The 104,337-nt window shown below is 29.9% G+C and overlaps 2 protein-coding genes across 6 annotated transcripts; one reads left to right on the forward strand and one right to left on the reverse strand.

Annotated features, from left to right (window-relative positions):
- Positions 1–9,139: 9,139 nt before the first annotated feature.
- Ttc7 (tetratricopeptide repeat domain 7) lies at positions 9,140–65,222 on the reverse strand. The gene is made up of 16 exons (XM_075370576.1): positions 65,018–65,222; positions 64,576–64,727; positions 63,002–63,170; positions 61,945–62,118; positions 59,892–60,018; positions 53,808–53,935; positions 49,192–49,306; positions 44,162–44,309; positions 40,990–41,178; positions 36,906–37,084; positions 34,735–35,017; positions 30,660–30,798; positions 23,391–23,629; positions 16,868–16,972; positions 16,444–16,535; positions 9,140–9,539 (listed from the first exon to the last, which is right to left on the reverse strand). Exons 1-16 carry the CDS (start codon positions 65,139–65,141, stop codon positions 9,407–9,409), a joined length of 2,496 nt encoding a protein of 831 aa, XP_075226691.1. The 5' UTR covers positions 65,142–65,222; the 3' UTR covers positions 9,140–9,406.
- A 491-nt stretch (positions 65,223–65,713) lies between these two features.
- SCCRO4 (DCN1-like protein SCCRO4) lies at positions 65,714–97,813 on the forward strand. 5 transcript variants are annotated; one of them, XM_075370968.1, is made up of 7 exons: positions 65,714–65,800; positions 76,746–76,856; positions 88,997–89,100; positions 94,345–94,489; positions 94,670–94,778; positions 95,824–96,031; positions 97,399–97,813. In XM_075370968.1, exons 2-7 carry the CDS (start codon positions 76,765–76,767, stop codon positions 97,467–97,469), a joined length of 729 nt encoding a protein of 242 aa, XP_075227083.1. In that variant the 5' UTR covers positions 65,714–65,800; positions 76,746–76,764; the 3' UTR covers positions 97,470–97,813. The 5 variants fall into 5 exon arrangements, with proteins under 5 accessions (XP_075227083.1, XP_075227086.1, XP_075227085.1 ...); XM_075370971.1 differs by lacking the exon at positions 65,714–65,800 and adding an exon at positions 65,877–66,019; XM_075370970.1 differs by lacking the exon at positions 65,714–65,800 and adding an exon at positions 67,502–67,650.
- Positions 97,814–104,337: the final 6,524 nt, after the last annotated feature.

Here is a 104,337-nt window from a genome sequence, read left to right on the forward strand (position 1 = left end):
TTTTAAATAAGTAGGGTGCCAGATTCTTTTAAAAGGTTAATTATATTTCCCCAGCACAAGAAAAAAGTACTCTGAGTGAAATGAAAAATTATTGAGAAATATCTTTTGGTAATGTAAGAAAAATTCTTGCAGGGCTTGTATTAGACAGACTTTCATCTTGGATTGATGAAACAATTTTACATGGTCTTCAGGAAGACATATATTAAACAGTAAATAATACCTTTAGTTTAATTAGTATTATCAGGATAAAGATGTGTAAAAAAGGCAAAAGGCTTGTTTTTTGTGGACAGAACATGTGTCTACAGAATATGATCTTATAAATTGACAAGCTTTATTTTATACACTATGTTCCTTGGAATACTGAATTAAAATGACTAAATTAATAGAAAGTATGAATATAGGAACTAATGCAGCTATTTGGGATAGTGATGGAATCTAAAGCTCCTGAACAGATTAAAACAATGATTATTTTGAGCTCTTGATTATTTATATTACTTTTTAATGATTTAGATGATTACTTTTACGGTGGTATCATTGTTAGAAGGATTATTATAAAACTGTTAGCATACGCTGATGATGTGATCCTGTTATCCTTTGACAGATTTTTTCTGGTAGAATATTGTTCAAACTGAAACTTGGAAGTGAATCTTGATAAATCCAAGGATTATATAAAAGGTGGTAAGCATGCAAACATGAAAAATTCTGGTTCAAAAACACATAGCTCAAAGTAGTAAAGAATTACAAACATTTGGGAATTAATTTTACATAACTGTTATCAGTGGCGATACATTTGCAAAAAAAAGGCCTAAAAACAAAATAGCTTTGAACATCTTTAACATAATTTAAAATAATAATGTTCTTTTTCAGTTAAAAAGAACATTATTATTTTTAAGATAAAAATTTGTAATAGCGAAGTAAAGGCAATATTAAGCTATAGAACTAATGTGGCTACAAGATGTATCATAATGTAGTAAAGGTTCAACAATCTTTAATAAAAAAAAGTATTTCATTTAAAAAATAATGATGTTACACCTCAATTATATTAAAACCATTATGGAATTAAATTCACACAGATATACAACTTTCTTCTCAATGACAATAAAGAGAAAAAAATTATTTGTATAAAGAAAGGCATATGTATGCAGTGAAAATTATATACTGATGATTGACCTTGATGAAGGTTTTACAAGATACTTGATGATTTGATTATGAAAAATTGATAAAATAATGTAATTTACTAATTAATTTTATACCGTTATTGTAAAAGATTGTCAAGTCTTATTTATGAATTTGAAACATTTGTTTTAATTGTTTGTATATTAAAATGGTTTTGTATTTTTAATGGCTAAATTGGATTGTTTGTAGTGAAACGGGGCCAGACACAATCTAATTCAAGAATATCACTATTAATTTTATCTTACTATTATTATAGAACAGGTGAATTTATTATTTATTTATTTACCTTTTGTTTTAGTTAAGTCAAGGTGTTATTTGTTTTCGTATCCTTAATGGTGGTTTGTGTTGTCCTACATAGATAACGAAAAGAAGTCTGATAATAAGTAAAATTATAAACACAAATTTACTATTAATTGAGTTATTGTTATTTTGTAATTGAAGTTTGTATCTCCTTCTTTATTGAGGTTTATATTTCCTTTTTTATTGCATGCACTTATTTTGTTATTTATCTTTCTTTTCCAAATTTTAATTTTTTTAAATATTGTGAGTGATGTGTCCAATGTCAAATCTGTTTTATTAAAATGCATGTGATTTTGGTATTCAATAGATGCTTTTATTTGTATCGCTATATAATACTGACAAAATGTTCTGTATGAAACTTAAATACATTTTGGGAGGTGAAAATTGTTTTTTCAAAAAAGGAGAAACAGTACATGAATAAACACAGTAATTACAATATAATACAGTGGATTTAAATATAAACTCAGCAAGTTTAATGACAGAAATAATTGTAAATATACCAACAATGTTTTAAGTAACAGGATAACACAAAATTCCCTTTTAATAATTTTAAAAAACATTATTGAAATAATGATAGGAAATTTAATTTTAATTATATAAAACTAAATCTTTTTGAAAAACATTTCTTACTAAGCAATATGAATTACCAATTATATAAATAAATAATTTATATAAAACATTTTTTTTTCAACAATGTGATTAATGAAAAAAAATTAGTCAATAAAAACTATTTTTAATTATAAAGGAAAAATTAAACTATTGAAAGAAAAAGAGAAATGAAAAGCACTATTTCAACAATACTAATAATAAATTATTGCTAATTATCTAAAAGAGTACAGCCTACGTAAAAAAGCTACAATACCAATCACAAACAGTAATACTTAAAAACTCAATATGTTAAACTGAAGCAGGTGGTTCTAAATAAGCATTTAAATAAGATCCTAATTGAAATCTCAGATAAAATTATTAAATGCAAATTATCATGGACGGATTAAGTCACAAAATAATCATTTTATATTTTATAAATCAAAATCAGTAATCGGTTATTGGATGATACACATTACATTAGTATTAATTTGGTTTTCAAAATTAATAACTTCACTAAACATATAAATAAAATGTTTTAATAAACAGTTTTTGCTGGGCATTTAGAAAAAATCCAAAAAAATATCTATGTAGATTTAACAAAACTTTTATGTACAAATTAATAATAGAAAACATTTAGATGAAAAGAAGGATCTAATCCATATGACAAATAAATATCTTAGTAAATATGGAAAAGATATTATGGTCTTATATGATAATGTATGAAGTATGAACGTCCTAACTAAAGATGAGCAATTTCAGTAAATGAATACACACAAGCTTTGACAAAGATAAAATACAGCAGAAAATGCAAGGAAGCTCAATATAAAGGAAACTACAGTAGTATTTGATGCTGTCAACAAATTATCATAACAGTAGGAGGGATTCTAAATTTTGTAATAGGGAATTCAAAATGTAATTGGACTATGTCCTGACAAAAAAGTTTTTAAAGGACTATGGATATGCATGAGCCTTCAGTTACCTGAGTAGCTGTATAAACTTAATCAAATATAATGTTCCTTTACAGTCATTTTAATGAAAATAAAGCATACTAGTTTCTTTATTCTACAATACAGTAAAATCTTAGTATGCATATCTGAAATATTGACACAATGATAAGTGTACTCACAACTAATCATTCAGGAATGTACTAGTAATTTGTCATTTCTCACCACAAAAACAGCTACTCACCTTTCTTGGATTTAACATTAATGTTGTATGGTTATAATTTAAATATTGATAAATGCAAATGAAATCTATAAATTAAACTTTATGTACAATCTTATGTTTGTTTTTTTATTAATTTATTTTTTATATAATTTTGCTAGAAATAAAAGTCTACAGAAGGGGATAAATAAAAATATTAGTGTTTATAAACAGAAATTAAAGACTAGTTAAAGAATATTTGTGCATAACTACAAAATTTGAAAGATAAAGAAAAAATACAAAAGGCACTCCCTTGGGCCACTCTTCTATATCAAAATGAATATCTACACCAAACCATCTATACAAAAAAAAATTATTCTATAATGTCAATATAAAAATTAAATATTAGGCAATATTTAATATCTTTATAAACTAAATTTCTACTTCAAAAAATTTTGGTTTATATTAATATTGTACTACAATCCTTGACACACAATAATTCAAAGAAATGAGATTATATATTTATTTTTCAATAACAATTCAACATAAAATTATTCAAAATGGTGAAAATATTAATATCAAGGCTACACATTTCACCAATAATTTGATATCTTATTAAAATCAACAACAAATCCAACTGATAAATTAACATTTTTTTCTTTACAGATGAAACCGAACGCCTTGGTTCAACCCTTTGACTCAATACAACTTTTATTACTTAAGTATATAAATAATATGCGCAGGAATATATTTAATTCCCTGTTTGGATTTCATTTTGTTCAATTATGTAATAATAGCTATTTATTATATCTATTTCACTACAATGTAATCCAAATAGCAAGTCAGCATTTTCACTCCTTCCAGTGAACATGCAGTTGAACAACAGTAGTGGAAATCTAAAATCAGTATAACAACTATATTTTGTAATTATCACATGATTATAATCATTATTTTAAAATCATTTAAAATTATATTTTAATCATTTTTTTAAAATGGTTATTTGTGTAAATATAAAAAGTGTGGGAGTACTCTCATACTATTTGGAATCTATTATAAGTTCAAACAACAGGCCTGATACATATTTTTCAATATCATTGGAAATATAGTTTTTCCATGAACTAATTTAACTCATGCTAAATTTTTTTTTGGGCTCTAGGATGTAATCTGAAATAAAGGGAAGGAGGTTCTGGAAGACTGTGATGTTTCAAAATAATATGGAGTAGGTAATCAAAGTTGTTTTTATAATATACTTATTATATAAAAAAAAAATTATAGACAGCTATTAATCACAAACAGAATCAAAAAGAGAAGATGAACAATCATAATCGTATTGTAGAGATAATAAGCTAATAAAAATAGATAATATTAATTCAGGTCATTAACCAAAATTGTTCTAATACTACATGTCATGGTTTTTAATTGCTTTATACATTATTTTACATAGCCGCATAAAAGTCCAGTAATTATGTCTTAATAATCAACTCAAAATCTAGAAATATAATTTGAGATATTTATACCACTTTCCTTTCAATAGAAATAAAGTAAAATTACTTCAGATTAATTAAGAATAAAAAAGTAACAAAGTAACTAAGAAATCAAAATTTAGATAAAGCATTACATATGTAGAGCTCAACTACTTAAAAATAATACAGCAATAATTCCTTTTTAAGAAATAATTTTTTATACAGTAAAAAAAAAGAAGCTAAATACAAGTTTAAAATCCTAACTAAAAAAAAGTCAATACAGTACAGCAAACCTTACAGTTAACCAATTCTGTCTTAACTGTCAACACTAGTGACTAATTTAATGAATGGAAAGTAGCATACTTGATGAAAGGATACTTTTAAGGCCAGGGAAAGTGTTGCAAAAGGGTAAAACCCACATTTTAAATGTTCATAAGATATATTTTAAAAAAATTTGATGTAAATATTCAAATTCTGCTTACACGCTTCAGCAGGTGCACTGACATGATCTAACAGTATGACACCATATCAAATGTAAGTTATAGTAAGGGGAATATATCTTGAAACTTAGCACTGTTTCAACTGAACCTGTTCCAGCTGAAATTACCCATTTAGCATGGCACACAGTTTGCTATGGAATCGTCTGTATATTTATACAATATGCAAAATTAGAACTACTAATATTATTATTTCATTCATATTAATATTAGTCATGTCAAGAACTAATATTAAATTATAAATAATCCATTTTTAATTGATAATGTACAGTTATATAGCTCGTGAAAAAAGTCTTTTTGTTTTTCAATTAATATTATGCTGAGCAAGTGTTGAATTAAATTAAGTGTAATTAATTGAAGTTATATACTGTTTTATAGATCTTTAGAAAAATAAAACACTAAGCTACTACACAGCTTACACAAATTAAAATAATACACAATCTTAAAAAAATAAACACTACACTTTAGAAACTAAAACAGTGAATGTTTTATAACAGTTTGTTATCCAAACTGATAAATTCTGAATTTCTCGTGTTGTCACTTTCACTACCACTATCATCTTCCAAAGAAATTTGAAAATGTTCTGTAGTGCTGTCATTTATGTGCTTCTGTCTAATGTACTCATCTTCATTGTTCTGTACTTTTTCGTAATAAGGTTTCTAATGTGATGCATCCATTTCAGAAAATTTATCTTCGGCAATCTGTTGAACATCGTTAAAGTCAAAAGTGACATTATGACTTCTAACATATCGTTTTACTTTAGAGCAAACCATTTCAATATGATTTACGCCTGGGTGATAGAACACTTGTATGACTGGGTGATAGTCATAACACTTCATATCCGTTTTTCTAGGCATGTTCATTAAACATAAACACTTAGTATTTTTCTTTGTTCCTTTTAATTATCTCGTATAGTTGAGGTTTTAGCATAGCAGATGAGACTGGAATGCAATAATTATGTAACCAGTCCTGCATTTCTTGTTTTCTTGCATTGGATGTGAGTAATTTTTCTTGTAATGTTATGTGATAAGATGTGTTGTCTAAAATTATTAAGGAATTTTCAGGGAGATTTTTCATTAATTCTTCTTCAGTCCACTTTAAGTAATTATTTGTATTCATAGAGTTGTTGTACTTACTTTCCAGGTTAATAATGTGTCCAGAATTGATCCCAATTCATCCCCAGCATGTATAATAATCTATTGTCTTTAGAAATTGGAATTAGATTCCTCCTCCTGAAGCATTCCTACATGATTTCGTTGAGATATGACTGATAAAATATACATTTCATCATGGTATATAATCAGCCTTTTCTATGTTCTGAAGTTTTGATTGCATTTACATAATGTATTTGTTTAATCCTAATGTCATTATGTTCAATTACAAATTTCTTATTGTTTTCAGTTTTTTCCATTTGAAATCCAATTGTTATAGTACTCTTCTTAGGCTTTTACTTCCTGAGGATCCTACTGAATCTTTCAAACGAACCATCAATTTTGGAATGGTGGGCAACTGTTTTTCTTTGAGATGAAATTTGTTTATGGTCCTTCTCACTATGCTCATGTCAAAATCATCTAAGCCTGTTACTGGTTTGTCATGAATTTTATATTTTTTTGTTATACTAAAGGAAGTAGAAACCTCTGATGGGTTTTCTTATAATTTTTTTAATAACTCCTTTTTTTGTTTCCTTACTCTCTGAACTTTTACACGCAGCTGCTGTTCTTTCTTCATACTTTTGAATTGGAAAAATATAACTGTCATCATTTCCTGAATTTCCAAATATATTTGATTCTTCTTCATGAATTCGTACACATTATTGATTAACTCCCACACTTGCTAACTTAACTTTTTTACAAGTCACAGTGGATTTAAGTTCATTCATCCTGCTTGCAACTGCAGATCAAATAAAAATTTAACCTACGCTATATACACCTACTATAAATCAAGAAAAGCAAAATGTGGCACTGGCAAAACGCACTCAACAGATGAAAAAAAATTACTTGACAATACTATCACACAAAGCTTTCAACTTTAATGTATCCCATACATAGAATAAATATAATACTTGTTTTTATTTTACAAATGATGCTTGCTGTTGATGTATGTCTTTACTGTTAGCCCGCTAATTAGAATGATTCATTTATTACAATAACTCATACTTACAAAATTGTTTCATTTAAAAGGTAATGATGATTTGAGATTTAACAACTTCATCAACATAAGCATCATTTGTAATTTTTAATCGCTGGGCCATAAATTATAATTTAAATTTAGAAATACCTATAAAATTTTCAAACAATAATTATAAGTGAAATAATTCAGGATAATTTTTAATTAAAATAAATTATTAAATTTCATGTCCCCTACTATACTAAAATTTTGAATAGAAAATAAAGTTATGATCCAAGCAACAACCCCATGAATGATAGTACAATACCTTTAATATCTAAATGATTATTTTGTATTTACATGGCTGTCAATATATGACTACAACGGCTGTTAGTTAGCAGGGGAATGGTGATACTTCAGTGGATGAATAGTAGTCATAAAAATTACATAATACTCTACATAACATAAAATTTATAAGACTATTTAAATCATTATTCCTATTATCAGATTCAAATTGTTTGAATAGTAAGAATTTTGAAAAGAAAAATTAACACAACAAACCACTAGCTAACTGATCAGTATTATTTTAAAACATCTTGAGAAAGATAAGATATTTTTCAGGCAAAGGAGCTATAATATTTTCTTCAACACTATATATATATATATATTTTACTGAAATTAATCTTTTTAAGATTAAAAGTCTTTAAAAGATTATTTTAAAGTCTATTAAAATAAAAACTAGAATATTTAATATTCTGTACTGGGTGGTTTATTTTAATAGAATTTAAATACACATGTGTGCACACCCACACATACAAGATAGAGAAAAATAGAAAAATGACGTAACTAGAGAAAAATAAATGGATGGATGAAGAACTGAATTAATCAAACTGAAAAAAAAAACAAACTAATATCAGTGGAAAGATATGATTAAGCAGATGATAGAATGCAAAACTTGTAAGGAATTAGGAATGAAAATTAGTAAAAGAAAAAAGTAAAGCATAAGTAATAAAGGACAGTAAAAAATAAAGACAACTTTTATGCATCTATGAAGATGACTACAAAAACGGAAATGCAGCTTGGATGTTAAGACTAGAAGCTAAACTAAGGAAGTTAATCAGAATAGGAGACAATTAGATAGATTGATGGCCAAAGGCCTAATAAAAGAATAGTACAAAAATTTGGCTTTGTATGATGCATAGACGATAAGGAAAGAAGTTGAAAGAAAACTGATAATTATAATCATTGTTTGAAATTTGGCCATAAAGTAGACCTGAAATGATTGGGAGGATCAATAAGGAATTCGAGGTCCTGATGAGAATTTATGAAGTAAAATTAACTGGGTAAGGCAGGAACTGAAAAATATTCTCTCTGAATGGTTAAAGACAAACGACAAAGTAAATTGAAGTGGGTTAACTACAAAGGTGAATAAAAATTATGTAATCATAAGACATAGTCGGCAGTGGGAAGAAATGGAGAGCTATGGTGAAAACCTGTTAATGTTAATGCACAAATATTGTTATTACAAAATCACTTCATTTCTTTAATTGAATTTTAATTTCTTAATGTATGTCTGACTAATCAAGTTAAACATCTTTGATTAACCATATGGCATAAATTATAAATAGTTGGTTAACAGAAAAGTCTACTGTACTTAATGTTAAGAAGATAAGAAAAAAAACTATTATACAGAATAACAAAGCAATTTTACAAAAAAAAAAAAAAAAATATATATATAAAGAATAAAGAAAAAGATATAAATAAGGATATTAATAAAATAATAATATATATTTAAAGTAATTATATTAGAAACTAATAAATAAGTGAAAAATAATTAAGTAACAAAGTGCAATGAAGTACCCTTAAAATTAAAATCCATACAAAAAATATTCCCACAATATGAATTATTGCACCCTTCCAGTAATCATTAATTATCACTACTGTTAACTCTCTTATAATATCTGCATATATACACACATAATATAATATACTGTAAAAATCACCGATTAGATTTACTTATTTAAAAAAAAAAATTGGTAACTACATAATTTATTTACTACATTTATAAAAAATCTATTTCATTAATTTTTAAATAGCTGTGATGTAAATTAAGTTATGGTGTAGTATAATACTTTATTCAAATATCATTGGAATTGAAGAATATGGTAATATAGGATTCGATAATTCAACTTGTAAAGCTGTTGCCATACAATCACTTGCTCGACCACAATCACCAAGAGCTTCTAATACTTTTCCCAAGTTATACCTGTAAGAAACATTAATAAAAAATAAATAAAATAATAAACAAATAAAAAAAACTAATAAATTCAGGTCGTAACCCAGAGAAACTGAACTATATACTCATATACCATACGGGTGGGAAATCCCTTTACACTGTAACAAATCCAGCTTAATTGGGCTCTACTGCTGCCAGTTCTCACCACTGAAGTTGCTCACTGCTGCTGGAAAAGGTGGGGGAGGATAACCTGAGTGGGGATCGTTCGATGTGTTCATTTGTTGTGGGATGACCTTAGTCGTAGTAGAGTGTGGAACGATGACGGATACGAGTGTGTTTACTGTAGAAGAGCATTTGTTAGCTTGTGGGTCTGTGAACATCCACACACTAGTAAAACATTGAAGAACATTATGAATGACTTCTTTGTGTGTTTTGGAAAATCATCACCATCATGGCAAATGTTACTGGTATGGGAAAAGAAGACTTTTGCAATGGGAAGTGTTCTTGATGTACCACACAGTAAAAGGCTGAGCACTTAAGCTGAGACGTGTGGTGCTGTGAAGGCATCAATTCAACAATTATCGATGAAATCAATGTGCAAACAATCTGTAAAGTTAGGCATTCCAGGATCAACAATGGGAGACCATATGTGGAAAGACTACATCCAGTCACAGTTAATGAGTCGAGTGACAATGATGTTGATTGATATGTTTAACGTCTATTGTTGCTTGAATGCTTTTCGAGAGCAAACAACAAAAAGAACGTAATGTTCTCAAACAAGTGTACGATTTATTGAAGCTCTCATAACTGAAATGTTTTTCCTAGGTAAAAGACAATTCTTACATTTTTGATGAAATCAAACACAATCTGCCTCATGTTATGATTTGGGATGGGATGAAAACTGAACATCTTCTTGGTCCTTATTTTTTTGAAGGTGCAGTTAATCAACACAGTTACCTGAAATGATCGGGTGGTTGCTTGCAGAATTAACAGCAAACATCAAACATCATTATATTTCAGCAAGACGGTGCTCCAGTGCATTTTGCTTTGAATGTCCACAGATGCCTCGATGAAATTTTTCCAACTTTCTAGATCAGAGGAGTTATCAACTTTGTTGCCTTGGCCAGCAAGAATCCTTGACCTCATCACACCTGACAATGCACTCTGGGGTTTTGTACAGGAAGAGATCCAAAAACAAAGATACGTAAACAATGAGCAGATCCAAGATGCTGTTCTGTTAGCATTTGAAATAATCGCCCCTGATATAATGTTACGGATGAACAACTGGACGTAGAAGTACATACAGCTGTGCTTTGAACATGGTGCAACACGAACAAACATTTTAGATCCATAGAAGGTAACATGCACCTATCCTAATAATTTCATAACTAGCGTAAATGGACTTCCTGTCCCCTCCGTACATTCTCCAAGTTAACAGTATAAAACTAATTTCCAATTGTGTCTTTTTTACTATTTAAACATACAAATATATGCTAATTAATAGCATTAATTTCTTGTTTATTATATTACTCAATTATCCAAAACTTCAAAAAGATTTAATCTAAACAGTTTTTCCTACTATACGAGGTCTGCAAATAAAGTAATGAGACTGATTCAGAAAACCTTTTTATTTACAATCCAATTATACATAGACTCTATCACCTTCAAAATAGTTCCCTTAGGAAGCCACGCAAGGCTTCAAACGGTTTTATCACTCTTCATAGAAGTGTTGGAACTCAGAAATTGGAATATCCTTCATATAGTTTGTTACATTTTTTTAATGTTTACTACTGTTACAAAATGGTGTCCTTTGAGGTCAGGAATGTCTTTTAAAGTCAGGAACAAGAAAAAGTCACAGGGACTCATCAGGTGAATAAGGTGGTTGAGGAACTACAGGAATGTTTTTCTTTGCCAACGCGGCATACTTCAACCCTGTTTTTTTGTTCACCAGTGAGGTTTTTTGCGACCAATTTTGCACAAACATTTTTCAATTTGTTTGTCAAAATTTGAATGACTGTGGTATGGTTCAAATTCAATTGTTCTGCAATCATTCTGACAGTTAATCGGCAATTGTACTGTATCGAGTCTCTGATTCGCTGAACATTGTCATCACTTTTTGATGTAAACGGTCTTCCAGAATGTGGATCAATCGCAACTCATTCTCGACCACCTGAAAATGCTTTAAACCACCCAAAAACTTGGGCTTGTGACAGAGTGTCAACTCCATATGCCCTTTTCAATTTTGAAAAAGTTTCAGTAGCATTCTCACAGAGTTTAACACAAAACTTGATTGCTCATAATTAGTTCACTCATTTTTGTAACGCACAACAAAAACTTGTTTTACGAAAAGTTTGTTTATATCTCATGTGGAAACAATAGACTAAAAATATTAATACCTAATATAAATAAGCTGTTCATATAACCATATGTTTACTAGTAACATTACAGTATTGCCACTTTAGCTGCCAAAAAAAACTAGTCTCATTACTTTATTTACCGACATCATATAATTAAAAACATACCTTTGTAATTTTTATCTTTAATAACATGAAATTATGTCATACAATATTTGAACGATTATTATCAGAAATAAATTAATTTTATTTCACATTTAAATATATAATACATAAATTATTAACAACTAATTTAATATTACTTTAATAGCTAACTAAATAGTTTATAATAGTTATACTTAACTGAAGTATTAAAACATTTAGTGCCTATTTTAATGTAACACATGAAATAGTTATACTGAAATGTTTCATATTTTTCAAACAAATAGTCATTATTTAAATTATATTTTTTACAGTGTTTAACAATCAAACCATAGTTAGTTTATATGCTAATATCTTGAATTTTAATATTACTGAAAAATTCACCTAAGTATATTAGTAGTGTTAAATTTTAGCTAAGCTTTAAGCTTGAAACAAAGATTAAAAACGTCGGACGACATGTGTTACTCCCAAATTAGTTTTCAGAATTTGGTAAATTTATTATTATTAAAAATCAGGCCTGCAATAGTTATAATAATGGGACTTAACTAAATATAATAAAACAACAAATCTTACATACTATAATGAAATTGCAGAAGTACAACATTAATTTATGTTGCAGAAGCAACATAAATTTGTCATAATTAAAATAACACAAAACTGAAATAAAATTTATAAGTAATTTAAATTAAAACAAAAAAAAATAATTAATTTTAAAATAATTAATCTCAGGTAGATGGAATATTTTTGACAAAATAATATAGTATTATCAAAGCGAGCATCATAGCCGGTTAAAGTACTTTACCACACATCACATGAAAAACAAATCTCACACAATCCTAGCAAAACTGTGTAAAGCTGACAGATTATCTATACCTCACCAGTTAATGAGGTTAAACTAAACTGCCTCAGCTCTCTCAGAGTTCAACTATGATCAACAGTTAACATGACTACGACTGTTAACCGAACAGTTGGTTACATACATTACATTTTAATTGACTGCAGCACTATCTAACATTACAACTCAAATAAACAACTATAACTTAATCCTAATAAATGTAAAACACATAACCATTACTTATTTTTAGGTTACATTAAAGAATATTGTGCTATTCACAAAGAAAAATCAGACGTGTATCTCTCAATATAAAAGAAAAATTTATAGACTGGTTTCTTTTAAGTTATACAACTTACATAAATCCTTATTCTTCCTTTTACACAATCACAACACAGTAAATGTAGAACCAATAAGCATGTTTGTACTGCCAATTACACAGTAATTCCTGAATTCAAATCATCAAGTTTCAACTAAGAAATAGCTTATCAACATCTCAATTGAGTTTGAGTAAAATATTGGCACTAAAAAATTTACTTTCTCTGTGAGCACTTTTACTTAGAACGCTTTGATACTTGCTGTATCTGTATAGAAGTGTTTGATATCCACAAGAGTATCCTTGTGGATATCAATTTATACAATATTATTATATAACACATAGTAGTGTTATATAATAATAAATTGTTTCTTTTATGTTAAAATTTGCATTTATCTTCTTATTTTTGTATTGGATCTGAACTATAATTTTTAATTAACAGTCAGTAATTTTACCTTTTATTTACAATTATACAATGTGGTCTAAAAAACAAAACAGAAAGTTTGGCTTATACAAAACATATTTGTTGTTCTTTCCCTGTTCGGTTCATCTAACATTCAAATGTCAAAGAATATCTTACACCATCTACTTATAAGTACAAATTTAGTATTCTGTTCAATGTATGTACTATCTTTTTAACCAATTTTTTAATTTGCATGTTCATTCTTTGATTAATTTGTTATTAATAATATTGTTTTTATATTCATTTGCAACTATTTTAGTCAAAAGTAAATCAAAAGTATTTCATGTAAGTAATATAACTGTAACGCACTGCAACATACCACATGTTGAAGAAAGTAATAATTGTAACTTACTTCAACACACAGACATGTGTTGATGAAGGTAAAGGTTGTTTGGAAAGTTCATGACTGACACAAAAGTAGCAAAAGTGTGACCAATTGATTATATATGTCAACTATAATCCTTTAGATGACATGCTGCAAAGTTTCTGATGCATTTAGAAGCGTGTTTCAAGCAATCATGTACAGCAAACAAGTTTTACCATTTTCTGATGAATAAAATTGACGTTCAAGCTGTTTATAAAGTACTTTGTTTTAAAACGTTTAACCACAATGGATATACAAAAAAAGTTAGATTTCACTTTGGTGGATTCTTCACCTTCATTTTCAATGATAAAAAAGTGGGCTACTGAATTTAGATGTGGTCGTACATCTGTTCAAGATGATGAATGCTCTTGATTCTGAAAAATTGCTACAACCAACAAACTCGTCAAAAATATTTATAATTCTGTATTAAACAGTCGCCAACTAAAGGTAGCAAGCTTGCTGACATCACAAACATTTTGACAGAAAATGCCCACTACATTTTATATGATATATTGAACATAAAAAAGCTTTTCACTCAGTGGGTGCTGTATTTGTTACTGTGTGCTGTGTATATTTGTTTTTGCTTATTTGTTGCTGTATTTTTGGTCAAAAGTACAAAAATGCATTTGACTAACACTTCTCAAGGATGTACACAGGTAAACACTTTAAGTGTGATATCTTCGAAATTTTATAACAGTAGATGAAACATGAATTCACTATTTCAAGTAAAAGACTAAAGTAAATGCTACAGTTTCTGATAATTCTCTTTGTATGGTGTTCATAGACTACCAAAAAAAAGGTAGGAACATCATCAGTAAGTATTATTTTTCACTACTAGACCAACTGAAGGGTAAATCCCCAATTTGGCCAAAAATAAAATACTCTTTCACCATAATAATGCACCTGTACACACATCTTAGACTGTTGCTATACAACTCCATGAGTTGCGTTGCACTTCAAAGTTCTTCCATATGTATTGTATTCACCAGATTTGGCTCCCAGAAATTTCTTCTTCCCAAATCTGAAGAAATGGCTCGCTGGACAAAGATTTACTTCATATTTTGAAATCAAAGCTGAGACAACCGCTTATTTTACAGAAGTGGAAAATAATATTACTCTGGGGATATTAAAAACTTAGAAAGTCAGTCCAAATGCATGGAATTACTAGGTGACAATAAAAGATTTATATATATATATATATATATATACACACACACACACACACACACACACACACACACACACATTTTTTGGTTGAAATTCAACAATTTTGGAACAAATTTTGCTGCCACACATTTCAAGTCCAAAAAATCTGAAAAGATTGCTTGGCATGAACCAAATGATATACCAAAATCATCAGCAACCTCTCTGATAGTGATTCAGCAACTGCTCATAATCATTTTCTTCAGCTTTTCGACATTGTCATGAGTTCTTGATATGTTAGAATGTTCAGGGTGTTTGTCATCTTCAATGCCTTCATGGTCCTCTTGGAAACATTTGTTTTATTAATACAATAATCACCAAAAGCAACATTCAACATTTCCAATGCAGTGCTGCACTTTATGCATTCATAAAGCAAAACTGAATGCAAATATTCTTTGTTCCATTTATTCGAAAAATCGCCAACTATACAAAAAGACATATAACCTTTTTGAAATTCAACAATAAAGTAAGTATCCTATATGGTTACCAATGTAAATGTAATGCTACACATTAGGGACAAGTGTAACAAAAAAAAAAAAAAAAAATTATGACAATTGTATTTACACAGCATGGAAATTGACTTTAAAAAAAAAATATTTTACTACTAAAAAAAATATTTTTAATATTGTAACAGAAAAAAAAATAATGCAACAAACATTGAAAATTAAAATTAAGATATAACGAACACATGGGATCTTTTAAAATAAAAAACAAGATTCTAATTACGCAATGCATCTCCCAAAGCATACCCCAATGAAAATGGAAAAATCATTGAAATTAATTCACAAATGTATTAAAGGTAAAAGAATAAACATTTTAGAAAATTTGGAAATTTTTTAATTAAAAAGTAGCAATAAAGTGATCATAAATGAAAAAATCAACAATCTAGTGGATGCCCTTTTCAACAAACACAATTTACTGAAAACAGGAAATAGATAAATAAAATTAAAAGTTAATTATAACCATTAATAACAAATAAACAATAAGAAGATCAGATAAGGCATTGGTGTCAAATAAAGGGAGGGGTGTTGACAGAAACTATATAACGAATAACAGAAATTAAAAAGTACTAGTACAATAAGTTTTGACAATGGAGTGGTTCTGAAATGCATCAACATATAATAAATGAATAAAGCTAATACATGTAAACAGTACTAAACATAGAAACTGTAGTGTTCTTAGCAGAAAAGATAAAAAGTAATCATTATCTTAATAACAACAATTTTAAGAAAAACATAATGTAAAAAAAATATTATCTTACCATGTATCAGGAGCATGAGGATCAATTTTTGCAGCATCTCTAAGAGTTTTCTCTGCTAATCTATGGCTTCCTAAATAATGGTACATTAATCCCTAAAAAAATAAATAATGATAATAATAAGTTTTTAGAATCCAAAGATATTTAATTTTAGTTTAAAATGATATTATCATTTTAATTCTAATCAAAATTGTTTAATCCTTGATGAGCTTATCACAGTAAAAAAACTATTCCATCATAATTTATCACTCTTTTTAAAAGATATGTCTGAAAAATTATGCACTAACAAATACATATCAAGCTAAAAGCAAGATCCTTATGTTCAAGATCTCAACATCATCATCATAATTCTACATTTATTATTGAGTCACAATATTTATAAGAAAGTTAATACTAAAATAAAATAAATTCTAAAATATAAACATACCAAATGTTGCAGACTTTTAATGTGATGAGGATTAATAGATACAGCATTTTGGTAACACTGCTTCGCTTCCACAAATTCTTGTTTCTGTTCATGAACTAAACCTCTCTGAAAAAAGACAACACAGAAATAACTTTCCCAGTCTTAAATAGCATCCATTCATGTTTAGATACTAATCAATATATTTAAAATAATTGGCATTAAAAATGCCAAAAAAAAGTAAAAATGAGGTGATTATTTTATTTTAATTAAATCTTTCTGTTTCTATCATCTTCAAATTTTTATAACAGTAATTGATTTCAGAGTGATCATATAATTACAGACCAATAAAAATTTTATATACCATATATTTTTGATTCCAAAATGAAGTTTTTTGCCATAATTTTGTTCCCAGAAGTATGGGAATACTTCTGCTTTCATGATATACGTGTGGATTTTTTCTTTTCTTTACTGAACACAACCACAAGCTTCCATTAATCTCTAACTCTATCCTCTGCCACACCTATCACTTTATACTTGAACATTTGCATGTACTTTGAGCATTATTGTGCAATAGCATGTAGTGAACATTTTTTTTATCAATTATTGTGAGACATAGATTCAACTTCTAGATTTCATAGTAAAGTGCAATATAACATTCTATACAAAGACGGTATACATGTTATTTTACCAAAATGTAATGTATTTTAGTACTGAAAATGAGGTTCAACATCGAACTTCCCAACCAGGTGCACGCATTTCTATGAGACAAATTTCAAAATCATGGTTGTTCAGCATATAGAAGCAACAAACAATTGTGTGGCATCAAGGAAGTATGAGGTCATAAAAGCTAATGTTCAGAAGTGGCAAAAGGACGTCTGAAAAATGCTCAGTCGACCAGGAAAGCTTTCAGTGGCCCACAGAGTGGACTTTTGAAACTACTGAAGTAGAATTAGTTGCAATTGTGTGTGAGAAACATAAAAGACGCAGTTTTCCATGATGTCATATGAATTAAAGCATGTGAATTGGCACAGGAACATGGTGTCCAATTTAAAGCCAGCTCTGGGAGATGTACAAGGATGATGCAATGCAATGGACTTTTGCTGCAATACAAACATCCCTTGCTCAGCATTTTCCACCACTGTCTGAGAAGTTGGTCGAGTATCAACACGTTATAAGACTGAGAAAGGAACATGATTATCTCTAAGGCCAAATTGGAAATGCTGATGTGACTCCTATTTACTTTGACATGCCATCCAGTACAACAGTTGAAGAGAAAAAGAAAGTGTATTGATTCATACTATGGCCAATGAAAAATCACAAAATCATGATATTGTGTTTTTTATCACCATGATATTGTGTGTGCTTGCTGATGGAACAAAGATACGATCCTACATCATCCTCAAATTTAAAACTATGCCAAAGGAAAAGCTGCCGCCTGGTGTCATATTTTGTTGCAATGGAAAAGGGTAGATGACTAATGAACTGGTTACACATTGGCTCCACACAGTCTGGAGTTGAAGGTCAGATCAGATGCTCTTCTAAGAAGCATCTGATACCAGCAATGAAGGAAGAAATTTTGAAATTAAACACAGATCTTGTTATCATTCCAGTAGGCATCACTTTGCAACCTACAAGTGTTAGATGTGGTGGTAAATAAACCACTTAAAGACCATCTGAAGCAGCTACTGAAATCTGAACCAACCAACTGCTAAGTGTACAGTAATTGGTTGTTTCAAGGTAGTCAAGCCCTGGCCCTTACTGGAAAATTGAAGAAGCCTTCAGTATCTCTAAAACCAGAGTTGATCCAGACTGCTTGGACGCACATATCCATTGCATCAATTGTGAAAGGCTTCAAGAAGTGTTGTGTAACAAATACATACGACAGGAGTGAAGACAATCTACTATGGAAAGAAAAGTAAGATCACATCATAATGACAGTGAAACTACAGATTCTGTGGGCCATTCCAATGAGGTGGGATCTAAATCTGAGTAAGAGAGGTCTGTATGAAGTTTTATTTTTTGTGTACCAGTACTTTTATTCCCACCTTCAGTTACCTATAATAAGGTAACCATTTTTAAGTTTTGAAAATATACCTAGTATGAGCTATACATGTTTTTCAGTAATCCCTTGTTGAAAAATAGGGGGTCAACTTGGATTTGGAGTTACCTTGCATTCAGAGATACAGGGTGTCCCATATAAAACGCAACCCATCAATTACTCATCCATGAAATTTCAAAAGTCAAGCTTACTCCCCAACTCGTTACTGAATGGACTCGTCCAACATCTGAACATCGCGGCGATGCAGTAGAACACTACCGATAGTAACAACAATGCAATCATAACATTCAGTGTATTGCTAGAGACAAGATGGTGTTTTCGCTAGATGAATGTGTTTTCATTGTTGAGTCGTACTTCAGTACGAAATCAGTGGTTGCAGTGCAAGATTTGTTTCGCCATTAGTATCCAGATAAACCAGCTCCTAACAAAACATCAGTATTAAGGTTAGTTGCAAAATTTAGAGAGAATGGTTCTGTTAATAACAAGGAACACAAAAGATCTGCGTCAGTGTTGAATACAGATACAGTCACTGAAATCAAAGACCGATTACTCGCTTCGCCAAATAAATCGATCAGACGTTTGTCTGCTGAAATTAATTTGTCTAAATCAACTGTTCATTGGGCGACCAAACAATTACAATTACGACCTTATCGCATTCAAACGGTTCATCAACTTCTTGAGCCCGACAAAGAAAAACGGCTACAATATTGTCAACGGTTCCATCGATTTCTGCGTGAGGGAATTAATGTAATGGATTCATTATCTTTCACAGATGAAGCATGGTTTCATTTGGATGGCTATGTAAACAGCCAAAACAGTAGAATTTGGAGTGCTGAAAATCCCCATGTTTATCACGAAAAACAATTACACCTGCAGAAGTTGGGTGTGTGGTGCGTGATATCGCGGAAGAAAATAATCGGTCCTATTTTTTTCAAGTACACCATTAATGCAGAACGATATCAGGATATTTTATTTCAGTTCATCGCACTCTTGGAAGAAGAAGACAGACACTGCTGGCTGCAACATGACGGTGTGACATCGCACTACGCAGGTTCAACTTCTGATTTCATTGAGGAATTCTTTGGTAAATGTGTTATCGGTCAAGGCTTGTGGCCACAAAGATCTCCAGATTTGACTGCGGCAGATTTTTTTCTATGGGGTTACCTCAAAGAAAAAGCCTAAGCAACAAACTATGAACACTTGAACAATTGAAAGTCAATATTGAACAAGCTGTATTAAATATCCAGCCACAAACTTTGAAAAAAGTTGCAAGAAACGCTGTAAAAAGAATTGAAGCTTGTATTCAAGAAGATGGCGGCCACTTCCAACATTTACTCTAAATTTAAGGTAATGGATGGTAATAATAAAAATTACATTTACATTTACACATGCCTTTTTATTATTTCAATACCTACCAATATAAAGTTGGGTTGCGTTTTATGTGGGGCACCCTGTAAACGGTATATACATATACACAAGGTGAGTCAATAATTATCAACAATGTGTCGGTATATTTTTCAATAAAAATAAAAAACTTATTAAATAATTTTTTTCAATGTTGTCTTCTTATTTTGCAATGCACTTCTCCCATCGATACACAAAATGTTTTTACGTCCTTACAAAAAAATGATTCTGGTTGAGCAAGAAGATGCATATCCAACCACTTTCTTCAGTTCTTGGTCTGAAGGGAATCAATAGTCTCTTATGTCTCTTTAATTAGACGAAACAAGTGATGGTCTAAAAGAATGAAATCATAACTATATGGAGGATAAGCCAATACCTCAAATTTCATTTTCTGGAAGGTTTCAACTGTCAGGTAGCAGTATGCAGACAAGCATTATTATCAGAAAATAAAACAATGCCTTATAAAATTCTCCTTGGTGTTTGCTTCAAACTGAAGGTTTCAACTTCTCAATAAGAATTTCATATGAAGCACTGTTTATTGTTGAGACTCGTTCCTGATAATGTTCTGGTTCTGGGCATTGTGAGTCCTAAAAAACAGTTAATCAATTTTCCTGCTACAGTTGATTTCTGAACTTTTTCCTGGTAGGTGAATGGATGATTCCTTCCATATTCTGTTATCTACTCTCTGGTTCAAAATTGTAGACCCATGTATCACCAGACCAAATTTTATTAACAGACATCCACTCACATTTATTTATGCAATATACTGTGTACTATTTTGGGGCCAACTTGCACAAAATTTAGGAAAATTTAATCTATAGTAGATAATTCTGTAGGCAGAACAATTACTAATTTGAAGACAATTAGCCACATCATCAATAGTTGTTAATCTGTCTTCCAATACGAGAACAAAACCATGCACATGCTCATTATTATTGACAATTATAACCATAGAAGCCAAGCCTCTGGCTTCTTCATGCATAAGACATGTGTTAATGATTTTCCGAATCCCTTATAGACACTTCAATGTGGTACAATATTATTCCTGTATAACATGATATCATCATTAAGTCATGAAGATCATCTTCATTAATGATTAAAAACCAACATTTAAAGATATGAGTATTTTTTTGGATTTATAATTGTATTTTTCTGACAATATTGAAATATTATCAGTAAAGCCTAAAGAGATCTGGGTTTAGTAATGTGGATTTCTAGATATTTCTGATACTTATAATATCAGCTCAACTATTTATTTCTAAATTCCTTCTCACAAGTTGTTAAGAATATAATACCACTATTTAGAATAATGAGCATGTTTACACATAGAAGTTGTTGGAACTGTTGAGAATAAATTTCTATCTAACCTGGTTATGTTTTAAATTTAACATCTCTGAAAATGTTTATAAGACAGTAGTCCATTAACAACTGGATTTATCTTGTTTAGGAACTAGAGTCAGACCTTATTTTAAGAAATCTACATAATAAGTTGGCAAAATACTTTTTGATTGGTGTTCATTACCCATCTGTGATAAGAAAACATAGAAATTTGCAACTACTATCAGTTCAATAATCATAACAAAGAAGCAGCTTAAAAGTTTTAAATTAGTAGGTGAAAACAGACTTAAAAAAGAACTTTGTCTAAATTTCTGTGATTCACTAGTCCCTACAGATGATGGTTTATAAAAAAGCCTGCAGCTGTTCTAATGCTGTAAAAATTAATTTAAAAAAACCATGGAACCATTTTGACAACCAATTAAAATCAGAAAAATATAAAATGTAACTTTTCAGTGTAACAAGTGCTTTGTACAATGTACAAAGTAACCTTGACTGTAACAAAAAAATGAAGGTGACATAAACCAGATAACTTAATAAATAACAATGTATTTCAACATATTTAACATTTTTTAAAACAACAGATATATAAACAAAAATATTATAAAGAACAGTACTATGTTGAGAAACATATTTTATGCAAGATTGTATGTTAAGAACGTAGTAGTGCAGAAAAAGCAGCTGTGAAACAACTAGTGCTTAATATAATAATACAACTAAAACATTTGTTAAGTATTTAAACAGGAAACAATATAAAAATATATAATATAATAATGTTGTAAAAAATCTTAATTATTCTTTCTGAAAATACACGGTTTAATTCACAGTCTCCAATTATTTTTCTTTTAAATAAATGAATTACATAATGTAAAAAAAATGTCATATTTAGAGAAATTCAAAGCTTCTGAATGAAGCCCAGCTCTGGGAAGGTACCACTCTCCAATGGATATTGGTGGAAAAGAAATGTCACATTTTAGTGATAATTTATAAGCAATGTAATAGTATTTTTAATAAATAGAAAGTAGTTTTAGTAATAAGGTAAGATCAACTTACTTCATCTTACTTGTTTGATATGATCAATTCAGTATTGTAATATGACAGACAAAATTAGTAAGCAGCTGATATTTTTCCAGACAGTTAGTATCACAAGTCTATAGCCAGTGCAACTAGACCACAGCTATTAATCGGTTGGAACAACTAATGTTAAGATTTAATATAAATAAAAGCTTGATATGAAGCAGTTTCCTTGAAATCGACCGTTCATAATGTAATAAAACTTACAATTAATTTTTAAGACATTGCTTGGTAATTATCATTTTTCTAATTATAATATATTTAAGGTTATAAAACAATTCAACAAAAAAAATAAATCAGATATTAATATAATCAGATAACTTCAAATTGTAACTTTTTATAGAATATTATTGTTGAAATTACAATAACTTGTTGCTTTTTAACAGTTTTAAGTTTTTAGCAACAATTACAGATATCTGAAAAATGCAATTTCAAATTTCATTACGCATAAAAAGTTCAGCTTTTTAATTAAATTTTTATTAATATCTCTTTACTTAGCCTGAATATATTTTTTTAAAATAAAATATTAAATTTAACAAAAAAGAAACAAAGATAAAATCACTAATAGAACATATAATAAGTGTAAAACTTTCTTCTAAATCTTTACAAAATAGAAACTTTATTATATATAAATGAACAAATTAACAAATGAAAAAATTAATTTGGACAAACCGTGTACATAATATGGTGAGATAAAGGAAATATACTAGTAGCTTCATTTATACATGCAGCAGCAGATGACACTTGATCCATGTTTAAGTAAATTTCAGCCAATAACAGCCAAACCTGTAACTGAAGCAGCCAAGCTCTTTGAGGACCTGGTCTTGGTGTTTGAGAAGAAATAGAAGATGCAACTTCAGATAATGCCTGTTCTACTTTTGAGGCAGCTAATGAATGTGCATGTAAAGAACCTATAAAATAAATAGATTTTAAACATTTCAAATAAAAAAAAAAGTAATAATATATTATGAAGGACTGATTGAATCAATTAATATCTTTCTGTTCATAATTCAGCATTCTGGACTTCAATTTAATTCATTTCAATACAGGAAAAGTCAAATCAATGTATCAACTGGTCAGCTTCTAAGATTAAATGTGGCCATTATGCTAACTTCATTCCAATAAAGTTTGTAAAAAAAATAAGTTAATTATTTGAGAAGGTATGCACATAATTACTTTCTTCCATTCTAAAAAGAAATAGCCAAGCCATTTTTTTTTTTATTTTTTATTTTTTATCTCTGGATTGGGATCACTACACACTTCAGTTATCGTGTTTAATATAATCAACAGATCCATAGTGCTGAAATACAACACTTGTAATCCAAATACTAAATACTGGTAATAAAATATTTAACTCAAGAAATTTTAGACCACATAAAATTTACTGTCAAACTTGGATTGGCTATAATAATTAAAGTAAAGGGAAAAGAAGTGGTCAGAATGTTTAACAAAGGGAAGGAGAACATTCATTAAGAACAGTGGCTACCCCATTACTAATAAATTTGTCAAAAATTTCTTGCTGAACATTGAAGAGAAAATTCATTTCAATACACAATTCACAATCTTTCATATGTTTAAATAATACCTCATATTTCAAAATAATTGTTGCATTAAATCGCAGCTTAATATTTATACAACAAAAAATTGTGTGTTAAAAACACAAAATATATTCATAAGATGAACATAAGGAAACAGCCTTGGAATTTTGCACCATTACAAAGAAAATGGAAATTTTCTGCTTTCGGAAAGGCTGGTCAATGATGAAATAAGGATTGTCACATGACAACAAAAAGCAATCAATAAAAACAACAGTATACTAGTTTTCCAAAAGTTAAGAAATTCAGACAAAACTTTGTGCAAGAAAAACCATTTTCAAGGACTCTCACAAAATTTTGTTAATTAAATTAAAAAGATGCTTTCAAAATCTGAAAAAGTTACAGCACATAACAGAGAACAAAAACTGTTTATACTGAATTGTGAGATACGCAGCTACATAACAGTGCATGACCATGTACTTTATGTACAACAGAAATTTCTCAAATTCGTCAACTCCCTACTGACCAGATGGACTTAACACTTAGCAATTTTTATCTGTTTATATATCTCAAGAAATTGTCTGATGGCCAGAGATTCAGCTGTAATGACTAAGATAAAGGAGAAACAGTTCAAATCACACAGTGTAATTCATTAACAGGTTAATTTAACATTTTAGTAACAGGAATTTGTTAACAGGTTATCCTCTAATTAGTGACAAAGTATATTTAAGTCCTGCATTTGCATGGTGACAAGTTAAAATGTAGATTAATGTATGCAGAATTTAGTGGCAACAAAATAATTCCTAATCCAATTATCAAACTTTGTTATGATAGTTATTAAAAATGTGACTAAAAGTTACTGAAGATGGTGACTGTGGACTGACACAAAGAAAATTAGTGGATAAATATGATTTTGATAAAACAAAAATTTTTTAAAAATTGGTTTAAAAATGCTAATAAAAATACAAAAAAGGAAACTTTTCAACCATATGAAGAAGTGAATGATTTAAATTTGTCATGGTTTGAAGGTGTTCAAGCACGGAAATGACCTATCAGCAGTAAACCTCTACAAGAAAAAGCAAAAATTTATGCGCAACAGCTTCAAATCGAAACATTTTCTTGAAGCAGTGGTTGGTTTGAAAAATTCTGCCACTGAAAATATTAGTTTAAAAAATTTGTATAGTGAAAATGAATCCAACAATAAAAACATAGTGACAGAGAGATTGCAGCAGTTGCCATTGTTAATAAAAGATTACGATTTCAAGGACCTTTACAACACTGATGAAATGCTTTACTAAGTCATTGATGTTCAAAGGTACTAATCCATATGGTATTAAATAAGTAAAATAAAGAGTAACAGTGATGTTGTGTATCATTACTAATGGAGAAAAAGAAAACTCCATTAATAATAAACAATTCATTAAAGCCAACATGTTTAAAAAAATATCAAAATGTCTAAACTGAAAGTATAATGGCATGCAAATTGAAAGAATTAGAAGATGGCCTCAATTTTCACTGATTGGATTGAAAAATTCCATGATAAAATGAAGAAACAATGCAGAAAATTACAGCTAATTTTGTCCCCTGTCACCATGTTGTTAAGTAACATTTATTGTTGTTTTTACCAGCTAACACTACAAGTAAATCACAACCATTAAATCTTGGAATAATTCAGTTGTTTAAACTTCATTATAACCATTGAATAATAACTATTCTTGTATCAGTTATTGATTCAGTTCAAAATATAAATAACTTGATTGAAAAAATTTCTTTGACATATGTAGTGAAATATGTAAAAGAAGCATGGATTAATGTGAACGAAAACAAATAAAAAAAAGTGTTTTAAGAAAGGTATTGATTTTTGTTACTTGATGAAGATAACATGAATGAAGAAACAGTAATTCAAACTGAAAATGAAGTCACAGAACTAGGTCAGCAGATCAGTATTGACACTGATGTTCATTTTAATGTAGACGAAGAAGTACAAGATGAAAATGATTGGAAGAAAGAAATTCTGAATAAGCATGTAATGCTAATCAAAATATGCAGAAGAGACTGCGATGGAAATTGAAGAAATCCAGGCTGTTCCTTTAGATGAAACTGTGTCAACAAATTAAAACAATTAGGTTGTAATATCGGTAATAATAAAATTCTCGTGCTTTATGAAGTTCAAATTGTTAGAAAGAAAGTGATTACACAAAAAACAAACTCAAGTAGGCAGACTTTGCCAAATGAATTTCAAGTAGTAGCGTTTTTAGAGGTTAATAAAAAAAATTTGTGTTAAATACTGCATTTAGTATTTACAATATTTTTCAATGTGCACTTCATTTATTTAAAAAACAAAATTAATTACCCCCTCATTTATAGTATTTACTTTCATATTTGACATTTATTTCTGTTTTACAAAAATTATTAACATGCTCTGAGAACTTGTTTAATCTTTTTATTAATGTTTTTTTTCTTCTCCATTATTGTCATCAACTGAATTTTCCATGTTACTACATTACTTGAATCAAATTTAAACAGTAATTTTGCTATTCTATGCAGCAAGCAGTTTTGAGCTGGATGGCGGTGGGCGGGGTTATTGTTTTGGTGCGTTAGAGTCAGGAAATTACCTTGGTTAGTTCCTCTGTTCTATTCTCCAAGAGGTTCCATTGTCTGTTGTACAACGTATAATCATAAAGTTTTTAACTAATGAAGGCATTAAACCCATGGAAATTTTAACTTTTTAAAGGCACCGTTTGGGGACACTACACTGTCCCAGAACCAAGTGTATATGTGGGTCAGACAGTTTAAGGGCGGGTGAGAAAGAATTAAAAACAAAAGTCATGATTGATGCCCAAGGTTAAGTCTCACACCTGACAACATCCATGCCATTTGAGAGCTTATTGAAGGTGATTGTCAGTTCATTGTTGAAGAAATCACATCAGAAGTGGGTATGAGAGTGCTCAATCCATTATTACTGATCATCTTGGCTTTAGAAAAATTAGTGCTTGATGGGTTCCAAGGTTGCTGACTGAAAATCAAAAACGGTCAGGTTGGAAATCTGTGAGACTTCTGAACTGATTTTGTTAAGAAGGGGCAATTTTTCGAGGTGCATTGTCACATGTGATGAGACATGGGTCCATCATTACACTGTGGATTCAAAAATGATGAGTAAGGAGTGGTAAAGGAGGATGAGGGCTGCCCAGTTAAGGCCAAAGCTCGTTTGTCAGCTGGGAGAGTTTTTACAACAATTTTTTTTGACTCAAGTGAGTTTACTCATTAATTTTCCCCATATTCAACAAACAGGAGTGCGGCTTACTACTGCCTGCTGCTACAGTCAACAAAGGTTGCCCGTCAAAACAAAAGACAGGGTATAACCATCAGAGATGTCATCCTTCTCCATGACAATGCCAGGCCATACACCACAATTTTGACAAGGAATAAATTGGAAAAAATGCACTGGGAAACCCTTGAACACCCTCTCTCCAGTCCAGATTTGTCCCCCTGTGACTAGTTTTTGTTTGCGCCAAAAATCGCTGGAGGGGAACAATTCAAAAGCAATGAAGACACTGAGGAGCATGTGCACAATTGGTTGATGACTCATCCTCAAAAATTTTATGAACAAGGAATATTCAAGCTTCCAAATCGTTGGCAAAGGTGCAAGAGACTATAGTCTCTTGCATCAGATCATGCAAGAGACTATACAGAGAAATGATGAAGGTATGAATTGTGTAAATTATTAATCAATAAATTTATTTTAAAAAAATTACCATTTATATTTGATTCACCCTTTGCATGTATATTGTTTGACTAAATTTGTGTAATTTTAATGAAAGGAATTTCTTGTGTACTTCCAATCACTATTTTTTTTTTATTAAAAGCATTAATTTCTATAAACCTTTAAGAAGAATTACTATGACACACCTTACGACCATGGCTATACCAACAGTCATATTTTCTAAGGTGACCACTTCTACAAAAGACCAAAATCGTTCTCCATTTTCTTACAATTTCCTCTATTACAGTATCATACTACTTACATCAGGGTTTTCCTCAGATCTTCACATTCAGCTATATAATTACCCCTGGTAACCTTCCATCCTGCAGCTTCCTCAAAAATCCAAAATATTTCAGTTTCTTTTCCACTCAAGTCAAAAATTCTATCCACGCTCACTCGTTTCCTTATCTCTTCTTTTCTAATACTACATCTTTCATTATTTTTTCCTCAGTATTCTGTAGTACCATTTACTTCCATTTACAAGGGGTATTTCTAAAATAAAGACCGCTGGGAAATTTCTCTCCTTAAGGTTGGTGAACCTGTGTCATTGCTAGTAATGTACACACTGCATTGTTGTCTGTAAGTTGTCGTGTTTGATTACGTGTGAGTTATTACGTTATAAAATTAACAGGAAAATTGATGTTGCCACCAACTATGAAATACATGGAGTCATATGTTTTTTAAACCATCAAAACGTTAAGCTGGCTGGAGTTCATAGGCAGTTGGTTGCTGTGTATGGTGATACTGTAATGAATGTAAGAAATGGCCGAAAATAGTGTGAAAGGTTTAGAAATAACAGAATTAATGTGCATGATGAACGTTTGGGGAGGCCCAAACATTTGGGGAGGACTTGAAACACGTCAATGATAAAATCAGAAAAGATTGTTGCTCAAAAATTTCCAACCTGGCCCTTCTGTTTCCTGATGTTTCAAGAGCTGTTATTAGTGGCATTGTACATTACCATTTAGGCTTCAGAAAGGTTTGTGCACGTTGGATGCTGCATGTCTTAACGGAATGTCACAAAAAAATCCGAATGGGATCTGCTTTGGAATTTTTAATGTGCTACACAGAAAAAGGTGATGAGAATTGTTACTGACAATGAAACATAGATTTTGTATTACACACCAGAAGAAAAACGGCAGTCAAGTGAATGGCATCATTCTCAATCACCAACCAGACCGATGAAGGTCAAGCCACACAGCCATTTGGACGCCAACTGATGGCCACAGTCTTTTGGGATCGGTTTGGCATACTGCTGATTGATTTCATTCCACGTAGAACAACTATAAATGCAGAGCCTACTGTGAAACTCTATGCAAGTTACTGTTGCCATTCAAAATTGGCGACATGGGTGGCTTACCAACAGCATCGTCCTGCTGCATGATAATGCACGTCCACATGCAATTTTTGAGAACATTTGGATGGGAAATTTACGATCACCCACCATATAGTCCAGACTTAGCTCCTTCAGATTACCATTTGTTTTGGAAATTGAAAAAAGTTTTGGGTAGTAAGCAATTCGCGGGTGATGATAAACTTAAAAATGCTGTTAATCAGTGGCTAAATAGACTGACAGCAGAAGAATACGAAGAGGGTATTTTGAAGTTAAGTGAGCAAGAAGGGTATCGCTTAATTTATGTGACAATTATATAGAAAAGTGGTATAAAGTGGTATAGTATAAGAGAAATAAAAAATATTTATAAAGTTTTCAGAATAAATCTTTTAACAATGAAACGGACTTTACTTTAGAGTAACCTCAAATTTTTTGTTGCATCCTTTGATCAGATATAAATACACTGATTGTGCATATAAAAATGGCAACCTCTGTGGCAGAGTTTTAGCATGTTTTCCTTTCATCTAGAAGGTTCTGGGTTCAAATTCCAGTCAGGCTTTTATCAGACATTTATCATACACTACAAAATTCATCACCGCTTATCCTCTCCAAAAAAAGTATGGAAACAGTAATTGGTCATCAACCTTAACTATAAGCAAGAATAATAAATAAAGATTATTGTAGGAACACACTTTTAAGGTAAAAATAAACACCATGCTGATCACATCTGTGGGAAATTAATTGATAGGTTCATTATTATATATTTGTGAAGGGTTAACAACAAAAAAAAAATATTATAGTCCCTCACCAAAAAACGCAGTATGGAATTAGTTTAAAAAATGGATGCTTTGCAAGACTGGGAACATTCCCACGTTATGATGACCTCAATGGGCGTAGTTCTACCGAATTACTACCATTTTGTACAGATATTTTGTCCAATTTTCATGACAGCCTTAAATGCTGAAAAACACAAATAATTGTATGGTAGCTCTCTCTTTCAAACTGTACCAGGTCAAGTTTCAGCTCAATTGGACCAGAAAACTTTTTACAAAATTGCAATACTTAAAAATACAATAGTTTGTATTTATTCACTTTGACAATTAAATTACACATTAGTACCCAATTATGGCAAAATCTTTAATTTTTTTTAAAGAAAAAGAAGTTGTAGCACAAGACAAATGCTAAGCCTGACCAGGAGCTTGCAATACTTGCTTATATTGCTTACGAGCATGTAAGTGATAACAGATAATAAAGACAAATCTATCAATATCTATCAACTTAAATGATTAATCTATAAAAAAAATACTAACTTGAATCTTTATCAGACATTTCTGAAGTATATAACTGAAATACACTACGAGTATCTGAATGATCAAGTTGCGATTGAGTTTGTTCCTCATACAAGACTTTCCACAGTGTTAACATATGTTTTGCAGTTAACAGGGCTACCTATTTTCAAAAAAAAAAAAAATTAGCAAAAGATAATAATTTGAAAATACAGATCACTAACTAACAGCTTTTTAACACATAAAAATTATAGGTGATACATAAACACTTTCAGACCTAAAGCTTAATAACATGACTGGACTGGAAGCCTGGGTGTTTTTGAGTGCATAAAAAAATTACAATAAGCTAGTAAAAATACATAACCTATTATATGTTATATAACCTGAAAGAGAAAGAAATGATCTATCATTAAAGATAAAAGTATTTGTAATAGATTACTTACAGAAAAAATTGTTGCCATCTATACTTCCTTCAAAATAAAAAATAGCAACAGCGCACAGTACTAGTCAATAAACATACAAAATTGTTGTAATTAGTACAAATTATGACATTTTATACTGTCTAAAAGATAAAATTTCAAACTTTCTAGTGATAAAAAAAAAATCAAAAATTTATAATAAATGTAAAATTAGTTAAGAATTTTTGAAAATTGATTTGCTTTTCAGAACTCTTTTACACAAATAATCAATCATAAAATAAATCAATGAAAGAAATATTACCCTAATATTTATTATTCATTTAATTTTACAAGCACAGTTCACTGAAGCACAATGGAACTGAACAGTCAGGGCACCACCAACTTGTTTCTTTTCTCCCAGACTTGCCTGTAGAAGCTTTACAATAAACACATACTCTGTACACAATATAAAATGTTAAAATAAAAATAAACCAACAAAAAAGAAACCAGAACACAAATCAAACAACGCCAAGTAACCGTACACACTTTATAACCTAAAGAGCTCTTGAACACGAGGTATTGTTTTTATTGTTATTAACTAAAACATCCGCTAGATAGCATTGAAATTCTTAATAAATCTTTAGAATGAACTACTGAAAGAGTCTACAAGGCCTAGCAATGAGTATAAGCCCATTACTGTTTACTATGCATTTAAATGTAGCAGCCCGACATATACTCGGGCTCCGGCCTTACAAACGAAATAACCTGTCAGCGTACACTCGGGATTAGGCCTGAAAGTGTTAACATAATTCATTAATACTAAATAGAAAATTGGGAGCACCATATTTTTCACAATAGCATGGTAAGAAAGGCCCCTTGCTCTTAATATTCTTTCCTTTTACAAAATGTAGAATGCCCTTCTAAAACTACTGCTACATCTTTTTTAATACCCACCTCTGAATTTTTTAATAGTATTAGCCAATGTTCCTTCACATGGTAATACTGACTGGTGTGATCCGCTTCTGTTACATGTTCTTTTTTTGTGTGCAATTCACTTTCACTGTTTGTGTGTTTCATGAACCGCACTAATAATAGCAAGCAGAAAGAAATGACACTATTTGGTTACTTTATATTTCTAGTGTGAATGTACTGTTCAGAAGTAGTCATTTCCTTCCATTTGATCAATACAGCTTTTTTCTTCATTAGTAACTTAAATCGAAATACATTATATTTACATTACATGTCTTAACCATTAATATTATAGATGACCAGACATGTCACAAATACTTCTGAATGCAGTACAGCAGTTTTTAAGAGTCAAAGATTCCATGCGTGGCTTACTAGGATAAGTGAGCAATGAAGTGGTTGCCCACTGCACTATGTAGTATGCTGAAAGTACTGTTGACTGTTAATAAATAATTTAACAAATTGTATCATCGTAGCAGAATAAACCAACTTATTAAAATTTATTTTAATAAGTTGGTTTATTAATTATTAATTTTAAATTATTCTAATTTCAAAACGAATTTTTTTTTCAAAAAAATAATTAAAAATGAAATTACAATCTTTTTTATGTAAATGACTTCTCAGTCATCGATAAACATCTATTTGAATAAATTAAAAATTTTAATTAATTTATCATAATAAAAATAAACTGTTTCAAGTAAGCACAGATTTCTGTGAACAGACAAACAGAAAAAGGAAAAAAACAGTAAATGGAACAATTGTTAAACTAATTTTAATACATCTGCAACACGTCAACAAACCAAACCTATAAAAATGTAACTGATATCTGACTATAAGTGAAGCCACTCTTTTCACAACAGAAACTAATTGTATAGCACACATTATTATGGATATTATTGTAGATATTTTATTAACATGAGAAGAAACGCACATTTTACTCTGTAGCTTTTTTCAATACTTCAATTAACACCAGTTTTTTAATTTAAAAAAAAATTAAGAGAAATATTGCAGTATACAGGAAAAAATATATTCACAATTCAAGAGAACTCATCTACTCGCAATAAAAACATAAACAAATGCAAACACATTGTTTTACATCATTTTCATAGGAAAAAAGTGTATAAACTATAAAAATACATATCCTGAAAGGTTATGTTATTAAAGATGCATAAAATTTTCAATATAATAATTCTATTATTAAATGGAAGAACAAACCTTAAACTACTTTTCTACATAATTTCTACCATTATTAAGGCCTTTTCATTTATTGTAATCAGTATTTTCATTCCTCAAATCACACCACTACCAGAGAAGATCAATTGCCTGCCTTACTTTTTACAGCATTTTTCACATCAGCATCATCATGGTAGTGACCACCAAGGGATCACTTGAGGTATAAAAACAAGTGATATTCACTTGGTGTCAAGTCACAGCTATAAGGGTGTGCTTCAATTACTCCCAGCCAAATCATTCAATCAGCCTTTGAATTACATTGGCAACTTGCAGATGAGCATTGTCGTGAAGTAACAAAACCCCATAACTGAGCATCTCTTGTTTTATATTACATGGTACAATGTTTTGAGAGTATTAGAATAAACTGATGCACTTATATTCTTGTAGGCAAGAAGTCAACCAACGAAATCTCTTACTTATCCCAGAAGACAGTACATATTGATTTTTCATGTTGAAATGGTGGTTTTGAAGTTCTGTTTCTTTTTTTTGTGATATTATGTGTCATCAAGGCATAGGCTGCTGTTTGAATTCATAGCAAGGTGGGAGATCCAAGTCTCATTACCCATCACTATTTGGATCAAAAATCATCACCTTCACTTTTATCAAGTAAGAACAAATTGAACAAGAAACTAATTGCTTGGTTTTGTGAACATTTGTCAACATTTTTGGAACCCAACAAGAGCAGAGTTTGTAACATTCTAGGTTTAGTGTTATGACTTCATATAGAACTGTACATGAAATATCAGGAAATTCAATTCATAGTAAAGAAATGGTAAATTGTTGATTTCCTTTCATTTTTAATCCAATCACATAATGAAATATATTTTCATGATGGAAGGGTACCTACTTATTTGTGCATCTGCACATTGCTGTGTCCCTCATTGAACTGTCGTATTCACTTTCTAACCATTCTGTCCTCCATAGTTTTTTTCAGCATAAACTTCATTAATTTGCCAATGAATATCAATCAGCTGGTTTGACACTTAAAAATCATATTTAAAATTCAGACAATTGCCCTAATTTCACAATTTCAATTCTTGATTTTCAATTGGCTTGAACATTTTAAACAAGGTTTAATCAACTGTAAAGAAATGTCACATTTGTGTAAAAAATGTACTTGTAGTAGAGTTAACATAGTTAACAAACTTTTTTTTTTTAATTCTTAAAATAATTATTATTATCACATACAAATTACAAGAATTCTTTCTTAGATATTTTTTAATAAAAATAAAATACAAAGAAAATTTCTATCCATGGGAAGGAAGATTCTTCAGTTATGTACAATTATGAGCTAGATTAATGCCTAATATGAACTGAATTGAAAGTTAATGTAAATAAAGAAAAGGAAACAAAACAACCTAAAAATACTTTTAATTAAATTTTTAAATGAAAGCAAATTTTTCATTCAAAGATTTAAATTTGATATTTTTATTAGAAAAAAATTAATTTAATCGAAAAAATATGTTTTATAAACATTAACAAAAAATACACAAATTATTTACCTCTCCACCATGTGTACTAAGCTCTAAATGTGCTTTAATATAATGTAAATTAAGATTATCTGGAAAATCTTGTAGGGCCGACTCTAACAGTGAATGTGCTTCGTTAAGCTGTTTCTGTGCTGTTAATAAAAGAACCATTAAATGGAGGGATGGCGCATGTTCAGGACATAACTTAAGTGCAGCTTTTGCATGTGATATTGCTTCTGATACTTGAGCTCGATTAGCCAAATTTAATGCCAAATAATATTCCACCAAATGATCATTTGGGTCACACTGCTGTGCTCTGTAAACAAATAAAAACCATGCAAGAATTAAAATCAATAAAAAAAAATTAAACTTTCACAAAAATTGAATATATGAAAATATCACACTGATTTAACATTCTATATTTAATAATAAATATAAAGCTTTATTTATTAGCCGATAACAAAATATATATTTTTAGACTATAACAAGTATTGATATGAAAGGTCAAGTGGTTTCAACTGGAATGTAACCCAAGCAAGGAGGGGGAAATAGTGTAAATGCTGGGTAAACTCAAATAGGGTTATCTGAAGAGAAACAAAACAATAACAGTGAACTTCTGCAACACTGCCTGTTACTATTATGGAAAGAAGTTTTCCTAATTAATTAAAGGATAAGGCAAATATATATCAGAGTTTTCCTTAAATTTTGAAATTTTATTGAACATAATTTATCACCCACTGTTAAATCATAAGATAATTTAAATAATCACCAATTAGTAATAAAATCAAAATATTCTCCCAATGCTAAAGAATTATTTTAATGAATTTCAGTTGGATGTAAAAAAATACAATACATATTCTCCTGGGAATGCATATATACTATGGAATAAATCTTGAATAAATCTTACATTTTCCTGGGAAAGGAAAAGCTCTCAGAGAAAAAACGTTTCAGTTACACAAGTAGTTTATTATACAAACAAGCAATTTCACGGCAGAAATGGTGATACGGAGACCCAGGTTTTCTCAACTGTTAACTTTTAGTATGATATTAATGTTCAATTAACATATGGGGTATTCAAGTATGTATTAGCTGAACTTCAGGAACTGATTCAGGGCACCAAAATGAGCAAAAAAGTTCATATCAATACAAGTCCTATTTAGCTGTTTCCCTTCTGGATGCCATTATGTGATTTTCAAAAAAAAAAAGTTTTCTCAGGAATGAATAAACCTACTTTAATTAAATATGTCAAATCTAAGACTAGTATCTTATACAAATTAAAATATTTTGAAAACGCCACTTTAAAAAATTTCAAAATTGCGGCCATCTTAATTTTTTTATCTTTAGTACCTTTATAATTATTAGTTTGATCAAATTTTTACTTTTAAAAAATTTATTAAGAATTTTATTTTGAACGAAATGACACCTCATTTGTAAAAATCTGTTGACAAACAATCGAGTTGCAGACAATTAACCTGGCAGTACACTTGTGCACCGTAATGCACGCTGATAACTTTTTCCTTGTTTTTATTTCCTTTACTAAATGTAATAAAAATTATCACCTTGCATTACGGTGTGCAGGCGTACTACTGCCGGGTTAATTGTCTGCAATAACCCAAATGTTTGTCAATGGATTTTTACAAATGAGGTGTCATTTTGTTCAAAATAAAATGCTTAATAAATTTTGTGAAAGTAAAAATTTGATCAAACAAATAATTACAATGATAATGAAGATTAAAAAATTAAGATGGCCATTTTGAAATTTTTGAAGGTGACTTTTCAAAATATTTTAATTTGTAGAATAAGATACTAGTCTTAAGATTTGTCAAATTTAATTGAAGTAGGTTTACCCGTTCCTGAGAAAAAATTTTTTTGTTGAAAATCACAAAATGGCATCCAGAAGGAAAACAAAGCAAAATATGATTTATGTCGATATAAATGTTTTTGCTCATTTTGGTGTCCTGAATTAAGTTTGGCTATTTGTCCTGGAACACCCAGTGCTGTCTCAACAATGATCAATCTGAGACAAGACTAGAGCAGCTGGTGAACTATAACTTATCTTGAAGGCAGTCATAGATAAATATTATCTTAATAAAAAATAATTAACATTTAAAATATTAAATTCAAAAAATAACGTACTAACAGTGGTCAATATGTTGATAAACTATTTGAATTTTCAAAAAATCATTAAAATATTAAATCATTACTTATGAAATGAATCAACTGCTAAAGTATGAAGTCGCTGTTTTTCTTGTTTTAAATGTGATGTTGTAGCCCCAAAGTGAGCACCAATACCAATATAAAGATGACATCGAGAAAGCATATTTTGTGGATTAACCAATTCTCTAGTTAATGCTTTATTACTCCACTCCATACCTTCGTGGATCTGTAAAATACAGATAATACACTTTTAATGATAAAACTGAAAGTTAACAGATATTTGTAATAAATAGAAACAGAGTTAAATTTAAATCAAACAATAATTAAAAATTGTTAATAATATAAAAAGAAAATAACAGATTCAATTAAAGTGTTATATCTCTAAAATAAAATGTGTAAATTGTAATATGATATAAATAGAAAAACCACTTAATTTATAACAAAAAATTCAGAACATTACAAAACAGGAGAATGAAACTAAAAAAAAAAATGTTAAACATGACTGAAAATCAAATTAAAAAATAAAAATAAAATATACACTACATAGAAATATGGAAATTATAAAAAATAAGTTAAAATAAAAGAGAAAGTGACTGTCTAGAAAAGTATTATAAAAAAAGGTTTTAGAGATAACTAAACTAATGCACCATCACATAGAGTTTTATAATGACCAATATAAACTAGTACGACATAATATATATGTATGTATCTATGATGGTTAGTATCATCATTTATTTTAAATAAGTGTAATTTGGTGCCTTTAACAATTTTTGTTATAAAATACTTGAATAAAATCAGGGTGAAGTTTTATGTTAAGGCTAGCAAAAATTTAAAAAACATAAAAAATGGTTCAAGAGATTTCAAGAAGACTCTGTGAACCATATACAATGCTATGTGCAAAATGGTTCAGGCATTTTAGAAGTGATCGAGAATCTACCAAAGACACTGCTCACACGAAGGCCACCTACATCAATGGCTATGTTCCAATCCTAAGACAACAATTTTCAAATTGATATTTAACAATTTGTGATATAGCAGATAAACTGGGATTTTGGTGGGTTCATATCCAAAAATCCTAACTGAAGAATTAGAAATGTATCCTGGTACTATAAAAAGTTCATTCCAAAACTCTTGACATAAGAAAAGAAAGACAATCAGTCAGGAACTTTTGAATCATGCAAATAATGATGAAATGCTCTAGTGCAAGATAATAACCAGCAATGAAATATGGGTGTATGGCAACGTTTCTCAACCTTTCAGTATTTGCAACCCAATTTTCAATTATAATTTTCATTGTGCCCCCCCTCTCGTACAACAATAATGGATTTTGACGACAAAGCTACACTATAGCATGGCTTTAAGGTTTAATTACAAACCTTAAAAATTATCAAGAATAAGTATATTTACTGATATTTGGCCACATCGGTCGGCTGGTATTGACAAAATCAGAATCGATTCCTCTCTACTGCTCTTTGTCTTATATCCAACATATTGAACATTCTCACGACTATACAAGAAGGAACTTATACAAGAAGTTCCAATTTGTCTTGAAAAATTCTGGAATGTCTGTATGACCGTCTGTGCATATGTGTATAAATGCTGAACCTCATTCAATTCCAGCTAATCTCAGTAGAGTTGATCCTTCTATCACTATCGAATCTATTGTGAATGTGTATGTTGTAATTTGTGTGTTAATTGCATTTCATAATATTAAATATTCATGGCAGTAGATTTATACAGAATTATGTATAAATTTTTAAGTGAGCGTAAGTAAGCATTAGATGATAGTGAAGCATCAACAGTGAACAGATGAGTATGGTTCTGAAAATAAAATCAAGGAAATATTCTCAAGAATACTTAAATTTTGGATTTACCAGTACTAAAGTAAATTATGACAAAAGCCCCCTGTGTGTCATTTGCTCAAAAATTTTGGCAGCAGGCAGCATGAAACCTAATAAACTTAAACAACATTTGGAAACACTTTATAGTGAGTATGTTAGCAAACCCATAAATTCTTAAAATTAAAATCATATGAAAAACAAACATCATTTTTAAAAAAATCTTTGTGAATGAAAAAGCTTTACTTGCCTCTTACAAAGTTTCATATAAAATAACCAGATGTAAAAAGCCTCACACCATTGGTGAAGAGCTTATTTTGCCAGCTGCAATTGAGAATGTAGAAACTATGTTTGAAGATAATTTTGCTAAACCTCTATCAAATGATACTGTTGCCTGTCAAATTGGTGATATAGCTGAAGATGTATAGCATCAGCTTTTCAGGAAGTTGCGTGACAAATTGTTTTCAATTCAGTTTGATGGGGTAACAGACAGCAACAGCAATAAAGATGCTCATTTCATTACCTATAATCAATTTTGTGATGGTATGTCAGCAGTAGAAGAACTACTTTTCTGCAAACCATTAGAATTCAAAACAACTGCACTCGCATTATTTGGTATCGTAAATTATTTTATGAATGAGGCAAACATAGAGTGAAAAAATTGCATCAGAATATGCACTGATTGTGCTCTGAACGAGCACAATTTGGAAGATTCCAAAGTATACAAGCACTTGTGAAACAAAAATCTCCATAGTGAATCTGGACACATTGAATAATCCACAGAGAAGCTCTGGCTTCTAAAGAAATGAGTCCAAATCTGAATATTGTGCTAACGACGACATTTGTAACATAGTAAATTATATAAAAATGAGACCCCTAAAATCAAGAATCTTTTCTATAATTTGTAAAGACATGGAAGCAGTACATTCAGTGTTACGACTTTATTGCGAGGCAAGACGGTTATCATGTGGGAAAATTTTACAACGTGTTTAAGAATTAAGAGATGAAATCGCCATTTTTCTAGAAGAGGAAAACCAACTGGAAGATGAAAAGTTTCTAGATCATTTATTTTTGATGGAATTGAGCTACTTGGTTGACATATTCAAAAAATTAAATACCTTGAATCTTCAATTGCAAGGAGCAAATACACATATGTTGGATATGAGTGATAAAGTTAATACTTTTTTTAGAAAACTGGAATTGTGGGGCAAACATTTAAAGCAAAAAAACCTAGAAATGTTTGCAAATGTGGATGAATGTCTTAAAACTTACAAGGCTGAATAACAACATGTAAAGGTTGTTTTTGTATTATTGAAATATAGTTATTTAACATGCAGAGGAAAAAGAAAGAAAAATTGGACTATAAAAAATGTAATCCTAAATAAATTTATATATATATATATTATATACTTATAAAAAATTAGATGTTCCATAGAATAGATAATTTTTAATTTCAATTTTTATAAGGTACATTTATGTTTTATAAACTACATTAATATTTTATTTTTTGAAACAACATTTTATTATTCTTTTATAAAATATGTACATTATATTGCATTCTTTGCAATCATTTACAAATAAATATAAATTAAAATAAAATTACAATATTTGCATATTGTAGTTTTTATTATTGCATATTGTTTGAAAAATATTCAGCTGGTCTAAGAAACTGAAAGACATCTCTTCAAGAGCGAGTCATGTTTTATTATATTATTTTAGGTACTTTTTTATTAATACTGGTGGCATTTACTTATACAAAAAGTATAATTTGAAGGCAAGAGAACAACTTCAAAAGTCACCTTCCTCAAGTTCAAGTTATTTAATGACACAAAATAAAAAATAAATAATATATCAAAATGTTGACCACTGTGACAGAGTGGAAGAATTAATTGGATAATCAACCTTTATTTGCAAATATTAGTAAATAAATGATCTACATTAAAATTCACAATAGCAAAAATTTTAATTGTTTTGGAAGATTTGATATTTCTTTTACAGTAAGAATAATCAATAAGAGTATGAGTTTGAAATACTTAAATATATACCTAAGTGTAAATTTAAAAAAAATAATAATTATATATTAGTTTTTTACTGAAATTCATTATTTATACATTTAAGCCATCACCATCTCCTCCCTTCAACCCATAAAAACACATTAAACTATGCGAATTTTCCACTGAAGTATTGGATGCAGTTCAATCTCAAGCCCAAGTAATACTATTATCACTTTTAATTTTAAAACAACAAAAAGTTTGAATAACAGACAAGATGAATAAGATTTTATTCTATATACCTGATTAAGATGTAAATAACAAATACGAGCTGCCAGTAAGCATGGTATTACTTTATTTGGTAATAACCTTGTAACTTCTTTTAAAACACCAAGGGCATGTAAGTAACGTCCCATTGACTCCAAACACAAAGCCTGCTGTAGCCATACATGAGCTTCTTCATAAGAAAACTTCATGGCTCTTTCAAGCGACTAAAATAAAAAAAAGAACTTTTAATATCCTAACCTTACAAACAGTCAAACAATTTAGATAAATTCCATTAAGTAAAAAAGTAATAAAACAATTAAATTTTAAATTGTATCCAACAAATAATTATTAAATGTAGGACTATTTTTGCTTTTTAAAGTAAGTATACTTATTAGATTGATATATAAAAAAAAATTTTTTAAATGGTGAAAGAACAATAAGGACCTCCTCAAGGGAAAAGGTTTGAGAGTGAAAGTTTTGTGGTGTAAACTACTTGGCTCAGCTGATAAATTTTGCACACTAGCATGCTACACGGAGACAAAAGGTACTATCGAGTCGGGTGTGGCAGCACATAATAGCTAAAATCCCCCTCTACAAACCTGCAATAATGCATTGAACCATTTACTGGTTCGTTTTCAGTAGCAGTTAAAATGGAGTTGAGTACGGTCACTATGTCAACATGGTTAAAACAGTGCACAAAGATCTACTTTTTAACAGCAGCAAATAAGAATCCTACGAATATTTTTCATCATTTAAAGGCGGTTTACGGCAGTGAAACTGTTGACAGGAGTACTGTGAATACGTGAGCATTGAAATTTCATGAATGTGAAGCTGGTAAAGCAACAATTGAAGACATATCTCGCAGCGGACGACCAATTTCTGTAATTGACGAGAAACATCGAAAGGAGGTGGACAATTTGCTTCAAAGTGACTGGTGATTCGCCCAGCAATGCCTATTCAGTTAGGCATATCTAAAGAATGAGTAGGCTACATTATCGAGCAAATGGATTACTGTAAAATCTGTGCATGATGGGTACTGCGCAAACTCTCTAATTGCTCTCCACAAGCTGAAGTTGAACCTATTCTGCATCTGCCATACTCACCGGATTTGGCTCCGTGTGACTTCCACTTCTTCCCTCATCTCAAAGGTAATCATTACACCACTGATGATCAGGTGAAGGAAGCTGTGACCACTTGGATCTGAGAAAGACCACCAGAATTTTGCAGTGATGGAATGCAAAAACTTGTCACATGTTGGGAAAAGTGTTTCAGTGCAAATGGAGATTATATTGAAAAATAAATACTGCATTTTGTAGCTAAGGTATTGTATGTTTATTTGTTTTTTATTTCATTCCCACACTATGCTTATATGTGCAAAATTTATCAGCTGAGCCTCGTAGTTTTGAAAAACTAGACTATATTAGTCAAAGAGATAGTCTTCATTAGTACTAAGATAAGAAAGAATACTTGCCATTGTTATTAATCATTATTATGGTTGAGATCCATAAGAAAATAAAAAAAAAAAAAAAACAATAACATGCTTTTCTCTGATGACTCTGTTACTTTGGGAAAAAGGGATAATAGAATCCAAAATTACTCTTGTGCCTGGGTTTGTGAAATAGAAAAGTAAAAACAAAAAACCACTATAAATCATTCAAAATTTTAGGAATTTAGGTTATGAGATATGCAAGGTCAATAAAGTGTGAACAGACAATTTTCATGGGTTATTCTATGCATCTATTATAAAAATGGTCAGATTCTAAGACAACTACAAGAAGAGAAGAGAAGAGAATAAAATACACAACACTGAGATGAAATTTATAAGAAATATGGTAGGAAAGAAAAGAGGGATTAAGAAAGAAATGCTATAGTAAAAAGACCTACGCAGTGAGCAGAGAAAATTGAACAAGACAAAAATGATTTGGGCACTTTCAGATAATTTCAAGCAGTTTTGCAAAAGAAATATTCAATGAAATTACAACTGAAAGAACATTTAGATGAAGACCAAAAAAGAGATGTATCAATTGTATAAAGGAAGACCTGAAAAAGAGACCAGAGGTAAAGAAAACTTGCAAAGAAAAATGGAAAGGGGTCCAAGTAGGTGATGTAAAGATCTGTGAAACCTGATCCAAAAACAATTGGATAAAGAGGAAGGATATGATGAAATCCAAAAACTGATGGTGTAACAAACATACATTATAAAAATATATTAAAGTATTCTTTGCCAAGAAGGGGAAATCAACAATTATGAAATTACAAAATTATAAAAACAAATTTTTTTTACTAACTGCTCACATTTTTTGTTGAATACCTTCACAGGAGCTCTACTTTATTAGAATGTATGAATATGCACATTTTTAATTCATAATGCACTTAAAAAATTAAAAATGTGGAGGTGTAAATTTACTATATGTCACGTATTTCAATTCATATTTACAAATTCTGACAAAGCTGATATCTTTTCAAAAGTGGTCAACATAAAGAGAAAAACAATAATAATAATAAGCAATAAGTAAATGAAAATTAATTTTAATAAATAATTATATTCAGCTGCTAGGATGAAATTTGCTACACTATTTATTAATATGAAAACTACATTACAAACTTATTTACAATTTCAACCACTTTCATTTTGAACATTATAGATATTTAAGCCTATCAGTAAAGTAATCTACACTTCAAATCTTAAACTGCTGAAATCTATAAATTCCAACAAATATATACTGAACATGCCAGATCTTCTGTTCCTATTTATTAATAAAACAAACAACTTTAATTTTCTTGACCTGAATAACAAAATATGACGCCACTTAATTAAAATAGTAAATCACATTAAAATTACAAAGAAATAGTGGTTGCAGATTTTTTCACAGTTAATTATGCAGCTCCTCCACAAGAGACATAGTAGTGGCATTGTAGTTAATGGTGGCAATCGTAAATTTCTCATTAATACCAAGACCAGCAATTTTACAGAAGAAGCTGCATAATTACGAAAAGATCTTCTGAAAAAAGAAACTATTTCCAAAAGAAACTTTAATAATTTTACCAATTTATAAAACAACATAAAAGGGAGTTAATTATAATAATATATACCCCAATTATATTAGGATATATGCAATACCCTTTATTGCATACAAGTTAAACAATTTAATTTGAAGTTCAAAGGATAAATCAGATTATAATATGAATATATATTAAAACTAATACCTCATGCAACAAATTGACTTGGCCCCAACGAACAAGTGTAACACTTAAAAGATCATAGATAGTAATGGCATTACTAAGGGCTCTAATCCGGGCCTCTTTGAATTCAGGTGACTGACTTAAAACTGCATCTCTTACAGCCATGGCTTCACTAAAAAAATAATAAATACAATTAGTTGAAATTCAACCTAATGAATCAAAATAAATATTTTTTGTCTTCAAAGACTATTTCTTCAATTTTATTTGAGTTAAGGCACTAAGATTTGGAAGATTTTTTTTAATAGGAGTCCCTTCTTAATGTTAGAGAATGAATCATTTTTTATTTTACTGCCCTTAATTATTCTAAATTAAATTATAAATGAGCTCATCCCCATTAATAATAGTGAATATTCTATTATAATTCTCTGCGTTCATTAGAATTCTGAATCACTCTTAGCTGGGACAATACAAGTGAATATTTATAAAATAATCTTAATTGTTAATAATTCATCATTATTATTAAATTACAACAAATTTAATATTTTATTACAAAAAAGAATAAAATGAAGACAGATAAATATTAATAAAAGCCGCTTATGAATGCAGCAAAATACCAAGTTTAATTAAAATAATACTTTATGAATGGGCATGAATTCATTGGTATGAAAAATTAGATAAGTTAACTTTCATATTAAGTTTACTATTTTGGGGTATTCGAATGTGGTTTTAATAGTTAATTATTACAGTACACTGATCAAAATGTTAAAAATTTAATTATTTATGTATTATTGACAACTTCCCAGAATGATAGCATTAAAGAGCACAAAATAGATAACAAATATTTGTCGCTTTCATTCAATTGAGTCTCCATTTTGTTTATGTCACAATCGAATTTCCAATAAAAAATTTCTGTAGAATAACTTCATACAATCATCATAGTCTTTTTGATTGGTCTGCCATGCTCAAACCTCTTCCCTTGCATTGCAATTTTCATTTTAGGAAATAAAGGTAAACTCAACCAGTGCTAATCAGGCTGATACAACCAAGGATGTGATAATGTAGGATTTCATTATTTTGCCAAAAACAAGGAAACGAGCAATTGAAATGCTAGTGCACTATCTTGCAGAAGAACCCAGGACCCATTTTCTGCAAACTAATCTCTAATGCAATAAATTCAAGCAATTTCGTTATAATTTCTTTATAAAATTTGCTGTTTTTAGTTTGATTTTCCATACAGACTTATGATGAATAGTATCTCAAATGCTGCAATCAGTATTGTTTTCATCTTTTTTCAGTTTCTTCAGATTCAGTCAAATTACATTAATGTTTAGTTTCTTGATAAACATTTTTCATAGTATGCAATTTTCAAAATTACACATTGAGAGTTTTTATCCTTTAGTTTTTAAAACAGTTAATTTAATCACTATTATTTGTTCCACTTTTTAAATTAAACACAGAAAATGAATTTCAGTACAACAGTTACTCTAGCCTATGTCACTCAAACAAGTTGAAACTTACACAATCTATAAATGAGATTCTCTCTACATAGTACCATTAATATCTGGATGGACAGCATCAGTAATCTGGCTGTAATAGTGTTAGTTCAAGAAAATACTTACTACCCACCCAAGAACTGCTACCACCACCCAGAAGAATTGTTATCTGACATTGTTGATTACGCAGAATTATTTAAATGTGCTATAGTACGTGACAAAAACATGGGTGTATTGTTATGATACTGAAACAAAGATTCAATCTTCCCAGTGGAAGCTCCCTGAAGAACCAAGACAAAAAATAAGCACGCCAACTTTAATCAAATGTTTATGTTTTCCTTAATGTTTTTTCCAATTAAAGTAATGTCATTGATTATGAATTCTTACCATAAGGCTGCACAGTTAACAACAACAGTATTGCTTAGAAGTTTTAAACCATTTATGTGAAGCAATTTGAAGAAAATATCCACAAATGTAGCCAATAATTCATCACAATAAATCTTCAGATAACATTGCACTATTCATTTACAATTTAGCCAAAATAACATAACACCATACTAATGACGCAGCCTCCACATTCTCCAGACATGGCACCGTGTGATTTTTTTCTTGTTCCCACTGATTAAGAGAACATTAAAATGACAACAATTTGCAACTATACATTAATTAATAAAATATCACTAAGTGAAATTAAGGATGTATTAAAAAATGTTTTCAATGAATGTTTGGAGGATTCAAAGAAACACTGGCATAAATGTATCACATCTCTGGGGATTACCATCAAGGGGGCAGTATGAATGGTAAGCTTTCAGGGAACCTACCTTGCACAAGACTTACAGTAGTTCGGTTTGGTTTGAATGATGGAATGAGTTGTGCCAACGCTTAATACTCAGGTCTCTTTTCACAAACAGAGTATTTGTGTCTTTTTTAGTGCTATTTTTGAGCTGGTGGTCAAGTGTGTATCTCCCCAGTTTCACAATTTTGCTGTCTGAGAACTGTTCCAACAGTTTTGTGCCTTTATTGTTTAGATGATTCATCTCCATTTCACAGGGATTCAGAGTGTCTTGGTACACAATTTGTTCGGGCACCCGTCTCATCGTGGTGAAAGGAGTGGCAACCACTCCTGGTGGTAAGTCCCTGTTACAAGCAAAGGGGTCTTTACCCTTAGTCTTGCTCGTGTTCTTTAGAGCAGGGGCCATAATCTATAACTGTGTGTTGATCTTTGATTTCACGCATTTGATCCAGTAATGGTGAAGAGGTGTAAAGAGTGACAGGAGAATACAGAAGGTCTCCAGCTGCCTGTGGCTCGCTGCGGGTAGTCGTCACGCTTGTGTCCAACATTTCTAGATAGAAGGAATACAGTGAACATTTTGTTCGTATACTGTTAGGTCAGGCCTCCAACCATGACCGATTTTAGAGAGGTAGGCAAAAAGTCTGGATGGAAGAGGGAGCTGGAGGTTTTTCCTTCGACGTCTACAAACACTGGTTTAGACAATGATGGTTCAGAAATGGATGTAGGGTGACCACACTGGAGGGTATGAACCCAATCATTGAAGAGTTTTCACAAGCCAGGGGCAGGCCTGGCAGCTCTGCCCCATGATGTTTTGGCAGAACTAGATGGATTGTTTTCCCTCTTGGGGTTTAGCAAACCCCAAGAGTAGCAGTGCATCTACCAACGGGAGATTATTGCCTTATCTAAAATTCTTCCAAGCAGTTTTCACAACTTTCATGGAGGGTTTCAAAAATCTTGTCTATAAGCCCAAGAAAGTAACTTTAGTTCAGAAACTGGCCCTGGCCCTGATAAAGCCATGTATGTATGCTGAGGTGGTTAGAGACAGATGTGAAACCAGCCAGCCCTCTAAGAAACCAGCATTTGTCAACAGAGCGGAGGGCTAGACTGTATCCAGCAGTCAGCTGAAGAAAGACCTCCTGGTTGTCCTTCGAGGTGACCAGAAGACTTTTAAAATCAGAAACATCAAAGAGATTAATGTGGGATTAGTTGTAGTAGCAGATGATAAAGAAACCATTCAGGCAATTAGAAATTCCACTGTGGTTAAGCAATTGATTGTAAAAGTAGACTCGAAGAGAATGCGTAGGCCCCGTATTATAGTTTATGATATTGATCATATATAGTATTACTGATGAGGATGTCTTGTCCCTCATTAGGGAGCAGAACACTGATTTGGATGAAGCGCCTTCCAAAGGGACTGCAGGCTGGCCTTTAAAACAGTTAAGACTAGATCAATTTTCGGTCCAGCTGAGTAGTGAATGTCCAAAGATGTTTCAAATGCTGTAGATATGATCACAGGGCTAAATTTTTTAAGTTTGCTTTGGTGTGTGTGCATTGTGCAATATATATATATATATATATATATATATGTACACACACCATAAAAAAATCAATAAAACACACAACAATAAAAAGCCTAATCTAAATAATAAATTTATTTTTTTGTAACTTAAAAAGATACAAATATTGAAATTAAAAAAAAACGACTACCAAAAATAACACTGCTTACAAACATTACTCTTTAACGTAGAATAATTATTAATACCCTGTAACTAAAGATTGTGTGGATGACAATAGGTTCAGCCGTTGAGCTGCTACGTGGAATAAAAAATCATACATACATATACCCTAAATACATTACACTCCTTTTTGGATAGTCATGTAAAAACACTAGTAAGACAACAACTTCACACATATGAGTTATGAGATTTCCAAATTGTTCAGAATGAAGCTTTGAGATACGAGTTATTCAAAAACAACTCATTCATCTGATAGATTTTTTCAAACTTTTTAAGCGTATATGCACCCTTTTTTTTCAGTTAGCATTGAGTTATGTTGTTCAAGTGCTGTGGTTATTGGGATTTATATTTTCTAATTTTTTAGTTTTTATTTATTTATTTTTGTTTTTGTTTGATGCAATTTTGGAATTTTTTATAGACTGATGATGTGGGATCCCATGAATGTCGAATTTTGGTATGTTTTTTTAGGTTTTGTTACTATGTTTGGCGATTACTTTGTTGTTATACATATAAAACCTATGACATTCCTGGTAATATGAGGATTCCAATGCAAGGTTTCAATGGGGGAGCCTCATGTTACCACTGCTACAGTGGAACAAACATACATATATATATAAATATATATATATATATAACCTAAATACATTACACTCCTTTTTTGGCAGTCATGTAAAAATAAAATATGCTTATTATAACCAAATATATATTATATATATAAAAAAATTCAATGTTTTTTATTAATAATACAACATCATGTTAGATTTAGGAAAATACAATTAACTACAACCAACACTAGCAAAATTAAATAATGGCAAAAGCTAAGCATGGTAACTAGACATCACATACACAATGTTAGAATAAATAACACAAATATCACTTCAAGATCAGAGAATTCAGCATTTCATTTCATTTGAAATCCTTTAAAAATTATGAAATATTTTTTAAAAAATTGACAAATTGTTTTCCCACATGTAAGAATGAAAGAGAATATTTAGAAAATCATATGCAATAATATCAGTACAGTTAACTTACCTTATAAGAAGAAGAAGTATAATTTCTTCACATTCATTACGAGGTATAAAGAGATTTAACCCAGTATATAAACGTGGTTTCCAAGGACTACCAGTATTTGATTTCTTACCACCCACTGCAACACAATTGGTAAACACAAAGTTAGTAATGAATTATCAGTTCAGGAAATAAACATGTAAAAAATGTTTAATGCAGTATCAATAATTCTATTCTGAACGTTTTATTGCATTATGTTATCAAAGAATTATGATACCCTTAACTACAATTTACAGTAATGAATTATTAATTCATTGAAAATAGTTTTACTGCATTAATAATTTTATTTTTTGTATTTATTAATACTAATTTATTAACACATAGATATATATTATGTATCAACATAGACAAATAAACATGAAAAAATTATGTACTTGTATTGTAAAATATCAAGGTTTTTAATAATTTCAGCTGTTAAGTAAAAAACAGGAAATTAATTTCACTGGTTGAAAGCAACGACCTAAAGATGGAATGAAATGTAATTCAGGTTAAAGAGATATTAATCATATTTAATTAAGAAATTAGAACACAAAACTTCTTTTTTTTAATTAATATATGCCTAATCTGATAAAAATGAAAATTTTTTGATTAGAATAATTATGGTAGCCAAAATCACTATTACTCATAGTAGAGTGTTAAACTCATTATTTCAGCTAATTTTTCTCTTATAGCTAACACATAACAAACATTTTAACAATTCAGATCACTAAGTAATATCACACTGACGTTTAGAAGATAGTTGGGAGTGCTTTTTATAAATGAAAAACATAACTAACTTATCTTACAAATGAAAATTTTGACAGTAAGGTAAAGCAGTTAGTACTGGTGGCAACAAAACTGGGATCACAAGTTCAATTTGGATGAAAGTTTTACATACATAAAAGATATTCAGTAAAGAAACAACATTTCGTGTTAATGGAAAAGTAAACACTTATAATGAGCATATTTGGGGATCAAAAAATTCTCATGAAATATTGCAGTGTGAACAAGATTCCCCAAAACTGAATGTATTTTGTGCTGTATCCTGACGGCAAGTTTATGAACCTTTATTTTTCGTGGAAGCAAATATGTCTGGAATGAACTATCTTGATATGCTATAACTGTGGCTCGTCCCTCAACTGCAATACAAACCACAGAACTTTATTTGGCAACAAGATAGTGTGTCTCCTCACTAGCATAATGCTGTTCATAATTATTGAGTAAAATTCTTTCCAACTGCTGGATTGGTCACAAGGGACAGGGCTTGTTTGCTGTGGCCTCCACGTTTGCCTGATCTGACTCCATGCGATTTTTTTCTTTGGGAATTTATAAAGGTATGTGCCACTGTTATCAGCTGACCTGCCTGACCTGAAGCACAGGACGAAGCAGCTGTCGTATCAATTACTCCAGACTTGCTGATTAAAATATGGGTTAAACACTCCTATCAGCTGAAAGTGTGCTGTGTGAGGAATGGTGTTCACATTGAACACTTATAGGAAAAACTGTTTGAGTTGCTCTTCCATTTCATGTATAATTTATCAATGCAAGTAAAACTTAAATATTACATAACTTTAAAACCCCAAAATTCATTTTGAAACACATAGTATAAATGTATATATATTCAGAGAGCATTTGGAAAGTTGCTCTGCTTTGGAATTACGGAAATCTAATGACAAAACTTTCGTAATTATTACTTTGTATTTTTATTTCTTTATTTTATAGAAATATATTTTACAATAACTAGAATAGATTATAAAAGGTATTGAAAATGACCTCCTCCAACATCAGTAAAACACAGCACACATTTAAATTTGTTTTCAAACATTTTAACCACCTGATTTACTGGAATGTCTCATATGTATGTGGTTATTATGGTTTTTCGTTAGTCAATCGTGCGTGGTCTATTGTAATACACTGCTTGTTTCATTGTCCCCCATAGAAAGTAATCTGGAGGAGTCAGGTTGAGCAATCATATAGGCCACAAACCCCTCAAAATGATTAATTCACCAAAGACATTTCATAAAAGTCATTGACCTGTTAGTTGTGCACATGGTGATGCCATCTTGTTGGAACCATGATTGATTTCCACTTCTGTGAACTGACTAATAAAGAATGTTAAAATACCACAATAACAATCAGTATTAACTGTATTTTCAAAAAATAGTGGACCCACAATGCACGTTCTACTCACACTGACCAGACATTCCATTTTCATTCATGTAATTCATGGGGGTTAGTTGTCGACCACAGTCGTGTATTTTGTAAATTAATATAAACTATAAACAACCAGAAAAATCGGCATACGACGAACTAAACAGAAGACTAAAACAACAGATAGAAGCAAAAATAAAACAAATTGAAGAATATACAGACTCTTCAAAAAAATAATGACAACACTAAAAATACTGATGAAACCATGGCCTTGGCTGAAACAAATTCAAAAGAAACAAGACTATTTGACAATAACGAACAAATACAATAAAGATTTACATTTCACCGAGAAGGTATGTAACATGATTGACATTGAAACGAGACAAAAACTAACAAACCAATAGATACAAGAAATAAAAGAGATAGTGAATAATACACACACACAGCTTTGCACTGGATCCATTGAGGGATCTCGTTTCCATTTTCCACCTCCTGGTGGAAAGGAATGGGAAAGTTATCTACTTGGCGCTTGTGAATATGTCAAGTCAGATTATAAGAAAAACATATGGTCAAGTACATTAATGATTTTAAATCAAAATTACAGACCAACAATGACATAGATAACACATGGACACAAGAACAAAGAGATTCAATCTTACGACATGACAATGGACGAGGAAGCAATAATCGCGATAACAAATCAAAGACAGAAATGATACAACAATTACAGATGGTCAATGCACCTCCTCCATGGAGATTTGTATACAAAACAATAACACATACAATGATGGACAGGGAGAACACAGCACAAGAACCACAAGATCCCATTCCACCACTTTATTGGCAGTAAAAACAAACCTGGAACTTCAAAGGATGACAGAAGAGAAGGAGAGGGAACTATCACAGTTGATAGAATGTGCGGGTATACCTTCATCATCCACCACAACCAAAACAAAAACTGGAGATCATCCAATAAACAAAACTACAAAATATAGCCCTAGTCTGCTACCTTTGACCATTGACACCGTATACATGTCACCCACTTTAGAGAAAGAGGAGGAAATAGTACCAGAACAAGAGAACGTACTGACATATCTCCAGCTCAATGGAGCAGGAGACTTACAGAAATATTTGTCACTACACAAAAAATTTATAATATTAAGGCATATATTCTATATTGCATCCGTAATGGTACGGGGAGCTTCCATCAGTATGGAACTAAAAGATCAACCAAACTAATAAAATTCCAAAAAGAACTGCAGGAATAGCTGAACAATATGGAAACTCAAGAAGATATTATTGACTCAACCATATGCAAACAATACAGGGAAGAAAAAAAGAAAACAAACGTATACGAACTAAAAAAGCATCAAACATAGTAGACATAATAAAGAACTTAATAGATGAAAACAAAATACAACTGGTAGCAGACTGGGAACTATTAATAGACAAAGACAAAAAAAGACAATTGGTTAAAGAATTGGGACTAAATGTAGACTTGCATACAAAAAATAATAAAATATAACAAATGTGAAAAAATAAAATTGGTTAAAACACACAGTTTAACTAAAATAATGGTTGACACATACAAAAATTACACGGATGATTACAAAATAGATGAAACAGACTTTGACTGAAGTATATGGATAGAATATATGTTAAAACAAAACAATATAGATCCCATAGACATATTCACCTGGACTGAGATAATAAAAATGTAACGACACAAAAGGATAAACAGATTGGTACTAAATGGACAAACGAATGTTTATAAAATAACAAGTAATGATTGCAATAAAATTTATATTGGGAAAACTAATAGATCTTTTAAGGCAAGGTCTTCAGAACATTTTAGATGTTTAGATGTTCTATTAACTTAGAACTCACTTGAAAATAATCGCAATTACAAATGAAAGTGATAATAAAAAGTTGACATTTTGGAAAAGTACCCTATTTATAAATATAAAGAGAAATTCAGCCTAATCAATCTGCAGACAGAGTTTGATAATGATGCTCTTACCAAAGCTGTTATAGATAGCAGCACTTTTGCCAATATTAGTTAAACTTTATATCAAATTAGTATAGTGCTGTATTTAGTGGCTGGCCACGAAGATGTTTAAAAAATGTTAATTATTTGACTGCACATATTTTATAAATGTAATAATTTGGTATTTTAATGTGTAATTTTGAAATTTTTAACAACTGATGATGAGGAATTCTTCAAAAGCGCTATTGATACATAAGGAAGAATAATAAAAATGAAAAAATAAGGTAAGCACTCTTATTTAGTGTAAATTTAAAAATTGATATTAATCATACTTAAAATCTGTTTTAATCTGTAATCGACACTTAAAATCTGTATTAATCATCAGCACTTGCATTAAAAATAATTATGAACATGAAAGCATTCGAGAAGTAAAGAATCCATACTAAATTTCTTTAATACTCACATGGACCAGTTCCTGGAGCTGCATATCTTGTGCCAGTATAACCTCGTAATAATAATTCAGCTAACTGACGGGTCAATGTTAATCGTAATCCATGTGTACCACTAGATTCTACAGCACACAGCATATTTCTGCAATGATAAACAAAATAGCAATTATGTAAAAAAAAAAATTATTGCCATTCTTACAGTACTCACATTATTATTAGCTATGAAATTCAAGCAACTTTTTTTAATATTCTGGTCAAAAATAATTTTATGTTTGCATTAGGTTACAAATTACATTTTGTTAATTTTCTGGAGAATGTCCAAAATAATTTTGTAAAAAAAAAGTCTACATTCCAATTAGCAATATAACACATGGATAATAAACTTCTCACAATGCACTTATTGTAAAAACATATAAAACTAATAAAAAAACATATAAAACATACTTATTACCATGTTAGTCTAATCACATTGCATTAAATTTACAATTAATTAAAATTATATAATGCAATTATTGTCATTCATATCAGTTAATTTAATTATTCATCTACACAGTACACAATATTACAAATTAACTATTTTTATGTCCATCAGACAAACTTTAATAAAAGAGAAAATGTGTCAGTAATCATGGAAAATATATACTCTTCATAATCTTTGGGTAAAAAATGTTACTAAATCTGGACAATAAAAATAAATCCCTGCAGTAGTATTCTTAGGAAAAAAATTAACTCACGCGATTGCAACATACAATAACAAAATTAGCTAGAATGTGAATTCTGCTATGCCAAATTTGAAGCACATTTAGTTATTCATTACAATAAAAAAATTAAATTATAACAGAACAGAGGGTATCTTTTAAAACATATATTGCTGCTATTAAAAATCAAAGAATCTACTTAAACAATAAAATGCTATTCTTAACTTAGTTCAATTTTATTTTATGAAGAGTAAAGCAGGCCAATAACACACATATTTACAATGAATTCTTGGAATACCATGTAGTTACTTTTCCGAATTTGAAATGCGATGTTTTATGTACTTTGTCACCCACACATGTAGTTTAAAATACTTGGAAGTGCTCATTAATGTATGAAAATTTCACATTTGACCCTTTATTTGTAATACTAAGCATTCAGTACAGTTTAAAATACTACATGTTTGGCATGCAGTACTTTAATTAGCTCTATTTTTAATTTTATGCAGTAGGCTCCATTGTGTAGTAAGAGCCCTAGTTCTTTAAGCAATACCATGAGCTTATTAAGCAGTAAAAAAAAGAACATTGCATAAATCATAAGTATGTCATTGTTAGTCAGATGGTGAACATCAAGAATGTGTAAATCAAAAGCAATTGTTAAAAAAGAAAGTTATACACATTTCCTGAAATGCAAATCATGAAATCTTTAGGATTGTTTACATTTTAAAAAATTAAAAAATTAATTGATAACAAATAATGCTGTTTTTGATGATTTAATAAATTTATTTTGTTAAAAAAAAATAATAATACTGCAAAACCCCATTTCTCACACTGATTGATCTGCCTCTTACAATTTTTTTTTTTATGAACTGTTACATATCGCCTGAAATGTTTCATAAAAAAGGTTTTATCTATTACACTTGTACACTTTTTAAATAACTCCACCAATTTTTTTGTATAATGTTATTTTTAATATTTACTGCTCACTTTCCGTAAACATGGATGGTATATGTAAAAATGTGTAAACTCCTTTATAAATTTTTTACTCCAATACTGCATACCCATAATTTAAAATTATTATTATTATCTTTTACGACCACATAGGATCTCAGTCTATCCACCATCAAAGTCTCTTTGATGGGACTGTTTGGGCCCCAAGTCTTGGAGGACAGTTGGGGTCCTCCAACTACTTTTTCATATATTCTGATCTTTGGGCACTTTCTAGTGTTGAAAATTTTCGTGCTGTGAGTTTTTTACTTGCGAGTGTGAAGTAAGCGTTTTTGTTCTTGATTTTCTTGTTTAATTTCATCTTATCTGTTGTGTCTTCTGGTGTAAGACACCAATTTCTTTCAGATGCTCACTTATTTCTCTGATCGATCCATCTGCATCCTGTATTGATGTTTTTCAAATTGAGATTGTACTGCATTACTGTTTCAGAAGTTTTTAATCTTCCATTCTCATGATATGTCCAAAGAATCCTAAACTCCTCTTAGGCATGCTATCAGTTACAGCAACACGACTCTTGGTACATGACTTTGTTGGGCAAATCCATAACTACCCATCTTTATGGTACTTTTTATTGATGAAGGTTTTTCCAATTTTTCTTTCAGTTTTCTAGAGTTTGTCTGTCTTTGATTGTTCATTCAGGTGGAAGAGTGTTTCTGCTACAAAGTGGCTTTTGGTTTTGTAACTGTGCTGTAATGTCTTATTTTTGCATTTATTGATAGGCACTTTTTATTGTAAGTATACCAGACTAATTTTTGAGCTTTAGCTAATCTGTTTCTTCTTACATGGATTGTGTTTTTTTTTTTTCATTTACGTAGTTTGTTATTATTTCTTCAAAGTATTTAATTTGGGTTATTTTGATTTTTTATTACCATTTATGTTTACTTCTTTTAATCATGTTGAATTTTGGGGAATAATTTCTGTCTTTTCAAATGATATTTTGAGGCTAATTTTATTTGCAATGTTTTGAAGTTCTAATATCTGTGATTTAGGTATGTCAATGTTGTTTGCTGGCAGTGCCAAGTTGTCAGTGAAACCAAGACAATTTGTTTTGGTTTTTCGGCCTACTTTTACTTTTGTGGGGCATTTATTGAGCCATTCCAACATTACCATTTCCAGACCACAGTTGAATAATAATGGTGAGAGACCATCGCCTTGGCACAGTTCAGTTTTGATCTAAAATGGTTCTGAGAGTTTGCCTCTGAATTTTACTTTCAACTTAATGTTTAAGACAGTCAGTTTTATAATATTTATTAATTTGATATGTAGTCCAAGGTATCTTAGAATTTTTAAAGGGATTTCTCTGTGGATGCAGTCATAAGCTTTCTTGAAATCTACAAATGTTATCACCATGCTCTGTTTTTTCCTGTTGTAATCCATTATAAGCTTGAGACTCATGATCTGATCTGGGCAGCTCCTCCAGGGTTTAAAACCTCCCTGGTATTCTCCTAATTCTTTCTTGAGTTGTGAACCAGTCCTGTTGAAGATGATTCTTGAAAGAATTTTGTATATTGTGTCTAAGAGTGAAATTACCATGTAATTGTTAGGGTCTGTTTTGTCCCTTTCTTTGTGTAGTGGATGGATGAGGGCTGTCATCCAGTGTGTTGGTAGTTCTTTGATCCAGATATTGATAAGCTATTGAGGAAGGGCAATTTTTGCTGATTTTCCTATATGTTTCCTGATCTCTACAAAAGTCTGATCTTCTCCCACTGCTTTGTAATCCTTCATCTCATCCAGTGCTTGGTAGACTTCTTTTATTGTGGGAGGGTTTACGTTTACAGGTGGTGCTGTTATTGGGGTGTTTGTATTGAAGTGTAAGTTCTGTCAGTTTTTCGCCAATTTAAAAGTTTGCTGAAATATTTAGCTAGGATTTCCACGTTATCTTTATTGTTATGGGCCAGTTTACAGTTTTCATTCTTTGTTGGTAGGGTTAGGGGATCCGTATTTTCAGAGCTGATTTTTGTAGCAGTCTCACAACTGTATCTTATTGAATTCTTCTTCTATTGACTTCTGTGGGTCTTTACAGTGTTGTCTTTTTATTTTCCTTAGGGTTCGGGTAGTTTCTTTTCTTTGTTTTACTAGATTTTGGATGAATGTTTCTGATTTTGGGACTGGTGAAATAACCATGCTTGATGTCATTCTCCACTGTTTCATCACATTTGCTGTTCCACCACTGATGTTTATTATGGGATTTCATTGGAGCTAATTTTTCTGCAATTTGTTTAAGGTTGTTGACTAGATCTTCGAGTATCTCCATGATTGTTATTTGTTTGATTGCTTTTTGGTAATTTTCATTCTTGATTAGTTGGGTAGAGTCCATTTTTCTTTTAGTTTTAGGGGCTTGGCTTTGTTGTTTTCTTTGAGGAGTAAATTTAATTCTAATTTTGACTACATAGTCCTCAGAGTCTGTATCTACTCCTCAGCTGACTTTTATGTTGTATGAGACCGTTTAAAAAAGACAGTTTCATTGTAAAAAAATTTATTCTGAAAACTTTATAAATATTTTTTATTTCTCTTAAACTACATACCTTATACTACTTCTCTATATAATTGCCACATGAATTAAGACATTTATTATAGTGATACACCAGCTTCAGTATACTCTCGTTGAATTCTTCTGCCACCAGTTCATTTAACAACTGATTAATGGCATTTTTAAGTTCATCACCACTCACTCAAAAATTCTTTAAATTTTCCAAACAAATGGTAATTAGCAGGAGCTATGTCTGGACTATACGATAAGTGATCATAAATTTTCAAATGTTCTCAGTAAATCACGTGTTGGACCCACAACATGTAGACGTGCATTATCACGCAGCAGGATGACACTGTCAGTCAGCCGCCCACGTTGCTGATTTTGAATGGTGCACCGTAACTTACGTAGAGTTTCGCAGTAGGTTTCTGCATTTATAGTCATTCCACATGACATGAAATCAATCAGCAGTAAGTCAAACCAATCCCAACAGACTTTGGCCTTCAATCTGTGTCCAAATGACTGTAGCTTGACCTTGTTGGTATGGTTGGTGATTGAGGATGACGCCATTCACTTGACTGCCGTTTTCTCTCTGGCGTGTAATAAAAAATCTAAGTTTCATCGCTGGTAACAATTGAATTAAGAAATTCGTCACCTTCTCTGTGTAGTGCATCAAAAATTCCAAAGCAGATCCCATTCGGATTTTTTGTGACGTTCTGTTAAGACGTATAGCAGCCAACGTGCATAAACCTTTCTGAAGCCTAAATGGTCATGACAATGCAACCAGTAACAGCTCTTAAAACATCAAGAAAAAGAAGGATCAGACCAGAAATCGCTGAGCAATGGTATTTTCTGATTTCATCATCGATGTGTTTCAACAAGTTCTCAGTGATTATCGAGGACCTCCCCAAATGATCATCATACAACTTAATTCTATTATTTCTAAACCTTTCCAGCATTTTTGGGCATTTCTTTCATTCATTACACTATTACCGTACACAGCAATCAACTGCCTATGAACTTCAGTCAGTTTAATGTTTGGTGGTTTAAAAAACGCATGAGTCCACGTATTTCACAGTTGGCGGCAATATTGATTTTCCTATTTATTTTATAATGTAATAACTCACATGTAATCAAAGATACTACAATGAAACAACTTACAGACAAAAATGCAGTATGTACATTACTAGCATATCCATGAACGACACAGGTTCGCCAACCTTAAGGAGAGAAATTTCCCAGCAGTCTTTACTTTAGATATCCCTTGTAGATTTCCTTGTGGTGGTGTTTGTTCATGAAGACACGGTCTAGTTGCCATTCTCCTTTAGTTTAGTCTGGGTGTTTCCAGGTTTTGAGGTTTCCTCTTGAAATATGTAGAGTGCAAGATTAGGTTGTGGTTTCTGCAGATATCGACTAGTCTCTGTCTGTTTTTGTTTATTTTCTTTTGGGCGCGCCATTTTCCAATGACGTCACAGTATTTTCTTTCTCTGCCTAGTTGAGCACTGAAGTTTCCAATTATCTTTAATGTGGTTTTTCGGGATGTTATTTATAGTCAAGTCGAGTAGATACAAGAACTTCTCCGTTTCTTTACGGTCTTTTGGAGAGTTATTTTTATTATTAGCGGGTGCATATTTACATGTATAGACAAGAGCAATTTTAAATAATTTTTAACTTTTTTTATGATCAATTACTGGGTTGTGATTAAAGATGAGCATGTAATTTTAAAAATTAACATAATCAGTAAAAGAATAAATGATGGCTGAAGCACTTTCTTCATAAATCAAATTGAATAAAGGTAAGATTTTAAAATGGTCATCTTTGTAATTTTATATTACTTTTTGGAAAAAATGAGACAAAGGGTGTATGAAATTTCTAATGAAATTAGAATATATACAATATCTAGATTAAAAATAAATTTTAAATACCTGTATCTATTAACAGCATTTGGTATTCTACCCCCCTGAATATGTAACAATGGAGCGCGCTGTATTGCTGTTTCTAATATTGGTCCCATATGTCTAGTAGGATTGGTTGGTTGGGGAGAATGAGAACCTGTAAAAATGAAACAAAAAATCACACAATAATCTAGTTACTAAAAATTTTTTTAAGAATTAGTAAATGTTAAAAATAAAGCTAAAAAACTTCAGATTAATAATAAGAAAAAATGATTAATCAATTTTTATATTAACATATAAACAGAAATTGACTTATATTATGTTAAATTTTAACAGATCTCTAAATCTACCTTTTATTAAAACTAATATTAGTCTGATAACGTAACAACGAATAAAAAATTATTAACAAATAACATTTGAAATAATTAAAATTAAATGATATATTAAACAAAAAATTTATTTAGACAAAGTTTAAAATTCAGCATGTAATTTATGGTAACCAGGGTAAATTATATAGATACACAGGCATAAAATTAAAAGAAAAAACATATATCAACCCATCCATAATTTTGTAAGAACTTAACTTATGAGAAATTGAAGGAAAACACTGGAAATGAGAAGATTATTTAAAAAAATAGAAAGCAGGAACAAGTCCCTGTGTATTTTATGATTATGATTTATAATTTGCGACTTATGATTATGATTTATATTTCTGATTATGATTTTGTGTATTGTATTATGATGTGCTATGATGCTTTGTAGAGTAGGAGAAGAGAGGGTGATTACTGTAATAATAAAAAAAAGAAAATGCAGTTGGTTAGGACACTGGCTCAGACGTGACTGCGTGACGGCATTGGAAGGATTTGTAACGGGGAGGAAAGGAAGAGGTCAGAGACAAATGAAAATGTTAGATAATATAAAAAGGGTGGTAAGTTACTATAAAATGAAACGGATGGCACAGAATCAAGGGCGGCCATGTGAAAATCTGCCTTTGCGCAGAACACTTATATTATTATTATGATGAAGTTTGTGTATTGTTTAAGGGGGTAAAAACAGGGAAAGAAAAGACCATAGTCCCGATGGGGGGACTACTTTTTGAGGGTCTCCTAGTTAGAGGCAAGAGGCAAGTAAAAAACCTAGACCCGGCTGTTTAGATGGTCCTGCTGGGAACGGCACAGCTATGCCTGACACAACCACCTAATTTATTAGAGGCAATGGCACTCCCAAGGCTGAGTTATGCAGAAATGCAGGTCTGGCCTTGGAAGGCAGGGTAAATACAAAAAAAGAAACATGTTCTCAAAGGGAGTTTACCTCTAAGACTCCTAAAAAGTAGATAAGTTTGTTTATTGTTAATTGCACAAACTTTCCTTCCTAGGTAAGGAATATCTACCTCTGATTGGTTCATGTTCAAAGATAAGTTTGAATATAATACAAAACCCTCTCAAAATTTACTTATACAATGAGATCAAAAATCTGAGAAGCCAACAAAATTTGTGAATTATTATCTTTCCCAGAGCTGATCTAGAGGTATTTATTTCTACCCTAATATGCCAAATATATACCTTATTTTTAAAAAAAGAAGCAATTCAGATTAAACTAATGATTACAGAAACTTCGTTACGAAGAAAAAATCAAACTTTATTGCAATCCAATAATTATGTTTCTCTTAAAAACCTGGTCAGTTTTTGAGTTCCAGTAGTCTTTGTAATAAAAAGTAATAACTTATTCAAATACGATGATGCTGATACCCTATAACAGTTACTGATGGATGATAATGAGTTTTGTAGTTTATGAAAAATACCATGCCTGACCAAGATCTGAACCCAGAATCTCTTAATGAAACGTACAGACTCCACCACTCAGTCAGATATAATAAAAAATAGCATTATTTAGATTTTATTGCAGTAAAAATCACAGATACATTAACATTGAAAGACAAGAGGATATATTTAAATAAAATACTAGGCTGAATTATACAATAAAATACTAGCATGTCAATTATGCATGTCAAGGTAACGTAAAAATTAGGATTAAACAATACAGCTTGCAAAAGTCAGAAATATATTATTATTAAAAAACAAACCAGTAGAACCAGTAGATGAAATAGTAGAAACCTGTTGCTGTAGTTGATCTTGTTTTTGTAAATATAATAAAGTAAGATCACCAGCCAGTTCAAAACAATGACCCATCAGCTCTTCCCACTCAACTTGCTTATATTTTGATGTTGAAGATGGAGGAACTTTTTCTAAACAAAGTCCTAAAAACATAATAAAATATGTTTATTGATAGCTGAATTATTTCATAAATAATAAAAAGTTAACAATAACAGATATCTAATTTAATATGTAACAAAAAATGATTACTTCATCCCTTTTTTATATAATCTCATCACTCGGGGTAGAAAAAGAGCACAAAATAACCATCTGTATATTAAATAAAGCAAAATTTTCCCAATGAAATCTTCAACTGATAGAACAATAACAAAGTGGTAAAGCGCTAGTAAACTATTTACTGAAAATTTTTTAACTAAATCTTTTAAGCATATATACTTCTAATATTTTTTCTACAGTCATCTGTCTCTTGAATTATTGAACTGCACTCATATTAATTGATAAACTAATGTTTACATCAATTTATTTACTTATTTCTTATATATACTTTTTCCAATTGTTTACTGATGATAATTGTTTAACAACTGATATCACCATCAATGTTTAGATTTTAGACAAAATTGTTGTAAACCATTTTAGACTTATTATTTTCCAATTTATTTCAGTTATTAGAATAACTCTTTAGGTATGAACACAAATAAATAAATCCTTTAAGTGTAAATAATAGATAATAAATCCTTGAATTCCTTGTCAATGAAATTAAAAAGGAAAATTATTTTTAAATGACAAATATACTAAACAAAAGTAGAAAAATATAAAAACAATCATACAGAATAATTTATTAATAAGCATCATAACAGTAATAAACTAAGAGAGTGGTGGAGGGGGAGAGGGATGAGGGGGAGAGAGAGATGAAAGTAGTTAAATTCAAAAAACATAAGTACTTATGTTATTAAATGGATTAAGTATAATAAAATTTAATTATTTTTTTGATAATTAATATTATTAATATATGAAACTGGAGCATACCTTTTATTGCAAAAGACTCAGCAACAATTCTTAGACTACGAGTAGGGAGTGACTTTTCGGTAAGAGAATTAAGATCAGCTTCAATATAATGATATAAAGATTCATCATACATTCCCATTGCATAATGCAATTTACCAAGCAGCAGATGAGAATCCAATGCAACACCCGCCTGCAAAATTAATTAAAGAATAAGTTAAAACAATCCATGCTTTCTTAAATTATCTTTTTTATCAATCTTTCATTAATATACAAAATTAAAATATGTACTCGATGCAATTTACTGGAATACACAATTATATTTCAACAAATTAATATTACAAAATAAGCACTTGTACAAAATAAAAGAATCATGAGCATTTATCTCAATTAAGATTCTGAAAGCATTTCATTCTATATAATCATAAAAAGGAATTCAAATGTGTATCTTAAATTCCATCCAACTAATATACATATAGAGCTGAGCTTCCTTCCCCGACAAGCAACTCAGCTCCAGAGTGAGTTTTTAAACAACCACTGCTTAGGAAAGGGTCTCCCAACAGGTTGTAGGTGAACAACCAATCATATGATATTAAATAAGAACAAAATAAATCTACAGATTCCCACATCCTTGGCATCTGGTAGTTATCAACCCAAAAATCAAAGAACATCTCAGGAAAGAAGGGGCAAGGATAACATAATGAGAATAGAAAGATCGGGCAAAACATACACAGAACAATTATGGAATGAGACATCTAAGGCACCTAAACAATTGCTTTGTGTGTTGAAAACCACCCAAAGAATCACTTTAAGGTCCTCTAGGTAGTGGTCTCCATCTTATCTATAATTTCTTGGGAGATTAGGGTTTCTACCAAACATAAGAATATCACAAAACTGATCAACTTTTAATTAACCAGCTCAAATATATACCGCAATAAATCTCTTATTTACAATATACTAAAATGTCACAAAACATGAAAATTTATCACATTTGAGTTTTCTATTTTTCTCAATTAAGATATTATTTTTACTAAAATACTGGAAAATTTCAATATTTTTATAGTACAAACAGTATGTTCAAGTAAGAATTGTTAATTTAAATGCAATACTTTACAGCTAATTTTTAATTTCACAACAAATGAAATAAAAAGGAGCGAATATGTTAACCAGTAAACAATATAGGATGATTTGTACGACATGAAATAATTAAAAAAAAAAACATTTTGATTCGAATAAAAAGTAATGCAGATAAAAACAGTGCATTTCAAGATATATTCACTTATTACACAGGTTAAGGGATAAGTAAGTTCTAAGGTCAGAAAGAATGTTTAATAACATACTCCTGATTAAAAAAATAAAAAAGTTATGATACAAAATGAGGAATGTTTATTATGCAAATGCAACAAGTAGGGGGAAATACAATAAAAACTTGAAATAATTATATGTGTGTGAATAATGTGAAAGGAAAATAGGCATACATTTACATTAGCTTGAAGAAAGATGAAGAGAGGATCTTGGAAAAACAGCTACAATATGTGAGACATAAAATCAAAGAATACAATACAATTACGCTATTATTGTAAATCATGAGAATGCACCTTTTTTCCTTGGTCACCAGCAGTAGTATTAAGGCATTTCTTTGCTTCATTCAATCCAGTACGAGCTTTACTGATATTATTTTCAAGTGGGGGACACTCCTCTAAAAAAACCTCAAGTTTACCTTCTCCCAAAAGAAAGTTACATAGCGCTGCTGAAATGAAAAAATGTCAAATGTATTATGTACATCTAATACTTTAAATACAAAACAGATAAATTGTTAAACCATTAGATAAGTTCAAAATTAATAATCTAGTGTCGTTTTTATCTTTCAAAATGCACAAAAAATGTAATTTATATTCTCAACAGCATATCCTGTAATACATTAAATGCGTTACTTTTAATCAATCAGAATTACACTTCAATAAAAATAAAAACAAGCGATTATAAATGATATATAAACTTTAATTACACAGTAATTAAATGAAATGACCGTTAATTTACCTTGGTTTGGATTCCTGTTCTTTAACTGCTCAGCTAATTCAATTACTCTCTTCCAGTTAGACTCCTCTCTACTTCTTTCAATTTCACTTTCTACACGAACAGAATTTCTTCCCTTGCCTGCCATTTTAATGCCTAAACCTTAATATTCACCAAAATATTATTACTGACACTACATGACACAGTATCACATAACACTTTTCGTAATCACCAAACATAACCTATATCTTACAACGACCTCTGACACATGAAAATTAACTAATTCCAGTTGTACCGCCCCAAGTAAATGCAAAATTTAATTCTCAAAAATAATAAATGTTATATCAACAAAACAAAAAACAATGGGAGCATAAATAAAACTATGATAAATATACAATCTTCGTAAAGTATGAAAAATTGAAATTTAAGTGTTTCAGTTAATGCAGAGATTAGTATCTTTAAATAAATTGCCCTGTTATATCAAACTAGTAAACAATATTTTTAATATTAATGACTAAAATTATGATTTACCTGCCAATTATAAAAGTATTCATAATTATAGATAAGTTAATAATTTAGTTTATTATTTTTGGAAATTCTTTGTTGTAATATGAATTTTATTACTTGGAATTTTTATTATTCAAAAAATAAATCAATTATTTAATACATTTTTTAATTTATTTTTATGTTAATGAATAAAAAGGGGAGAAAATAATACACTTTGTCCCTTGTGTTGGACTTCTAGCACTTATTGGTCTCAGCTGTTTCACGTTTCAGTTTAACAATGCTAGTTGCCGATAATATATAGTGAGTCTTTTATTTATTTTTTCATATACTTGTGTAAATTACATTATAGAGCATATATAATTTCCATACTTATGAAAAAAATTTCCATTAAAATATTCTTCAACTATTATTTATTTCACTTTCTTCTGTACTTCTCTACATACTAAATTTTATGCGTCTCGTCTAAAAAGCCTCTTTCCTATGTTTTTTTAAGTAGGCTCAAGAAAATCATAAAACTAGGTATTGTTTATTAAAATATTCCTTACTTATGTGAAATTTTGACTTGAGTAAAAAATTAAGTGTAAAATGAACATACTATTGACGTATAAAAATAATGAATAAAAATGTTCACAAAGTAGTCGATTTTTAATTAGTTCGTATGAAACTCCATGTACCTTGAAAAAAAAACAAACTTATATGTTTTATTTCATTTGTGTTTGTAATGTGTGTGAATTTTTTTTTTCTTTGCATGATTTATATGATTATTAACCATAGTTTGAAGTAGCTGAACTGGGCGTATATTTTTTAATGCCTGGATTTGCTTATCGGTTTTTGACGTTGATCAGTTTTCGCTAGAAATTAAATCATAATTTGTTAATGTGAAGGTTTCATCTAGTTGGGGACCAAATTTGCTTATTCATTATTTTTACTTTGCGTTTTGTAACCACTAGATTTTCAGTAGCTGATAATTGTCAAAATTGTTTTGTCATTAAAAAATGAAACTGTTACAGCTTATTTTGGTTTTCATTAAATATTCTTGTTAATGCCTAATCAGGAAGGGATAGATTTTGCTAAGATTGTATTTTAGTGTGTTACAGGTGTAAATATGTAGGAATGTAGTTAGAATGAGTTACCTGAAAATTTTCATATACACATGTATTGATGTAGTTTTGCCAAAGCTTGGACTCTGAAATAAGAACTATGTAATTTTTATTATATGTTATAAAAAGATATTTCAGAATTAACATTTCTGCATTTATTTTAAAGGCTCTTAGAAGTTTGGTATGTCATGAAAACCCTTAGTTATATTCTAAATTGACGTTAGTTTCTTTAATATTCTAATTTAAAAATATTCATAAAATGTTTTTGATTGATATTACTCCTGTAAAATTAATTATTATGATTTATGAGTAATCAGACTGATAAGGATGCTGTAGTCATATTTAGGCATACTTTACTAATATTTTTAATATTATATTAAAAAAGCATACCATATTAATATTTTTGAGCGAGTGAAGTTAGGCCTACAATACAGTACTGATATAATGAAAGATATAAATTGTTTTTCATACATCAGTACTAATTTTATTATGCTTTTTGACTATATTTTTTATGCTTGGCCTTGAGATTACAATGGTTGTTCAAACAAAATCTATATTAACACTTGTATTTTTTTTAAGCAAATTTTGTGACATACTTCCTTTCATGAGGAACATTATTTTTATACTACTTAAAGTGAACTGATGAATATGTAATTCACATGAACAAGTAAATATATATATGTATCTGTCAGATTTTGTAATCATGTATAAAGTATTTAAGACCTTTAAAAAATTAAAATGTGGTAAGACTTAATATAACTTACCATAGGACTGTATTTAGTAGTCAGTTTTTATATTATAAATTAAATGTTTATGGTGTATGTTAACAATATATATTGTAATATGCATTATTTATTTACAGTAAAAGGATCCAGGACTTGCCATGAATTTTTTTCCGAGTAAATAATTATATTGCTAAATAATAATATTAATAATAATAAAAGGCTAAAAATTAACAAATGAATTATTTATCCTAAAGTATGAAACATGAATTTGTAGTGAAATAATTTTAAGAAATTTTGAAAATAAATATCTATTTGTATTCAATAGGTATGTATATTAACTTAGGTGTTATTAAATAATTAGTCCTTTAATCCTATAATAATTTCTAAAACTTATAATAAAATTTCTAAAACTAAAATATTAGCATTTCATATTCCCAGAATTTATAATGTTCTTTAAGTTCTACAATTTCTACAATAGTTCTCTTTAAGTTAACACAGATGTTAGAACAATTCATTTTATTTATTTTAAGTTATAACAGCACACATATGTCATTATGGGACAGAAAAATGCATTGTGATGATATATGGAATTCATTTGTGGAAAATAACTGTAATTATGATAAATAAAATTATATATAATTGAAACCTTAAAAAAATCTTCAGCCTACTCATTAATTTTTTTTTAATTAACACATCAACTTTATGTATAAAATAACCATTTTTAAACTTTTAAGTTTACCTGATCCTATTACAGTCTCAGAAAATAATGAATTCGTGATTGTTCAGCTTCTTTAAAATGAATAATTTGTAATGTTTAGGATATAGAGGGGGAAGCCTTTAGTAAAAACAGATGTTTATAATTGGTTATAGATGAATATATTGTAAAAGAAATTGGATTCACAATTATAACATAAGAAATGGAAAAAGTTTTGTGAAAATCTATTAAAACTACATTGTGACATTCACACAAAAGCTTAGTTTTTAATGAAAAACTTATTTGCTTCCTGAAAGAATTCCTTTACAATCTGAAATGTAAATAGGTTTAGCTTTGTGATTAAACTTAAATTATTAACTTGCCATAAACTTTAGTTATCAGAAAATAAAGAAAATGTATGTTAAGCTCCTTCCAAGCAATATCTTCTGAAATCTAAGTCTACTACATTATTGGTAAATGTAGTTCCTTGCTATAAACTGCTAACAATTCTTAATCTTAATTTAAGTTAGGTGTATTCTGTTGCTATGTATGTATATGTTAGTAGTTCTGATAAGGAGAAAACTGATAATTTAAGCATTATATAAAACCCATTATTTCATGACAAAAAGGGGAGTAGATAATCTTGTTTCTTTACGTTGTATGTTAAGTTTTTCTTATGGTTATGGTGTATGTAAAGCTCCTAATGTACTGGCTCTACTAAGAGTTGCTTTCTTTAGAAAGTAATTATGATTAATATAGTCAGTGCCTGTGGTGAAGAGAAGGAAGGTGGTCATTTTTACAGCTGAATATCACCTGCATTTCAGTGGATTTGGTGTGCTGATATCCCACCCTTTCATTAGGCTCTGTAAAGAAACCAACTGGAAACCATTCCAAAGTACTTCCTGATGTGGAACATTTTATTATTCTTAAGATGGCTGTAATTTTTAGCATGTGACTTTGTTAGATCATCTTTTGTATCATTACAGAGTTATGGTAGTTAACATGTACTCATAAAGGGTGGGAATGTTACTACTGTTTAAATCCTTGGCACTAAAATGTACATTGAAGAACAAATTTACATCCAAGATTGCATTTGGTCAGAGATTTAAAATTTTAAATCGGAAATTAAAAATTTCTACTTAATTCTCCAGAACTGGCCAAATTATACATAAAGCTGAATAATAAAAAATAAATGCAAAATTACTTTAAACTAGAAATCAATTTTGAAAAGTCACTTATATTTTTACAGACCAATAGAATGGTATGTATTAGAATGTAAATGTCACATAAATCCCATTCGTCTCCTGTGCTGTGATCCCCTATCAACTTAGACCAGCATTATATCTCAAACTTCTCTCTAATTATTTCAGTTGCTATGTTCAAGGATCATTTCAAATTGAGCTGCCAGTAATCACTTCACTTATTTTACTTCTGAATCATGTATACTGCTCACAGCCAAATGTTAATTCATGTTGTACTTTATTTTACTTGCCTTATGATTATCAGTTTCCAAGGTAAATTTTTTATAGTTTTTCTAATTTTGAGTTGAAAAATGAAATATTAAAAATTATTAAAAAATAGTTAATATTACTATATAATTAATAAACATAATATATGTAATAATATCATAACTAGATAGAGATAGCATAACAGTTATGATAGAGATATCATAACTATAGGTAGATATAGGCAATCTTATGTGAATTAATATTTACCCATAATAAAGTACTCCTAGTAATGTTACTCAAGAATAACTACCATACCATGCCAGGCTTTCTCTTCACAGAGACAAATAATACTTTGTCCAGTTTACAGAAATATTGATTTTTCAGCTCTGTAAGTGACACTTTCACTCCATTTGCCAAGTAGTGGCCTGGTTTTATAATAACATCAGTACTTTCAGAGAAATTGGCTCTTTTTCTCAGGTGCTTTTTATTAATCAGCCACAATAAAGATTTCTACAGCTGGTGTAAACAAATTGTGTTCCCCTTTGTGTTAGAAATGTGCATGTTAGAAATGTGCATAGACTGCTTCAGCTTAGTCGGGAAAACACATATAACCTCCACCAACAAAATAATTGAATAATTACAAATTATGTAGCAAGTACAGTTAATGATCAGTAAACAGATTAAAGAATGATACCATAATATAATTGCCAGCTAAACACCTAAAGCTGAAATAAAAAACTAATACTTAATCTGTGCTGTTATTTTAAAAACCCACTCTTAACTAGCAAGAGATCCATGCTAGCTACCAATATAAGTATATACTATTTAGAATGCTGTTTTTTTTTTTTTTTTTTTTTCATAAAACAGAAGTGAACTAGACCATCATACTAAATTAATATGCTGTTCTTCTTTAACAGTGTTATAAATACTTAAATTGCCCTGAAACAAAAAAGCAAGGTATACAGACTTCCAGAATATTATACAAATTAATTTAATATGTAAAAATTTAAAATCTTTAATCTTTATTATAAATCTTCAAAGACTGAATCAGTTATACAATTTTCAAAGAGACTGGATATTTCTATATAATTTTCAGCAATAAAACTTAACTTAAAATTTAGCACAATGAGAAAGCCGATGTTACATTATATGACCATCATGTTAATATCATAATGAAAAAAGCCAACTATTAAGAGTTCAGTGAGTTGTTTTCATCATCCCCAACCAGTAATTTTGAAATCATATCAGTTTTACATATAAATAGCTTAATTATAGTTTGGCAATTGTCTTTTGTTCAATGCCAATCCATTCTTGATTCATAATTGAACTCTAGACAATATTCATAATTTAAATTCCTGGACAACCTGCATACTTTATTTATTATTAAAGTTGAAGTGCACTTAATGTGATTATAAACTGTACATGTTTAATGATGTTATTGTTCATTAATAGAACAATGAAATGCCATTTTTTCTTTTTTAGGGATGGACCCAGTTTTAAAGTATAATCTTACTTAAAACATTTTTTTATATATGTTAATGTTTTATAACTTCTAGTGTATTAAGTAATTATAATTACATCGACATCAGCAGTATCTCTTTTATCTATCTTTAACCATGGTACATATTTTGAGAATTCTGCTTTTATTCATTGCAGAGATTTTACTTTTCCTTGCAGGAAACAATTTCCCTTTAAAAATGTAGATTGTAAAAAAATATTTTAGTAGCATACTATCTATTATTAGTTCCTCATTCCATCTATATGATTCCATCATTCCATAATAACAATTGTATTAATTTTCTCATTAAGTTTGACAAAATGGAAACTTAACTTAGTTTTATTTCAGTGATTTGTTGGATTGTAATTACCTATACATGAAAATTGATATAAATGTACTAACAAAAAAAAAATTGTTTGTTCCAATGGTTAATCTTTAACCAATGAAATAAATTAGTCAATGCTGCCTTTATAAAAATCATTGTACAAGCACAAATTGACTTCATATAAATACCAATATTTTTTGAAGGTTTTTATTACTGCAACTAATTTATTGGTTATTGGAAAAACTATAAGACAAAATTTAATTGATTTAAGAGGAATTTTAATGAATCATATTCATAATAAAATCTTCTAATTTTATAATTATTAAATCTAAATTAATAACTACAGTTACTAATTAAGACAACAAATAAACTGAAATCAAATTAAAGAATTGCATAAATCATATAGTACAATATTTTGCCAATTTAATATGCCAGGTGGCACAAGACACTTAACAGAAGTAAAAACTGAATCCATAAAGTATTTTGAACAACCATGTTCTAGGTCATTCATTACAAAATAAAATTTTATGATTAGTAAAGTATAAAAAAACTAGCTTCCCCTATTGCGACTTTAGCTGTGCAATATGCTTACTTCAAAAATTGGAAAGTTTTTTAATAATTGTGTGGGTTGTTGCTATGAGTTAACACTGTTCACAATTTTCAGGATAAAATAAAATATTTAGATAAGAGGTGTCCCAAAATCAAATTTTTAATAAAGTCAGGAGATTATTGAAGTTGTTTGTTGCAGGTCAGGGCTTACCTCACTTTGCTCACCAGTAATTTTTGGTAATTATTCAGTTTCTATTTGAGATAAAAATTGTTACAGCATTTCTCTAAATTACCATCACAATGTTACCAAATATATCAATCATTGATTCCAATTGTGGTAGCATAAAACAACAAAAATCTAAAAATTAAGTTTTATTTACTCCTTAAAACATGAAAATTTTAACACCCCAAATGTGATCTTTATCTGAAGAATATTTGCAAGCCCAATTCGAGTAAATGTAGTATAATTGTATACTGTATAGTATAGTGTAGTGGTCGTTTAGTTTGATTGTTCAGTATAGTTGGAAATGGGGAAAATTTTTGCAATCTTTGTTTGAAAAATTTTTACTTCAGCTCTTTCTAGGCTGAATTTCAAAAATCTAGAATATGGTCTTTAGATATTCACATGATTACACACACCAAAAATGTTGTAATTTGATATAAATTGAAAATATAGAAAATTTAATGTTACTCCATTTTAAGCTCAGAATTCAAAAAACCAAGAAATTGATTTTAAATTTTTAACTTAGAATTCAAAAATCCAAGAAATTAATTTTAAGTTTATGTAAAGATTACACATCCCAAAAATTAGGTTATCTTAATTTGTTACTGAGAAATTCAAACAATAGCTGGGTTTCAAAAACCATTCAAAAATCCATTTTAACCCTTAAGATTTAGAATAACAAAATTAGTTTTTAGATTTTCAAAAAAAAACATTGGTGATGTTACCACCAAAAATCAACTTTATATCTTAATTTACAAAAAAAAAAATAGTAATTTCATTGTTGCTCCATTTTTTTAACGTTTCAAACTCTTAGTGTGAACTTGCACCCATAAGAACAATTTATCTTCAGTAGTTTTTGTTGAGCATTCATTTGACTGCAATTTGAGTTTGATTGCAGTTAGTTTTTAATTTAGTGCTGCAAAATTGTTACCTTGCTACCAGCACAGTTACACAATACTTTATAAAGAGACAGAACTAGCAAAAAATCATCATAATGGATCTAATAAACCATTACTTAACTAAAATAATGATAGTTGTTAACATCATTTGAACATTGGTTTGAATGCCATGATGTCACTTGACTTCATCAGTCCAAAATGAAGTCTCTAACACTCATAGAAAATTTTGTTAATAAATTATGAAACTAGAAAATACGCACTACGGCAAAACAACCCAATATGGCATTCATTGCTTCAAATTCATCAATGTTATAGCATGGACATGCTTGTATATCATTGTGGTATTGATTATTCTTACATCTCAATTATTCATTTTCTGTTGCTCTTTGAGCCCATCCTTCATTATTTTAAAAGAAGTAAAAAGGAATACAGTTGCTTATAATTTGATTTAAATTATAAATGATTTTAATTACATTTTGAAGCTTGTATAATCCTTATGTTACATTTGTTACCCTTATAACTCTTACCTTAGTTTTTTTTAAAGTTATCTTTATTATCGGTGTACTTTTATTAAATTTTACTTGTTTTAAAGAAATAGTTTTCAGAGATAACTTTAACATCCTGAATGATTGAAAGTATTCATTTAGTCAAAATGGTGGTTTTCATGTTAGAAGATTTAATATTTTTGTTTTTAAAGAATTCTATTGATAATCCACTTAACATTTAATATAAAAACATTAAATTGATATTGTTATATCATCCCCTCTTTACAAATATTATATTAAAACTTTCTAGAAATAAATAGCTGAGAACAGAAACTACAGTTTTGAATTGTACAATACTTTATTTGGTTTATTTTGATAGAATTTGTGATAGTGATTCCATATCTGGGTACTTTTTAATGGTACTTGCGTTTTGAGTAGTGGCTCCTAATAGTGACAACAAATATAATTCATTCTTTTACAACAAAAACGACAGATTAATCAGTTGTTTTGCAATCTGTTCCAGTGTTTCTAACAGATAAATTCATATAAAACACAAAGTACATAAGACCAGTCAGAGTTGGCTTCTCTAATTGTAATGATGATGTTCAGTATGAAACTAGTTCCTATTGTGAACAGAATAAAAATGTCACTTGCAGTGCTGATTACTTAATTTTAATACAGTCAGCATGTTTCTATATATGAGTGTATTTACTCAATAAAGAAAACTTTTGTACTTTCTCTTATAGACTCAGAATATATTGTTTATATTTTCTTTAAAGAATGTGTGTCCTTTTTTGGAGTGACTTATATCTCATATCATTTAGTACAATTTTTTTTTGTTTTAGCTTCTAGTCTAGGAAAATTTACTGTCTGGAAAAAATTTTGCTTAAAAAAATTCTCGTACTGGAACTGTAAAATTAGATTTATCACCTTAAAACCTTATCACCCTAAAACTTTTATTAAGCAAAAAACTTATGTTAAGCAATGTAAAACTTCATAAGGTTAAGTATTCTAATAAGTAAATTTTTGTGTTATTATATTTATATATAAATAAATGTATATTTACATATAAATTACATAGATAAAATATCTTAACAGAGCACAAGCCAAAATATACTTTAATAATATCAGTGGCAGAAATAAAAATAAAAAATTGACTTGACATTTTAATTAATTTCATTATTTCTAGTTTGTTTCTTATTAATGAACTGATTGCATGTTAATATTTAAATCATTAATAAAGTATATCTAGTATGTGTCACTGAAGTAACAATAATATTAATATAGATGATGTATTCCTAAAATGTCAGTGAGTCATAAATTAACATTATATTAGTTTGTTTGTTTGCGATCATTCAGTATTTTTATTCATTGTTTATCACATTTAATGTAAATATAGCAAATGAATAGCAAATGTAACTTAACTAAGAGAATAATTTTCAGTGTGCTAAACAGCTTTTAACGATCCATACTTCTGACTTAAGTTTTTCAAATTAATAAGCAGTTTGTAGGTTCTTAAATAAGATAAATTTCACCTCTGAAATCAGAATGAATTTTCTTGAACAAGGTGATAACAAGAATTGTATAGCAAGACTAGTGATGAGTAACTTATTGTCCTAAGAATTGAATTGGCTATGATAAACTGTTGGGAAAGAACGTAAAATGAAAATCTAAATCTAGAAGCACATGTTAGTTATTAAATGATTATCAATGGTTAATACAAATCTTTGGTAAGTGTACAAAATGCTTTACGGATAAAACACTGCTAAATGGAAATCTTCTTTAGATTAAGTGTTTTATTTTTATACTAAAATCCCAATCAAAAGTTTTTTGTATAAATTTTTGTACAAAAAACTTATGTACAATGGACAGTTATTTAACAATAGACTTTTAGGTTTTGAAAATGGTCTTTATAAAATGGTTTTTGGAGTATAATGTTGTTTTCCAATTTATTTCAATACAATTACACAAGCTGAAAGTTCTTGTCTTCTGTCTTAAGACTCTCCATGTCTTACTTTATAAAAGGAGTAAATAAAAGAGGAACATGTGGCAGGGTCAGTTAAGACTTTAAGCAAATTATTCACTTTTGATTTGGACTAGCTAGAGAATTCAACATAAACTGGCAAAAATACTCAGTTTTATTTTTAGTGCTTCATGAATACTGATGTTCTTTATGTATTATCTTTATCTTTCATTTTTATTTATTTAATTTGTTTGTTTTTAAATATAAAAAAAAAACTTTAGCTTATGCTCATGATTTTTTAATACTGAAGCTGCACATCTAGTTCTTGAAATACATAGATGATGAATTAGGAAAAAAATCATTACATAGATGATGAATTAGGATAGTAATAATTTAATTATCATGGCTGAGAGTGTGGCAAATTCACTGAATTGATGCAATTTTTCATCCTTCTATGCTGCACTCTCTGAATATCTGTTTCATGTAATTTTAATTTTCTGTTACTAACCATATTCATAAAAACTGAATACTCGTGCTTAATTAAAAGTCAACAATACTTGGAACAGCCAAGGCTAGATTCTTTGTGATGTATTGAAAAAATATTCATACATTATGCAGTATTACAGTAATATAACTGAAAAATAAAATAGTAAACCTTTATAAAAAAAAGGTAAAATAGTAAATAGTAAGGTCATTTTAGGAAAATTAAAAATGGAGTTTCATGTTCCAGATTTCATATCAGAATTAGTTTATTTAATGAATAGTATCCAATATATATTTTGAAATATTGTGAAGACATTTATTTATTGCTGGCATGTAAAAGGTGTGGTATAGCTCTGGAAAAGTGAATATAAGTGAATTGAGAACAGCTAATAGACATTTGTAGGTTAGGAGGAAAATTAATTGGATGTTAATAATTTAAGTGTCTTCTCTATTACTAATACTTGACAAGGCCTCTCTTATTCATACCCTTTCTATCTCTTCTAAACCATTTAATCCACCTTATTTTAGCATACCTTTTTCGTCTTCCAGAGCCATTCACACATCTCCTATGTATCTTTCCTTTAGACATCTTTTTCACTTCTCCCTCTCTGTTGTAAGTTTAGAGTGATTTTTGCCCAGTATTTTTAAAGTAAAATAATCATGTAATTTGTAACTTCAACTTCACCTAAGTTCTAACCATCTTTTTTTACGTATTTTATTTTTATATTAGTCCATTATAAACTAATCTTTGTTGTAAGCATTACTTGATCATCTTATGTGTGTATTCTTTTATGTGTTTTTCATTAATTATTTTTAAACATATTATTAATATGATTGTAATAAATTTTTAAAGGTGAGTTCCTGCCTGTGTCATGCCCCGCAGCAAGCGCCGCTCCGCTGCTGAAATGGGGCCCGAAGAGGATGACAGACATTGCAGTAAAAGATTACGTAACACTTCATCTGGGTATGTATCCACCATTAATCAAAATAAAGGTTTAAAAAATTTTAACTTGTGTGATTTTATCTAAAATAAAATAGAAATTATCCAAATTCTCCAAAATTTACATAGAAGTATTAGAAAATAATTTTGTGTTAATTGGCATTATTAATATTAGTCATCCTGATCCCCTAGGGAAAGACCACCCTCCAATGACCCCCTCCTTACCTAGCCCTGATGGGCTTTACCGGAGGTCATCTTTTAAACCTCTGTATATGACATCTGTCGCCTCAACCCAGGATGCCACCAATGCGAATGCCAGTGACATTCCCATCAGTATTACTAAAATAACAAATATTCTCAAGCAAGACTATCACTTACCTAATGAAAGGTAAACTTAGTTCACATGTGACACAGACACTGAAAAACACACAAACCCAAAAATAAAACTACTAACAAAACAACCAAAACTCATATAACACTAACAAAAGAAACCCAACACTAGCAAGAAATCGTAACAAAACAAAGTATGCAGGAACAAGACCAAGCGGCATCCTAGATTCCCTCCAGAATCTGTCATAACCAAATAGTGCAGAAATTTTGCAACCACTGACCATTCAGCCTGGTCCTACCAGTTTTGACTGATGTCAAGCATTGCTTTGATGGTGTTGTATTTGGCGCACTCATACAACACATGGAAGGCATCATCCTGCACCCTAAACTACGGGCACACACCACCCAAATCACGAGGTCAAACCCAGCCAGTCTACCCCTGAAGGCCCCATGACCAGTAAGAAACTGAGTTACATACTTGTTAGGGTAAACCCAGGAGGCGTTCTGCAAGCTTCTAATGTCTGGGAAGAGATCATGCATATATCACCCATCAATAGTCTCATTCCTTCTAGCCTGCTGTATATCAACCACTGCTCCTATCTCTCAAGAGCTAGAATGTCAACCAGTTACACTCTCGCAATCACCAAGACCGCCTCCCACAACCTATCTGGTAGACTGGATCCCATCCAAGACCGCCTCCACAACCCATCTAGTAGACTGGATCCCATCAAAGACCCCCTCCCATCTGGTTACCATCAATAGTAATAGTCATTGGGACCTCAGTAATAGGGTGAAATTTGGAAGTTATAGATATATATTGTGCCCAAACTGGCACAGCATACAACATAATTGCACATACCCTTGTACAGGATGCCTAGGATCCTAAAATTGAGACCCCCAATCTGGATTGACATTTTCGATCCCAAACAGGGCACTGCAGGCCCTTTCTGCGACTTATTGAAAATGCCTCTTGAATTGAAATTTCTCATAAAGATACATCCCAAGGTAGTTCTGAACCTTATTTCTTTACTTGATGGCCTGACATCAATACCGAACTTGCAGACTCTCTGCCAAATGGCCTTTGAGGAGCATCATCATGGTCTTCTCTGGGCTCAAGGTCATCTTGTTGTGTTGATGAGCTCACAGCTCAAGCACTGTATGCACGAGAATGGCCCTAAGCTCAACCTTCCCCAGCGAGCAACCTTTGATCAGCAGGAGCCCATTGTTCACATAGGCCACTACAAGATACCCACTTGGCAACCTCAACCGCAGAAGTCACCATCCACAAGAGGGGACCCAACACACTGCCTTGGGGACAACCCTTAGACAGTGTCTCCCTATTTCTTGGCTGACCTTGTGGAGCAACAAATCGCGATAACTGAAATAACTTTTCCAACACCTGTAGTAGTTCATTTTCAGTGCATCCTTACCTTTGTAACTGGAAAATGGAAGAGGGCCACCACAGATTGTTAAATATACTGGAAGTGTCTGGGAAGATCCCAAAGATATATTCTGCTTCACTGGTCAACACTACACTCATCACACAAAGTATGGCATCCTCGGTGCCTTTTCTGGGTTGAAACCCATAGTTGTTTCTCAACAACGCATGTGAGGTGTTGAGAAGATACAAGTCACCTTCTCAGAGACCTTAGCAATGTGGGGGGGCTGATATTTGTTTTCAATATTATTAGGATTCAGTTTGTCAACAAAAAATGAACATCCTATGTATTAAGTTTTTACCAAATTTTTTTATAAACTTGAAATTTTTGGACCCATAACAAAAAGAATAAAATTTATTAGCAGTGATAAGTGGCATAATTATTACTGTGCATATAGATATCAGAGATTTTAAATTGTTGAAAATTTTTATGAAATTTAAAATGGTTACGAAAACTCGGTTTTATATATGAGGAGGGTAAATCAGACGAGATTTTATTTTTTTTTTAAATTTACTTATTGAAAAATAAAGGCAAATATAATTTATATTACATCATAGAATGAAGCTGGTTGCGTCAGGAGTCAATTGCGCATGAATCCATCCACACCCTTGTTATCTTCAAATTGTTGTCCTCCTAGTGCTTCTTTAAGTGGCCCAAACTAATGAAAACTGCAGGGTGATAGGTCCGGGCTGTAAGGAGGATGATCAAGTAAGAGTCCAGTACATTTCTTCTAGTTTTGAGACTGTTAAAGCTGAAGTATGGGGCTTGGTGTTGTGGAAGAGCATGGCTCTTAGTGGTAAGCAGCATTGATTGTGCATCGCTCATGCAAAAAATCAATGAGCAAAATGCCTGGCCGGATGAAAGAACCTTGTCAGCTGACAGTCAATGCTTTTACTGGGGGGGCAGCCCCAGTGAAAGCCAAGACTCGAAAATGCATCACCTTCTTTTGCAAACCTTCCTGTAAGCCTCTGACAGACCTCCAAATGTCTTAACTTCTGATCTGCGGTTAAAAGGTGAGGGATTCATTTAGCGCACAATTTACGGAACTTAAGGTAGTTTGTGATATGATTGCTTGACAGCTCCCATAACTTATTCCAACCTGTTGTATAATTTTGGATACTCTCACCTATCGATCTTTATCAAGAATCTCTCAACAGCGTAATATTTTCCTCTTAATGCTGGTATGAGGACAGCGATTATGTTCCTGATTTTCCACTTCTCGTTTTTCCTTGAACTCTTTATGCCAGGCAAACATAGGAGTCCTTGACAATGTTTGGTTCCTGAACTGTGGAGTCAACCCCCACCCAAACATACTAGAAGCGGCAGGCCCAGTCCTACAAACTGTAGAAGATTAATATATATATATCTTCAATACTCTGTACAAAATAATTTGTTGAAAAATAAAAATTTTATTTTGTTGTCAGTTAGCTATTTTTCATTTCTTCTGAGGTAAAAAAAGAATTGCCTTTTACAAGACTAGCTGTTTTTATTAGGCCCTCATTCACTAATTTCATTCAGTTCTTCATATATTTTTACATGTCAAATTTTATCATTTAAAAGTGCTTGATTGCAAACTATGTATCATATTGCACAGGACTTAAGATGAGAGATTACTCTGTTTAAAGTTTTAAGCACAGAGATATGTGGGACATTTATGTTCACATCAGTCTTGTAAGCCTAGTCTTAGTATAATGAAGACTGGACCTTAATTACAAAAAATGACACAGACCGTTATTTCAAATACACCATTGGGTTTTTAAATTGACTATTTTTACTTAAAATATATCAAATAGATTGACATAATCTCATAATAATCTCGTGAAATAAACTCATGGATAACTGATAACAGATAGATGCACCAATTAGTGCTCACTGACTGCCAACTAACAGTGCACCAAATCCTATTTGATTGTATCTTATCTTAATCAGATATATAGTGTGATATATCTGTTTTTATTCTAATCTTAGCATACGCTACAGGTTTTTTATTTTAAGACGAATTTCAATTGTTTTTGTATAACATTTTGTTAATTTTTAACATATATATTGTGTTAGAACGATGTAAAAACAAAAAAAAGATTGACATACAAATTGGAAACAATTCTGGAAATTGAAGATAGCAAATTTAGTAAACATTTTTAGAAATCTGTTTCTACAGTGTTCCTCTTTAGTGGTGATATGAGGGATGATCAGAAAGTAAGTTACACCCCCTCTATGAAACAAATACATAAGAAATTTTTTTTTTATTAAACAAAAACAAAAAATGACATTTTTATCTATTTTTTGACATAATCGCAAAGTTTTTGTAAAACACTTTTCATATCTTGTGACAAGTTCAATTCCACTTTCATAAAAATGTCGTCCAATTTCCTTCAACCATTTAAGGGACCTGCTTCCTTGTTCATCAGAGTACAGTTTCACTCTTTCCCAGTTCTCTTTTGAAAGGACCAAAGAGGTGGTAGTCGCAGGGTGCTAAGCAGGGGTAAAGGGGATGAGACACACTTTTGCAGTAACTCCTTTGTCACATGAGCTGAATGAAGAGTAGCATTTTCATGAAGAAAAATGATCCCATTGCTCAATCTCTTCCTGGTCTTCGATCTTTAATGCAATTTTTTTTTTAAATTGCAACTGCAATTTTTTTTAAGTCAACAGTAAAATTCGGCATTAATTGTTGTTCATCAGGGCATACTTTCACTGTAAACTCCTTCAGAATTGAACTGTCAAGCTGAACCTTTTGAACATGTGGGAATATTTTCACTTTTTTGGTTGTGGTGCATTTTTGTCTCGATTCATGCGATGCTTGTTCTGTCTCAGGAGTGTAATGAAGCGCCCAGTTCTCATCCCCTGTTATGATTTGTTTCAAAAACTGTGAACCAGTCCTGGAACAATGTTGAAGAAAAGAAAGAGCAGATGCAAGACATTGATGTTTGTGGTTGACGAATAACAGATGTGGCACCTGTCGTGCTCACATCTTAACCAAGCTGATCGTGAATAATTGCAAACATACTACCCTACTATAACTGATGTTAAGTTCACTTGAAATCTAATTTTAATGCGCCAGTTTCTCCAGATCATTTCATTCACGTGTTCCACATTACCTGTTGTATTTGCAGTTGGATGCCCAGCATGCAGTCCATCGCTCACATTTGTTTTTCATTTGGCACCATTTTGTGATCATAGTGCATGAAATTGCATTGTCATTGTATACCTCAATAATTTGTGTTGAATTTCACAACAATTGTAATTTTTGGCCACAAAAACTGGGCTACTGAATGCACTACTGTGCTGGACAAAACCTCTAGAGGACACGCCATATTGATGCTACACACATACTGAATGTTTTACAGAATTGCTGCTGAGGGAGCGTGAAGACAATACAACCAGTGCTGCCACCACAAGATATTAATATCCCTTTCTTTTCAAGAACATTGCAAGGGTGTTACTTATTTTTTGATCCACCTCTTGTATTTCTTTAGGTGGCTTGAAATGTAGCAGTGTTAATTATGTAAAAATTCATAACCTGTTGTATATCTCTCATAAGGAAACAGTTTAATTAAATCTTACAATTAATATAAAATTTATTTAATGATGTTAGAAGAAACCCTGTAAATGTGAAATCTGGTACCATGTTACCTACTTGTTTGTAGGCAGACCGGAAATTATGTCGGTTGACAGTTTTATGCTTGTTAGCGTGCAGAATTTTTGCGTTTCACTTTGTCAAATTATGGGTGTTAACCAATTCATCTCAGTAAATGTAATTTTATTCACAATAAAATGCTTAAAAATATTACTCCATAAAACTATTAGCTATTAATGGTAAAATCATATATATTAAATGGCTGCAATTTTGGAATTTTCAAAGGTAAAATTTTCAAACTTTTATTCTGTTGAAGATGTTGGTTTGTTGTGTACCAATTTTCATTAAAGTATCTCAATCTGTTCTTAAAATATACGTTTTTATTGAAAAACCCCAAAATGGTGAATAGAAGGAAAATAAATCAAGATAGGGCATATATATCTCTATATGGAGCTTTTTGTTAATTTTGATGCTGTGAATTAGTCTGTAAGTTTGGCTGATAACCACCCAAGACCATCCTCTTTTTTCCCCTGTGCTGGAGGAAATTATTGGCTAAAAGAATATAAGTGAGATAGCTTTGTTCACTTGGAAATTTTTTGTTTAAAAGTAAAATAATGTTTAAAAGTAAAAAAGCCTGAATAATATTTTACTTTAATGGATTTCTAACAGATTATTTGACAGATTTTTTGAGGTATGAAGTGAAAACTGTTTAGAAATAATCTACACAACCCTGATTGATTTAAAATTTTAGAACTTTTTAAATAACTTAAGTACTTTCATCTTACTAAAGCTCAGTTTTCTACAAATACTGCAGAAAAAGTCAATCCAAAATGGTGAAAACTTCCACTTCTATATGTATACTCGCATACACAGACAGAGTCAAAAGTATGGAATCCCTTCAACAGCTGTAAAACTGCTTCCAGGTAGAATACTGTATAACATTCAGGATAAATTTAACTACTTTTGACAACAAATAGAATTTCAACCTTTTTTTTGGAGGGGGGTGGCCTAACGGATGTAATTCAAATATTTTAAATGCTAACACAATTTGTGTGATTTATATTTTGAAACGTATCTTTCAAGGCAAAAAAATGTCACAAAGTAAAACATTGGTGTGACAGCTATTCAAAATGGGGTGGAATAAATTTTGGATTTTGAAAATTATTAAATTTTTAGCAAGTTCAAATAATAAAATTAAAAAAAGAAATTAAACTGAATTAAATTAAAATGTAAATAAGTTAAATTTTTAATATCATGCTGATCTGATCATAATTTCAAAAATGCACCTACATCATTGTTGTGTAATATTAGTGTTTCATTGCTACACTGTTAGTTTCTTATGAGAATTTGTGTCTACCTTTACTGTATTCTTCAGCCACTTTTGTTATTTACATATTTTTTACCTGTTTTGTAATTGTTTACTGAATCAGTTTTTTCTATGCTTGCTACCTGTTAACATTGTTATCAACATGTCACTTAGTGAATGGGAGAGGGTCACACTTTTAATAATGGAGGGGCTTTGGGTGATAGTTAGGTCATATATAGTGAATTTTGTGAATTAATCATGCAACATTTAATGGTTGCAACCCTATATCAAAAGGTACAGTGTCAGAAACCAGAAAATTTGAAGAACAGAGCATTTATAATAGGGAAAAACAAAGCTGCCTAAATCTGCAACAAATAATAAAAGATGTTAGAGATGATGCAAGAATTTGAGAATTATCATTCCTTTACTCAGAATAGCAGCATGGGAACATAACATTAGCCAACTTCAGTGATTTGAACATAAAGTGAAAATTTCAAACCCTTCAAAATTCATCTGGTGAGAGAAATTAATGGAAATGACTAAGATTTTATTGATGGAAATTTAAACGCAGTAAAATATACAGGCTTTGCTTCTAAACTATATCATTCAAAACATTGTTGGCCCCAACTTCCAAAATATTTTAGTTTCAACAATATGGATTGGCCCAAGGGGTCAACAATATGTCCAGCGAGATCTCCTGACCTGTCAACATTGGATTGCTTTCTATGGGGCCATTTAAAAAGTATAGTTTATGATAAACTATACTTTTTACAAAATTATAACCCCCAAAATTTAATCAAATTTTTATAAATTTATTTGCTATAAGTTCCTTAAATTATCAATATAATTTTTCAAAATCCAAACTTTATCCTGCTGCCATTTTGTGTACAGACATCATACAAACTTTTTATGGCATTTTTCTTGTCTTAAAGAGGCCTTAAGATAATGTGTATCACACAGTGTTACCATTTTAAATATTTGAGTTACAATCCCTGGGCCACCCTTCAAGAAGGGGGTTGAAATTTTATTTCTCATCAAAGGTTAAAGTGGTTGACCAATACTTAATCCTGAAAGGTTCTTGAGGGGGTTTCCGTACTTGACTCATTGTATATGTGTAAATTTTTTTAGCAATCTTCAAAGAATTTATGTTAAGCCAGTCTGGAGATATTTAAAATACAGGTCAATACATCTATGTGTACATATATGCATCTTCCAGTAGTGACTGAAGGGGTTTTGAAATAACATTCACAAAAACCTGATACCAAAATTTTGGACCGACAAAAATTCATTCTAAAGTACTTTATTTCCTAAGTATTTATAGTGTTCTATATTATTATTATATATAGGATTGTAACTTCTGCTTCAGATTTTAAATTGTTCAATAAAGAAACCAGACATTTCAAAAAACTGATTGTTGGGAAAAATCATGCAATCTATACAATTAATTGGGTTCTATGATAGGTTTTTATTTTGCTAATCTTATGCTATTTTACTTTAACAATATTGAATTAATACTGTACTAAAATTTCTGCTTCTGTAGAATAATTTATTAAAAATTAAAAATTTTGTACTTTTCTATCTTACTTAAAAGATAGTTATTCTGCTAAAATATGCTTGTAGATAATATATTATCAAGCAACAGATACATTATATTTAAATGTATTTTAAAAAGTTAATTATGAATTCTTGAATAATTTAAATTAAATTATGCTGTTTCAGTAATAATTTTTTCAGTTATGCCAATAAACTGTTGAATTTTTCAATAGAGAACCTGAAACATAGACGAGTTTTTTTGTTAAATGTTGAATTTAATTTAACAGAATACATAACAAGAAATGTTGTTTAAAGCACACATAAATTAACAAAAATCTATTTAATCATAAAGATAAAATGAATAAATTCACAGTATTAAAAGAAACAAATTATTTTTTATATTCCTTAAATTTTACTATCAATGCATATATTAAAAACATTTAAATAAAATTGTAAAATTGCTTTTAAATTTAAGAAAAAAATTATAATTTTATAATATTAACAGAAACTTTTTAACTTGGAACTTTTAGAAACTTTTGTTTTTTCAACATTTACAATTAAATTATATAAATAAAATAAAAATCTAATTATACCAATTCACTTAAGCAAAGAAAACTTGTTATTTGTAATAAAAAAAATATAAATTTAAATGCCTTACACTTAAAAGAATATAAATAATAAAAGCAGCAATAAAAATATAATTTATGGACAAATGCAATTTGAACATGACTGACTTAAAATCATAAATTTAATTTAAATCATTAAAGTATAATTTACATTTACTTCTAAATCTGTTGTTGCATCTGGAAAGTAGTAAACAGATTATACAAAAGGAAAAATAGTAAATGAAAAATAAAATTAACTGTTTTATAATAAATGTTAATAGATTGTGGATAACAATGTTATAGAAATAACAATAGAAGAATGAGTTTTAGGGTCTAAAAAGTGTGCTGTCAAATCATTTTTTGGTGCAGATAAGTATGAATACATAGAATATTTAATGAAATGAAAATTGTAATTTATCCTTGCCTTTAAATTTAAAAAATAAACCACTTTATTCCTAATAGAACTATATTCAATTATCTAAGGACAATATTTTGGCTTGTGAGAAACAGCTTTTTTATTACAACTTGAAAGAGTTTTTGTTGCAATTTGTAATTGAACAGATATCCATTTAAAAAATCCTTCTGTTGAATTAATTTAATTAAATGATAAACTTACACATAATAAATACAATTCTTCCAATGAGTTGTTAAATAATGTTAAAGAAAGTGTGATTTCTGGAATTTAACACCATCAAATTTTTAATACTTTTTTATTTAATATCATCAAATGTTTGCTTTAATATATTTATTATTTTTAAATATTTATACAAACCATTACTCTTTTACATCCAGTCCCAGTCCAGGAGGAGGTCTTGGCCAAACTTGAGACTGATATAGGGCATAAAAATAAACAGTGTTTATCTTGTGCTTAATTCTTTTTTGTTTGCCATTTTTTGTTTAACAATAAAAATTTGTATGTTAAGATTAGATTAAGGTATTAATGAAATTTAATGTAATGTACCTAATAATATTTTCTAAAAAATAGATTAGTTTGAAAATTTCAAAATGGCATCCATTAAATTTTTTTAAACATTAATATTGCATAAATATTACTATTGAATTATGTTAGATAAAATATTGTACGTTATTGTGGACAAAGTGATATATACTTCATTTGTTCAAATATGAACAAATTACATTTTGTTAGTTTTGTTGTTCTCTTCATTAGTATTACTTATACAGAGTATTCAAATAGCAAAAAATAAGAAAAATATCCATATAAACATAGGCTTGAAAATTCTTTGTTAGCAAGTTTTTGCCTGGATTCAGTTTCCTGGGGTTAAGACTTCCTCAAATTGTTTACTTCTAGATTGTAAAAATCTTAAACAGAAAGAATCTAATTTTTAGAATAGTCATTTAAATGACTATTATCATTTAAAATGTAGAACAGGTTTAATACTTGTAGAAATATTATTTTACAGATATATTTAAAATATTTTATTTAATAATTACTTAAAGTGTTAACAAACTTCAATACATTATGTTTCTAAAAAAAGTAATGGAAATGGAAGTTCAGGGGCAAAGGAAAAGACAACCAAAGAAAAGATGACATGATTGTGGTAAGAAGAAATATAAATCACAGAAGAATGAAGATTGACATTCCGTGAAACTACTTGAGTTTGAAATAAAGCTGCAGAAGAAAAAGGAATATTTAATCAAAACATACCTTATTTGAAAAAAAAATTAACATATTGATGAATCAAATCCTCAATATATTTGAATTGCATTGGTTTAGTGTTGCCAACATTCACATTTAAATGGCAAATATTTATTATTTAATAAATAAAAATATTTGTTTAAAAAATATAAAAAATATTTATTTTTTATATATTATTTCATATTCATATTATTTCATTGAAATTTTTTAAAGAAATTTAATTTTCTCTGAAAGATAAGTGGAAGAATAAAGAAAATAATGATGTATAGATATTTTTATTTGTTTTTATTCCCCATATTTCTTCAGTTTTTTTTGCAATTATTAGTATGTAATTTAAAAAAAAAACCTTAAGTTCTATAACAAATAATAATAACAAAAGGGTGAAAGTCCATTGGCCTTGAATTGATTGTTCTGTTGGTATTTGGCAACTAATCAGTTTTAGCAAGAATAATGTAGTAGTTAAAAAACCTTCTGGCATATTGGCCTAGTCTGTCTGAGGGGGCGATATTAGAGTAGATTATTAATAGAACAGAGATGTATAAGATGAAATTGTGTTGGTATATTGTATGTATTAGCCTTAGTATATGTTTGTGTCTTGTGTCTGTGACTACATCTGTTGTAGGAAAGCAAAAGTAGGACAAGTACTGCCTGCCTGCTATCCATTTTGCTTACCCGAGGACCAAACTGGGATTTGTTATTGTTTACAATTTCTTTAATTTGTTGCATGGGTGATGAGAAGAAAGTATTTTCTTTTATTATTTTTAAATATAGATTTTTATTTAATTGTTTTAATTTATTTTTAAATACGTTGTAAAATCGTCATATTGTTTTATCAGTCCTAGTTTTATGTTAAAATTTTGCTGCATTATTATTTTAAATGATACTTCATAATAACCTTTTTGTTATATAAATTTTATTCTTAAGATTCTCTTTAATATTCATTTTAATATTAAAAGTTTAATATTTATTTATTATTTATTAATATTTAACTAAAAATAGTTCTTTTAAAAGATGTATAATAAATATAACAGAAAGTAATAAAAATATTATTACTAATGAATTAACATTTTACTTTGAGTGTAATTTGTAATGAAACCTGGATGTAGAGCAAGTATAGATATCATTGATTTCTAATTATGCTGCAGCCCAAGTATTTTTTCTTTAGAACATTAAATAAATTAAAACCAAAATTCTGTATTTTTTTTATTTAAAAAATTAAGATTTATTATGATGTAAATTATTTATTATAGGTTGAAAGTAGTAAACTACTTTCTTTAGGGTAGAAAATTCTGTAGCAGTATTTTTTATAGGATATATATTTTGTGTAGTGTGTGTTCAAAGGTATCACAATCTGCTGAGTAAAAAAATTCCTACAGCATTGATGGATGCCATGTCATTGAATGGATATTGAGTGTATAATAGGTTACTTATTTCTCTATTTATGGATTAACAGGACTACATTTTTCATTAAAAATAATTTAAGTGTTTGCCACCTTGCTATATAATGTGAAATTTTAATAATGATAGTCTTTTGTAATACAGAATATGATTTAGGTTTAACATTTGTGATAGAACTTGGATTTAATTGAATTTTGAATGAATGTCAGCAAAATACCTTATTTGGTAGAATAAGTTATTTTTAATAATGTTTGTCTTTTAAGATTGTTATTCAATGCACTTTTTTATTATAATTAAATTTGTCAAATTTTTTTTATAGCACTCGCAGATTTTCCAAATCTGAGGATACTTCCTCATTTAGTCAGAAGCGATGTATCGCATGGTTCAGGGAATACACATCACCAGATGATCCTGAGTTATTAGGTTGGTAATTTATCACTATTATTATAAATGTTGATTCTATTATCAAATTTATATATATATATATATATATATATATATATATATATATATACATATTATATAGAAACTAGATTTCCAGTTTGATAATCAGTGTCAGTAGATGCTGAGAATTAGTATTAAAAAAAAAACTAATACTTTAAAAATAGTTTCCACAACTAAAACTTTCAACCCAGATTAAACTTTGAGAAATGTTAATAATCTAATGTTATTATTGCAGAAAACTTTCTACAGATTTTTAATTAAAAATTCTAAAAGGTTATTAAAATATTGATCCTCTGTAATTATTGAATAATAAAGTATGTGTTATTAATGATAAAGTAAGTTTCCTGACTTATTTAATTGCTATTTATTAGAGAAATTGTTTAAAACTGGTTTTTATAAGTTGATTTTTGACCAGTTTCCTAGCAGTGTTGGGCTATGATTTCTTTGGTTTTCTATATACATAATGAGAGATAAATGCTCCTTTATTTGCAGTTTTCCTTTAATTTGTCTTACTTAGCATAAATTTGCTATTTATTATCTTAAGAAAACAATTTATGTACGTCCATTCAAATAGGTGTAGTAATTTTAATTACAATATTTTCAAGGATAGAGCACAGTTTCATTAGACTTAACCATAGTAATTTATTTTACTTTGTGCAATTACAATTACAGTTGTACATTGTACAATTTTTTCCCCCATTTTCTGTTTCATCCATATTTTCTGAAGTGAGTGAAATTTTGCTTTATTAATTTATTTTTTGATTGCTTTTAATTTTTGAATTTATTAAAGTAATTTTATCATTGCTTTTACTTTTTATTTTTATGGTAATATGTTTCACTCTCACTATTTCTTCAGAAAAATAACCGAAGTAATTCCTTTTTATTAATAAAACTGTTTGTTGATTAAAGGATCTTAATTTGTTTCTACAGTTATTGTTTCATTTCAGCTCATATACGAAGCATATCATAAAGTAAGGGCTGTTTGCTTATATTTAAATATTAGCGGGTCTGCACACACGGTCTTTCACGCATTCAAGGGCCATCTATCAGCTACTTACAAAGCCACTGCTGTTGTCTTGATTCAGTAATCATTTGCCTGCCGTTGAGTGCAATTGTAATGACTGTGAAAATCGTTTCTTCTGCCAGTTGTGAAATACATGATGTGATTTGATTTTTGTGTGCAAAAGGATCTTCAGTTGCTGAAATTCATTGGGAGTTGTGCCTACTGTATGGACCTACAGTAATGACTGAAGGAAAGGTTAGACAATGATGCTGAGACTTTAAAAATGGCCACACAAACGTGCATGATGAAGAGCAGAGTAGCAGGCCCAGTATTCAGGCCGATGAAATCATTGAACAAGTGAACCAAAAACTACAATGTTATAAATGTTGGATGCACCTTTATCTACACAGTTAATCACAGAAAAGCTTTAATATCACAAATTGTGTGCAAGGTGGGTACCAAAAATGTTCACAGACAAACATAAATAGCAAATAATGTGCAGTGGATGAGCGTTTTTGGACTGATATCGTACACTAACACAGAATTGAAACTAGTCAATGCAGTGGCGCCATTTAAGTTCCTCAAAATTCAAAAAGTTTAAACAGTCTCCGTACTAGTTGAAAAATGTTGCTACAGTTTTTTGGCACGAAAAAGACACCATTTTGGTTGATTTCATGTAACATGGATCAACAATTAACAGCTGACATGTACTGTGAAACGCTCACAAATCTGAGATGTGTGATCCAAAATCAACAATGCAGGAAACTGTCATCCAGTGTAATCTTCCATGACAATGCGCATCCTCACACCACTGCCTTAACCAAGAAGAAGATTCAAGATTTTCATTGGGAACTTTTTGACCACCTTTTATATAGTCCCAACCTTGCACCTATCAACTATTTTCTCTTCTTGAATTTGAAAACGTGGCTTTGTGGACAGTAGTTTCAAAATGACAAACTCAAGTCTGCCATTGTCATCTGGTTCAATTCCCAGGTAGCCAACTTGGGGATTAAAGAAAGTGGTGCAGTGTTTTGAAAAGTGCTTAGAGCTGAATGGCGATTGTGGAAAAGAAAAGTGAATAGATATAAACTAAATTAAAGTTAATTTTTTCAATGACTGAACGACCCCTTACTTTATGAATATGCCTTGTATATCAGTTTCAGAGTGCAAATGTATGTATTACAATTTGTACAAAAATCTGTCTGTTTTTGTCAGCTGCATATGCAACAGTATTATAAATACCTGTTATAAATAAAACTGGTCAACATTTTTTTTTTTCTCAAGATTTACTAATAGGTGTACTTAATGCAGTTTTTATCCTGCTTTCAAATATGTATTCAAAATTTCTCCAGCACCCACAGTTTTGTTATTTTAATTTTTTTTTGTCCATTTATCCATTGTCAAGTAAAAGCTCCTAGAGCATTGTAAATATGAAAGAACCAAATGAGCTAACTCAAAGGGTAGCATTGCTACTGTTGTGCAGGTTCAGTTGTGTATAGACATGTACAAACATGATCTAGTGTAGCACACATTCATCAGAACAATGCCATTTGTGAGATAGTAGTGAAGCAGTAAACATGTCATTATGACTGCTTTGTGTGTTGGAATTATTGTGTATTGCATATTTACTACATGTGTGAGTTTGTTTAAATCATTAACAATTTATGTATGTGGTGAAGTGAGCTAAAGTTCCAAAGGCAAAACCTTACCCCATCAGTTATGTTATTTATCATGTTCTAGGCTTCTCACTACATGGAAAAATGGCACATGCCACATGCCATTTGCTATCCCTATGATTTAGAGGGAACCCAATGATCACTCTTCTGACTTATTTCTGCTTAACAAACATTAAAGGGATTACGTCAAAATCAAAACATACAGTGGTGTATCCTAACTGGCAATCTGCAATGACAATCTCCAGTTCGACAATGCGAAGAATTGCCCATAGCAAAGCCTCAGAACATCATGTAAGTAAGGAAGAAAAAGAAACAGATTCTGGTGATACAACTTAATAAAGCAGTTCATCTGAGTCTCATTTACTGACTCAAGAAATCTTTAAATCTCATATGAGATTTAGTTATTCAAATATTAAGTTATCCAAAACTTAATACTATTTTCTGAAGAAAAATGGCTTAGTGTTTTGTAATGACATTTCTTCTCTTAAAAGCTGTGCTTCTGTGTAATGGTAATAAATTCTCAGCACTACCTGTGGTTTACTCTGCTAGTATATGAAAATTTTAAATTTATATTGGAAAAGCTTCAATATGCAGAGTATAAATGGAATATTTGTGATGATTTTTGAAGGTAATTGCACTTACTCTTGGTTACACAAAATACTGTTTTTTGTGTGAATGGGATAGTAGGGACAGAAAAACATTTCATTAGAAAAGAATGGCCTAAATGCGAATCACTTATTCCTGAACAGAAAAATGTGAAATTAGTGATGTAATTATGTAAGAATACATAGTTAAATTCTAAATTTAAAGCACTTAAATCTGCCAAATTAGTAAATAAAGAGGAAGAATATTTGTGAGTCCACAAATACGATCAGTAATGCATAATGAAAAGTTTCAAAAATGTACTAGTTTTTTGGGAAATCAAAAGGTGGAAAATTACAGTAATTTTGTCAGTCTTATAACATCTATAAAAATTTGGGTTGTAATATGTCTTTAAAAGTACACTTCCTGCACTTGCACCTAGATTTCTTCCTGGAAAATCTTGGTGTAGTGTGTGATTAGCATGGGGAACTTTCATCAGGAGATTTTAGCTATGGAAAAAGAGATCAAGGCCGATTTGTTGGCCGATTATTGTTGGACCATCAAGAGGGTTGCTCCATGGGCAAAATATAGCAGAAAATCATTTCTTACTTTCTAGGAGAGTCAAATGTTTGAATATTGTTTAGTTAAGAATGCAGAAAGTATTAAAATGTTTAAAATTATAAATGCCTGTCTCTCGGAAACCTTGTGTGATTGGGAAAAACCAATTGCATTCTTTAATTCAGGAGGAAAATACTATTAGAATCGTATATTTTTTTGTTCCCCTGTGTAATTGATTTAAATGTAAAATTTAAACTAGCAGTCATTCTGTTTTTCATATGGTTAACATTTAGTTTCACACTTTAGTTGTGGCACAGTTTCCATACTGTTTAAAAATGATTATTCTTTGCCAAATAATTCCTTACAATAAAATTATATAAATTTTAATAATTGTAGCTCAATCCCCAGAGCATAATACAACATTTTGGGCCAAAATGGATGTGATAATCAATACAAAAAACAAATGCTTCATTAATTACATTTTAATAAAATAAATGAATAAAAAATAAATCTTAAACAATATTGCTTATACTGTATTATTAAAAATGCAAGTAACATAATTATATAAACAGTAGTGAAAATTATTCTGCTTTTTAATCCAATAAATAACAAAATATTTAAATTGTAATCATTTAAAATTATTTCTCAAGATAAATTAAGAATAGCATTTTAAAATGATTGTAAACAAATGTGTATAGATAAAATTAATAGGTTCTAAACATAAACTTTAATATTTAAAAAAAAATATTTACAATCCAAACACATACTGGTGAATGAACAGATCTAAATTTTGATCATGAATTATTTAGATTTACACAAGTGTTTTAATAATAGCTAGCAAACATGTAACTAATATTTTTCATGACAATTTTACAAATATATATAAATATCTTATAAATGATGCTTGCTCATAATTGATGATGAATTCATGGATTTGGAAAATGCTTCTCATATAAATTGGTAAGTTTGTATTAAGATTGCTATTTGGGGTTGTTTATACGTGATTTTTGTTAATAGTTAATCCACTAAACACAGGAATACAATATCACAGGCATTGTTTGCTTCTGGTGGCTGGTTATGCTCTAAAGGTCCTTATCCTGTAGGCCTCTAAATACTTAAACATTGATGAAATCATGCCAGTCATCAGCTGATTTTAAATTCTATTTATTATGCATTTTACTGTTGGTTCTACTTCTTATTTTATATACACTTCCTGAATTTCTATTTTTGAATCCCTAGTGACAGTAAGTTCATTTTTATTCAGAATGAGTTAATATTAGCATGTTGCATATCATGATTTTGTAATTTATCTAAAGGAAAATTATATTAATCCAGAACACAAGATATTTTACATCTGTCTTGTGACTTACGAGTTTTAATTATTTATAACCTGTTTTTTTATAGGGCCAGAAGGTATGGAAAAATTCTGTGAAGATATTGGTGTAGAACCAGAGAATGTTGTTATGTTAGTTCTAGCTTGGAAAATGAATGCCCGTCAAATGGGATTTTTCACGCTACAAGAATGGCTCAAAGGATTGACTGAATTACAGTACGTATCATATTTTTCACCTTGTAGAACTCGAAGCATATTTTTGTAAAAATCTTAACATTATAACAAAGATATTCCTATTGTATATCAAATCAGGAATGAAATAACTGTTTTTAGTAATTGGTTATAAAATTATAAATTAAGAAGTTTTATAAATGGTTGTTTTTTGTTTTATTTTAGATGTGACACAGTACAAAAAGTACAGAATAAATTAGAATATTTGAGATCAGTTTTGAATGACCAAACTGCATTCAAAAGCATATACAGATATGCTTATGATTTTGCCAGGGTAAGTATTATTTATTACAATCATGTCATGAGAAAATTTGCTTTAATTTATATAAAAATAATTATTTTGTTAAAATACACCCAACCTCTTGCTTCTTAATTGGAATTTTTTTTTTTTTCATTAGTTACTGAAAATAACTTTGGACATTTGTAGGCTATTCATTATCAACAAATAATTTGTGCTGTGTATCAAAATATGGCTCTACCAGAAATATCACATTTGAAAAGTAGACCACCATTTCGGACTTTGTTCCTTTGTCTTTTTTCAATTTTCCTATTCAGTTAATTTAAAACTAAAGTACTTGGGATTAATTTTTACATGCAGGTGTGGCACTGAAAGTGTTAATTTAATTTATTTATATAATTTTTATTATGTAAAAGACATTTCATTTTTAGTTTTAAATTTTGGAGTAAGATAAGAGAATGTGCTATAATGTGATGTAACTAATACATTTATCCCTTACTATTTTAGCTTCTTGTAAACCCCCCTAGTCCCTGAACTCAATCCCTTGGTTCTTTGCTGCAGATTACACCACAGATAAGATGTGCTGCTGCCACATAATTTTCAGATACAGAAAATAAAGAAGAGTTGAACTGAATCATCAGCTAAAAGATATTGACTCTTTGTTGATGAGCTTGCTCTGAACTCCGAACCAAATAATGTTAGAAGAAATCTTAATGATTGCATTTGTATGCTAATAAATCTGATTTAGTAGTAATAATTAGTGGTAGATATTTTGTAATATTCAGGTTCTAAACCAATAATTTTCATAATTCCTATTAAATTAATCATTGATGTCTATTATTATTATTTATCAGCACCACTTCAGCTCTACTCAAGCTTATGTAATTAAAATAACGAAAATCACATTGCTACACTGTAACTACTATATCGTATAATAGTAAATAGAATGGCAATTTAGTTCACTGCTGTACAGTTAAGATTCATTAGAATATGTTGTTAGATTTAAAGTATTAAAATATTATGTAATTATATCTAAGTAAAAGAATCAACATTTGAGACACTTCTGATGTTTGATTGTCAGGATAAGGATCAGAGAAGTATGGACATGGACACGGCTAAAGCGATGCTTCAGTTATTGCTGGGCAAACACTGGAGTTTATTTGGCCAGTTTAACCTTTTCCTCGAACACTCAAAGTACAAAGTGATCAACAAGGACCAGTGGTGCAACATACTCGAATTTTCTCGCACCATTCTCAATGATCTCTCAAACTATGATGTTGATGGAGCTTGTTAGTATCAAATTCTTTTTTTGTTTATTTATAATCTGTGTATAAATGAAGATAAATGATTAATTATATCCATAACATTAAAATTTATTTTAAATGTTTTAAAGGTATTATATGTGCTTGTTGGGTAAAATCATAATAAAGATAAGATGAATTCTTATTAATAAATCTAAAAATTTCTCAGTCCATTTAGCAGCTAGCGCTTATTGCTTTGAATGAGAATCATTTGTTAATGTCTTTTGCATGTTACATACCTACTGGTTTTACACACTTTTTTTTGTTTACAAAGTTCTCTATAGAAAATATAAAATTAAACTCTTTACACTGGACTTAATCACCTAAATTGGATTTAAATTAAATGTTGATTATAAACAGACTAAAATATCTTTTTCTGAAAATTTCATGAACTCATTTACTGCTGCATATGTAATTCAGATCTATACATCCTAAACCAGATCAGATAAGATCAAGAATGGATAAATCTGCTGCTAGTTCATAAAAGGAATTTCTCCACTATGTACCTGAAAGAATTTAGAAAGACCCTATCACATGAGCAAAATATAATATTAGACAAAGAAGGGTAAATTAATATTAATGTATAAAAATAATTTACAGTATGCTTTGACTGTAATGAACTTAAAAAGATAATTTGTGAATACAATAAGTAAAATTATTACAGAAAAAGTAACAATTAGAAAATGTTAATTGAAAAAAAGAAAACCCAGGTTTATTTAATTAGTATTATTTAAAGTTAAAGTATTATTTTAGTTGTCACTTTTAAATAAACTGGTCACTAGATCTTCAAAAGATCTTTTGGCAACAGAAGCATAGTAAAACAGTTTCTTAAATTAATTGTATCAAAGTATTATATACTGTATGTTATGTTAAATTATGTTAAAATTAGTTGTTAAGGCTCAGAAATAATTTTCAATTATTTTAAGGTTGAAAAGATTTCCAACTCCAAAGTAGTCGTTTTTTAAACTGTAGAGGATGCTGCAGTTACTATTTCTCCTGTATAAAGATCCACAACCTTATGCTGCCTTATAAAATTAAATCTGATCAACAGAAGATGAGGAATAGCAATTTATAGTTGTTACTATTAACAAATAATTTATGTATAATTATATTTATGAATTGTTAAAATTTTAGTAATATATTTTTATTTTTCTGGATGAGGCAGAGACTTTAGCTAATAGAATAACCAATTATTTAATAATTTTCTTGCTTATGTGTATACTTTTGCCCCTTTAAAGGTAATAAAGTTTAGTTAGGTATATAAAATATGTGAAAAATCTGATAGTTAATAGCTTGTTTTTAAAAGATACACTGGAAAAGAATAATTTCCCCTATGTTTTATATTTTTGTTTTAGGGCCAGTTATGCTGGATGAATTTGTAGATTGGCTAAAAGTTTCAAAAAATAATGAGCACCGCAGAAGCTGAAACCAGGGATATATTTATACAGTTAATTAAAATAAAAATGGGAAGATACCCTCCTCCCCCTCATCTTGTTAAAACAAGTTAATTAAAATTTATTTGGTCGGTACAGTTTATTTATTATACTTTTACAAAATTAAATTATATAAAATGATTCAAAACTTTTCCTTTTTTTTTTGTAATAAATTGCTTTTAAGGGAGTTTATTTCATATATGTACATTTTTTTTTTTAATTTTTTAAATATATTTCTGAACATTCTTAATGCAACCAGCTTATACTTATATTATTATTATTTTTTAATTATTTAATTCTGATATAATTTTTGTAATAAATTTAGTATTAAAATTTGTATTTTTTTATTTATTTTTACCTATAATTTAATTTAATATTGTATTACACGATTTATTTTCATGAATTTTAAAGCGATTCCAATTTGTTGATTAATGAATTGTTATGGTACTAATATAATGATAGTCCTTTGTTCTGTGAGAAAACACAAGTAGAATATTCCCAGTGAATCCAAAACAAAAAACCCATGATTTTAACTCTGTGAAAAGATTCTTTTTGCTTCCTGGAGATGTTCAGCTTTTGCACAGTTGCTTGAGTGCAGTGAATTTAATGGTCCCCTGTTTCATCACAATTTATTATAGAATCTAAAACGACTATCCTTTTTCATACTTTTGGTGAAATTATCATGCAGTCGCCAATCTTTTTGTCCAAGCTATAAAAAATTAAAAATCCACCAATACTAAACACTAATTCAAATCTTTCAGGGATTTTTCTACTAGCATACTATTCAAAGTACTTACTAAAGCTTTTTAAAGCTAAAGTACTTACTTTAGCTTTAGTCTTCTTGTCTTAATTAATTGAGGTTTTTCACCACTGAGCATGAAGTTCATTTTTCAACCCTCTCTGAATGATTTATATACTCAGAATATTCTTATAACTGAGAGATTAAACATTTCCCAAATTGAATGCCTCTTTCTTTCAAAAAAGTAGTTGTAATTCACTGCTCAATATTACTGCTTAGACATTACCTCCTGCTTAGACTTGATTACAACAGACAGGCAAGAAAGAAAACAATGTTTTTGCTATTCATGAATTTGTCAAGTCCCAAGTATTTGTCGCTTGTCGCTTCTACCTTCCACTAGTAACTGCATATTCCTGTTAATATGAGGCCTGTTTTTTTTTGTTTTTTTTGAGCAACATTAATTTTGAAATATTGTGACTGTGGCTCTGATTCAGAATCTTTTACATGTAATATCATTGAGCCATTTAGTGTTTATTGTCTTGGTCTGTAAGCAGTTTACAATGAGTACTATGTTAATTATGCCAACTGTTACGTTCACGCTGTTAATTTATTTTAGATTATTTATAAATTCATTAGGTATGAAACAAATGTCCTAGAAGGAAGAGTGTGTAGCAGTTTGTCACTGAAAAAAAGTGAAAGCAAAAGTTTTACAATCTTGCGATTTATGGTTTCAGGGATTGCATGTTCAATTTCCTAACATTTACTTTTACAAAAGTAAAAGAAACTATTACAAAAACGTTTGTGCAAGACTATTCAGGGTATACATAAGTAGAGAATATCTGGTCTGTAGCTCAAAGATTTTAAGGTTATTCTGTAAATGAAGTTTAAGCAAGCATCTCTTGTCCTAAAATTCATGGCTACAATTTTCTAGTTTAAGAAAAGAATTTTGATCGAATGATTTTATGGAACAAAACTATTAATGAAGAAGTGTTCTGTAAAATCTGAGCTTAGATATGGGTCTCATTACCCAGTGTGGTCCAGCATTTTGTAAATGGTGATTATTTGCCACATCGTTACTGGGAGTAAAACCCCAAAAGCAAACTTTAAGCAATCATCTTATGTACCAAAATTCATGGGCACTATTTTCTAGGATAAGAAAGCATTTTGATTACTTTTATAGAACAAAACTATTAATGCTGAAGTGTTTAAACCTCATTACACAGTGTGGTCTATGTATTTGTTATGAACTTGAGTTTGCCCAACAGCTTAAATTACTGAATTCCTGGATAAATTTTGGCTAACCACCACCCTATAGCCCCAATCTCACAGTGATTCATTTAAAGAAAATGCTCAAATTGAAGCGGTTCAAAAATGACAGAGTTGAACATTTCTGTCTGGTTCAAGAAACAAGCAATAGACTTTTTGTGACATGAAATAAAGGATGACAATTGTTAAATGAAGTCAAAAATCTGTAGAAGTCAATGGTGATTGTGCGGAAAAATAAAGGTTTGTAGATTGTTTTGACTATAATACATAATTTATCTGTAAATACTTTTAAATTCAAGATTGAGTTCTTTTTACTTAAAAATTTCCCATTACTTTGGTAAGTTGTACCTCCCAAAGGTTGGCCTATTTTTGTTTTCTTTGGAATGTTTCATCTGCAATATATACATACCTTGTTTTTTAAATCTTAACTTAGCTGACATTCTTTAAAATATTTTAATGAACTTATGTAATGGCTCTATTATAGAATATTGTAAGTTATTACTAGTTTCAAGTAACATGATCTTTTTATGGAGCTACATGTCGAATCAGATGGGACATATTTATTAATTTATTTAATGAACTACCTAGTTCAGTGTATGTTAAAGAAATCAAGGATACCAAAATTAATATCTGCTGAATTTACTGCAGAATCATAATCAGCATTTGTTGCTGATAAACAATTAATGAAGAGTAATTGATAGTTTTTTAGTGGTTATTCACAAAGAACTCTGATTCTGACATACTGCATGGAAAAATCAAATGAATAGAATTATCTTATCTCGGTTGTGGTTCAAAGACTTTTAAAGTACAATATAACTTAACTTATAGAATAAAACTTAACAGCTTTGAAAACAGTATTTTCCTTGTTTAGGTTTTTTCAAATATATGTTGTCAAATTTTACTACCTGTTTATTGTTCATTTAGATTTTATTTACCCTTTTATACATGTTTGAATTCTTATAGGTTTATAAGAATATAACATCTCTGTATTTAAATTCCTCTTCTCAGCTGTATTTATGCATCGAGTAGTAGTAGTAGTAGTAAACTTGTTTTTCAAAATCGCATGTCATTTTATTTATGAATTTGTCTGTTGCCTCAAATCTTTATTTCAGTTACTTAGCTGTTCGGTTAACTCATCCTTGCGGAAATTAATTCATGATAAACATGTCATTGTCAAATCTAATTTTCTTTGGCTTTATAAAAGGTATTACTTCAAATACTTTCAACAATGTGTGAATGAATGTAGTCTTGTTACAGTCTCAGGTCGACCATTCTTGAGATGTGGTTAATTGAAACGCAGCCACTAAAGAACACCAGTATCCACAATCTAGTACTCAAATCCATATAAAAGTAACTGACTTTACTAGGATTTGTGATATGTTCATCACTAGACTAACCACAACTTCCTTTTTATTATCCTACCCATCTCTCATCTCTAGTTCTTTTAAACAATATTACACAATCATATGCATGATCTAACAGCTCCTGACATTATGATGCAATTCTCTTTCTGATTATGTAACAAAATATGTTGCAATGGTATGTATAATGCATTTAAAAATTCAAATTAACAAATAAAAACTTTTTATTTGTTTTATCTTGCTCATTTTAAGAAAACATTTTATGTATTTATTATCCATTATTGTACAAAAAAACAAGTTTTTAACACAATTTTTTGGTTTTAACCCCAGATTTCTCAAAAACATACTGAAGATATAGTTTTGGGACTCGCTTTTATTTGATTGTGTGATACTTCTGCAGATGTTTAAATCATTTGATATGTTTTGTGGAGTGTTTTATTTATCTGAAAGTAAATGATTGTACTGACAAATTTGAATTGATTAGGATTAACTTTGGTTTATTAAAGGATTAGTTGGTGCTGTTTTATAGTTATTCATGAATTTGTTTCTTCTGGTCTTTTTTCAATGTATAAATTTAGCCAAATCAAGAATTGCATTAAGCATCTTTACATTTAATAATGGCTACTATAGACCAGAGGCAGATGATGCTATTAACATTAAGAGTTTGTATGAAATTGTGCAGAAAGGTAGTTTACACTACCTAAATGTACTAAAGTATGATTTTTAAAATGGTTCATTTACAATTTTATTTTAATCTATATATATATAAAAAATAATTTATATATATATATATATATATATATATATATATAAAATAATTTTTATATATATATATATAAAAAATAATTTTTATATATACGATTAGACAGAACTGATTACCAGTTCTGTCTGTAACTGTTTTTCAGCTGCAATACTAAATATACATAACCAAACTTTACACGGCCCATATCCCCCACACCTTCAGGATCATTTTAAAAAACAAACTTGAAAGTTACAACTAGTCCTTTTTTCACCATTTTAACTGAAAATTTGCAATAGCACTCGACTATTTATCAAGAAATTGTAGAAGCAACATTTCTTACAGGAAAAAATATAGATGTTTTCATACAAAGGATTCTGATAGTTTCAACCAATCTTCCATTTTGATTTAAATGTCTGCAATTCCCTTTAAGAATATCATAAGCAATAACCACCAGCAATTGACAAGGACAATACCTAACCAATTTCCAACAGTAATCAAGTAATGTTTAGGTCACTGTCAATTATGTGGCATGCCCAAGAGTTGCTTCACCAAAAAATTATTCATTCAAGCTGAGAATCTCCAGATGAACAACATAATTTATAAACTACCTATGTGGAATAATAATCTTTTTATTTTTTTCTACTTTAATGTATTGTAATTATTTTATTTTACTTATTGTAACATCCACACAGTGATATGCTGGTAACATGTATATAAGTCAAAATAAGTTTTTGATTATATTCATAATAGATAAATCTTTTCTTCAATATGTAAATCACTCACTCTACGAAAAGACTACTGCTGGGAAGCTGGCCAGTTGATTTTAACAATAGAAATATAACCCTTTTGCTCCCCGAAGGGGTTAGCTGCTGATATGATACAGAATAAAAAAGTTAAATATATTTTAAGAGTGGCCACAAAAGCCTACTCATATAAAGTAGGCTTTTATTTATATGATATTAGGTTCAAACTGTTTATGCCTGCTTGATGTCTATGAGCTTTTTGATCAGACCATGGGTTTACAGCACAAGTTATAAGTTTTCCCAGTGTTCAATCATTGAAACAGGTTTTCTATAAGTGGGTAATTGATCTCAAATTGTATATTTTTGATGTAAAGGAAAACCTTCACTTTTTATCAGAAAATTATATACCACCACCATATGTAATTATAAGACCACACATTTTTGAAGGAAAAGTGTTAATAGCATTTCATTCCTTAATATGCTTGAAAATTACTTTAATCCTAGACTTCAATCAATTGATGTAGAATTTACTGTCATTTTTCAGCAAGATGTAGCTTCAACACAATGAGCAGAGTTAAAATCTATTTTGAAGGGTGATGGATTTGTAGGAGCTCTGAAATTCAGTGGCCACCACCTAGAAGTCCATATTTAACAATCTCTGGCAATTCCCTTTAAAATATATTCAAATGAAAACTATCCCATTTACCACTAAAGATTGTTGATGAGCTGAAAACTGCTGTCAAAGAGTTTATGACTTTTGATCCTTCAACATGGAAGAGAATGTATTTGGAAACTCATAAAACTGTAGACAGTGTAAGAGCAGATACAGATGTAATTGTAGGTGAGGTTTATGTGTAGAAATACTAAATAAACCAATGACAAACAATTTATGAATTGCTCTATGAATTATTTCATCACAGGAGCTTTGAAACCTGTATGTGGAAGTGGAATTTTGTAGCATATAAAAAATTCCATTCCTGATCAAGATTCAAAAGTGGGACCACTGTATAGAAAGCCAACTGCTATGGAGAATGGCATTGAACCTACATTTTTAAAATATGATGCAAACACAATGTTCCTAACCTGTAATATTATATAGAAAAAAAAAATTGTAAACTAGGAGAGGGAAAATATTTTTCTTATAAGGTATAGATATACCTTATAAGAGGCCTTATAAAAAGAGGCACTAAAATGCGGGTAAGACTTACCTGCATTTTAGTGGCTCTTTTTAACCTTGAACGGACTAACCTTTGGGTCGTAGAGGAAGGTAAATGTGGATCAGATAACAGCTGATCTAAACAATGATGGTGAGAGTTCAAGTTGTTTACTAACCTCTCAAAAACATGAGTCACTGGTGTCATCAAAGTAGGGACCCAATAAATGTATCTCTACTAAGGGTGAAATTATGGACTCCCAACCAGCTTCCATTCCATGGCAGACTGTACCTCAAAAATCTAGATTTCAGAGTGCCACAGACCCCTAACAATACCTCCAATAATTTACTTTTATAAATAAATTTTACAACCTTTCAGTGGAGAATACCAGCATTAATGTGAGCCAGATGAAAACTGTGATCCCATATAGCACAACCTCCGCCTGTTATGCTATATGGGATCACTGATGTTCTGCGGCTTTACAAACTATTGGAAACAGTTGTAACAAAGGGCGATTACAATGTATGACTAGTTGGTGCGAAACAACTTCATATTGTTTCAAAGGATATTGAGTTCAACTAAGAGTTGAGGTACTGATTCCAGTACTCTCCCCGGATTGAATGCTGCAGTGGTGGGGCGTAGTTATGGGAATGGTGTGGACAAACTGAAAAGTTGTCCTCCAATATAGACTTCCTAGACAAACAAATAGGAGGCCTGGTAAGCTTACTCACCCAAGTATTCGCAAAAATCTGTTAATGGCTAGATTTCTAAAGATCGTTAATGGAATATCAATAGCCTAATTAGTTGACAAGAAGAATTAGAATCTCTGGCACTTTTGAATACTTAGACGTCATCC

This window comes from Lycorma delicatula, chromosome 7, assembly GCF_047948215.1.
Source record: "Lycorma delicatula isolate Av1 chromosome 7, ASM4794821v1, whole genome shotgun sequence".
NCBI classification, from domain to species: domain Eukaryota; kingdom Metazoa; phylum Arthropoda; class Insecta; order Hemiptera; family Fulgoridae; genus Lycorma; species Lycorma delicatula.

Coding starts and splice junctions, on each gene's coding strand:
- SCCRO4 (XM_075370968.1), top strand. CDS start 76,765: ATGCCCCGCAGCAAGCGCCGCTCCGCTGCTGAAATGGGGCCCGAAGAG. Junction 94,779..95,823: donor ATGCTTATGATTTTGCCAGG/GTAAGTATTATT, acceptor TTTGATTGTCAG/GATAAGGATCAGAGAAGTAT. Junction 96,032..97,398: donor CTATGATGTTGATGGAGCTT/GTTAGTATCAAA, acceptor TTTTTGTTTTAG/GGCCAGTTATGCTGGATGAA.
- Ttc7 (XM_075370576.1), bottom strand. CDS start 65,141: ATGGCAGGCAAGGGAAGAAATTCTGTTCGTGTAGAAAGTGAAATTGAA. Junction 49,307..53,807: donor AGCTCCAGGAACTGGTCCAT/GTGAGTATTAAA, acceptor ATTGTGTTGCAG/TGGGTGGTAAGAAATCAAAT. Junction 16,973..23,390: donor CTCACCATATTATGTACACG/GTTTGTCCAAAT, acceptor GTCTTTTTTCAG/AGAGGTTTAGTTCATGAACA.